Below are 144179 nucleotides of genomic sequence, written 5' to 3'. Positions count from 1 at the left end.
GGAAGAGTTACTATTGCATGAATGTGCAGATGGTGTGTTTGGCAGACCAGTACATCTCCCATGTTAATGCAAAATTCCCTGGCTCAGTGCATGACGCTTACATCCTGCGGAATAGCAGCATCCCTTATGTGATGGGACAACTCCAGGGGCACCCGGTGTGGCTATTAGGTGAGGACATGGACCCAATACAGTGTGACTAGGTGTCTGGGTCTGGGGATGTCCCTAAGAGTTAGTGTGTGTCTAACTGTTGTCCCTCGACATTTGCAGGTGACTCTGGTTACCCCAACCTGTCATGGCTACTGACCCCAGTGAGGAATCCCAGGACAAGAGCAGAGGAATGCTACAATGAGGCCCATGGGTGAACTAGGAGGATTATAGAGTGGACCTTCGGCCTCCTGAAGGCCACGTTCCGGTGCCTCCAAATGACAAGTGGTTCCCTATTCCTCTCACCAAAGTAGGTATGCCAGATCATTGTGGCCTGCTGTATGCTTCACAACTTGGCTTTGCGACAACAGGTGCCTTTTCTACAGGAGGATGGTCCAGATGGAGGTGTTGTGGCAGCTGTGGACCCTGTGGACAGTGAAGATGAGGAAGCAGAAGAAGAGGACATAGACAACAGGAACACAGTGATACTGTAACACTTCCAATGAGACACAGGTAAGAAGACAACACTGCCTGCTACATCTGATTTACATCTACTACCTCTCTACTGTCTGTCATTTTCACCCAGTGTATGGTCACGGAGTTGTCACTTTCCCTTACGATTTCACAGATGTGGGTCCCACTGTGTGACATCTGCTTTGTTTCCTCATGGACTAGAGCTGTGTGACATAGGTATGTTGACATTACATTTGAAAGAGCATTTTGCCACTGTAATTGCTAATACACTATTTCGAAATCACAGACAGACTCCTGATTGTTTTGTGCTTTAAGGGTGTTTATTTAAGTGCTCAATATTGGAGGGGGTTGTAAAATGGTGAGGGGTGATGGTGGAGGAATGTCCATGGCAGAGTCCAGTCTATTAGTCTCACAGGTGCATTGTCCAAAGGGGCATAGGAAGTGGAGCTGGGGCAGTTTAAGGATGGACATGGTGACAAGGTGGGACAAAAGGATGACAATCAGGGTGTTCTTATTTCTTGGCGGGGGTCTTGGCATCGTTCTCTGTCTTTGTCCTGGATCTCAGGGACCGTTTGCGGGGTGGTTCTCCTTCTGCAGGGGGTGGAGTGCTGGTGTGGTGGTCCTGTGGCGGTGCCTCCTGTCCACTAGCACCGGTGGAGGTGGTGGGCAGTTCATCGTCCAGGCTAGTGTCAGGGGCCCCTTGTTGTGCCACAGTATCCCTCCTGGTGTTCACAAGTTTCTTCAGCACCCCTACAATGGTGCCCAGGGTGGAATTGATGGATTTGAGTTTCTCCCTGAAGCCCAAATACTGTTCCTCCCGCAGCCGCTGGGTCTCCTGAAACTTGGCCAGTACCGTTGCCATCCTCTCCTGGGAATGGTGGTAGGCTCCCTTGATGTTGGAGAGGGCCTCGTGGAGAGTGGGTTCCCTGGGCCTGCCCTCCCCCTGTCGCACAGCAGCCCTCCCAGTTCCCCTGTGTTCCTGGGCCTCTGTCCCCTGAACCGTGTGCCCACTGCCACTGCCCCCAGGTCCCTGGTGTTGTTGGGGTGGTGGGTTAGCCTGGGTTCCCTGTAGTGGTGGACACACTGCTGCTTGACGTGTCCTGGGGACAGAGGTATGGGCCCGCTAGGTGGGTGCTGTGTTGGTGTTTCCAGAGGGGGGAAGCTCTGTAGTGGCTTGTGCTAGTGTGAGGGGAACCGACTGTCCCGAGGTCCCAGATGGGACGGGCTGGTCATCTAGATCCAGTTGGACAGAGCTGCTGTCATCACTGTGGGCCTCTTCTGTGGGTGGAGTGGACATATCTGAACCCTCCTGTCCGGTGACGTTGGGTAGGGGTCCTGCAGGGGTGTAAAAGCATGATTATTGCATCTGTGTGTGCCATGGTGTGCAATGGGTGGGTGACCGTGTACCCCAGTGCTTGCATTCCTGTGTAGGACCTTGTGTGATGATGGGTTAGGTGGGTGTATGGGTATGTGCAGTGCCATGCTTTGGTGATGGGTGTCCATACTTTGATGTTGCATGCAGGGCTTGGGTTTGGGATGTGTGGTTTGTGATATTGGGACCTGTGTGAGGAGTGGAGTGATGGGGGTGAGGGCGAGGGTGGGGTTATGTGATGGCATGCAGGTTGCGTGGGGGATGAAGTAGTTAAAGATTTAACTTACCAGAGTCCATTCCTCCAGCTACTCCTGCGAGGCCCTCAGGATGCAGTATAGCCAAGACCTGTTCCTCCCATGTTGTTAGTTGTGGGGGAGGAGGTGGGGGTCCGCCGCCAGTCCTCTGTACCGCGATGTGGTGTCTTGAGACCACGGAATGCACCTTCCCCCGTAGGTCGTTCCACCTCTGCCTGATGTCATCCCTAGTTCTTGGGTGCTGTCCCACTGCGTTGACCCTGTCCACGATTCTTCGCCATAGCTCCATCTTCCTAGCTATGGAGGTGTGCTGCACCTGTGATCCGAATAGCTGTGGCCCTACCCGGATGATTTCCTCCACCATGACCCTGAGCTCCTCCTCAGAGAACCTGGGGTGTCTTTGCGGCGCCATTGGGGTGTGTGGGTGATGTGTGGGGTGGTGTGTCTTGTGATGTGTGGGGTGATATTTAGAGGTGTGTTTTGTGAGGTGCGTGGATGCTATGTGAGTAATGGTGTTGAGTGCCTGTGGATGCTCGTTTGTAAATGGTGGTGTCTCTCTCTGGCCTTCAGTCGCTATTGTGGTCCTAAGGGTTTGTGGGTGATGTGGGTGGGTGTTTTATATTGTATTGGATGTGTGGGAGTGGTGTCTGTATGTGTATCAGGTGTGTGTACTTTGATTTATCCAATGTGGATGTGTTTTGTAAATGTGTGTGTATTTTGAGCACGGCGGTGTGCACCGCCAATTGAATACCGCGGTTGAAAGACCACCGCGTGGATTCGTGGGTCGTGATAGTGTGGGCGTATTCCTTTTGGCGTGACGGTGGAGGTTTTGTTATCGCCAGTTTATCACTGACCTTTGGTGTGGCAGACTTGTGTGGATGTCTATATTTTGGCGGATTCCGGGCTTTGGGTCATAATGACCGTGGAGGAATTCCATGGCCGCGGCGGTGTGTTGGCGGTCTTCTGCACGGCGGTAAGCGGCTTTTACCGCCACTGTTGTAATGACCCCCATAATGTCTTACTGCAATTCAGATAAAGTTGAAGATTAACATTTTAAGATAGAATCACAACAGTCAAAAGTGAGACTGTCCCCAGTTCTCACAGAAAAGGGACTTGTCTCCTGATTTAATAAAATGAGCAGAGCAAGTGCAGATCAAATTGAAACCTAATGTTGTGCTTCTTCTTACTCTTCAGTACAAGCTTACTTGTGAAGCCCAGGAGGGATTGGCGCCTGTTATTGAAAAAATTATTGAGTAAAGCATTTTAAAAGAAGTGCTGGGAAGTTAGTGCAATTTCTTGCATATGGGTATTGAAAAACCAAGTCAAAATTGGACGAAAGTACAACGCCTACATGCAATCAATAATATTGTAGTCCCATGTTGTCCTTTGGTACTAAATTCTGCTGTGATTTTGTTAAAAATATATGCTGACACGGAGTGGTTTACCATAATTGATTTGCACCAAGCGTCTTTCTTCATTTCTGTTGATAACTGTAGCTAGTATCTCTTTGCGTTCAATTTTTTAAATAGAGTACTGATCTTGTGACAAATCCCACAAAGGTATAGATGAGTCCATCAAATTCTGAAGATTGATTTGGAGAGTGTCCACCTTCTCTGTTACTCAGTGCTAGTTTAGTACATTGACAAACTGATGGACACTCCCAAAACAAGAGTCAATTGCATTTTTTACACAACAGCATCGTTGAAACATCTTGCAGAGCATGTGTATAAAGTGTCACAGACAGTGCTGTCAGAAAGAAGATGTTCGGGTCAAAAAAATTAGAAAGGATTGAGGAAGGTGTTTGCTGCACGCATCACTTTGATTCTGAAAATGAACTCATCAATGATCCAAAAAACAAGAGATGATGTTTTTTTAGAATGGTTGACTACTGTCGTCAGTGGATTCTAAACTTTTCCCTTACTACAAAGCCTTCACAAAGGCCTACTCAGAGTGGTGTAAGCGATCTGGTGCCCTGGGACAATGAATGAATGTATGCCTTCCTGGAGCTCACAAATAATCTCTGTATTGCACCTGCTCTCGGAATGCCTAATAACGAGAAACAATGTTATTTATTTTGTCATTTCAGTCAGCTCAAATGTCTAGTTACACAGAAACATTTAGGAAATATAGGCCCTCATTCTGACCCTGGCGGTCTTTGACCGCCAGGGCGGAGGACCGCGGGAGCACCGCCGACAAGCCGGCGGTGCTTCAATGGGGATTCCGACCGCGGCGGTAAAGCCGCGGTCGGACCGGCACCACTGGCGGGGTCCCGCCAGTGTACCGCGGCCCCATTGAATCCTCCGCGGCGGCGCAGCTTGCTGCACCGCCGCGGGGATTCTGACCCCCCCTACCGCCATCCAGATCCCGGCGGTCGGACCGCCGAGATCCGGATGGCGGTAGGGGGGGTCGCGGGGCCCCTGGGGGCCCCTGCAGTGCCCATGCCACTGGCATGGGCATTGCAGGGGCCCCCGTAAGAGGGCCCCTACATGTATTTCACTGTCTGCTGCGCAGACAGTGAAATACGCGACGGGTGCAACTGCACCCGTCGCACAGCTTCCACTCCGCCGGCTCGATTCCGAGCCGGCTTCATCGTGGAAGCCTCTTTCCCGCTGGGCTGGCTGGCGGTCTGAAGGAGACCGCCCGCCAGCCCAGCGGGAAAGTCAGAATTACCGCCGCGGTCTTTCGACCGCGGAACGGTAACCTGACGGCGGGACTTTGGCGGGCGGCCTCCGCCGCCCGCCAAGGTCAGAATGAGGGCCATAATGTCTTCTGTTCCTAATATTCTTGGACTGAATGGATTTACAACTGCATTCAAAAGAAGGCCATTTCTTCGGCTGTGCAGATATGTTGTTTATGTTTTTGAATGTGGTATTTCTGTTTAAGGCATGGTATAGTGTAATAATTAGAAGTAGGGCAAATGTTACTTTGTAATGTATTTTCTGTTTAATAATTGGATAGTTCAGTACTACTTTTCTCATCAAACCTGAGTGAATATACCGTTTCCTATCTAGAGGTACTCAAATACTCACCATTTTGGAGCAGAGCCAGTGGTGTTGCACAATTCCTTTCGGGCAGTATTCCTGTCGAGGCTTTCATTGAACTAAACATTTTTTATGTTCTTACTCTTTTTCTTTACTGAGCAGTCTTTATCGCAAATGCTCCCTGATTCTCAATTGCCATGTTGACGTATTCAATGTTGGCTGTTGACAAGAATAGAGTTTAGTTTCCACTGGCTGTGATATTTTACATTTATTTGCATTTTGAGCATTTCAAAATGACTGACCAACCAAAGCCCTTTGCTTTCTTATTAGACCTGACAGCCTTAGGGTGGTCATCCCCCAACTTTTTGCCTGTCTCCCTCCACTTTCTTGACACTGTGTTTGCTGGTTTTAGGACTCTGTGCACTGTACCACTGCTAACCAGTGCTGAAGTGCATATGCTCTCTCCTTTAAACATGGTAACATTGGTTCATACCCAATTGGCATATTTGATCTACTTGCAAGTCCCTAGTAAAGTGCACTACATGTGCCCAGGGCCTGTAGATTGAATGCTACTAGTGGACCTGCAGCACTGGTTGTGCCACCCTCGTAAGTAGCCCCTTAACTATGTTTCAGGCCTGCCATTGCAAGGCCTGCGTGTGCAGTTTCACTGCCACTCTAACTTGGCATTTAAAAGTACTTGCCAAGCCTTAAACTCCCCTTTTTCTAAATATAGGTCACCCCTAAGTTAGACCCCAGATAGCCCACTGGGCAGGGTGCTTTGTAGGTAAAAGGCAGGACATGGACATGTGTGTTTTATATGTCCTGGTAGTGTAAAACTCCTAAATTTGTTTTCCACTACTGTGAGGCCTGCTCCTTTCATAGGATAACATTAGGGCTAGGCTCCTATACTGTTTGAGTGGTAGATTCTGATCAGAAAGGGGTAACCAGATCATATTTAGTATGGCCAAAATGGTAATACAAAATCCTGCTTATTGGTGAGGTTTGATTTTATATTGCTATTTTAGAAATGCCACTTTTAGAAAGCGAGCATTTCTCTGCACTTCAAATCCATATGTGCCTTACAGCCTGTCTCCAATCCACGTCTGGGCTGGGCTGGTTGACAGCTCCCTTGTGCATTTCACCCAGACAACAACAAACATAGGATACTCAGTCACACCTGCACTCATCTGCATACTGAATGGGTCTTCCTGGGCTGGGTGAGTGGAGGGCCTGACACCTACATTTAAAAGGCTAGTAGTCTGCCCTCACACAATGTACTGCCCCTACTGGAACCCTGGCAGACAGAGCTGTACTGAAAGGGGGCCTTGTGCACTTTGAAGTCTCCCCCACTTCAAAGGCATGTTTGGGTATATAAACTGGGTCTCTGACCCCACCACATCAGACACTTCTGAACCTGCAACCTGTCAAGAGGAACTTCCTGGCTGTCCAAAGGACTCATCTGGGCTTCTTTGCTGAGAAGGACTGCTGCCCTTCTGTTAACCTGCTGCCCTGCTTCCCTCTGACTTTGCTGAGAAGTGCTCTCCAAGGGCTTGGATTTAGCTTGCCTCCTGTTTTCTGAAGTTCAGGGCCAAAAAGACTTTATCTCATCAAGGAACTCCTTGTGTGATGAAAATCGACGAACAGCCTGCTGGAAACAATGCACAGCCTGTCTTGTGACAAGAAAATCCCTGCACAGCCAAACCAGAAAAATGTGGCCCGACTTCCTGAGTGAAGAATCGATGCAGCATCTGCCGTGCAACAGAAAATTTGACGCATCGCCTATCGGATTGACGCAACACCTGTGGCTTCGCCCCACATGCCCAGGTTTTCCACGTATCGTCCCTGGGTGTCAAAGAGAAACCCACATCGCAGTGAGGAACGAAAACTGCACACCGGAAATCGAAACAAAGCCCCTTGCAGCGTGGAAAGAACTGACGCATCCTCTGTGCCACCCCAGAAATTCTGACGCGCACCCTGTTTATCCACACATATCCTCCTCTGCAGTCTCTGTGTGTTATTTTTTAAGCAAACCAGGTACTTTGTGAAACCAAGAGACAACTGCTGATTTCTAAGATTTTAGACTCTTTTGAAACTTACAAAAGTGATATCTCAACTTGTGCTTATCATTTTGACCTTAATTTAACCAGATAAATATCTTACATTATTCTAAACCTGTTTGGTATATTTTTGTGATGTTTTTACTGTGTTACTGTAGGATTTATTGCATGAATACTTTACACATTGCCTTCTAAGTTAAGCCTGACTACTCAGTGCCAAGCTACCAGAGGGTGGGCACAGGATAATTAGGACTGTAGGTGACTTACCCTGACTAGGATTGTGGTCCCTGCTTGGACAAGGGTGTATACCTCTGCCTACTAGAGACCCAATTTCGAACACTTCTGTATTGATTTCTTATTTCTTAATAATCGTGTATGGCTTGTACTCTGAACCTTGCCTTGTGTGAAGATTCCTGTGTGGATATTTTTCTATGTCTTGCCTCTTGGTTTTATATGACTTGTGTTTAGGTCTCTTGTTTTTAAAGACTCACATCTAATTTACATTTGGTTTTCAATGTGAGGGCATGTATGACATAAAACATCTTCATGTCCTACCTTTAAATATCATGCCCCTTGCCATTTGGGCAATGGGGCAGACTTAGAAGTAATGTATTAATATTTAAAAGGAAGGTTTAAACCAGTTAAAATGGTTTACTTTGTTTGACACATCAAATTTGCAGTTTAAAACTGCACAGCCATACTAGAAATGCCTTAATCTCCTGTTTATACTGTCACTGAAGTGTATGGCACAACTGGTACTGCAGGCCACTGATGGAATTTAATTTACGGGCCCTGGATACACTTAGGGCCATATGGTACAGACTTGTGAGTTAAATACACCAATCTAGGGTATGTCAATGTTATAATTTTGAAAGTGTGAACACAGGCACTTTGCTTCTCGTAAGCACGGTTAAAATGAACAGAGTTTGACAGCCAGCAAACACAGTGAAGGCAAAAGTCTGGAGATACACCATGGAAAAGATAGCCATTAACCATGGGCTAGTAAGAATAGATTGTATTTGTTAGTAACATGCTGTTGGATGCTAATGTATGCAATGTTTTCCAGGTCATCTATTCCCCCTAAGGTTGTAAGGTTTTGGACCTTAGAAAGCAGCTGTTCATTAATTTACTTTATTCAGTGTTAACCGTGGGTTGCAGATTACCTGTAAAAGATTGTGCTCAACACATTTCCTGGAATTTTTGCTCCATTTTCCAAATTTCCAGGAAATGGAAGCATGGAGGGAATGTCCTACACATGAGGATAATGATTTACCCATGCCTATATGCCATTTGTAAATGTTTGCCTTCCCTTCTAAAAGGGATAAATAGAAGTTCCACCAGTCAATGTGCAAACGTGGTATTCTTCTGAGACCCAACCTGCTTATTTCAGAATAATTGTTATTGCAATTTTATAAAACAAACAGTACAGAAGCAGTACAGAAGAATGAGATAAAATGTTGTATAATGGGATATATTGAATAGCAAAGGGTACACTATGGTTTTCGTCCTAGTTGGACTCTTGCTCTAGGCAAGACTGCTGGTTTAAGGATGACAGTACTTATTTTTGTAGGCGACTATGCCAGTCCTACAACAAGGCGCAACTGTCTTCCCAAACCTCCCGGCTCAAAAGTAGAACCTCACCAAAAACTCAAACAGTAAAAGGTGATTTGTGGCAGCCTGTACTCATGGAATCAAGAGTATGACAACTCAGGGAGTGTCGTGGTTAAACGGAGATGACCCCTTTTTCACATTAACAACATCTCAATCAAACACAGGCGATGAAGAAGATGCAGTAAAGTTTCAATAGGTTTTATTTTAGCAAAACTGCAATCTGTGATAAGTTGCATGGGCTGCAATGATTAGGATAATGAATAATGCAAGAAACAGAATGGTAAAGACAAGAATCTTTAATACAAAGACCCCCACCATCTTGCAATAACATGAAATGACATAAAGTATGGGATATGTCCTATTACCCTGAGGTCATGCACCTAATCTCTAACCTAGAAGAGAGCTATGTGTGTTAAACCTAATATGCCAATGCCATGTCCATGAGAAGGGCCCCCAACCCTTGTTACCTTGGAATGAGGTCTCTAGCTTAGACTCTGTAGGAACACGGAGATTGGGTCAGCGTCAAGGCAACGTGCAGCATTGATAACAGTAATGGCATCTGGTCGGAATCCCACTGACTATTTGTTTAAGTAAGGAGTATTTATACAAATCTGCTAGGACCTCTGACGTAGGTTTGTTCCCAAACAGTAGATAACAAAGCATACTCGGGACGGTAATTCATATCAACAATTCCCTCAAAAGCGTGAAGAGGGAAAGTACCTCAAGTGAACACCTACAGTTTGTTTATCTTTGTCACTTGATATTGATGCCTTAACGCGGTGGCACTGATAACGCAAACTAAAACATGGGCCTAACTAAGAACAAGGCAGCCATCTTAAAAGATTTAATTAAATAAATGCGCTAAAACAGAGCAAGCTAAGTAGGGTAAAAGTCAATAGGTGATGGGGGCTCGACTCTGCAAGCCAAAGGCTAAGCTAACTCCTGTATCCCATTAAAAGAAACTAGGATTCACTACAGTTTGTAACAGCGATAGCATAGTGTCTTAACATATTATGATATCAATGAAGCATAGTGTCATAGTGCTGTGGGTACTAGAGGTATTTGAGAAGCTATGGGGTTTTCATCAGAGTACTGTGAGATGGGATACCCCAAAGTAGTATTGACATAAGGAGAGGTAGAGAAGAGAGAGAGAGGAGACAGGGCTAAGAAAAGTTACCGAAAGAATCAGAAGTAGTAGTGGAGGGGGAGGGGGTAGTGGGTAGGGGGAGGAGGGAGAATGGTTAGGGAGGGTTCCAGGGGGTTGAGAGAGGAGGGAAGGGAGGGTACCATCTATGATGATGTAATGTTGGAAATGGTTGAATCTAGTTTTGACCAGATTGTGGGGGTTTTCTTCAAGGGTTTTTTTGGCTAGATGTTCAAGGAGTTATTGGCCCCCTCACTGAATTGGACCATTCCCATCAAGCACAGGTAGAGAGTTTGGAGAGGTCTTTCCATTCAAACAGTAAAGCTTTAGGACCGATTGAGACTGGTATGTCCCATAAGATGCAACCTTCACAGTCTAGGTGTTGACATATTTCGGGGGGGGGGTGACCAATGCTTTAGAAGTGAGGTCAGGGGTCCAACTTATCTGAAGGATCTGCAATATAGTAGGCCTAGGTTCACACCAGAAAGTTTTTGTGCAGGGAACATTTGAGTACCATATAGAAAAAGTTTCCTGTTGCATTACCACAGCTCCAACAATTGTCTGAGTCTAAGAGACCTAACTTGCATAGCTTGAATAGGGTCCAGAGTGCTATGTATGCAGATCAAAATCTCTATTGAGCTAAGGAGGGTGTGATCTTGTTAGGTGAGACCAAATAGATGGCCATTTTAGGACTGAGTTATGTATGGTCTTCATTTTGCTCAAAATAGAATCATATTTAGCTTGTAATGGTTTTGAAGGGAGGAGTTTATGGGAGTGAGTTTGGAGTAGACTTTACAATCTATGTGACCTCCCTTGGCTATGTTCTCCAGTGTGGATGGAATGTTGGTTGTACTCAGGGGTTCATGTCTGATAATAGTAGCTCTAATCTTTAGAAAGTAATAGAAGTCAGGTTCATCAAGTTCAAATTTGGATTTGAGATGTGAACGGGGGAACCTAGGTCTCCTCCTAAAAGGATACCTTTATGTGCCCCTTTATCCAGGTAGAGTGTTTTTCCCTCTCATTTGAGGTCACTGTTATGCCATGTGACTCAAGTGTAGAGTTACATAATTTTTTATGGAGGTTATTGTCAATTTTCCATAGAGCCTGTTGTGCGTGGAAGATAATGCGTGCGGAATGTTCGTCCTTATTTTTTCGTAGTAATAAGGGAAATGAGAAAGAGTGGTAGGGCTAGATTGTATTCAATATTAAGCCAAAGTGGAGGAGCAATATTAGGTAGGGTAACCTAGAAATGCCTCGGTCTCACTATGTATGCCATTGGGAATCTACGGTAGTCTAGAAGGTTTAGGCCTCCGAGTTTCTTTGGGAGGCATAGGCCTTCATTATGAACACGCAGTGAACACCAACACACCGCCCTCCAAATAATGATGCACAAATCACCACGGCGGTCAGTGGAAGCCGAACAACCATTGGTGGTGTAGACCACCACGGGCGGCAAGTGGACCCAACAGTAAGAAGTGCACACATTGGATAAGTTAGAAACGCACACACTTGACACCCATCCACAACACCATAAAAAACTCACAGACAAACCCCACAATCCTTTGCAACGAATGTAGGACAACTAAGACAGAGAACACCAGAAACAGACACTGGACGCCACAATCCACGATCCTTACACCCAACCACACAAGAGTACCCTCACCGAGATCCACACAAGACACCGTTCCCAAAACTCACCATGGCACCCCCAAACACCCACACTTCACAGACAGGGAGCTAAGGACCATGGTTGATGAGATCCTGAAGGTCGAGCCACAACTATTCGGGGCACAGGTGCAGCACACACCCAACACCAGGAAGACGGAGCTATGGCAGACAATATTCAACAGGGTCAATGCAGTGGGACACCATCCACGCACCAGGGACGACATCCTCAAGAGATGGAACGACCTGCGGGGGAAGGTCAGGGCCATGGCATCTAGGCACCACATTGCAGTCCAGAAGACTGGGGGAGGACCTCCACCAACACCACCTGACTACACAGACTGGGAGGAAAAGTTACTGGCCATCCTGCACCCTGAGGGCCTCACTGGACTCACTGGAGGAATGGACCTGGGTAAGTCATCTACAATTACCCCATATCCATCACACCTCTAATGCATGTACCACCCCACCCCTCCAACACCCACCAGGACCACTACCCCACCCAGCCCACAAGCACTTAATCCAGTCCCCCTGCATGCCCACAAACCCACTAGCAGGCCCACATCCCACCCCCTGTGCACAGCCACCCACCCCTGCAAGAAAACACAATGGCCTATAACACCCACAGTGCACCTCCACATCCTAAGCTAAAAGCAATGCTAACCTCACTAAAGCATCCTGCATGGCCCCAAAGTGTGTAAGCTGCACAAACCCACCCAGGCCTCTGCACTCTATCTGACCATGCTAATGTAACATACATGTCTATTTCCCCCAACAGGCACCACCACCCATGCCACCCTGACGGACAGGACAAGGAGTGGCAGTGCCCCACAGGGAGACAAAGGCACCTCCCAGGACACTGGGGATGGAACCGTGGACACTGACGATCAGCCTGTCCCCTCACACAGTCCTGGACTGTCAACATCCAGCAGCATACCACTGACACCCCTACCACCCAGCCAAAAACATCAGCCCAGGGCAACCGTCCATACACCTGTGTATCCAGGCCACAGACTGGTGGAACACAAGTACAGAGACCACAGTCAGCCCCTACCACCAGGCAGGACGACGATGGCCCCAGTACAAGTGGTACCATCAGACCTGTGCAGGGGACACAGGCACAGGGGGCTAGGCCCAGTGGGAGGGTATTAGTGGTCCCGGGGGGAGGCCACAGGATGGATGCTGCAGCCCATGACGTGATTTCGGAGGTCCTGGGAGCCTACCACCATACCCAGGACAGATTGGCCCAGATAGTATCCACCCTGGAGCAGAGTCAGATGATGCAGCAGGCACACCAACAAGAGGCCAGGGAGCAGTGGAAACTGCACAATGCCACAATGGCCAGTATGGCAGATGCGCTGCTGCATCTTGTCCAAACACAGCCTGAGGCCCACACAGAACAGGAAGCCCCCACTACAGCACAGGATACAGACCAGACAAAAAGAGCATCAGCAGCAACTTCTCATGTACGACCCTCTGAGAACACACAGGGGACATCCATCTCAACCCCTACAAGCCAACAACAGGTGCCCAAACGGACCCTCAGGCCAAGATATGGCACAGGAACACCTGCCAAGAACATGGCCCCCTCTAAGAAGTGACTCTGCCAAAAACTGTAATCCAAGTGTCCCACTTAATCAACCACCAAACAGTGCTACAAATAATACAAACTCATGTAAGCATGGATGGACCTCCCAATACTGCCAACAATGCTGTCACCATGTTGCCATATTGGACAACCACCATTAGCCCACTCCCATCACTGTAATCTGCACGATTTAATCCCTGCACTAAATAAAACACATTTTCACCTGTTACAATGTCCCCTGTCATTAACTTTGAACAAAATGAAGTATGGATGCAACTAGTTGATAACTCCTTTATTGGTATCTGAGTAGCAGGAAAAGCACCACACGCCTTACATGGTGTTGTGCCTGCATATGTGTCGAAATAATAGACTAAATTGTAATCTGTCCTATGCAGACCTGGTCACAGTGGCAATTAGTATTGACCCAACACCCCCATAGATGACAAGGCACACTGACAGTATGATGCACTGTCACCAATCTCATCCAATTTTCCCACATAGTTACTGGAAGTAGAGTTGTATCAGTTGGGTCCTGGAATTTACATCTTCCCCTTCCTCATCATCACCATCACTCTCATCCCCTCTCTGAGGAAGCTGGTCTGGATATACAGCACCCTCCTCCTCCAAGAGGGGGATAGAATTTCTCATAGCCACGTTGTGCAGCATGCAGCTCATAGGCCAGGGAACTGCCAGGGAGATATAGCAACGAAATCTAGCCTTCAGGAGACCTATTGTGCGCTCAATCACCCTCCTAGTACGTCCATGGGCCTCACTGTAATTCCTCTCGGCATCTGTTCCTCACTGATGTCAGGAGCCAACGCAGGTTGGGATAGCCAGAATCACCTAGAAAAAGGTGCACAACACAACTTTGAATGACAAGCCTCAGAGGCAGACAGCCTGCTGTCTGCTAGGTGACAATAAGTGACAGAAACACCTACCTATGGTCCACCCTCTGCCCTCTTGTAGTTGTTCCATCTTGTGTGGCACACTACTGTTCCTCAGCACAAATGAATCATGGACTGAACCAGGGAACATGGCATTCAAATGTGTGATGTACTGGTCTGCAGTATACACCAATTGAATGTTCATGGAATGAAAGTTCTTCCTGTTTCTGTACACCTGCTCACTGACCCTTGGGGGATGATAGCTATACAGGTGCCATTGATGGCAACTATCACATGGGGTATGTTGGCAAAGGAATAGAAGTCTGACTTGATGGCAGGGAGGTCAGCACTTTGGGGAAACCTCACATAGGACTGCAGGTGTTGTACAAATGCATTCAGGAATCTTGACAGTATAATGCTAAACATTGGCTCTGAAAAACCTGCACCCATGCCCGCTGTCACTTGAAATGAGCCCGTGGCCAGGAAATGGAATGCAGAGAGCACCTACACTTCAGTAGGGATGGCATGCTGATTACGAATTGCCGGAGTCAGTGCAGGATCCAGTAATGCCCAAATGTCAAGAATAGTTGCGTGAGTGAGTCTATAATTCATAATGATGTGACGGTCCACCATGGTCCGCAAATCCACAAGTGGTCTGTACACCGATGGGGCTCTTCCTCGCCACAAGGGTCTGTACCTAGGAGGAGTTGAAAACACGTGTGAGGAACACATACATCGGCACATATTGTAATTAATTCAGCACTGCTGCCATGATTGTCGTCAACACTAATGCATAGTATGTGTGACATAACAGCAACATGACCACAATGATAGATCAGGACTGGTCAGGTGAGGTAATGCTAATTGTCACATGCCTATGGGTGTTTGGGGAACAATGGGGCCTGCATTGTGCAGATGGGAGTTTTACAAATTCGTCGTTTTTGCCAAAATGTTTGCCCAATGTAATCCAGAACTGTTGCTGTGGAAGTGAGCTCATACTGCTAACGGTTGAAGTAACAGCGTAAGGCGGTGTTTACCACCGTGCGCAAATTGATTGGTTAACACGAATGTCAATGGGGAATCCTAACGTATCATGATCGCGCAGGCAGTGACGGTGCACACCGACGTGGTGTGTACGCGAACTCATCACCCCAACTTCACTTGACTCCCTGATCTCGTGCAAGCAGGTATTCCACTGGGTGTACTGCTGTGTCCTGCCTCTGGTAATGGAAGTGGCACGTGTTGCAGGGGAAAGGGCCCCGGCCTTCACCCAAGAGGAACTGGAGAGGCTCATGGACGGGGTCCTGCCCCTGTACGCCAAGCTCTACGGGCGGCCAGAGGTACAGATGAGTAGAAGGATTGATGGCCACGGATGTGTGTAGTGGTTGGTGGTGGCTGCATACATGTGTGCATCTCTGACACTGGATGGGCCAGGGTTCCTGACACGCTGCGTGTGTATGTGCTGTTAGTCAGTTTGAACTGTCTGTCCCATAGTGGACGTATAACCAGCTGTATATGATTGGCCAGTGCCTGACCTCTGTGTTACATTTCTGTGTGTCCATCGCCAAGGAGGTGCGGACCCTGGGGTCTACAATCGGCGGAACACCCACTGCAGGAAGAGGTGGGAGGACCTGCGGCGCTGGGCCCAAAAGATCTGCGAGGCCCAGCTGGGGAAGTCCTCCCAACACGGAAGGGGTGCCCATCGGGCACTGACCCCCTTTAGGCAACGCATCCTGGCAATGGCGTACCCGGACCTGGATGGACGCTTGAAGGCTGCACAGCAGTCACAAGGGGGTGAGTACTCATACCATATTTTTGACCATTGATGCATGTGTGTGCGTGCATTCGGATTTATGCTGCCTAGTTGCAGGGACTATGATGATGTCCATCTACATTATGGTCCCCGTTGGGAGTTGGGGTGTTTTGGCCAGGTCTACTACACGTCAGGTCCTTAAGTTATTTGGGGAATGGCTGTAGAGCAGGGTTCTGGCCACTAGTAGGTGCATAGCCATGGGTATAGCGGTAGGTGCTGCCTGTTGGAGGGTCTTCTGGGTGGGTGTATGTGTGAACCACTATTGAACCTCCATTCAGCTATTTACAAAACCTCTCCTGTTTTTTCCCCCATCCCTGTTCTCTTGTGTTGTCTGTGTACATCAGCATCATCTGGCGAGGGAGCTGAGGCACCGGCGAGTGGGGATGCAGTGGCCCACAGATCCTCAGAGGCAGAGTCGTCCGACGCCAAGGCGACCAATGGGTTGGAGGGTGAGGTGAGTACCATGGGAGAGGCAACTACCACTGGAGGTAGTGTCTCTGATACCTCCTCCAATGGAAGCTCCCTGGCGGTGGCGGACCCTAGTGGGCCCACACCTACTGTGTCATCTTCCACCACCCCATACCATCAGCGCCCTCCCATTTCCTCCCCACCGAGTTGGCCGTGCCCGCTCACCCATAAGGTAAGGTGTCTCCTTCACCCCAGGCACCTCTTCCCCTGCCCCAGGCCGCCCTGCTGCCCTCACAGAGGAGGCTATTGACCTCCTGAGAACCATCTCTGTAGGGCAGACAACCATTGTCAATGCCATCCAGGGGCTAACATCAGAGATGCAGCAGACCAATGCCTATCTGGATGGTATTCACAGTGCTGTGTCTGGCCTACAGAGATCTTTTCAGGCTCTGGCCTCCTCTTGTCCCTGGTCAGTCGTTCCCCCCTCCAACCTCCTCTACCCCTTCCAGCAGCCCACTCCCTTCACCCGTCTAAAGAACCCATTCTGACACGCAGGCACGCACCTCAACACACAAGAAGCACACTTCAAAACACAAGCACCACACCTCTCACCACAAGCATACACTCAGCCAACATACACATGCACACACAAGAACATCCACTTCCCCAAGTTTGCCCACCTCTTCTATCTCCCTGTCTGTCCCCTCTATATGCACACCCCCAGGCACTGCACCTTCATTCACTGTTGATGAGCCTATTCCTGCAGTCACCACAATAGCACACATCCATTCATGCAACCAGACACTACACTTGCACTCACCACAACTACTTTAGTTGGCACATGCAGTACACTCACCAGGCTTGCAGACACCCAGACAACATATATTCACACTGGCAGCCTGCCTTATCCCACTGTGTCCACCTCCTCCTCCCAAGGCACTCAAACGTACCAAAACACCCACCCATCACACATCCACCACACCTCAGCATACTGTCCAGTCACCTAAACCCACATCACGCACACCTACACCACTTATGACCCCTCCCTCTACCGCTACTCCCACACCTTTCTCCAGGACTACCCCAATTGCACCAAAGAAACTTTTCCTCTCCAGTGACGACGCCCGCCCCGTCTCATCCCTAAACGTGCACACTTCCTTGCCCTCTCCACTCCTTCCACGTCACAGCCGGCCCCTTTTCGCTCTTCACATTCCCGTGCCCCTTCCCCAGAGAGGAAGAAGCCCTGTGCTGAACCTGTTCCATCTGCCACCACCCGGTCCAAGCACACTCCCCCACCTTCCAAGGCCAAACCCAAACCCCCTCCACCTTCCGAATGGAAATCTAAGCCCCACCCCTGTCGTAAATCCACACCCCCACTACCCCTTGCTCCTGTTCCCTGAGGTGCCTGGATGTCCCATTGTTGCCCCTATGAGGTGGACTACTGTAGCACTTGTGGGAGTCAGGTTGGGGCCATTGTGGCCCATCAGACTTGTATTCAGACGGACTGGCCATTGGCCTTATATCCACTTCGGTTGCTCAGTGAGCATAATAAAGGTTAATGTGTGGCCTGTGTTGTTGGAGGCACACTCTGGATCCGTGGTCTCTTGTTTCATTGTTTGTGGGTGTGGGGCACATGTATGTACTTTTTGCAGGTTCGATTTGCCTTGTGTCGGGTGAGTACCTCTTGCTGTGGGGTATGTGGCTTGTGCTGCTGTGAAGGTTTGTGGGAGCGTTGCAGGGTGGGTGGAGTGGGTGGGTATTTAATTCTTCCCTTGTTTAGTAGGTTGCAGTACTTACCGTCGTCGTCTTCGTCTGTGGTCTCGGTCGTGGAGGTGTATGGCAAGGAGCAGGGCAGGAATGATCTGCAGCTCTCTATCCATGTCTGCTTCGGCATGTTGTGTGAGCCTCCGGTGAGTGTTTCCTTATAATTGGTTCATTTCTGCCTGGCTTTGTGTGGCGGTGGTTCCCCCCCAAAACTGACGGCGGTCTTGTGGTTCATTATTTGATGGGCGGGTAGGGCCTTCCCGTTGGCCTGTGGGCGGGCTCTGCTGTCATTGTCAGCACTCCTCTGCTGGCGATGAGTGGTTTTCAGGATGCCTGATTCAGTTGGTTCATTATTTGGCAGTACGGACCGCTCGTTTGTTGGCGGTTGTTACCGCCACCGCCGGCAGTGCTGTGTTTACTGCAACTGTTCATAATGAGGGCCACAGTTTTTTGAGGGCTATTCTTGGACGTATGGTTTGCCACAGCATGAGTTCTATCTTAGTGAAGAAGTTGTTCGACAGTTAGATTGGTGACACCCTAATCAGAAAGGCGATGAGAGGAGATATCATCATTTTGATGGTTTCAATACAACCCCATTAGGTGATGACTCTAGTTGACCATTTATCTAGAAAATCTTATATTTTGGTTAGGGTTATTATTTTGTGGCGATGAAAGAAGTCTGTCAGGTTCTGACTGAACCAGTTGCCTAGGTATTTGATTTAGTCTGGAGCCCATTTGAGGTCATGGCTCCAGATAATTGACCTGTTGAAATAGATGTTTAAGGGCAGAACCTCTGTTTTGTCCTTATTAAGAGTGCAACCTGAGACTAAGGCAAAATCCATGATAGTTGACACAATGATAGGTATGGCAGTGCCAGCCTAAGATGTGAAGAGGAGAATGTCTTCTGCATATGCTGCTACTTTTTGTGGTCCTGCTGCAAATGGAATAGTAGGACTATAGGGGTTCTCTATATTTTTTATGAGCAGTAGTTCCAATGTGAGTAGAAAAAGAAGAGTGGAGGGGGCATCCCTGTCTAATGCTTTGTTTCACGCAGAGCTTTTTGATAGGTTTCCTTTGATGTTAATTCAGCCTTTAGATCCTTATATAGTGTGAAAATAATTTTAGATAGATTAGGAGAGAGAGAGAGTGAATACAGTAAGGGTAGCCAGTAGGAAAGACCGCAAGACCTTCTTGAAGGTCATTTCAGCATTTAGTGCAACTACCAGGCTGGTTAGTTGAGGTATGGAGCTTTCTCCATGCTGACTCTACCTTTAATGAATTCATACGGTGACAGATGTGTTATTGTTCGGAGGATGTGTTCTAGTTTAAGAGCTAGGATATTTGTGTATACATTGCAGTCAGTGTTTATTAGTGGGATTGGGTGGTGCTTCTTGGGAAGAGAGTGATCTCTACCTTCTTTGGGGATGACTATTATTGTGGCCCTCACAGCGGTACAGGTGACTGCCTCTGTGGTTGAGAACTGAGAGAAGAGGTTTTCTGGAGTGTGGTAAGGGAGGATCCTCAGGTATGGTAGAAGGAGGCGGGTAAGCTGTCAGACCCTGGTGCCTTCCGACTTTTGAATAATTTGATTGGGCTTGCAATCTCACTTTGGTTAATGAGTTTCTCTAACAGGGCGTTCATTTTGTCATCTATTTTTGTGATAGGGATTTTGTTATTGTAGGGATGTTTTGTAGGGAGTGTGATTGGTTTTATAGTGAAGGTGACTAGTATAGCCTCTTCCTTGGTGAAAGGTGTACTGTCTTCATTAGTAATGGATGTTTTGTTTTAGATAAGAGGCTATTATTTTTCTGGCTTTATTACATTTAAAAAAGGAGACACCTTTGTTTTTTTGTACAATGATGTGTGCATTGTTGCTTAAAGTTTTGTTGAATATGTACTTCATCATTGTTAGTTAATTTAAACACAGGCTGTTTAAGATCATTCTCTAGGGATTTTATTTGTCGTTCCAGTTATTTAAGAATTGTCTTGTTTGTTTTTCTAAGACATTTGTTTGATCATAATACCACAGATGGTGGTTTTCAGGGCCCATGCAATGTGAGGGTTGGAACATGAGTTTCTAATCATTTCTATGTTTTGAATAGTTTCATTTTTCAATCTTCTCATTTTCAATATCTCCGTAAAAATGGGGTCTTCTGTGAGAAGACAATTCATATTCTAGGGTTTTGGCTTATTTTTTGGGAGGGAGATTTCATATAAGAGGGACAAGCAAGCATGGTCTGAAAGTAGGATTGGTTTGATCGTAGGGCTAGAGGTGTTACAGATGTGAGCCTCATCTACTAAAATGTAGTCTATACAAGAAAAAGAGCTGTGAGGAAAAAGTGAATAGCCTTTTCCTCTATGTTTAAATTGCCTCCATACGTCTTTCAGCTTGAGTGTCTTTCATATATTTTGCATTTGTTTGTGAGATCTGCTCTGTCTAGAGGGGTTGGAAGAGCTAGTGTCTAGTGTCCCATCTCAGAGAAGGTTGAAGTCACCACCCATGATAATTCTTCTTTTCAAGGGGATTGGTGCTAACCTTTTGTGTAATTGTAAACAGAGGAATGGGGGGTCACTGTTAGGAGCAAAGGGCCAGATGTAACAAAGGATTGCGAGTCGCAAACGGCTCGCAGAGCTATTTGCAACCCCACTAAATGCATAATGGGATGTACAAATCGCATTTCAGATCACCAAATAGCGATACGACCCATTACCGACTCGCAAAATTTGCGACCTGATTTTGTGACCCGCAATTAGGAAGTCGCAAATTGTGAGTCGCAAACCGTATGCAAAAGCCAGTCGCAAATTGCGACTAGTCGCAAAAAGCCTGTTTTGCACACCCAGATTACCACTGAATCAGAACAGGTGGTAACTAGAACCAAAGTATAAAAGGAGACTCAGAAGGCATCTGGGCTACTCAAAATGGCTGCACTATATGTGATTGCATGGAGGAGGAGAGTCCAGGCTGCCCAGCCGAGGAGGAGTAGGCAGAGACAGGAGAGGATATACCGAACCAGGCAAACACTATTTCAACAAAGTGAGGAGGAGGTTTATGATAAATACAGTCTGAGCAGTGCTGTTATCTTAGAGATAATTGAACTGCTGAAACCTCAGCTTGAACGACAGACAATGCGTGGCAGCGTCATTCCCACACATGTGCAAGTGTTATGCTCACTGCACCTCTTGGCCTCGGGTAGCTATCAGGAGGTGATTGCTGTGGCAGGTGGGGTATCCCAAAGTGCACTCTCACGATTCTTCAGATGTTTCCTAGATGCCATACTCGCACACATGTCCAGATATATATATACCTTCCCAGAAATGAGGCAGAAATGAACAGCACCAAGTTGGACTTCTACAGAATTGCCAACTTTCCCCATGTAATAGGGTGTTGATGGGACACATAAACCAATTTGCCCACCAGCAAATCTGGAATATGTGCACTGCAATAGGAAATGTACCCACTCACTAAACATCCAGGTGGTATGTGACGCCCATAATGCCATTACTGACATTGCACATTGGGATACACCAACGCCTAGAACATGGGGAGTTTGGAGAAGGATATTTATTAGGTATTGGTGACTACACTCTGAAGCTTTACATACAGGTCACTGTGTAACCCTGTGATGCCCTGCTAAATTTGCCTCTTTTGTCAAACTGGTAACAGTGCATATGCCCTGAGACCATGGACACTCACCCTATACCTAACACCTGGCAATCAGAATGAGAGGCGATACAACATTGCACATCGGCGGACCAGAACTGTAGTCGAGAGGATGTTTGGCTTGTTGAAGTAAAAATTCCGATTCCTCCACAAAAGTGGAGGAGCACTCTAGTATGCCACAGAAACAGCATGCAAGATAGTTGCCACCTGTGCCATCCTGCACAACATTGCCACCAGACGTGGGCTATATCTTACCCCTGAAGACACAGATACGGAGGATGAGGAGCAACAGCTACCACATCGACAGCCTGGGGATAGAAGCATCGCAGTGGAGGGCAGACAGAGACGGAACCACATTGCAACCCACTACTTTGGCAGGTACGTGGCAACCGTGACAACACTCACTAATGTCGGACACACATAGCCCAGTTGTGTAGTCAAACAAACAAAATCTTTTTATTGCAGAACTATAATGTTGATATCATTGTGAACTATGCTACAGTATGGTAATAAAACAGTCAAATCGAACACATTATGTTCATGTGCCTCTGTACCAGTATGTGTCAGTGGCTCACAGCCTCCTATGACTGCGGCCACCATGGCTCACTCCAGCTTGGTCCCCTGAGCCCTGCTGTGCACTGCTACTCCGAAACACATGTCCATCAGTGGAAGACACACTACTCACTGTTGAGCCCTCCTCACTGTCCTGCGGGGTATCCCTTATGCCCCTTGCAGCCTGTCTGGTCTCCAGCAGATCCACCACATTGCTGATGTGTCCAAGTCCACGTGCCACATCTCCTGCAACATGCCCCAGTTCTACTTGCAGGCTGACAGTGCGCCTTGACAGGCAGGTTGTATTTGTTGCCAGGCACCCTATGGATGCACCAAGCCTGTCTAAACGGGCAGCAGTGTTGCGCTCCCTGCACCGTGCCTGTGACCTGGCAGCCACCAGTTCCCTGACCAAATTGTCAATGGAGGTCGTCAGGTTACCCAGATTTGTGTTCATTGTTGTGAACTGGTTTTCCACATTTGCCAGCCCATGTGTGACAGTGGTCTGCATTCTTGAGAGGTTCCGGTTCACTAACCTCATCTGTCTATTTTGCAGGCGCTGACTCTGCAATAAGGATGTCTCAAGTCCCACAAAATCTACATCTGAAACATCCTCACTGCGCACAGACTGCAATCTGTGCCGTGGCTACGCACTGCGCCTGATAATGCATGTGTTTGCCTTTCCATAGGCATTGGCCTTGGTGTTTCAACGGCTGCCTCCATACCCAGGGCAGGATCGTCCATGGTCTCCGTTGCCAATTCCACGGGTGGTGTTTGTTGGAAAATGGGTTGCTGGTAAGGGCAGGTAGGTACCTACACCTAGCAACAAGCCACTAACCTCCACTTAGGTCCAGTTAGGTCTCAGTAAATTAACCCCAGCTCAACCCTTGGTAGCTTGGCAACGAGCGTCAAGGCTTAACTTAGGAGACAGTGTGTAAAGCATTCAAATATCACAAAACAGTAATTAAATAAAACACAGGAAACAATTTAAAAATCCAAAACCAATTTATAATAATAGTTTATATTTTTATCTTTAAAATGACACAAAAACGAATAAAATTGGATAAAGGGAACCGGAGATATGAATTTTTAAAGAATTATTATTTTTCTAGCGCTTAGAAACAAAAAGCGCCAATCGGGTCATCTGGTTGCACCTCGACTGGGGCAAAGTCAAAGTTTCAGGCCGACCGCGATAAAGCCCTGCTCGGCTACAGGTCGCGGGAGGCCTCGGTTAAAAGTTTACCTTCACACTTAGGGGGTGATTCTAAGCTTGGCGGGCGGCAGAAGCCGCCCGCCAAGCGGGAACCGCCAGAAGACCGTACCGCGGTCAAAAGACCACGGCGGTCATTCTGGGTTTCCCACTGGGCTGGCGGGCGACCGCCAAAAGGCCGCCCGCCAGCCCAGCGGGAAACACCCTTCCACGAGGAAGCCGGCTCCGAATGGAGCCGGCGGAGTGGAAGGGGTGCGACGGGTGCAGTAGCACCCGTCACGAATTTCAGTGTCTGCTAAGCAGACACTGAAATTCTAAGTGGGGCCCTGTTATGGGGCCCCTGCAGTGCCCATGCCATTGGCATGGGCACTGCAAGGGCCCCCAGGGGCCCCATGACACCTGTTCCCGCCAGCCTGGTTCTGGCGGTCAAAACCACTAGAACCAGGCTGGCGGGAAGGGGGTCAGAATCCCCATGGCGGCGCTGCCTGCAGCGCCGCCATGGAGGATTCTGCAGCCCAGGGGAAAACCGGCGGGAAACCGCCGGTTTCCCTTTTCTGACCGCGGCTTTACCGCCGCGGTCAGAATGGGCCTGGATGCACCGCCAGCCTGTTGGCGGTGCATCCGCGGTCCCCTACCCTGGCGGTCTCGGACCGCCAGGGTAGGAATGACCCCCTTAGTCTTTATTTTGAAGATTTTCTTCAGTGGGACGAACCTGCCACTCCTGTCCGACCTCCTGGAGCCCTTCTCCGGATACGCGATGCTGGAATCCTTGGTGGAAGTTTTTACCTTCGGACTTAGTTGTTTTTTCGAGGTGAAAATCCTTCGACCGGGGTAAACCTGGATCTTGATCCGACGTCCATGGAGCCCTTCTCGGATACGATGGCTGGGAGGTCCCGGTCAACTTTTTACCTTCGGACTTAGGGGGTCATTCTAACCCTGGCGGTCGACGACCGCCAGGGCTAAAATGACAGGAGCACCGCCAACAGGCTGGCGGTGCTCCAATGGGCATTCTGACCGCGGCGGTACAGCCGCGGTCAGAAACGGGAAACCGGCGGTGTCCCGCCGGTTTCCCGCTGCCATGGGGATTCCGACCCCCTTACCGCCAGCCTGGTTCTGGCGGTTTTGACCGCCAGAACCTGGCTGGCGGTAACGGGTGTCGTGGGGCCCCTGGGGGCCCCTGCAGTACCCATGCCAATGGCATGGGCACTTCAGGGGCCCCCTAACAGGGCCCCACTAAGATTTTCAGTGTCTGCATAGCAGACACTGAAAATCGCGACGGGTGCAACTGCACCCGTCGCACCCTTCCCACTCCGCCGGCTCCATTCGGAGCCGGCATCCTCGTGGGAATGGGTTTCCCGCTGGGCGGGCGGCCTTCTGGCGGTCGCCCGCCCGCCCAGCGGGAAACTCAGAATAACTGCGGCTGTCTTATGACCGCGCAGCGGTATTCTGGCGGTTCCCGTTTGGCTGGCGGCGCCCGCCGCCAGCCAAACTTGGAATCACCCCCTTAATCTCTTTTTCGTAGATACATTTTCGGTCCCTCTATGTAGCTTTTTTTTAAAAATTCTCCAAACTTCTCCAAACTTCTGGGGCTTCACCCAGATGTCCTTTTAAGGTTCTTTTGGGGTCCACAGCTCACCCCAAGGGTCCAGAAGTTCTGAGATGGTCCTGACTACAACTCCCAGAATGCACCTGGCGCAAACTCCTTTTTGGCCACTGGGCAGTGGTCAGCTGGTCCTTTCTTCAGGAGTTGGTGCATGGGACTCTGGTTAGCAATTTTTCACCTGTAGCAAACAGGGAGTCCCTCCTTGAACCAGTTGAAGCCAGGCAAAGTCCTTCTTGTGGTGAAGCCCAAGTGTGCAGCTGGTGCAGTCCTTCTGAGTGCAGGTTCCAGGTGCAGGCCAGGGGTCCAGCAGGGCAGTCCTTCTTCTCCTTTAGTTCTTCCTTGTTGGAATCTGATGGGGATCTGAGGTGTGGGTGCAGGTCTGCCAGTTTTATCCTTGCTCCTGGGTGAAAAGCAGGGGGGTCCTGGTTCTCCAATCAGGTACAGGGTCGTCCCCCTGTGGTGACCACTTCCTGGGAAGTGTGGCAAAAATCCATCCCAGAAGGCAACATTCTCTAAAAATCCAACATGGCTGAATCTGATTTTTGGAGGTTACATCTGGCTGAGCCCACCCACTGGTGTGGCTAAAAATCATAAACACACCCCTCTCCTGCCCTCTCCTAATCTAATCAAGGGGGCACCTAGTTGTCTGGGGTTGCAGGATGTGGGGGTGTTGCTGGTTGCTCCAAATGTCCTTCTCTGCCTTTGAAGACCAGTTTGGCAGCCCTCCCCCTTCCTGCCTCACCATCTGCTGAGGGGAGATTCTCTCCCACAAGCACATTCCTTTGTGTGAAGCCAGGCCACTTCACACCTCATCAAGGCAGCTTGGCTAAGCTGCTGCAGGCTGGCCAATCAGAGCACAGCAGCAAAAACAATGCAGGGCTGAAATTGGCAACTTTTTAGGTAAAGTCTAAAACTCTTTACCTGAACAAGTTATATTAAATCCCACAACTGGAAGTTGTGGGATTTATTACAACAATTAATTTGATACCACATTCTTGGTATGCATCTTTTAAGGAGACTTTAAAATTTAAAACAAAGTCTCCCCATTCTAGCCTATGAAGGCCATTTACTACAATGAGGGAAAAACGAATTTGGCTGTTTTTACCTCACCAGGGCTTATAAAACTATTTTTATAAAGTCCCTGCTTATAGTTACATGGCACCCAGCCTAGGGGCACATAGGGCACACCTTAGGGGTGACTTATATGTAAAAATAAGGTAGTTAAAGACTTTGGAACTACTTTTAATTCCAAAGTCGAATTTGCATATAACTTTAATTTAAAAGCAGCCAGCAAGGCAGGCCTGCCTTTAAAATGACACTGGGCACCTCAGCAGTGCACCTATGGGTGCACTACCTATGCTGTGGTCCCTAAACCTACATGCCCTACCATATACTAGGGACTTATAGGTAGGTTAACTTAGCCAATTATAATTAGCCTAATTTGCATATTGATTTTACACAGAGCACAGGCCCTGGGACTGGTTAGCAGTACCCAGGGCACCATCAGAGTCAGGAAAACACCAGCATAAAGTGGAAAATGGGGGCAAAAAGTTAGGGGGCCTCTGCAATCAGCCCTGTTTTCTCACAGTGTTGTCTTTGCACTCCCCTGCAGTGTCTGTGGCAGCCTCCTCCTGTGGGTCTGTGCCATGGTCCTCTCCCTGCACAGTGGCACTGATGGAGGTCCTTGTGGGAGACCTGTGGGACATAGGGGATACACTGTATGTCTCGCACATATGTTTGATGCCTCAATATAAACCTTTGCCTATATTTGGACTACTGTACTACACTGCCCATAATGCACTATTCTATAGGTTGCTAAACTGTGAATGGAGCTAGTCTGGAGGTGCCTGCTGATGTGTACTGGGATATATTTTGGTACTTACTTTTTGATGTTCCTGGTGCCGAACTGTCTACATCTCCAATGCCCAGTACAGCCTCCGGCTCCGGAGTTGTCTCCACCATGGTTTCTATTGCTGTAGGGGGTGGAAAAGTAGATGGCCCTCCTCCAGTGCCATGCATCTCCCTCATGCGCTCCGCCACCCTCTCCTTGGTCCTGGAGCGAAGGTCATACCTCCTTTTGCGTAGTTCATCCAGGGTGTGGTGGCTTACACCAGTGGCATTGATCTTGTTCTGGATGTACTGCCAGATCTTCTTTTTTTGGGTGTCAGAGACACTCATTGCTGCCTTGCCAAATAATTGTTCATGGTGCAGGCAGCACTCCTCAGTCAACACCTCCAACTCCTTGTCAGAAAACTTGATTTTGCGTTTTCTGCCTCCACTGGGTGTCTCCTTCTCCTGTGTAGCCATTGTTGCTGCTGCTCCTCTCACCTGGGTGTGGCTCTGCAGTTTGGGCTGGGTGGGCTCCTCCCTCCTCCCTGTTCCATTTGGTTACTTCCTGGTTCTATGTCATCACACAGAACCAGGAAGTGGGTATTTCAAATGTTTTGTTCCACCTGCAGGCAATTTGCGAGCCAGTCGCAATTTGCGACACCGGACCACACCCTTCGTGCAATATGCGACCTCGCTAAAAGCGAGGTCGCAAAATGCGGTGTGACTCCTCTGCGACTCGCTATTTGGAATAGCGATTTCTACTGGACTATTCTTTTGCGAGTCGGAAATAGCGATTTGCATGGAGTCGCTATTTCCGACTCGCAATTTGTTTCGTACCTACATCTGGCCCATAGTTATTTATAACAACAATTTCATTGTCATCCTTTTGGGGATTTGTTATTAGCCATGGGACTTCTGGAGCTGCTTCTGAGGATGTGATGCGAATTGGAGAGCAACAGTGGGAGGGTGGGATGGGATGGGGCAGGGAACGGTATGACACCATGCCCTTGGTGTGGTTTTAGACTCCACAGAGAGCGAGCTAGGCTTATCCTATAGAGGGAATTAGGACAGAAGGGTGATAGACAGGACGAAGCGTAGGAAACATTTGGAAGCACACTGCCTCACAATCCACTATGCAGTTTGCCACATTGCATTATGGTAAATGCAGTACAAAATATTGTGCACTATTTGTAGTCTGTAGTTTTTTACCTTAGTGGGTGCAGCTGGTGCTGTCTCTCTCTAGACACATGTTTATGGGTTTAGACCTTCATCAGTAGAGAGCAGCAGGCTTTTTTCTGGGGCTGCTGAAAATGCTGCCAAAGACCTCTCAGGTCTCAGTACCACTCACTGGCACACAGGTGCATCAACCAAAGCTCGTCAGCTTCCTAGCTCAAGGGAGCCTTTTTAAACAGAAACGAGTTGGGCGCACACTGCCTCACACTCCAGCATGCAGTTTTCCCTATTACATTATGGTAAATACAGTACAAATTTGTGGGTACTTCATTTGTAGTCTGTAGTTTTTCACCTTAGTGGGTGCAGCTGGTGTTGTAGATCGCAAGACACGTGTTTCTGGGTTCAGCCCTTCATCAGTAGAGAGCAGCAGGCTTTTTTCTGGCGTTGCTGGAAATGGTGCCAACGTCCTCTCAGGTCTCAATACCACTCACTGGCACACAGGTGCATCAACCAAAGCTCGTCAGCTTGCTGGCTCAAGGGAGCCTTTTTAAACAGGAAACAGTTGGAAGCACGCTGCCTCACACTCCAGCATGCAGTTTGTCTATTGCATTATGGCATAAGCAGTACACATTTGTGCGTACTTCATTTGTAGTCTGTAGTTTTCACCTTAGTGGATGCAGCCAACAAGCTGATGAGCTTTTGGAGATGCATCTGTGTGCCAGTGAGGGGTGCTAAGACCTGGGAGGATTGTGGCAGCATTCCCAGCAATTTCTGATGAAATGTTTTTTGATCTCTACTGATAGGGGATAAAATCCAAAAACCTGTCTAGAGATTTTCAGAACTATCTGCACCAACTCTGGTAAAAAACTATAGCTAGTATTCAAGTAAGCACAAATTGTACTGTATTTACCACAATGCAAAGGGGTGAACTGTGCTGTGATGTGAGGCAGTGTGCTCCCATCCCCCTTCTGTGTAAAAAGGCTCTTTTGAGCCAAGAAGCTGACAAACTTTTGGAGATGCACCTGTGCAACAGTAAGAGGTACTGAGATCTGAGATGACTGTGGCAGCATTCTCAGCAAACCCTGATTAAATTTGTTTTTATATCTCTACTGATGAAGGATGAAATCCAGGAAGACATGTGTCTAGAGACGTACAGCACTATCTGCACCAACTGAGGTGAAAAACTACAGCTAGTATTCAAGTAATCACACGCTTTTAATGCATTTACCACAATGCAAAGGGATGAACTGTGCTGTGATGTGAGGCAGTGTACCCACCCCCCTTCTGTTTAAAAAGGCTCCCTTGAGCCAACAAGCTGATGAGCTTTTGGAGATGCACCTGTGTACCAGTGAGAGGTACTAAGACCTGAAAGAACTGTGGCAGCATTCGCAGCAACCCCTGATGAAATCTGTTTTTTGATCTCTACTGATGAAGGATAAGATCCAGAAACACATGTCTAAAGATGTACAGCACTATCTGCACCAACTATAGTGAAAAACCACAGCAGTATTCAAGTAATCGCAAATTTGTAATGCATTTACCATAATGTAAAGGGATGAACTGTGCTGTGATGTGAGGCAGTGAGCTTCTATCCCCCATTCCATTGCATGAACTATAGTAGACTAGAAGTATCAACAGCGTTACACTGAGTGTGGAGGCAGAATGAGGGCACGGGGGCACCAGGAGCGCCTTTGAGGTGATTGATCAGGGAGAGTCATGACTATATATCTGTGTCATAGCAGGGACACAACATTGAGAGGATATGTTAGTATGGGAGATGGTGAATATGGGCATCTTCTGGAGAAATCTATGAAGCAATATGTTAAACAGTCAAGATATGTGGGATTTGTAGTAACCTTAAAATTGACTGTGGAACATGTGATGTGAGGTATCCTGTGGCCTAGTGCAAATATGCAGTATTAAGCTTATGATTTAGCTTATACGGTAACAAACTCAAGCAGACATAGGGCCTCATTACGACCCTGGCGGGCGGCGGAGGCCGCCCGCCAGGATGCCGCCCTCCATAATACCGCTCCGCGGTCAGAAGACCGCGGAGGGTATTATGAGTTTTTCCCTGGGCTGGCGGGCGGTCTCCAAAAGACCGCCCGCCAGCCCAGGGAAAAACTCCCTTCCCACGAGGATGCCGGCTCGTAATCGAGCCGGCGGAGTGGGAAGGTGCGACGGGTGCTACTGCACCCGTCGCGTATTTCACTGTCTGCTACGCAGACAGTGAAATACTAGCGGGGCCCTCTTACGGGGGCCCCTGCAGTGCCCATGCCATTGGCATGGGCACTGCAGGGGCCCCCAGGGGCCCCACGACAATCCTTACCGCCATCCTGTTCCTGGCGGGCGAGCCGCCAGGAACAGGATGGCGGTAAGGATTGTCAGAATCTCCTCGGCGGCGCAGCGAGCTGCGCCGCCTTGGAGGATTCTTAGGGGCAGTGGAAAACCGGCGGGAGACCGCCGGTTTTCCCTTTCTGACCGCGGCCAAAGCGCCGCGGTCAGAATGCCCAAGGGAGCACCGCCGGCCTGTCGGCGGTGCTCCCGCCCCCGTTGGCCCTGGCGGTTCTCTACCGCCAGGGTCATAATGAGGCCCATAGTTGTGAGGATTTGAGATTTACTATATGGTATGGCTAGGGACCCCTACTGTGTAATACACTCACAAATACCATATTGGGTCCAGTCAGGTAGGCTTACTCAACCTTAAGCTCGACCCTAAGCTGCTGTGGCTGCAAGCAGTAAGGAATAATGTATAAAGCATTTAAAAACAAAGTATAGAATAAGAAAGTCACTACATGAAAGAAGCAAGACACCAGGTTAGAAACATAGATTTCATTTTTATGTATCTTTAGAGACCTCGATCATGAAAATCCACTGGAGGGTTCCAGAGATGTAGCTTTTTAAAGAAATAAATATCCTTTATTGGTCAACAAAAACTTTAGAAACTCTTGAAAAGTTTGTAAAGATAGTTCAGCAACTCAGTGCAACAGGTGCAGTCGCTCCTGTGTCGCAAGATCTCTTTGTGCACTTCCAGTGAGTGCAGAGTGATCTCCTTCTTGTCCACTTTCCGAGTCCAGCTAGGACAGAGGGCCAACTGGCCAGAGGTGCCTTATTTATCCCAGGAAAGTGCCTTGAAGGGTCCACGCGGTCACTTGCCGATGGGCTACAGGGCCCCCTCCAACCTATTGATGACATTTCTGTGTTGTGTGGCATCTGCCTATCCCAGAAAGCCCCATTCTTGCCCCCTTTAAGAAGGCACAACCCTTCCTCAGTCATGAGGAGCAAGGTAGCCCACCCTAGAGCTACTTGGGGACAACGTGCCCACTGTAGAACTGGCTTTGGGGTGAGTTTCCTGCATCTGGCTCTGTCTCCATACAGTCTACAAGGACAAAATCCATCCTGCTCAGGGGTGTTGGACCCAGTGGCCCATCAAAGGCAGATTCCCATTTGAAGCACACCTTGAGGCTAATTACCTGAGTGGCCATTGTGGCAGAGGAGGTGAAACCTCGATACTGCAGCACTACTTTTGTCCTTGAGCCTGGGAATCATTTACATGTCTCTCAAGTCACTCACAAAGCTACCTGTATATGTGTGCCTTTGTGAGGCAGCTCGGTGAGCAGAGTATAGAGTGGCCACTTTTCTAGAAGTGATAACTATTAATACTTACTTAACAAAATACAGCTCCCTGCCGTAAGGCTCTCTAGGCTTTCCTTAGGGGAGACTTACATATAATGTTAAGGGACTGGGTGGTTTGCAAAGTTGAACTGACAGTGAAAACACTGTCCTTCCAGTCAGCAGTGGCAGGCTGTGAGCCATTTTGTGTTTCACATGAAGGGTGACACAAATAGTGCTTCAGCCCTGAGTGGACACTCTGGTGGTCACTATGAGTCTGGCGATCCTGTTCCTCCACGCCGGCAGTGGCACTAACACCGCCGACAGCATGGCAGAGCAGGACTGGAGCAGGACTGCCAAATTACGACCACAGTGGTGAATTGGCTGCAAAGCAGACAGTTCACCACCTGTACCGCCAGGGCAGTGGGACCACCGGGCTGAAGGTGTACCACTTTCGGCCCGGCAGTCCACGTTATACCGCCGATGGTATTATGAGTCTCCTTTGTGCCAGGGATTTAGCGGAGGCCGCCCGCCAGGATGCCGCCCTCCATAATACCGCTCCGCGGTCAGAAGACCGCGGAGGGTATTATGAGTTTTTCCCTGGGCTGGCGGGCGGTCTCCAAAAGACCGCCCGCCAGCCCAGGGAAAAACTCCCTTCCCACGAGGATGCCGGCTCGTAATCGAGCCGGCGGAGTGGGAAGGTGCGACGGGTGCTACTGCACCCGTCGCGTATTTCACTGTCTGCTACGCAGACAGTGAAATACTAGCGGGGCCCTCTTACGGGGGCCCCTGCAGTGCCCATGCCATTGGCATGGGCACTGCAGGGGCCCCCAGGGGCCCCACGACAATCCTTACCGCCATCCTGTTCCTGGCGGGCGAGCCGCCAGGAACAGGATGGCGGTAAGGATTGTCAGAATCTCCTCGGCGGCGCAGCGAGCTGCGCCGCCTTGGAGGATTCTTAGGGGCAGTGGAAAACCGGCGGGAGACCGCCGGTTTTCCCTTTCTGACCGCGGCCAAAGCGCCGCGGTCAGAATGCCCAAGGGAGCACCGCCGGCCTGTCGGCGGTGCTCCCGCCCCCGTTGGCCCTGGCGGTTCTCTACCGCCAGGGTCATAATGAGGCCCATAGTTGTGAGGATTTGAGATTTACTATATGGTATGGCTAGGGACCCCTACTGTGTAATACACTCACAAATACCATATTGGGTCCAGTCAGGTAGGCTTACTCAACCTTAAGCTCGACCCTAAGCTGCTGTGGCTGCAAGCAGTAAGGAATAATGTATAAAGCATTTAAAAACAAAGTATAGAATAAGAAAGTCACTACATGAAAGAAGCAAGACACCAGGTTAGAAACATAGATTTCATTTTTATGTATCTTTAGAGACCTCGATCATGAAAATCCACTGGAGGGTTCCAGAGATGTAGCTTTTTAAAGAAATAAATATCCTTTATTGGTCAACAAAAACTTTAGAAACTCTTGAAAAGTTTGTAAAGATAGTTCAGCAACTCAGTGCAACAGGTGCAGTCGCTCCTGTGTCGCAAGATCTCTTTGTGCACTTCCAGTGAGTGCAGAGTGATCTCCTTCTTGTCCACTTTCCGAGTCCAGCTAGGACAGAGGGCCAACTGGCCAGAGGTGCCTTATTTATCCCAGGAAAGTGCCTTGAAGGGTCCACGCGGTCACTTGCCGATGGGCTACAGGGCCCCCTCCAACCTATTGATGACATTTCTGTGTTGTGTGGCATCTGCCTATCCCAGAAAGCCCCATTCTTGCCCCCTTTAAGAAGGCACAACCCTTCCTCAGTCATGAGGAGCAAGGTAGCCCACCCTAGAGCTACTTGGGGACAACGTGCCCACTGTAGAACTGGCTTTGGGGTGAGTTTCCTGCATCTGGCTCTGTCTCCATACAGTCTACAAGGACAAAATCCATCCTGCTCAGGGGTGTTGGACCCAGTGGCCCATCAAAGGCAGATTCCCATTTGAAGCACACCTTGAGGCTAATTACCTGAGTGGCCATTGTGGCAGAGGAGGTGAAACCTCGATACTGCAGCACTACTTTTGTCCTTGAGCCTGGGAATCATTTACATGTCTCTCAAGTCACTCACAAAGCTACCTGTATATGTGTGCCTTTGTGAGGCAGCTCGGTGAGCAGAGTATAGAGTGGCCACTTTTCTAGAAGTGATAACTATTAATACTTACTTAACAAAATACAGCTCCCTGCCGTAAGGCTCTCTAGGCTTTCCTTAGGGGAGACTTACATATAATGTTAAGGGACTGGGTGGTTTGCAAAGTTGAACTGACAGTGAAAACACTGTCCTTCCAGTCAGCAGTGGCAGGCTGTGAGCCATTTTGTGTTTCACATGAAGGGTGACACAAATAGTGCTTCAGCCCTGAGTGGACACTCTGGTGGTCACTATGAGTCTGGCGATCCTGTTCCTCCACGCCGGCAGTGGCACTAACACCGCCGACAGCATGGCAGAGCAGGACTGGAGCAGGACTGCCAAATTACGACCACAGTGGTGAATTGGCTGCAAAGCAGACAGTTCACCACCTGTACCGCCAGGGCAGTGGGACCACCGGGCTGAAGGTGTACCACTTTCGGCCCGGCAGTCCACGTTATACCGCCGATGGTATTATGAGTCTCCTTTGTGCCAGGGATTTCCTGGAGGCAACCCTGCCAGGAAATCCCTGGTGGAAAGGTACTAGTGAGAAGAATTACCATTCCTGTTGCCAGTATGCGACTCCCTCACCCCCCCCAAAACAGCTACGGCCTTCCTCCCAACTTCTGAACCCTGTAGACATCACCCTCTCCCACCCTCGAACACCTTACATACCCCCACCACCCATCCACGCATGCACACACCACACACACACTCACACATCCACACACACACATTCACATACATACATACGTCCACGACACCCCCGCGGACACACATTCACACATTCACACAGATACATGCACACACACGCACACAAACACCCACCCCTCCATTCACACACACTCATATACCAAATTTATGGCTGAGAGCTGCCAGGAGTCATAGTATGGCGATCTCCTGGTGGGTGTGACTTCAACAGTCAACTGTTTTGACCGCCGAAGTCATAATGAGGGAATCTGTCTTACATGACCTGTGTATTCTGGGTACCGTATACTAGGGTATTTGAAGTTAGTCAGACCTTTCCAATTGGGTTATATAATTCGAAATATATTTTGCATGAGGTCAGAATACTGGCACTGAGGTCTGGTTAGTAAGCCTCAGTGCACGCTCAGAGTAAAAAAAAACAGCAGCATCAGCCCAAACATGTGAGGGAACACATGCACAAAGAGGCACTCCCTCAAACATAGTGAACACAGTGCACCTAGTGTACCTGTTGTTGAAGTTGTGCAGGGTTCATATAAAGTTCACATACTGTTCATATTGATCACACAGTACATAGTTATAGCAACCTTAAAACTGGCTGAGGAACATGACATATGTGGCCCACTATGGTCTGGTACACAAAAGAAGTATTTAGGATATGGGATAGCTTATAATATACCAGACTGGGGCAGACATAGTGAGTGTGGTGCGCCTAGTGTATCCGATGTTCAAGGTGTGCAGGGCAGACATAAAGATCACATATTGTTTATAATAATCACCCAGTTCACAGTCATTGCAAGATGAAGAAACCTCTTAGAGAGCTACTGGTCTAAGTGTGGGTGTTAGTTGTATGTGTTTGGAATAATTACAGAACATCATTGTCAGATCTGGATTGTTATTTGTGAGTTAACAGTGAGATTCTTGATAGGAGCACAATACTTAGGCCTTCATTTGGACTTTGGTGGTCAATTTCCCTGATCCCCAAAGCCCAATCCGCCAGACAACAGCCAGTGCTGGCGGTCAGCAGACCGCCACATTCGAGTGCTGAGTGCCCTCTGCCATCATTGAGGCAGAAAGCAGCCAGCAGTCATGCTGGCAGTCGGCACTGCAGAGGCGGTTCACTCGCCGGCACCGCCATGCCAGCAGGACTTAGCCCGCCGTATTACAAGTCTTAATACGACTTGACTGAGCCCTGCTGGCGTGGTGGTTGCAGCGAGGGAAGACCACCAGGACCCATCCCCTCCCAGACTTCCCCCTCGACTGAGTAGGTAAGTGGGTGTCCGAAGAGAGAGGGAAAGATGGAGGGGGTCTGTGTGTTTGGGTGCATGTGTGCACGTTTGCGGAGGGGGTTGCTGAATGTGTGTATGTATGTGTGCAGGAATGGAGGTGCCTGTGTTGATTAATGTGAGTGAATGGGTGTGTCTGAGTGCATGTATGCGTATGCTGAAAGTGTGTGTTTGTGTATGCATGCATGTGTGAAGGGGTGTGGGTGTGTATGTGTGAGTGTGGGGACAGGTGGGGGGATTTGTGTGCATGTGTGCAGACATGTATGTATGTGTGTGCCGGTGACAGTAATGAAGATTCCTGTTACCGGGTAGTTGATTGCCAGGGCTTTCTTGGCGGGGTGACCGCCATGGAAAGCCTGGCATTTTGCAGCCTCATAATTGGAGGTGCTCACCGCCGGCCGCAGCCGTGGGACAGCACCGGTGAGCCAGGCAGAGTTCTGGAGGCTTGGCATGTGCCAAGCCTCACAACTCATAATGTGGCAGTCCTTCGCCAGCTCCGCAGCAGTAGGACCACCACGGCAAGGTTGGCGGTCTCATGACCGCCAGCCTCGTAATGAGCACCTTAGTGTTAGTTAGTGGTGGAAAAGTTAGCTGAGCTTAAAGCATTAGCTTCTGGGATTGCATAAGAAGGTGTGGTAGTGTTATATGATCATGGTATGTGCAGCAGAGAGAGTTTGTTAGTTGGTTAAGTAGGCATTTAATCCTGTTCATGTGTTTAAGAGTAGGAGGTTAGTATCTTAATGGTGTATTGGGGGCTAGCTGGGTATTTCATAAGAGTAACTGGACCAAAAAATGAACAACCTAGGAGTTCATTTTTGACTCCTGAATTTCTACAATGACAGAACCCAAGTCTATAGGGTAATCAGAGATGGATGTTTTTCAGTTGTAGATAGTTTTCAGGAAAGCACGGCCAATGTGAATGGATTGTATTGTCAGATCTTTAAGAACTTTCCTCTGGGCAAGGAATTCTTTCCTCCTTTTGACTGTGTCTTTGTAGTAGTCTTGGGAGATGCCAACAGAGTAGTCAGTCCAGATGACCCTTTACACCTTCTTCATCTAAGAGAGAATAAGTTCCCTGTGTGGGTAGTAGAGAGGTCGGAAAACCAGGGCTCTAGGTGTTGAGATGTTTTTCGGTTTAAAGGTAGGGACTCTGTGGGTTTGAGTTATTTCAAAGTCCTTTGCAAAGATTAAGGCTAGGGTTTGCAGTATCTATTTTTCTACAGAAGTGGCACAGGATGAGGCCTGCTCCTTTGTTCCCCCTGGGAGGCCAAATATTTGAAGATTGCTCCTCCTATGTCTGTCTTTCAAGTGTGTAAGGCTTCTCTCCAATCGGGCCAGTCTTGAAGTGGTGACTGACATGGCTTTGGCTGAGTTCTGTTTATGGTCCATTAAGAGGCTTCTGTGGGTCTCTTCTTCTGTCACTCTTACTCTCAAAAGACACGTCTTGTTTAATACTTACAAGGTCATTTTGCATGCTGGCAACATGTAGAGGAGAGGCATGTTAGTATTGGTCATCTTTGTCTGCGTAGTGTAACGATTGGTGAATTAATGGAGAGTTGTGGTTTTTAAAGTACTAGCCATCACTCAATATTTTCCAGTGATACTGTGTTGTGGAAAGTAGCAAAACGCAGTATGGGTTTTTGAGTATTGCTATTGTCATAGAGTAGAAAGTGTTCATGTTGAAAACTCTACGTTAGTTCAACAGGGATTTCAATGTCAGAAATGTATTTGGATTGAGATAAGGGCCCTCATGATGACATTGGCGGTAAGTGCCACTTACCGCCATGCTGACTGCCGCCAACATACCACGGCGGTATACCTTCACGGGTATTATGACCCACACATAGAAATTCGCCACTATACAGACACACACATAAGTCCTCCAGCCCAAGGTCAGTGATAAACTGGTGGTACCAAAACCCACACTGTTACGCCAACAAAACTACACCCACAGCATCATGACCCACGAATCACTGTGGCGGTCATTCAACCGCAGTAAACCATGGGTGGTACAGACCTCTGCGCTCAAAATACAAACACACATACAAAACAGACACCACATTGGACAATTCAAACTACACACACCTGACACACATACACACACCACACCCACACACCCACACCAATATCAAACACTCACACACACTACCCACAACCCTTTAAGACCAAAAGAATTTGGCCAGTGAGAGAGAGACAAGCCAGGAGCACCCACTGAATCTGAGCCACAAAACACCATCACCCATACACCATCCACGCACCTCACAGCACACACCCCAATGCATCACCCCACACACCCTCACACACACATCTCACACTACACCCATGGCACCACAAAGACACCCCAGATTCTCTGAGGAGGAGCTAAGGGTCATGGTGGAGGAAATCATCTAGGTAGAGCCACAGCTACTCGGATCACAGGTGCAGCAGACGTCCATTGCTAGGAAGATGGAGCTATGGCGGAGAGTCATGGACAGGGTCAACGCGTGGGACAGCACCCCAGAGCAAGGGATGACATCAGGAAGAGGTGGAATGACCTGCGGGGAAAAGTGCGTTCCGTAGTTGCAAGACACAGGATAGCTGTACAGAGGACTGGCGGTGGACCCCCCTCTTCCTCCCCCACAACTAACAACATGGGAGGAGAAAGTCTTGGTGATCATGCATCCTGAGGGTCTGGCAGGAGTAGCAGGAGGACTGGACTCTGGTAAGTCAAATCTTTACAACTTAATCCCCCACTACCTGCATGCCATCACAACCACCTACCCCTACCCTCACCCCCATCACTCCACCTCACATATACCCCACCATCACAACCCACCTGTCCCAATACCAAGCCCTGCATTCAACACCAATGCATGGACCCCCATCACAGACATGCATGGACACCCATCACCACAGCATGCACACTAGTGACAATCACTTAGCCAACCAAATCACAACTCAGACAAGCCAAAGCTGCCTTGGTCATAACAACCATAGAGGGAAACATACCCATGCACAAGATGTCACACGCAGAAACAATAACACTGCATTTACATCCCCACAGGACACCCACACAACTTCACTGGAGAGAAGGTGCAAGCCACATCCAGTCCCCCCCCCAGAAGAGGCCCACAGTGATGACACTTGTGTCCCACTCTGTCACCCTGTTCACCTTGAACTGCCATTGCTCCACTTCCTATGCCCCCTTGGGCAATGTACCTGTGATACCAATAGACTGGACTCTATTTTGGACATTTCTACACCACCAACCCAGACCATTGCAATACCCCCTACACATATTATCACATAAATAAACACCCTTGGAACAAATACAAGTATGGAGTCTGTCAATATGTATTACTTAAACAAGCTGTAAACATTGTAATTCAAATGTACAATCATATTTACATAGGTATGACCTGTAGTGGGCAGCAGTAAACACACCAGGAGCTAGAGTGGGGCACAGATATCTGGAAATAGAGATCCCAAAGGATACAGTAAGTGGCCATAGAACTAGGGAAATCAGGCTGCCATGTACAATGTCCAACACAAAACTGCAATGGAAGGTGAAGTTACAGTGTCCTACCTGTGCATCACTGGAAGTACTGTTGGATTATTGTAGTTATGTTGCCCACATCCTCTTCCTCTGCCTCCTCTTCGTCACTGTCCCCAGGCTCCACCGCCGCCACACAACCATCCCAGGCTCATCCTCCTGCAGAAAAGACACCTGGTGTCTCAAGGCCAGGTTGTGCAACATGCAACATGCAACGATGATCTGGCACACCTTCTTGGGTGAGTAGTACAGGGATCCCCTTGTCAGATGGAGGCACTGGAATCTGGCCTTCAGGAGGCCAAAGGTGCACTCAATGATCCTCCTTGTTCACCCATGTGCCTCATTGTAACGTTCCTCTGCCCTTGTCCTGCCATTCCTCACTGAGGTCAGTAGCCATGAGAGGCTGGCGTAACCTAAAAATATCAAGGGAAACCTGTAAGCCACACACTCACCATTAGGGACAACCCCACACCCATATACCTACATCAACTGGGTGGGGACCATGGGCTCACCTATTAGCCACACCCGGTGCCTCTGGAGTTGTGCCATCACATATGGGATGCTGGTATTCCTCAAGATAAAGGCATCATGCACAGAGGCAGGATACTTTGCATTGACATGGGAGATGTACTGGTCCGCCAAACACACCATCTGCACATTCAGAGAGGGAAAGCTCTTTCGATTTCTGAACACCTGTTCATTTCTCTAGGGGGGACAAAGGCAATATGTGTACCATCAATGGCACCAATGATATTGGGGACATGTCCCAGTGCATAGAAGTCAGCCTTCACTCTGGCCAAATCCTCCACCTGAGGGAATACGATGTAGCTGCGCATGTGTTTCAGCAGGGCAGACAACACTCTGGTCAGCACGTTTGAGAACATAGGCTGTGACATCCCTGATGCCATGGCCACTGTCGCTTGGAAGGAACCACTTGCCAAGAAATGGAGCACTGACAGGACTTGCACTAGAGGGAGGATACCTTTGGGGTGGCGGATATCTGAAATCAGGTCTGGCTCCAATTGGGCACACAGCTCTTGGACTGTGGCCCTATCAAGTCTGTAGGTTAGGATAAAGTGCCTGTCCTCCATTGTCGCTAGGTCCACCAGGGATCTGTACATGGAGGGATGTCTCCATCTCCTATTCATCCTCAGTGGTTGAACTCTAGGTTGAAAAATGGTGAGTAGAATGTCATATTCACACATATACTCAGATTAAAATGCACTTTTTGTTTTACAGAAACAGTATGTGAACTTGTAAATCAGTTGATGTGCCTATGTCTGATGTGACCCAGTTAGGTGCCATGGCCTGTGCCCCCTTGAAATGGTGACTGCCTGACCTGCGAGGCAGGACAAGTGGAAATGAGGTAATTCCTCTGGTGTTGTGCGCTGTTGCGGTCAGCGGTCGACGACCGCCTTGTAACACCGCATTGGTTATCATTGGGGCCTACAGGTTCCAGGAGCCAATGGCGATGTACGCAGGCGGTGACCGTACGCACTGCTGCGGACGTGACCGCCATTTTCTATCTGTTCACTCACTTGCTACCTGATTTTCAACAGGAGAGGACCTACACTGCAAGTGCTGCTGTGACCCGTGTCTGGAAGCGACCATGACTCGAGTGTCTGGGGAAAGGGCCCCTGCCTTCACTTCAGAGGAGTTGGAGACTGGTGGATGGGGTCCTACCCCAGTACCATTTACTTTATGGTCCTACAGACCAACAGGTGAGAATGATGCGTGAGGCATGAATGTATGGAGTGCTGGGTGTGTAAGCCTCGTGTAGGGGGGGCTGAGGGGTCCTGGGCAGAGTGCTGCATGTATGGTGGTCAATGTCTGTCTGTAAGGGCATGGGAGGTATATGGTGGGCCATGAGTCTGACAGTCTGGACAGTATGACTAATATATTTTCTGCTGTATTTTTCCTGCAGGTCAGCGCCCATCAGAAAAAGGATATTTGGCGTGCCATCGCCAAGGAGGTGTGGGCCCTGAGGGTCTTTGACAGGCGAAGCACCCGGTGGGAGGACCTGCACCACTGAGCAAGGAAGACGGTGGAGGGCCAGCTGGAGCTGGTCTCCCAATGAGGAAGGGGTGTCCATCGTACCTTGACCCCCCTGATGTTCCGCATCCTGGCGGTGGTCTATCTGCAGTTGGATGGGCGCTTGAAGGCATGACAGCAGCCACAAGGGGGTGAATACGGATTCAGAATCTTGACTTTGCACGTGTTAAGGTGTTACCTGGGTGGGGGATATGGGCTATGGGTGCCCCTATGCCAGGGCGAACATGGCTGGGTAGGTTCCATGACAGGCAGGCTCAGATGCACTCCAACCACAATAATGTTTGTGGGCATCTACTACTGGGCAGGGTCCTGTGGGTTTCAGGTGGGCAGCTAATGACATTAGGCATTGTACCCCATGGGCTGGTGACTAGCATTGTAACTGGTAGTGCATGGCCTAGTGCATAGGGCTGTTCCCTGTGAGTTTTGTATGCCAACGGTAGTGTTGTTGCTGGCATTGACCAAGTGTATCCTCTGTCCCCCCCCCTTTTTGTTTTGTCACCCTGTTCTTTTGTGCATTAGCATCATCTGGCAGAGGAGCAGAAACACCGGCAATGGAGGGAGTTGCATCCCACATGGGCCTAGAGGCAGAATCCACCGACGGTGAGGGCACCAGTGGACGGAGGGCGAGGGGAGCACCACAATGGAGACAGGAGGGGACAGTACCGACAGCGACTCCTCCTCCGATGGAAGCTCCCTGGTGGTGGCAAAAACCTCTGTGCCCACCCCAACAACAGGTACAGCCACCCCCCCCCCACCAGCACCGCCCTCCCAACTGCCCTTCAGTGTGTTTCCTGTGCCCGCTCACCCAGGACGGTGGGCATCTCCTTCGCCCCAGGCACCTGAGACCCTGCCCCAGTTAGCCCTGCTGCCCTCAATGAGGAGGCTATTGACCTCCTGAAATCCCTCTCTGTTGTGCAGTCAACCATACTGAATGCCATCCAGGGTCTAGCAGGGCATTTGCAACAAACAAATGCATACCTGGAAGGCATTCACTCTGGCGTGCCGTCCCAACAGAGAGATTTCCAGGCTCTGGCCAACTCACTGGTGGCGTCCATTGTCCCTGTCTCCAGCCTCCCCCCTCCAACTTCTTCTACCCAGTCCCAATCGTCTCAACTCCAGCCTATCCCAAGCACACCTTCAGACCTTCAGACCAGCATTCACCTAAACCAACACACAGAAGTGGCTCAGGCAAACACAAGCACCACACTTCATCCCACAGGCACTCACAAGCACCATCCAGATGCAGACACACCAACATCCACTGCCTCCACTGTGTCCCCCTCCTCCTCATCATCCACCTCCCTCCCAGTAGTGTCTCCACTCACAACTGCATGCACTACATCCTCATCCACTTCCTCCATCCCCAGCATGCCTATCACTACACGCCCCTCACTGGCAGTCACCACCCCCACATCCATGCGCACGTCCCCTGTGGCATCTCCCACTGTGTCTGTGACCCCTCCTCAGAAAGTACAAAAACGCAAGCACACACCCTCCCAACAGCCATCCACCTCACAACAGCATCTAGCCCATGCACCTGCACCCAAACACACCAGACAGACACCTCCTACAACCACTCACTCTTTCTCCACTCCCAAATCTTCACCCTCTTTCTGCCCCAGTGTCCCTAAGAAGCTTTCCCTTGCCCCCACTGACCTATTCCCTACCCCTCCCCCATCCTTTACTTTGGGCCAGGGTGGCCAGAACCCAGCCCAGCACCTCAGCCACCCAGTCCACGGCCACTGTGTTCTCTGCAGCTACTGCAGGTGTGAGAGGCTCCAAGGAGGCACCCGTCAGCAAAGCCAGTGTGCCAGAACCACCTGCAAAGGCCAAGAAGGGGCCACCACCTAGCAAGGGCAAGAAGGGGACACCTGCCAGCAAGGGGAAGGAGGCACCACCAGCCAGCAAGGGGAAGGAGGCCCCACCAGCCAGCAAGGGAAAGGAGGCACCACCAGCCAGCAAAGGCAAGAAAAAAACACCAGCTGGCAGAAGCAAGGAGGCACCACCATCTGCCAAAGATAGGAAGGGGCACACAACACCTGCCATGGCACTTCAGCTGTCCAAGGATGCAGGGGAAGGGCCGGAGCCTCCCCCCACCACTGACAGCACCGCCACCTGCACCGTGGCCAGCACCACCACCTGTACCACGGCGAGCAGAACCATTGCCAGCAGCAGCAGCCCCATTGGGCAGCCATTGGAGGCTGCAGAGGAAGGGCTGGAGCCTCCCCCCACCACTGACAGCAGCGCCACCTGCACTGTGGACAGCACTGCTACCTGCACCGTGGACAGCACTGCCACCTGCACTGCAGCCAGCACCGCCACCTGCACCCCGGCCAGCGGCACCACTGCCAGCAGCAGCAGCCCCAGTGGGCAGCCGTCTGAGGCTGCAGGTAAAGGGCTGGAGCCTCCCCCACCACTGACAGCACCGCCACCTGCAGCGCAAATGCCATCCACTGAGCAGTTGTTACTGCCAGTGAGCAGTGTGTAGTATTGACTACATGGGCTGCAGTGCATCCTGGCCCCTGCAACACTTGTCGGTGTGACACCCAGGTGAGAGACTGTGACCTTACTCCATCCAGGATGAAGCACACTAGGCACAAAGCCCCCTCCAGAACCAGTGGAAAAAGGCATCCATTCACACCCTCCTTGGCAGGATGAAGCACACTGGGCACAAAGCCCCCTCCAGAACCAGTGGAGAAGGCATCCACTCACCTCCTCCTTGGCAGGATGAAGCACAGTGGGCACAAAGCCCCCTCCAGAACCAGTGGAAGAATGCATCCGCTCACCCCCTCCTTGGCAGGATGAAGCCACTGGGCACAAAGCCCACTTCAGAACCAGTGGAAGAAGGCATCCACTCATACCCTCCTTGGCAGGATGAAGCACACTGGGCACAAAGCCCCCTCCGGAACCAGAGGAAGAAGGCATCCACTCACACCCTCATTGGCAGGATGAAGCACAGTGGGCACAAAGCCCCCTCCAGAACCAGTGGAGAAGCCATCCACTTGAGATACTGTGGCTTTGCACTCCCAAGGAGCAAGCAGTGGGCAAACCACCCACTTGAGAGACTGTGGTCTTGCACTCCCCAGGACCAAGCAGTGGGCAAACCACCCACTTGAGAAACTGTGGCTTTGCACTCCCCAGGACCAGGAGGTGGACAAACCACCCACTAGAGAGACTGTGGCTTTGCACTCCCCAGGACCAGGCAGTGGGCAAACCACTCACTAGAGAGACTGTGGCCTTGCACTCCTCAGGACCAAGCAGTGGGCAAACCACACACTTGGTAGACTGTGGTTTTGCACTCCCCCTGACCAGGCAGTGGGCAAACCTCCCACTAGAGAGACTGTGGCTTTGCACTCCCCAGTACCAAACAGTGGGCATGGAGCCCTCTCTAGGCCAGTGGCGTTGTACCATCTTCCGGCTGAGGTAACCCACCATTCCCTGTTACCCTGTCTGTGTTTTTTCGACCTGATGCCCCTGCAGTGTTCTCTCCGCATTGAGGCAGGAGTCAAGTGTGGCCTTGGCCTATGTGTTATGGCCTTGTGGGGTACGGACATTTTGGAGTGGGTATTGCCCCTCCTTTTGTATATATTGTACATACAGTTTATTGATTTAAGGATGTATTTATCTAAAACTGTACTATTACACTCATTTTAATCTATTCCTTTTGTCCTTGCGTTATTCCTGAGGGTTACGGGGTGTATATGTAATGTTGTTGCATCTGTTTGTGTGCATGGTGTTGGGGGTGAGGGTGGGGGTGGGGTGTTGCATGTTGCGTGTGTGTGTCACTCTCTTCCCCCCCTCCCTTGTGTGCTAGGTGCAGTACTCACAGTGGTCATCTTCACCGGCATTCGTGTTCCTGGTGTATGAGGAGGTACACCAGCATTGGAAAAATGGGCAGTTCGGACTCCATGGCGTCATGGTTCTTACTTGAGTGTCAAATGGTGAGTCATTTCCCTTCAGTGTATTGTTTCCGCCGTGCTTTTGATGCCGTTGGTACCGCCCCGGAAAAGGTGGCGGTAGGCCTATTGTAATGCTGTGGGTGGTACATTGTTTTCCACCTGGCTGTTGCCGGTTACCGCCGCCGTGTTTGTTGCTACCGCTGTGGCTGTCAGTGTGTTAAAGTGGCTGTCTGTGTTGGCGGTTTCCGCCGTGGTCATGATTCAATTTTTTTCATCACCGGCCTGTTGGCAGTATTACCACCACTTTATCACCAACCACCAGGGTTGTAACGAGGGCCAAAGTCCCTTACTCACCTGTCTTTGGTTGAAAATAATCCTTTCCAATTTTGGGATACCAGGCCTTTGCCAGCAACAAGCATAGGGGCTTTGTGTGCGGCCCACATCCATTATTGCTGCACCAGAGGTTTCACTGGAAGAGTTAGTTAGCACCCTAATTTGTTCAGTAGTTTTCTTATAGCTACTTCAATAGCAGAGGCAGAATGGGAATGCTCAGTTTTTTTTAACAAATGTTCTATGCCCCTGCAGCAGCTACCGAAATAACTTACTGACTTTCTATAAGCTCTCAATTCAGTATGTCTCTCTGTACAATGAAGGCGCCCTTTGTACTTCAAGAGTTGGTTTGCTCTTTTTGAAACTATATACTTGGTTGGTGAGATAGTTCCATCGTTTAATGACTTATTTCAGGATAGCTTTAAAAAGAGCAGAAAAAAAAAGCATTTTTACACATTTTTTGATAGTTTGCTAAGGATTGAGATTATGTTTTTGCGTTGTCCATTACACAGTTACCTTGATTATCAATGAACGATCATTATAACATGTGGCTTTGGAGCTGCGCAAATCTTCTTTAGTTTTCTCAAATCATTTTCCTTGGTATGTAAAATATGGATCATTAGGTTAGACCATTTTTAACTGATGTATTTACTAACAACAGTATCTTGTCATTTAAAAATGTAGACCTATATGATATATATTTTAGGTAATTGGTCAGAAAAAACAAAAAAGGATTAATGTATTACCTTTCTTTTCTAATTCAGAATTTTTCTGATAAATGATTATAATTTATGAATGTGATATAAAGTACTTAAATAGTATGTATTGCTTATTTAGCATGTTTCATGATGTTTCATGTTTCATGACCCATCATGTTTCATGATGGGTCCATCTCTGAAGATTTAAGAAAATTATTGGCTTTTTTAGTTTGCCTTTCTGCTTTTTTAGTAGAAATCTTCCACTAAACAAAATTTGAAATTAGTTGGCTTCCTCAAGTAATTTTTCAATATTTTATTTCCACTGTAAACAAAACAATTACAATTTTGGAAAAAATGCTATTGGGTCAATTCCTTAAACAGAAAAAAATAAGGTAATTATTTGCATGGTTACACTATTTTAGTCATCCTAGATTTTAGAGTTATATGTTATAATTTTTACTATGTTCCACAAAATGTATTGTTTTGTCTAAATCATTACCTGGTTAGATCACTTTTTCTCACTGATGTCAATGTTAAATGTGCTACAGGTCATTTCTGTCTTGTCAACTTTTGTGCATGTTGCAAGGAAATAAATGTTAAAGAAAAAAATAAAAATTTATTTTCTAATATTTATTGCTATATGAAGCAGTTGTATTAAGAACTACGTATTGTTTTTGGTACTTTTGCTTACCAAATTAGGGAGCTAAATAGCAGTGTCGACCGAGGCTTTCACTGATTTGTAGTCACATCTAGTCTGGTGAGAGGGCTTCAGACAAGTGACCACAAAATGGTGGTCTTCATGTTATACAATCTTTTATAGGTAGCATTGTTTCTTTTTGCAATTACCTTTTACATTACATTTCGGACTAAAATATATTTTTAAATTGCAGTTTAGAATATGGAGTTTCTGTCATGTGCGACATTTCAGTTATTAAATAGGAAACCCATTTTTGAGGCACAACAACCTTTAATGTCTCTATTAATTTATTTTATGTAATGTAATGATCAAAATCGCATTTTATTGTTTGTGAAGAAAACAATGTATAGGACATAATGGGCTGCATTGTATATGGATTACATGGAGGTAAATTACAGCACTATGCAAAGCCATGCATGGTAAAACCATGATGCAAAGTAAAATTTTGTAATCTATCACGATGTACAACTGACCTTTGGCTATGATAGGTTTCAAGAAAGGGAAGATGTGTTCCAGGCATCATGCAGAGTATGAATCATCAGGCAGATATGACATGTTGAGCATAGAGCAGGGTAGTATGGAACACCTAGTAGCTCACCAGCACTCTGGATGTAGCTTCATGGAGTGCTTTCCAGCACAGTATGTAATCCAAAGGACCTTGCCAAATTCAAGAAGACACCCCTACTCCTGACCCTTAGAGTGGCAGCAAGCCAAAACAATGACAGGGCTATGTGCTTACTCAAAACACACTGTGATAGCTTGTGGAACTTGTAACATGACCACGTCTCCACTCTCCATTTAGAACAGTCATATGTAGATGTGTCACTTTTCAAACACCATCCTATCAGTTATAGAGCGAGTATGTTCTTGGACTACTTTTCACCAAATTAGAAGGGCATATTTAATAGATAATTAGGGTCACAGCTGATTTGAACATCAGTGGGTCCAAACTGAGATGGCTTGGTGGGCAAAAGAATGATTGGTTGGAGTGCTACCCAAGTTATTACCAGTGGTTAGACTTTTTGAAAGCAGCCTTCTATCACCTTTTGTGTGTTTTGTATGTTTTAACCACAAAAACCAGCCAATGGAAAGCAAGCAAAAACACTAGTTGATCTCATATACTACTGTCAAATGTAGCTTCTGGTATACAAAGCGTTAATGAAAACTACACAAATAGGCTTCTTTACACATAACTCCATAAATACATCTACATAAGAAAATTCCCTGAAAACTTTTGCAAATTTAGAATACAATTGCATTGCACCACTGTGATGGACCTGAACACAATAGTGTAACAGAAAATAGTGGGGGTTCCCTGCGGAGTGTGATGATAGGCTATGAGTCTCCCACATCACACTCACAGATATTAATTGGGCTTGGACTGAATGAGGTCCCCCTGACCATTGGGGGGCACATGAAGGACTGGGGGCCCCCTGAACTACAGGAGGGCCTCTTAATGAGTGCCCCTGCACCTCAGGCTGGCATTACATCCCTGCCTGAAAACACAGAAGCATTCCTCATCACAAAATGTAATGGACACATTGTGACACATTACAGTATAGTAAACAGAAACCCCTAACAATATGGCAAATGCAGCATAAACACCAAACAGAGGTGGGAAGGGTCTTTAACCACCTGATGTTCATATTTCAGTATTAAAATAATGACAATATTTGTTAGGTTGTGTGAAAAGTATATTTACTAAATTAATGGACCCAATACAGTCATACATAGGTCATAGGTGTCTTGTGTTGAATGGATTATAATCACTTCTTTATTGACAGCTTAAATTACATTTCATGAACAACTGCAAAAGAATGTTTCATAGAATAACACAACACTTTCTCAAGACTTGAATTAATCAATTTTAGGCAATCTCTGTGTCTGTAGTTTGATGATGTCTCTTGTGTGCCTTCTCTCATATCCCCATACCCAACTGTCCCCTCTTTGATGTCAATGCTAAACTTAGTCTATGATGTGCTTGGCACTGTTGACAGAGAAAAAGACTGTCAGATTTCATGCAAGATTCAGATCAACATCTTATTGGCCACTTGAGCCTGTCACTACTCACCCTAACCAACTAAATTAGCCCACAACCTGAAAAAAATTATAAGACAAGTAACAAACAATAAAAATAAAAAAAATTCACTAATATATAAACATTAAAATCAAAACATTTAAACACACTATTGTAAATACCATTATATTTTAATGAACAACATCTATAACATGAACATTACTACAAAAGGGGGCGGGCTTGTCCACCAGCCAAGGTGGCCACTAAGCGGGGAGCTCCGCATGTCATTGGTCGGATTTTCTGACCCAGAAACCTACTCTTCATGTCTATCCAAATGGGCTGCTGAACCTGCTGTTGAACTGCCTGGTAAGTGTGGAAATATTTTTGTCCATATTTGAGGTCACAACATGCTCATCCATATCTGCCTTACAGCGGCTGCCATTTTACATTAAACATGCATCTTGTGTAGAACTTTTTGTCTCACCCTGAAGTGTGAATCTTACTTTTTCAAAGAATTTTCTCTTTATCTACTGCGAGTTTTGGCAAACCCTCTGAGGATATTATTATTCATGTCTCCAGTTAAACTGGTCATTGACTTTGCCTCATTATTTTAACATTGCTAAAACTTGCTTCACTTTGTGGACGACCTTTCTTCCGGTGCCTTGATATTAGAAATGTTCCTTTCAATTTTGTCAATATAAAGCACAAGGAGTACTGATTACAGTTGCTGTTTTTTGAGTTCTTGAATGCCTTTTTTTATACAGCCTTCCTCTTTATGTTGGTGACGATTTCATGCAACTCCTTGAACATTTTGGAACTTATTCCCTTACTTCATTATCCATGATAAAAGGATATTGTTAACAACTTATATTGTGGTTCACATCTTTTTGAAGTTTTCCTTCTGCTGTTTTGCTTCACCTTGCCTTTGGAGTTCTGTAGGCATCCTGGATCATTATTTGTAGTACTTATCTACATCATTGTTTCTACTGTGCTGTATTTTCAGGTGTAATGTGAACTATATGGCCAGATTAAAGAAATATAAAGCTCCTCTTCACCAAGTGGCACCTTCCAATGAGAAGGTGTCACTCTTTTTAAAATCAGACAAATGCCCTTTTATAAGCACCTTTTCTGCATCAAAGATGCCTTCCTCATCCTCTCCCACAACTTGTCATGCTGCGCCTCCATCTACATATCCATGGATCAAACAGGACTCACGTTCTCCCTTTAAATCTTCTTCACCTGTATCTCTTGAACTCCTGCTGGACGAAATACATGCCATGCATCCAATTGTTGAAGAAACCAACGCCTGAGTGCAAAATCTAGATGACAACTGATCTCAAATGGAAAAAGAACCTCAGCAGTGGAGAACTTACCAGTGGTGTTCAGGATGAGGCAAGAAAAATATCAACGTTGGTAAAGGAAGTGGCAATGCTGGAAACACATTCTGAAGACTTAGAAAAGAGAAACAGACTTGATAACATTCGCCTTTATGGTGTTCCAGAAGGTCTTGAAGGCAATGATTCCGTCTCATTTTATACTTCCTTTTTGCCCCAATTAGTGGGCTTACCATCCTCTATAGCAGTGGTTCCCAACCTTTTGACATCTGTGGACCCCCACTTTATCAGTACTAGATTCCGGGAACCCCCACTGAATCATTATTGGAATCTGGGGACCCCCTACTGAGTCATTACTGAAAGCTGGGGACCTAATCTGTTAATATTATTTAATTTTCTAAGCAGTCGCGGACCCCCTAAGGAGGCTTTGCGGACCCCTACGGGTCCCCGGACCACAGGTTGGGAACCACTGCTCAATAGTATTGAGTGAGAGGGCCCATCGATTAGGTCAGTATCCTCAACTCCCACATTCCTCACCTAAACCCAGAGAAGTGATTATTTTCTTTTTTAATTTACCGGCTTAATTAAAGTACTCAATGCAGCGAAGACCAAAAAGCTAATCCTCTGGCAGAGGAGCAAGATTTTCATTTCACTGATTTTTCAAAAGCTACAGTGACCAAACAAAAAGAGTTCCTGGATCTTCAACCACAGCTTCATTCTTTAGAACCTTACTTTGGACTGTTCCACCCATGTCTTTTCAAAGTGACTTTTCAGAAAAAATGTCTTCTTACACATCTCCTGCATATCTTCGAGGCTTTCTTTGTCTCCATTCCACCAGTTCCATGGATACTTCTGGTCCTTCTATAAGATGACTACATCTCATGATTCTCCTAAACGTTTTATCATAGACTTTTAGTTTTTGGGTCTATTTTACATATGTTATCACATGCTGCTTTGATATGATTAACTTGATTTTTGCATTTGCTGATTAATTGATTGATGCGTCTTGAACCCTTGCTGTGTCATCTTCACCCTTTGCTGTCATTGACCCCACCCTACTGTTCATCCTTATCAGGTATGTTTCTACAATCATCAACGTTTACCATGCACTATTTCTTCTTTCCTTCCACCTTTATTTTGGTCTGTTCTTTGTCTATATTCTTACTTTCTTCATTAATTTCCCTATGCTTGTAGAGCTTACATACCTTTTCCTTGTAAATATAGTTACTTGCTTTACAATTCAGTGTTATTTCTTGGGATGTCAATGGGTTTATTAACCTAACAGAAAGGCAGAGAATCATGTCACATTTAGCTAAATATAATACTGATCTAGTCCTTGTCCAAGAGACCCACCCAACTGAGCCTGAAGCTCTGAAACTTAAACATGGAAGGGTGGGCTCTGTTTTTGTTTCTCCTGCATCTGCAAAAAAGAAAAGCATCATAATGTTTTGTCATAAGAAACTAAAGTTGATAACTACTTCCCAAAAGTGTGGGAGATGGCTAATCGTTAAAGTAATTATCAATTATACCATTACCATAAACATTTGCAATATGATGATGACGTTTTTATTTTGGGAGGAGACTGCAATCAAATAATGGATCCTTTTTTTAGTCATCAGTCTCCAGTTACATTTGTACCCTGTAAGATGCACAAGCAATTTCGTTCTTTCCTAAGAGAACGTCTTCTTGTGGATGCATGGACGTTATGTAATCCATCCAACAGTGAATTTTCTTTTGTTGTTCCACAACAGGGCTCCCTTTCTAGGCTTGACCATATCTTTATTCCTAAACTGCACTCCCAAAACTTTATCAGATCAGCTATTGGACTTATTGTGATCTCTGATCATTCCCCAGTTATTACAGATTTTGATTAGTTCCTGGTACATTCCAAATCTGACAGATGGAGGTTTAATAACTCACTCTTGCTCTGCCCCAGTTTTTCTTCATCTTTTACTGCTTTTACTGAGGAATAGTTAATGGGGTGCACGGTGAGGAGATATGGCGCTAAGGATGTCACTGTACCCTATGTGTTGTGACAGGGGAACCACACAAGGGAAACACCCTACCCTTAAGGCATAAACAACCTCACAACAAATACAATACACAGTGAGGGTCCCCTCTTATAGAACCACGTATAGATTACTAAGATAAATAAACAATATCATAAAGGTCCATGTCTCATAGAACAAGTTTCAAAAGTCCACAGATGAATCCACAGGTTTATTGACAAGTTCAGAACATCAAAGGTAGATTGTACATCCAGCCAACACGTGTTTCGTCTTGGGAAATGTTTAAATCCCTTACGACTTCTTCAGGGCTAGAAATCATAAAGATAACACACGAGTTAAGATTAATGTACTTAACCGCCCAGTTCACACCAATTGTGTATCAAAACCAAAAAGAGGAATTATTGGTCAACACCACCCCATAAAAAGTGAGAGGAAAGAGATCAACAACCAACTCCAACTAAAGAGCACTTTAATAAAGCACTTATGAGTGATGAGATAACAGAAACTTACAGCATGCTTAACTATACGTGAAATACCCAAGTCAAAAAACACCAAAAAGCAAACACCCATAATCCAAAGTGTATACGTGTGCCCATAGAGAGATTACTTGTATTTAAATACCTTATAAGTCTACCACAATTTAAAGGCAAGTATTCATCAACTAATATCAATCCAATATGAACTTCCAGCATGACTGATATCCAATCTATGTTCAGAATCTAATGTTAAAGAAAAAGGGGAAAGTATAAGTGTTTTCCAACACACTAATACTTCGTAAAAGCAAAACGTTACCACTTATAATAGATCTGAATATACCATGACTGGCATAATCCGTAACTATAACCTATTAGTCAGAAATCCATGCCATAATAACAAAAAATAATAATAATCCATGAGTTGTGCTACAAGACTACGAAAATAACCATCAACGCGCCGATAATAACTCGATCCTGGAGAGTTATATTACTGGCAAAATGTGTGTACGCGCATTACACTCAACTTACCACCAGTTCGCTGGAACGGCAGATGAGTATCGAGAAAAGCGGCGTCTTCCAGTACGGACGCCTAGCGTGTACGCTGAACGCGAACACCCGAACCCGGAAGTTATATACACTTCCGGGTTCGGCCTTCAAGCTAACCGGGGCACCAACTTCAAAGACGGCACACAACTGCGTCAGCCACTGCAGTTCCCATAAAACGCAGCATTTCGCAATATTAACCGAAGGTACAAGAGACAAACATAAGGGGGAAAAAGAGATCAAAATCTGTATCTCCTAATAAAGAAGCAATAAGCATTAAACTAGTCAGCTATTAAGCAAAATACCGTATTATTTAGATTGAATCAACAACGAAAATAAGATAAAGCGAATTTGTTATTACTAGCACTAGTATTACAGGCCAAATCTCAATTAATAGAAATGTACCAAGTACACCACTATACCAAATACATCAATGGGGTACCCATAACATTATGATAACCTAAATGTCAATCAAAGTATGCCATTATTCGAATCCAAGCTACTAGTCACCCCTAAAATAACATCAAAAGGGGAAATAAAACACATCCCCACTCATTGATTGTGAATTATTGTGCGTTTAAGAGCCATTGATCTTAAATTCGTATGTACTCAATTTACACTGTCTATCATTAGTATATTAAAAAACATATTTATATTACACGTTACTTGCAAATATACAAAATGTACTAACACATAATCACCACTAACATATTATATAACACAGAAAATAATACAGAAAATAATACTCATTCAATCCCCCAAGAAAAATTCCAGTTCCCTATCAGAATTCAATCCTGTTTCTACAGTTCTGAGTCTCATAATCCACAGTGCTTCTTGTCTGCGAAGACGCAATTCCCTATTGCCCCCTCTTGGGTTACGGGGGACATGCTCCAGTCCAAAAAATTCAAAGCATTTTTTGGTTGGTTGTGCTTCACAGGTAGTCATTATTTAACATTAGATTCTGAACATAGATTGGATATCAGTCACGCTGGAAGTTCATATTGGATTGATATTAGTTGATGAATACTTGCCTTTAAATTGTGGTAGACTTATAAGGTATTTAAATACAAGTAATCTCTCTATGGGCACACGTATACACTTTGGATTATGGGTGTTTGCTTTTTGGTGTTTTTTGACTTGGGTATTTCACGTATAGTTAAGCATGCTGTAAGTTTCTGTTATCTCATCACTCATAAGTGCTTTTTTAAAGTGCTCTTTAGTTGGAGTTGGTTGTTGATCTCTTTCCTCTCACTTTTTATGGGGTGGTGTTGACCAATAATTCCTCTTTTTGGTTTTGATACACAATTGGTGTGAACTGGGCGGTTAAGTACATTGATCTTAACTCGTGTGTTATCTTTATGATTTCTAGCCCTGAAGAAGTCGTAAGGGATTTAAACATTTCCCAAGACGAAACACGTGTTGGCTGGATGTACAATCTACCTTTGATGTTCTGAACTTGTCAATAAAACTGTGGATTCATCTGTGGACTTTTGAAACTTGTTCTATGAGACATGGACCTTTATGATATTGTTTATTTATCTTAGCAATCTATACGTGGTTCCATAAGAGGGGACCCTCACTGTGTATTGTATTTGTTGTGAGGTTGTTTATGCCTTAAGGGTAGGGTGTTTCCCTTGTGTGGTTCCCCTGTCACAACACATAGGGTACAGTGACATCCTTAGCGCCATATCTCCTCACCGTGCACCCCATTAACTATTTCTTGTCTAACTTGAGGAGGCAGCTTGGTTGTGACCCTTGTAAATATAAAATTAAAAAACCTTTTTACTTTACCATGGACAGGATTAAAATAGCAGAAGAATTATTTGATAATCTAGCAAAAGGAGGTAACTTTCAAAGTGTATCCGGGAGTAACCTGCAAAAAGAAGGTCTTAGAAACAAATTTATGAGAGTAGAGAGGATGAAGAAAAATGAGTTATCCAAGTGGTGGGATGGGACAACATTAAAACAATACAAAAAACTCAACCGTATTCCCCGAGGTTTGAGATCTCAAATTTTCCCCACTTATGATGACTTGGATGATGATTTACTAAAACTATGGGATAAGGAATTAACTGGCAGCTCTATGAAACTTATGGATATTTTGATCATTAACTCTGAGAGGAAAGTCAGTCAATTACAGACTGAAATTAGTATTCTTGAAAGAGAAATCGAGAGCTTAAATCTTAAAGATGCTACTGAGAAAAATTATAAGATTTTAGAACAAGTTTTAATTAAATATCAGGAGGAAATTATGCAGAGGAAGGCTCGTAAACTCAAACGGGACGAGAGAGATTACCTGACTGGTAGAATTTTCACTTTCTCCAATAAATATGATCACTTTTTTCATAGTGGAGGGGTCGCCAATGGTTCGGATCTGCCGAAGTTCTCTGATTCATCATCTATTAATACCTCGATCATGAGTGACAGTGAAGTGGAGGATGGAGCCAGTACTTCTGCTCATGAAACCTCAAGTGGTAATAGTTTTTTATTAGAACTAATGAGGATGAAACGAGGCAGAAATGCTCAAAACAGAGGAAGAACAGATATGAAAAAACTAGGAGGGGTAGGAGAGGCGGTAAATGTTGCAAAAGAGATGGAGGGAGTCAAAACGAGATCTCGGGACAAGAAAGTATGAACTCTGATGATGCAGTATCTATTAATATAGTGAATTTGACAAATATGATACTAACTACAGGGATCAAAAGTCTTTTATCAAAGGGTCTTAGTTACTGTCCTAGTAGCTTTGGGGACCCATGCAGATCTAAAATTGACCTGTTTAAATTTGTTCGGAAATTGAAACTTAAAAAATATTTTCAACAGAATCCCAATAATGTTACGAATACTAATGATACTGTTCCTGTTTTGAGTACTTTATCTATTGAAGATGTTCGAGATACTGCAACCTTGATATCTCTAGCGGAACGTGATGAAGACCCAGACATTACTGCTAGAATTCTAGATGATTTAGATGTTACATCAAACAGAAGTGTTTCTAGTGGACTTAAAAGGCAATCTAGATGGGTTCCGAGATCCTGTGGTCTGAACCCCTTAGATAAGTTCTTTGACAAAGTTTGCGAAGACTATGACAACTATTTAACTAAGAATAAGTATCGACATGCCTCCAGCAACTTAAGTTCGGATGAACAAGCTGCATTACAAGAACTCAAACAAAACGATTGTATCATCATTAGGCAAGCGGATAAGGGTGGGAATGTGGTCATTATGGATAGGGTCGATTATGATAATGAGATTCTGGCACAACTGAATGACTTGTCATGCTATGAGATGATTACATATAATCCCGTCCCCAGTCTTGCACATATGATCAATAACAGACTTGTTAGGTGGCAACAACATGGGTTACTTAATAAAGATGAATATCTGTACCTCAAGGTACACCATCCACGTTATCCGTGTATTTATACTTTGCCTAAGATTCATAAAGGCTTACCTTTCCCACCTGGGAGACCAATTGTATCAGGCATACTTGGCCCTACGGAGAGGCTTTCAGAATATGTGGACTGTTTTTTACAACCGTTGGTTCATAATCTTCCTTCTTTCATCAGAGATACCACGCATATTCTCAGTACTCTGAGTGACGTAGAGTGGGACAGCAGCATGTTACTGGTGACTTTAGACGTGGTGTCTCTGTATACTTGCATTAATCATGATGTTGGCTTAGAAGCCTTAAAATTTTTCCTAAGTAAGAGGTCAGCAAGTCTGTGGGATCATACAATGATGATATTGGATATGGTTAACATCATTACAACTAACAATTTCTTTTTATTTAACAACATGTGGTTTCGACAGAAATGTGGTGTGGCGATGGGTTCCAAGTTCTCTCCATCCTATGCAAACCTGTTCATGGGATGGTTTGAACACATATGGATTTGGGGCCCAGATTCTGCCATCTGGCAAACACATATACTGTTTTGGGGTCGCTATATAGACGACTGTATAATGATTTGGACAGGCGGTGAAACAAAACTGATGGAATTTTGTAGTTTCTTAAATTCTAACAATTTAAATGTTAAATTTACGTACCAATATAGTGCGGCTAGGATTGAATTTCTGGAGGTGGAACTCTTCATTTGTGATGATAAGATTCATAGTAGGCTTTTCCGTAAGGCGACTGCTTGTAACTCTATTTTGCATGCTGAAAGTGCTCACCCCAGACATCAGGTGGCATCAATTCCCTATGAAGAATTTTTGAGGGCGAGACGTAACTGTAGCATAGATGCGGAATTTGTTACCCAGTTGAGTGACATGGAAAGAAGGTTTTCAGTACGGGGATACTCTAATAAGATTATTAAGAAAGCACGGCTGAAAGCTAGATATATTGACAGAAAAGACACTTTGAGACTCAAAGTACAGAAAGAGACCAAGGAAACGTCTAATGTGGTGAGATTCGTAACGGATTTTAATGATGCTTCCTTGATTCTGAAGAGATTTATGATTAAACACTGGAATTTACTTATGCAGGAAGAGACATTGAAGGATGTGGTAGCGGGAGGAGTCATTACATCATTTCGTAAAGGCAGAACCTTGAGAAATATATTAAGTCCTAGTTACACCACTATCTCACCGAAGAAAACATGGTTATCTCAGAGAGGGGAGGGTTTTTACAAATGTGGCTCTTGTGGAGTCTGTCGTTGGGCATGTCACAAAATACAAGAATTCTCTCATGATGATAAAACATTTGCCTTGCGCTCCATTATGGACTGTAACTCTAATTTTGTTGTATACATTGTTCGCTGTAAATGTACAAACATGTATGTTGGAAGCACTATAAGAGCACTCAAAACTAGAATAGGAGAACATGTTCGGGTACTTAACAATGGGGATGTGAGGTATCCCTTAGTAGCACACATGACTACCTGTGAAGCACAACCAACTAAAAAATGCTTTGAATTTTTTGGACTGGAGCATGTCCCCGTAACCCAAGAGGGGGCAATAGGGAATTGCGTCTTCGCAGACAAGAAGCACTGTGGATTATGAGACTCAGAACTGTAGAAACAGGATTGAATTCTGATAGGGAACTGGAATTTTTCTTGGGGGATTGAATGAGTATTATTTTCTGTATTATTTTCTGTGTTATATAATATGTTAGTGGTGATTATGTGTTAGTACATTTTGTATATTTGCAAGTAACGTGTAATATAAATATGTTTTTTAATGTACTAATGATAGACAGTGTAAATTGAGTACATACGAATTTAAGATCAATGGCTCTTAAACGCACAATAATTCACAATCAATGAGTGGGGATGTGTTTTATTTCCCCTTTTGATGTTATTTTAGGGGTGACTAGTAGCTTGGATTCGAATAATGGCATACTTTGATTGACATTTAGGTTATTATAATGTTATGGGTACCCCATTGATGTATTTGGTATAGTGGTGTACTTGGTACATTTCTATTAATTGAGATTTGGCCTGTAATACTAGTGCTAGTAATAACAAATTCGCTTTATCTTATTTTCGTTGTTGATTCAATCTAAATAATACGGTATTTTGCTTAATAGCTGACTAGTTTAATGCTTATTGCTTCTTTATTAGGAGATACAGATTTTGATCTCTTTTTCCCCCTTATGTTTGTCTCTTGTACCTTCGGTTAATATTGCAAAATGCTGCGTTTTATGGGAACTGCAGTGGCTGACGCAGTTGTGTGCCGTCTTTGATGTTGGTGCCCCGGTTAGCTTGAAGGCCGAACCCGGAAGTGTATATAACTTCCGGGTTCGGGTGTTCGCGTTCAGCGTACACGCTAGGCGTCCGTACTGGAAGACGCCGCTTTTCTCGATACTCATCTGCCGTTCCAGCGAACTGGTGGTAAGTTGAGTGTAATGCGCGTACACACATTTTGCCAGTAATATAACTCTCCAGGATCGAGTTATTATCGGCGCGTTGATGGTTATTTTCGTAGTCTTGTAGCACAACTCATGGATTATTATTATTTTTTGTTATTATGGCATGGATTTCTGACTAATAGGTTATAGTTACGGATTATGCCAGTCATGGTATATTCAGATCTATTATAAGTGGTAACGTTTTGCTTTTACGAAGTATTAGTGTGTTGGAAAACACTTATACTTTCCCCTTTTTCTTTAACATTAGATTCTGAACATAGATTGGATATCAGTCACGCTGGAAGTTCATATTGGATTGATATTAGTTGATGAATACTTGCCTTTAAATTGTGGTAGACTTATAAGGTATTTAAATACAAGTAATCTCACTATGGGCACACGTATACACTTTGGATTATGGGTGTTTGCTTTTTGGTGTTTTTTGACTTGGGTATTTCACGTATAGTTAAGCATGCTGTAAGTTTCTGTTATCTCATCACTCATAAGTGCTTTATTAAAGTGCTCTTTAGTTGGAGTTGGTTGTTGATCTCTTTCCTCTCACTTTTTATGGGGTGGTGTTGACCAATAATTCCTCTTTTTGGTTTTGATACACAATTGGTGTGAACTGGGCGGTTAAGTACATTGATCTTAACTCGTGTGTTATCTTTATGATTTCTAGCCCTGAAGAAGTCGTAAGGGATTTAAACATTTCCCAAGACAAAACACGTGTTGGCTGGATGTACAATCTACCTTTGATGTTCTGAACTTGTCAATAAACCTGTGGATTCATCTGTGGACTTTTGAAACTTGTTCTATGAGACATGGACCTTTATGATATTGTTTATTTATCTTAGTAATCTATACGTGGTTCTATAAGAGGGGACCCTCACTGTGTATTGTATTTGTTGTGAGGTTGTTTATGCCTTAAGGGTAGGGTGTTTCCTTTGTGTGGTTCCCCTGTCACAACACATAGGGTACAGTGACATCCTTAGCGCCATATCTCCTCACCGTGCACCCCATTAACTATTTCTTGTCTAACTTGAGGAGGCAGCTTGGTTGTGACCCTTGTAAATATAAAATTAAAAAACCTTTTTACTTTACCATGGACAGGATTAAAATAGCAGAAGAATTATTTGATAATCTAGCAAAAGGAGGTAACTTTCAAAGTGTATCCGGGAGTAACCTGCAAAAAGAAGGTCTTAGAAACAAATTTATGAGACTAGAGAGGATGAAGAAAAATGAGTTATCCAAGTGGTGGGATGGGACAACATTAAAACAATAAAAAAAAATCAACCGTATTCCCCGAGGTTTGAGATCTCAAATTTTCCCCACTTATGATGACTTGGATGATGATTTACTAAAACTATGGGATAAGGAATTAACTGGCAGCTCTATGAAACTTATGGATATTTTGATCATTAACTCTGAGAGGAAAGTCAGTCAATTACAGACTGAAATTGGTATTCTTGAAAGAGAAATCGAGAGCTTAAATCTTAAAGATGCTACTGAGAAAAATTATAAGATTTTCGAACAAGTTTTAATTAAATATCAGGAGGAAATTATGCAGAGGAAGGCTCGTAAACTCAAACGGGACGAGAGAGATTACCTGACTGGTGGAATTTTCACTTTCTCCAATAAATATGATCACTTTTTTCATGGTGGAGGGGTCGCCAATGGTTCGGATCTGCCGAAGTTCTCTGATTCATCATCTATTAGTACCTCGATCACGAGTGACAGTGAAGTGGAGGATGGAGCCAGTACTTCTGCTCATGGAACCTCAAGTGGTAATAGTTTTTTATTAGAACTAATGAGGATGAAACGAGGCAGAAATGCTCAAAACAGAGGAAGAACAGATATGAAAAAACTAGGAGGGGTAGGAGAGGCGGTAAATGTTGCAAAAGAGATGGAGGGAGTCAAAACGAGATCTCGGGACAAGAAAGTATGAACTCTGATGATGCAGTATATATTAATATAGTGAATTTGACAAATATGATACTAACTACAGGGATCAAAAGTCTTTTATCAAAGGGTCTTAGTTACTGTCCTAGTAGCTTTGGGGACCCATGCAGATCTAAAATTGACCTGTTTAAATTTGTTCGGAAATTGAAACTTAAAAAATATTTTCAACAGAATCCCAATAACGTTACGAATACTAATGATACTGTTCCTGTTTTGAGAACTTTATCTATTGAAGATGTTCGAGATACTGCAACCTTGATATCTCTAGCGGAACGTGATGAAGACCCAGACATTACTGCTAGAATTCTAGATGATTTAGATGTTACATCAAACAGAAGTGTTTCTAGTGGACTTAAAAGGCAATCTAGATGGGTTCCGAGATCCTGTGGTCTGAACCCCTTAGATAAGTTCTTTGACAAAGTTTGCGAAGACTATGACAACTATTTAACTAAGAATAAGTATCGACATGCCTCCAGCAACTTAAGTTCGGATGAACTAGCTGCATTACAAGAACTCAAACAAAACGATTGTATCATCATTAGGCAAGCGGATAAGGGTGGGAATGTGGTCATTATGGATAGGGTCGATTATGATAATGAGATTCTGGCACAACTGAATGACTTGTCATGCTATGAGATGATTACATATAATCCCGTCCCCAGTCTTGCACATATGATCAATAACAGACTTGTTAGGTGGCAAAAACATGGGTTACTTAATAAAGATGAATATCTGTACCTCAAGGTACACCATCCACGTTATCCGTGTATTTATACTTTGCCTAAGATTCATAAAGGCTTACCTTTCCCACCTGGGAGACCAATTGTATCAGGCATACTTGGCCCTACAGAGAGGCTTTCAGAATATGTAGACTGTTTTTTACAACCGTTGGTTCATAATCTTCCTTCTTTCATCAGAGATACCACGCATATTCTCAGTACTCTGAGTGACGTAGAGTGGGACAGCAGCATGTTACTGGTGACTTTAGACGTGGTGTCTCTGTATACTTGCATTAATCATGATGTTGGCTTAGAAGCCTTAAAATTTTTCCTAAGTAAGAGGTCAGCAAGTCTGTGGGATCATACAATGATGATATTGGATATGGTTAACATCATTACAACTAACAATTTATTTTTATTTAACAACATGTGGTTTCGACAGAAATGTGGTGTGGCGATGGGTTCCAAGTTCTCTCCATCCTATCCAAACCTGTTCATGGGATGGTTTGAACACATATGGATTTGGGGCCCAGATTCTGCCATCTGGCAAACACATGTACTGTTTTGGGGTCGCTATATAGACGACTGTATAATGATTTGGACAGGCGGTGAAACAAAACTGATGGAATTTTGTAGTTTCTTAAATTCTAACAATTTAAATGTTAAATTTACGTACCAATATAGTGCGGCTAGGATTGAATTTCTGGATGTGGAACTCTTCATTTGTGATGATAAGATTCATAGTAGGCTTTTCCGTATGTCGACTGCTTGTAACTCTATTTTGCATGCTGAAAGTGCTCACCCCAGACATCAGGTGGCATCAATTCCCTATGAAGAATTTTTGAGGGCGAGACGTAACTGTAGCATAGATGCGGAATTTGTTACCCAGTTGAGTGACATGGAAAGAAGGTTTTCAATACGGGGATACTCTAATAAGATTATTAAGAAAGCACGGCTGAAAGCTAGATATATTGACAGAAAAGACACTTTGAGACTCAAAGTACAGAAAGAGACCAAGGAAACGTCTAATGTGGTGAGATTCGTAACGGATTTTAATGATGCTTCCTTGATTCTGAAGAGATTTATGATTAAACACTGGAATTTACTTATGCAGGAAGAGACATTGAAGGATGTGGTAGCGGGAGGAGTCATTACATCATTTCGTAAAGGCAGAACCTTGAGAAATATATTAAGTCCTAGTTACACCACTATCTCCCCGAAGAAAACATGGTTATCTCAGAGAGGGGAGGGTTTTTACAAATGTGGCTCTTGTGGAGTCTGTCGTTGGGCATGTCACAAAATACAAGAATTCTCTCATGATGATAAAACATTTGCCTTGCGCTCCATTATGGACTGTAACTCTAATTTTGTTGTATACATTGTTCGCTGTAAATGTACAAAAATGTATGTTGGAAGCACTATAAGAGCACTCAAAACTAGAATAGGAGAACATGTTCGGGTACTTAACAATGGGGATGTGAGGTATCCCTTAGTAGCACACATGACTACCTGTGAAGCACAACCAACCAAAAAATGCTTTGAATTTTTTGGACTGGAGCATGTCCCCCGTAACCCAAGAGGGGGCAATAGGGAATTGCGTCTTCGCAGACAAGAAGCACTGTGGATTATGAGACTCAGAACTGTAGAAACAGGATTGAATTCTGATAGCGAACTGGAATTTTTCTTGGGGGATTGAATGAGTATTATTTTCTGTATTATTTTCTGTGTTATATAATATGTTAGTGGTGATTATGTGTTAGTACATTTTGTATATTTGCAAGTAACGTGTAATATAAATATGTTTTTTAATGTACTAATGATAGACAGTGTAAATTGAGTACATACGAATTTAAGATCAATGGCTCTTAAACGCACAATAATTCACAATCAATGAGTGGGGATGTGTTTTATTTCCCCTTTTGATGTTATTTTAGGGGTGACTAGTAGCTTGGATTCGAATAATGGCATACTTTGATTGACATTTAGGTTATTATAATGTTATGGGTACCCCATTGATGTATTTGGTATAGTGGTGTACTTGGTACATTTCTATTAATTGAGATTTGGCCTGTAATACTAGTGCTAGTAATAACAAATTTGCTTTATCTTATTTTCGTTGTTGATTCAATCTAAATAATACGGTATTTTGCTTAATAGCTGACTAGTTTAATGCTTATTGCTTCTTTATTAGGAGATACAGATTTTGATCTCTTTTTCCCCCTTATGTTTGTCTCTTGTACCTTCGGTTAATATTGCGAAATGCTGCGTTTTATGGGAACTGCAGTGGCTGACGCAGTTGTGTGCCGTCTTTGATGTTGGTGCCCCGGTTAGCTTGAAGGCCGAACCCGGAAGTGTATATAACTTCCGGGTTCGGGTGTTCGCGTTCAGCGTACACGCTAGGCGTCCGTACTGGAAGACGCCGCTTTTCTCGATACTCATCTGCCGTTCCAGCGAACTGGTGGTAAGTTGAGTGTAATGCGCGTACACACATTTTGCCAGTAATATAACTCTCCAGGATCGAGTTATTATCGGCGCGTTGATGGTTATTTTCGTAGTCTTGTAGCACAACTCATGGATTATTATTATTTTTTGTTATTATGGCATGGATTTCTGACTAATAGGTTATAGTTACGGATTATGCCAGTCATGGTATATTCAGATCTATTATAAGTGGTAACGTTTTGCTTTTACGAAGTATTAGTGTGTTGGAAAACACTTATACTTTCCCCTTTTTCTTTAACATTAGATTCTGAACATAGATTGGATATCAGTCACGCTGGAAGTTCATATTGGATTGATATTAGTTGATGAATACTTGCCTTTAAATTGTGGTGGACTTATAAGGTATTTAAATACAAGTAATCTCTCTATGGGCACACGTATACACTTTGGATTATGGGTGTTTGCTTTTTGGTGTTTTTTGACTTGGGTATTTCACGTATAGTTAAGCATGCTGTAAGTTTCTGTTATCTCATCACTCATAAGTGCTTTATTAAAGTGCTCTTTAGTTGGAGTTGGTTGTTGATCTCTTTCCTCTCACTTTTTATGGGGTGGTGTTGACCAATAATTCCTCTTTTTGGTTTTGATACACAATTGGTGTGAACTGGGCGGTTAAGTACATTGATCTTAACTCGTGTGTTATCTTTATGATTTCTAGCCCTGAAGAAGTCGTAAGGGATTTAAACATTTCCCAAGACGAAACACGTGTTGGCTGGATGTACAATCTACCTTTGATGTTCTGAACTTGTCAATAAACCTGTGGATTCATCTGTGGACTTTTGAAACTTGTTCTATGAGACATGGACCTTTATGATATTGTTTATTTATCTTAGTAATCTATACGTGGTTCTATAAGAGGGGACCCTCACTGTGTATTGCTTTTACTGAGGAATTCTCTAACATTCATGAAGATCCTGACATCTCCCCTCAGTTTCTATGGGATACCTTTAAAGCTTCCGCTCGTGGACACATTATTGACTTTGTTTAAAATAAATCCTACATTAAACAAAGTCAAACCCTATTATCATAAACACTTAGGGCACCAATATTATTCTTCCTCTTTGGCGCCTGATATGAACAAAAATTATTTGCGCAATTTTCATTTAAAAAAATCTCAATGGGCAAGGCTTCTTCTATTATACTTCATAGCAGTGCACTCTACTATAGTGGTTGCAATAAAATGGGTAAACTTCTAGCTAATTACTTAAAGATCCGGAAACAACACCACACACTAGATTTGATAACAACTGGTACAGAAGCCCTGGTTTCAAGGACAATGAGAGTTTGTCTGAGTTTGTGAAGTATTACCAAACTCTTTACACTCCTGAATTTCCGGCCCATCCATCTCAGATTGATGCCTTTTCAAAAGAAGTCAAAAACCCTACTTGTGGGCACGTTGATTTTTCTCATTTAGATACTTGTATATATTTGTCAGAAATTCTTCTAGCTCTTCAATCCCTTAAGAAGGGTAAGACCCCAGGACCAGATGGTTTCATAGTTCAATTTTTCCAACATTTAGCTTCCCAGATTATTGCACCTTTTTCAGTTCTTCTCAAGTTCTGGATCTGGGGGTGGTACCTTTTAGGAGACTACTATATGTCTCATCCATAAAGAAGGCAAGGACCCAGCTTTCTGTAAGAACTACAGACCATTTTCTCTGGCTAATGTAGATGATAAGATCTTTGTCAAATTGTTATCTTTACAGTTTGATCCCTTTTTGCCTTTGATAATAGGTCAGGAACAATCTGGGTTTTCAAATGTAGACTTGTATCTGATAACTCTAGCTTATTCCTTTGTGTATTGAACAAAGACTCCTCACTATTGTATTCTCTAGCAGCAATTTCTATAGTCACAGAGAAATCATTTGATCACCTAGATTGGTCCTTTTTACTTAAATCCCTGTCTTAGCATGGGCTGGGTCCCCACTTCATCTTGCTTATCTTTACACTATCAATCCTCCATGGCATCTGTTCTTGTCAATGGGAAAGTTTCAAGCTATTTTCCATTGAAGCGTGGTGCTCATCAAGGCTGTTCATTATCTCCCCTTTTATTTATACTGGCCCTTGAACTCTTTCAATCTCTATTAGGAATAATACTGTAATTGATTAATTCCGTTCTGGAGATAAACATTTGAAACTTTCTGCCTGTGCTGACGACACACTCCTCTTCCTTTCTAATCCCGACCATTTTGTACCTGCCTTACTCCACGAGATTTTCTTCGGTCTGAGGGTATAGGATAAACTCAGATAAAACTGATATTCTTCCCCTTACTAAATTTGTTTTAAACAACCGTTTGTAGCCACAGATTTTTGTTGGAATACGACCAAAATTAAATATTTGGGTATCTGGTTTACTCCATACATTAAGGACTCTATTCGAGTGAATACAAAAGATTGTTTACATAGGGTTGATAAACTCCATTCGTCATGGAATCCTCTGTTTCTTTCTGGGTGGGGTCGTCTCAAAATGATGATTTCAGCTATTATATGATATTTTATCCATGGCTCCAGTGTACATACCTGACAAAGGTTTTTTTTTTTTAAATGGATTCAACATTGTCTAATTTGGAGTGTAAAAAAAATCTAGGAATTCTTTTGCTCATCTTCAGAAATCTAAGCAGGAGGGTGAGGCTAATTTAACAGATTTCTGGTTACACCATTTAGCTTTCTGCATAGGATAAGCTTCAAGGTGGGTTTCTTTGTTACAGTCTTCATTTACTCCCTTATGGTAGAACACTGGATGCTATTTTCTTGTTCTATTTTCTCCAAGGGAAGTTTTGTCCTTCTCCTCTCACACCTCTATCACAGCTTTCCCGCTTCCTAAACATACTTGTACACTGTTAAAACCTTATTATTCATCACAAATCACATCTTGTAACTCTTTCCTACACTCTCCTCTTTGGTATAACGACCTCATTACTATTAATAATAAGTTGTTGTTTTAGTAATCCTAGAGACAAAATGGTATAGTATGGGTCAAGGATTTATTTTCTAATGATGGTCTTCTTTCTTTCTCACAATTCCAACAATTGTTTAATTGCCCTCACTCTTTTTTGCCTAAATATCGCCTCCTCGTACGTTTTCTTCTCGATGTTCTTCATTCATTACCAACTCTTTCATCTTCATCAGTATTGTAATCCTCTCTTTGTTCCATTCTTACTTCTATTCCTAAGGCATCATCTATCTACAGACTTCTTTGTTACTCAACTACAGACAACAATGCCTAAAATAATGGGAATCAGATTTGTGATGTACCTGGAGTATCCCTAACGAAACAAGATATGGGATATCCAAAACAAAATATGGGATAGGATACACAACATTTCCAGAACAGCCCCTAGTTCACAATCATTGCTCGTTTTATATTACAGGCTTTATCTTACTTCACCATTGCCCAATTTCCCACAAACTCAACTACGAAATGTTGGTAGTGCGATCATCCTAATAGGGTTCTCATACACCTATTATTCCATTGCCCTCCTACCCCTTCTTTTTGGGTAAAGGTTTGGTTCTAACTCACCTTAATTTTTCTTTTCCAGTATTCATTATCTCCCTTGACACTTATCCGAGAACATTAACTCAGACTTTGATAATTTGAAGCCTTTAGGTTTCATGTTAGCTCTAACATTTCAACAAATTACACTTAATTAGAAATGTTCATCCAATATTTCTCATAGAGCTTAGTGATATGATGTTTGTCATTACCACAGGATAAATACTACTTTTGCTTCATTGGACTGCCCTTCTGTTAATAGAGAATTACACTGGTTGCCAATAACTTCATTTTTAGATACTGCTGTTCGAAATTATAGTAATTGCATTTCATCTGAAAACTTTAAACCACCATAAGATGTTTATTTCTCTGCAATTGTTTCTCAATATTGATTCCGATTTTTTACTTTTATATTGCAATTTTGATTTCTCATTCTATATTGCACGATGTTGTTAAGCATTGGCTTTCTCTTCCATTTGCCTCCCGTTCCCCTTCCCTCCCCCCTTTTATTCCCCAATAATCTCAGAAAATGTTAAACAGCTTCTCTTTTATTGACAATTTTGTATGCTTACGTTTATTTTTGTATTATTACTTTAGTTGGTGTTACTCTATATTTTGCTATTGTTATTTCCCAATAAAGCTGCTTTACCTTAAACAATTACTACAAAAAAAAAAAATTACATACTTTGTCACGTTATTTCTCTCAATATTTTTTCAAACAAATATGCATGATCTTTTTTTTATTGTTTTCTCTTTTGAATGAATCTTTTGCTCACATCTGTGTGCTATTCCATTGATGTTTAGGCGGTTACTTTCAAAAAGGGATCTTGGCTTCAAAGTAATAACTTGGTGAAATTTATACGTTACTGATACTCTTGGAATTTAAATTTCCGTGTTGATTCTAGTGGGTTTGTTCATGTGGGTGATATGTGCCACTGTGGAGTAATTGCTTGGTAGTGCGGGTGCAGTCATACAAAACATTTGATTCAATTAGATTTTATTTGTTTTTCACTAAAATCTCTCATTAAAAAAAACAAAAAAAAAGCATCATTATACACAGGTATTTTTACTGCCATTCACTGCTTGTCAGAAAGGCATTAAACGCAATTTTTCTGCCTCATGTTTCATTTGAAGATGAACTTTTTTCAGAATTGTGGGCCACATGTAAAAAAAAAATGCGATTCACAAAACGGTCAAAAAGGGGTTTGCGTCTGCAAAAATGGATGCCGGTGATGTACAGAAGACAATCGCAAACCGCAAACTGCAATGTAACTGTTTTGTGAGTCTCAAAAAGTTGCAAATGCAAATACCAAATTGGAAATAGGAAATCTGTATTAGGGACCTGCAACTGGTATGTTCAATGCATTCGCAAATAGCAAATGGTCACAAAATACAGCTTTTGCACTTGCAATTTAGCACAAATTTGGAACAGATGGTAAATGTGTGTAGAGTATATAAACTGTCCCAGAATGGCTGTTCTTTACCTCATTTCACAAAGGATGCAAATACTGGCTGTTCAGAGGAGGAGGAGGAAACCACAACAAGAGCGAAGGTTCAGAGTCAGACTTACCCTGTTTCAACAAACCAAGGAAGAAATATATAGGAAATACAGGCTGAGTAGCACTGTCACATTGGAAATTATTTCACTTTTACACCCACATTTGAAAAGCAGGAGTCTGCACTGTAATGCAATCCCTACTCATGTATAGGTGTTGTCCTCATTGCACCTATTAACCTCTGGCAGTTATCTGGGGGTCATTGCTGTACCAGGAGGGGTGTCACAAAGTGCACTTTCACAATTAATCTGTGCATTCCTAAATGCCATGCTGATATACACACAGCAACACATATACCTGCCCGGGCATGCCCAGGAAATGCATAATACCAAATTAGAGTTTTACAGGATTGCTAATTTTCACCATGTCATAGGGTCTCTAGATGGGGCACATATGCCTATATGTCTTCCATCCTTTCTGGAATACATTTTCAAAAACAGGAAAAATACACATTTCCTCAACATTCAGGTAGTATGCAATGCCTGCAGTATAATAACTGATATTGTTTTGCAATATCCAGGAAGCACCAATGACTCCTAAATGTTTAGGCACAGAGGAATAAATGGACATCTGGAAAGAGGGGAATTTGATGATGGATAACAGGTATGGAATAAAAAGTTAATAAGAGATAAATGTGCACAATCTATTACTCACTATGTCATTTACTCACTATGTCATGTAGCCTCACAACTATATCTGTGTTGCAGGTGACAGTGCGTATGCCCTATGTCCACGGATCCTAACACCATATGTTACTCCGAATTTCCTAAATGTGCACCAATATAACAATGCACAATGTAGCACCAGGAGTGTCATAGAGTGGACATTTGGCCTACTAAAATTATGTTTCAGGTGGTTGCATAAGAGTGGGGGGAGTGTTACAGTATGCAACAGAAAATCTTGCAAGATTTTAGCAACGTGTGCCATCCTCCACAATATTGCCACCAGGAGAGGCAAAACATTGAGATGTCTGAGTCAGACGATGAAGATACTGAGCCACCAGTACAGCAACTGAGAAATGGGAGCAGAGCAGTAGATGGGTGAAGGTGCAGGGACCGCATTGCCACACAATACTTTTGGAGGTACGTAGTCAATGTTAATGCACTGTGTATGTGAAAGGAACACAAGAAGCTGTTGAGGCATGTGATACAAAATACATTTATTGTCAAGTACGTAGTCTGCAATCAAGCTAAACACACATTTAGAAAATGAAAAATACAACTGTGCAGGTTAATTCACCAGATAGGCGTGAACTTGGGTATGACATACAAAACTGCATTGACAGCTCAATGTTTTTGCCCTACAGCCAGATGGGCTACCTCATCGTCATGTTGCAGCATGTGTTTGACTGCTGCTACATTTCAGACCACTGGCATCTGAGACGGGGACACTGCTGAAGGTAGATCTCTCCTCGCTAACAGCCCCTTCTCTGCTTGTGACCCCCGCAATGCTGTCAGTCTACATTGCCTAGACAGCAGATGCTATCTGTTGCAGACCCCTTGTGACATCTCCACTTCTACCTTACATTGACTGTCCTCCTGCACAGGTTTACTGGAGCATGTGCCAGTCACCGGATGGACAGGCTTAGGGTGTCCATCCTGCATGCACTGTGGGTGTCCCTGCGTAACTCACCAGAGTAAGAGTTGGAGAGTTGTCGATACAGCTTCTTGAGGGCAGCTGTCATGCTGTGCATGTTATGGTCCAAGTGGCTTTGATTCTCTGTCATTTGTCTGGCAACATTTAGAAACCCTACTGCCTTACATAAGGCATGCTGAGTAACTTCCTGCAGATTCACTTAATTGCTTTATGTTGCAAGCATTGAATTCACAAAATTGACTTTTCCATCCCTCCAAACAACTGTGTGTTATCAGATGTCTGTAGGACTGGTGAAAGTGTTTGAAGCACAGGTCATGCCCCGCTTCACTGTTGACCATGTCCCAATATAAGCAGCTGACATGTTCTCACTATGGGAGTAATAGTCTGACTTGTTTGTGAATGGCCTTCATCATCCTCTGGTGAAGCAGACTGGTGTGAAATGACAGCACTGGTGGAGCTGGTATGTGATGTGGAGGAGCCACATTGTGGTTCATTCATGCTGTCCTCCTCATTCATGTGAGTTGCCTCACCTGCCTTGGACTCTTCCTCTTCTGTGTGCTGTCCCGATATACTTGTGTTGCAGAAAATAATCTAGTTAACTTCTGTTTTATCTGTTTGTGTGTCTACTACTCATACCTTTGTGTTTTAGTTACAATAAACTGATTGAGTTCACTGTGTGTCTGGTAATACATGTACCATGACGCATGGTACAGCAACAGTAAGTGTTATCTTAACATGTCTTTGTGAATGACCCATTTGCTTTAACAGTACAATGTACATGCAGCACTTACATGGGTTGGGTTCAGGAGTTGTGGTTTCCAAGTGTTCGAATACAGCAACTACCACGAGCTCAATGGTGTCTTCCACCATCATCTCTATATCTGTAGATGGGGGTACTGTGGAGGGTCCACCATGTGTCACACGGCTCTCTGCAAGGCATGTGGCAACCTTTGCCCTTTGTCCTCGACCTGAGGCCATACGACCTTGTGTGTATTTCCCTCACAGAGCACTGGCCGACCCCCAAAAGCAATGATTTTTGTCTGCATGTCAGTCCAGATTTTCTTCTTTTGGGCCTCAGGGACGGTATTGAAGGCCTGGCCAAACAACAAGTTGTGGTGGGTGCAGCATTTGTCTGTCAGGATTTTAATCTCCTTCTCACTGAATTTATATTTTCTCTTCCTGCCCCCTGTCTATTCCTCTCCTCCCAGGGGTGCTTTGTTGTTTGAGTTTGGGGTGTTGTGTTCAGAGGCTCATAGTTTTAAGCAGTCAGAGCAGCCTGTCACACCTTATCCCTCCCTCTCTCCTTGTCTGGCAGCCACTGTCGAGGTTTTGGGCTTTTAGTGTTGGCCTTGTTCCAGGAAGTGTTTTTTCTACTTTTTAAATTGCACTCACAATTTGCGAAAGCATAAGCAAAAATTTATAATCACAAAATGCCATTACTAATATTGCGACTCTCATGCTTAGCAAGTCACACATTTACCACTCTAGGCCTATGTACACCCCTAGTTGTGATTCCCTATTTGCAAGTCACAATTTTTCGTAAATAGAAAATTTAAATTTCTAGCCCCAAATCTTTCTTTGCTCAGAACTTCCTCATTTAATAGGTCACTTTCTAATTGATATTTGAAATAGACAACTTGAAGTTCAAACAATAATAAAATGACAAAAAAGAACAACATTACTATTTTAACCATGGCGCTAGATGTAAAGCGTATATCAATTGTGAAGGGATATTTTGTTTTGGGATTTGTACATGGAAAAAAGGACTTGAGGAGTGGAGCACACTCAGTCAAGGGCCAACTCCTTTGCATCTTAGAACTTGGCAACGTTTTCCTATAAGATTAGTATTTTCAAATTGCATAACACAAAGCCAACTAAAGAAGGTGCCATGGTATAATGTGCCACAATTATACCTATTTCTGACACAGAAATGATTGAAGCACAGCTCATATCTGGTTCACACAACATTCCTTCCTCTTTGCAGGATATTTGTTTTACACACAGGGACAAGAACATGCTCATTGTGTGTACCAATGAATAATGAATAACTTTTTTATATTACATTAAACAGGTGGGTGAACAAATCAACAAACAGATTGACAACGTATTTCTATCATGCAAAAGAGACAATGACATTTAAAGTGAATTAAATCCACTTAAACAGCAGTTTGTGTAAAACTAATATAGGAAATATGAATATTCATGATTTTGGATTAGATTAAGCTGCTGTACTCTTTTAAAGCCGCTACAATTGACATAGAACTCTCAGGAGTAATATGATGCATGTTATCAAGTGTTTCCTGTGCAAATATTTTGATTAAATAATAAAAACGAATCATATTTGCAAGGTTATCAAAAGGGATTTTTAATGAAAGGAGTTTGGAAGGAGAGATGAGGATCATAGAAGTGGGGAATATGCCACTTCCCATTTGTGAAACAAAACTAGATGCTCAACGGGCTATAACATTTTATCGTTACACAAATTAATCATTTGAATTGTAAATACTTTGGCCTTTTTTAAAGTTTGGCAGAGGGCATACTCCACCACAAACTTGACAGATAGCCCGTCCGCCTTATTCTAAGTCCCAAAGGATATAATGCACTTGTATTATGGCGAACGAAACATCCTTCATATTTGAGACTCAGTAACCCATCTGCTAATTTCTAAATCAGGGCCTTTGTTGATTACCAAAGCTACAATTCGGGTTGTAAAGCCATCTATGGATGTTACTGACAATACTGAATGGGATCTGTAATATGTGAGGGATATGGTAACTGTATGAAACCTGTATGAAACCTGTATGAAACCTAAAAGAAGATAAAGTAAGGTGACTAGTAGAAATGTGGTAAATCTTCCAAGGATTTTTTTAAATAAATCAAATCACGCATCAAAACTAGCCGAGGTGTAAAGAATTAAGATTGCAGTTAAGTTTGAAGCATGAGCGCCAAAGGTTCAGTGATTTATTTAATCCCTATCTATTCTAGAGTTATTTCACCTAACGTAGTGACCCACCTATCATCAGTAACTCAACTAATTATAACATTGATTTAGTAATAACAAGCCAAAAATGTAGAAAATGCAAAAAAAGCAGGACACAAGTTTGAGATATTTTCTGTACTGACAGTATAAGCAGTGTTAGGCATGGCATCCTTGGTGTGTTTTTTCCCCTAGCATTTTGCCTTCAGAACTCCTGTTTTACTGATTTTCTTTTTGCTGGCCTTAGGACTCAGCACACTTTACCACCACTAACCAGTGCTAAACTATTTGTGCCCCCTCCTTGAAACAGGGTAAGAGAGGCTTATACCCAACTGGCATATTTAATTTACTTGTAAGTCTCTTGTAAGGTGGCACAATTTGTGCCAGGGCCTGTAAATTAGATACTACTAGTAGGCCTGCAGCACTGATTGTGCCACCCACTTAAGCAGCACTTCCCACATCTCAGGCCTGCCATTGCATTCCTATGACTGCAGTTTTAAACCTTTTGCCAGACCCAAACCTTTCTTTTTAATACATATATGTCACCTTTAGGGTAGGCCCTAGACAGCCCAGAGGGTAAGGTGCAGTGAATTTAAAAGGTTGGGCATGTACGTTTAAGTTTAACATGTTCTAGTAGTGAAAAACCTTACATTAATTTTTCTCTACAGCAAGGCCAACTTCTCCCAAATGATAGCATTGAAGTTACCTTATCACATTTAATTAGCTGTAATTTCCAAATGGGAGCAGGTATCCGAATCATGTTTGAAACTGGAATGCAAAGAACCAGGCTTATAATGAAGTAATTTTACTGCCTGCAGCCTGTATCTGGGTCACATGTCTGGGTGTAGTTGACAGTTGTGCTTTGTGTATTTCTCCTAGACAGCCACACAAAATAGGAAGATAAGTTATGCCTGGATGAGCTATCACCGGCACCGTCACGATGGAAGGGAGGAACTGAGCACAACCACACTTACACTTGAATAGGCTGTGTCCTGCCTCCACACAAAGGGCCACCTACCCCCTGTAGTTAGTTTGGAGCCAGGGCACCTGTACACTTCAAAGGCATGCCCCTAGAAGCTTCTCTCCACTTCAAAAGCACAACTGGGTATCAATTCTGCACCTCAGACCTCAACTCTTCAATACACTTCTGGACCTGTGGATACTCTGCAGGAAGAAGGGCTACTGTGCTGCTTTATGAGCTACCACTCTGCTGGACTACTGCTCTGAAGCAAAGCACTGTTACACTGCTGTGCTGACTTGCTACCTATTGCTCTTCTGCCTGGATGAGAAGGACAGGACCTGCATCCCAGGAGCCCAAAGAGACTCATGGCCTTTCACTTCAAGGGCTATTTGGCTGGTCTGCTAACTAGTGTCTCAGGGATAGAAGGATCCAACAACCTTGAACCCAACTCTTCCTATGAGACAATGCTACAGAGGTTACAAGAAGTGGCTTCTCAAGAGCTAAAGGTCTGAATCCTTGATAAACTTAGTTTATATATAATCAAGATCTATGGGTTGGGGATTCCTACCTTCCCTGATTCCATATGAGTCAATGCTACTGAAGGTACAAGAAGTAACTTCTCCAGGGGTAAAGGCCTGAATCCTTGATAAAAAGTACCTCATATATGACAAAGATCTGTACCTATGATAGACTCACATTATAGGGATCTGTAAATGACTATAGGTCCTGATGAAGGCCATTGACCCTTTGAACAGGAAAGGCTGAAACATGTTGACCGTTTGATGTGAGATGACGGATAATTAATGTCTGAGACATATCTCCTTTTTGTTTTTGATCTCATCCATGTACTTTTTATTTTGAGTTTAACCTAGATGTTTAGGTAGAGGAGGTAATTTTAAGGATTTGTTTCATTGCACAGATCTCACAACTATCCTCCCAGTGGGAGTTGGCATTCACCGGTGGAAGTGGGTAGCCAGCTGCAACACCATGTGATGATGCCATGCAATAGAAGCCCACAGTGTTGATCACTTTAACCATAAGTGGAAAATATTGGTTGAGGGTTTTGGGACAATTCCCTAGGGACCCTGATATTCTTCTGCCAGTATGGTTCACTCCTGTTGATTAAATATGCAATATCCCAAGGAAGCTGAGTGAACAGAAAGTGATCTTCTATCTCCCTAAATTGATTATTATTTAGATTAATTAGTATGGCCAACTTGCCATTATACTTAATGTGATTACATTGGCTGGTCACGCTCAGAAATAATGGTTTGAGAGTTTGATTGTCAGATTGCATGCAAAGAGTGGCCAAAACAGTCCTACTCATATCTCCATACCTTTGTTGATACTAACTCTAATTTACATGGTAAATTAGTACTCTTCAGGCTCCAGACATAGATGGGTGAGGACAGTCTTATCTCTACCTTCTAGTCAGACATTAAAGCTGGCATTAGGCCTTTTCTTCCAGTTTTCAGTTTCTGTACTGAGCTTGCCAATAGGGTTATTTTGGAAATACAAATGGTCTATGTATTGCAGTCAGTGACCAGTTAGTTGTTTTAGGGGCTATTGACAGGGAGAAACTTTATGAAACCTTGCTGAGGGTGGGTGCTAATCCAGTGATGGGTAATCTAATTGTGGGCCCAGACTCAAACTATGCTTGCTGTAGTTAGGAATGGAATGGGGAAAAGTGGTGACTAGTTTGCAGTCACAAGGGAGGTTTGCAACTTTTGTGGCCTCTCACTTCTCTTGAATGGAGTCACCGGCACACTTTTAAAAATCACAACAGATACCCCTAAAATGCTAACACATGCCTTTCTGGTACACAGGTTTATCAATATGGTCAAGTGAAAGCATCTGAAAGTGTTTATTTGTTCATTAATTGTTTTGCCAGAGCTTTGACAGGTCATCGCTTTGCAGCACAGATGACTGTGTTCTATTGCATCTGTAAGTTAACCAGTCCCCTTGCATAGATGATGCATCATCTTTATAATCAGAAAGAAATAGATTACACGTACAATTTCATAACGGAGTGAAAAACAGTGGCACTGTTGTGTGTTGGGTACATTTGTGTGTGAGGGAACCGGAGGCAAATTCTGAAAACAAGAAGGTGAACCTATAGCAGGTATTACACACCACCACTTTCAGGAATTACCAGCAGCTACTGCTCTTGAAGTCGACCATTTTAGTTCTATTTGTCTAGCAAGTCTGCATGGTCTGTTCTTCCCAAAGTTATATTGAATAAGGTCTCAGTTTAATGGACATTGTTTAGTGTTATGGTGTTTGTAGGCCACTCAGCAGCAATAGCCATCACTGGAGTTTTACTCTAACCAGATTATGTTCTATTTAACCAGTTCTTTAGTTGTACTGCAGTAAGATTCAGAGAAAGTTCAATTCCCTTTTACAGTGTATGAGATATGTTCACGTCTGTTCAACCACCCTCCTGTACAACAGTGCAGCAATATCAAGGTTATTCCTCCATTTAGGGAAATGCAAGGCCTTAGTACTATGAGGCACATTGGAAAAGGTCAGGTTTGAGACACTCATTCACTGCCAGGTGAATTGGTTGACAGCTACCCTCAAATTGTGAGGTTTTAGAGTGAAATTCCATCAACTTTGAGCCAAAACTGCTGCAAGGTGATTATCCTAAATCACAGAGAGCAAGCATGGGATATACGTGACTTCAGTTCCCATTTCTGAGTGATTAAGAGCTTCCATACTCTGTTACATGGAGGGAGACACAGATGGCTTCAGAGAGCTGAATAACAGCATACCAGTCTTCCATGGAACACAGCCATCTATTGCCTTCAACATACATATGGGGGTACACCTCCAGATGGGAGTTGATATTCGTGGCAGTGGCTTAGCACAGGAAGATACTAATATACACTAGGGTAAATGACAGTGGATGCTCTACTTATTAATTGTTACCCAGAGTCTATTAATGCATTCCTTCCCCCCCTCACTAGAGTCTCAGCTCCATAAAATATTCATGGGGAAGTTGACACCCTGTTCCAGTGATACCTCAAGGTCCCAGAACCTCTTGTTATATGCACTGTATCCCAGGTTTTCATCCTGTGCATCAGCAAGCCAACAACACACAACTGCATGAAAATTTCCTCAGATTTGAACATTACATTGACTTAAACACTGCTGTCACTTCATATGAAAATATAAGTATAGCACCTACCAGAAACCTCACCAAGAATAGCTTCCTTCTATTTGCCAACAATAACTAGTGTATACCTGGCTTACTAAAATGAAGCTGGTAAGCAAGTGGGTTATGAGGTGGATGGGAATCCACCACAAGTAATAAGGCCACAGACATGTTAGAGTAAAACACAGTTTCAATTATTTAAACCTGGAATCAACCTCCTGGTTGCTATCGCACAGAGCAGACATGTTTAACTTAGGAAAATGTGTACAGTATTTAGCAGTAACAAAACAGTTAAATAGTCAAAACACAACCAAATAAAAACCCCACAACCAATTTAGAGAAATGGACAGCAACTGTATGAGTAAAATGGCATCATAATGATAAACATCCAATAAGGAGACACATATATATGATTTTTTGAAGATAGAAGACCAAAGTCACCAAGAAAAAGTAAAGAGACAATCAGTAATCACTGCTTGCCGCTGACAAGGCCCTAGCTGCTATTTCAGGCTAACATGGATCAGTTATATGAAGCAGATTTGTCCTGGCTAAAGATTTTGCCTTCAAACTAAGGGCTATATTTATGAAAGTTATGTGTGGCCCTTGTACTATGGAAGGTAGTGCAAGGGTGACACAAAACCTAGATGAGATATACCAAGCCATGCAAGACCACCTTGAATGACCCGGTGGTGCTTGGAAATTCTGGAGTAATGCAAGGCACCGTAAGATGCTGAATTTGCCATTACACTGTGCACTATTCTGAGGCAAATCCAAAGAGGCAGAATCTTTCTGTCCCAAAGCGGAGCTTGTGTGCCAGTCAAAGGTGTGTTTAGGGAAAAGAGCAGTCCCCTCCTTCTCAGCTATTCCAAAATGGTCCTGGGGCCAGCTCCCCTCCTACTTGGCTGGTGCGAAACTGGCTACAGAGGACCAATGCAATAAAATGCTTCTCTTGCCCAGGTCTTGCTTTACACCTAACTGTGAATTTACAGGCCTCCCCATGCTCCCTTTTGCGTTATTGATGTCCCTGAACTTTTTCCAGCTGCCTTTCCTAGGCTAATATCTTTCACAATACCTGATGTACTGGTCTTCCTGTGAAACGTCCTAAGCCATTGTTTCCACTCTGGGAGCAGATTTTTACCTCAGTAAGGGACAGTACTGGCAGGACCAACTGCCTGCAGGCACTTGCCAATTACCCTAATGTAGGTTTAGGCAAGCATAGTGTAAAGTTTTAAAAGTAGCTTTTCTTAACTATTTATTACAAATCCATCTTTACCAATGATTCTGATGTCTAGCAAATATAAAAAATGGTTTAAGCTTCTCTATACAAATACAATACAAAGTTAGCAGACCTATATTTATATTTACTCATTATGCCCTTCATGTTTCCTCATAGGACAGCTACAACGCTTCATAATAAAAAATAGTGTTTAGTGGCTAGCCACCCCTGGGATTATTTTCATTTATTCATTTTAATTAATTTTAGCATGACTTGCTTTTACTGAATATTTTATTTTCCTAATCAGCTGCTGTTCTGCGAAAGTGTTGTTATTCGTTCCCTTTACATGATATTCAAAGTGTGCCTTTGTTCAAGGTTGTACCTGATAGTTTAATATTGCCGCCACAAGAGTGCGGGGCCAACCTTCAACACTTAGATACATTAATACATCAGGCCTGTTCTCAGAACACAACACGTTTTGTTATATAAACATCACACAGCTCAAAGAAGATTAAAGAGGTCATTTCAGCCAGAGGATCCAGCCCATGCTGTGTGCCACTTCATTGCCACTTTGCTGACCTCAGCCCTGTCTCTACAGTGAACTGAGGAGACAACGGGAAGACCCCTGTCTTCAGGTATTGGGGCAAATGATCCTTCCATGGACTAGTATAAGTAAAAAGGGGCTATCACTGCTATGCTCTCATGTAGATACCAGAAGTGTAGTTAGATATTTGCAGGCACATGCTTATTCCAATATGCTAGGATTGTTTATATGTTTCTCACTTATGATCACATTTCTAAGCATGATATTCATCTTCCTAATAATCGCAGCTCACATATTTTATTGTAGATTGCGGTCTTTTCAATAAATGCATTGAAAACTGTCCTGCATCTCTTTGTCTGCCTTTACTTGTGTCAGATGTGCAAATGAGAGAAAAGGGCAGGATGTGCCAACCATGACTTCCCTGAGGAGTAAGACTGTCATGTGTGAGGCTGCTTCCAATCACCTTTACTTTTTAGGTTTGAGTGAGGTGATACTAGCTAGCCAAAAGGGTTGCCAAAAGGATTAAGCCGACAGCTACCAGATGGTGTGGGACCAACTCAGTCACCTACACACAATGGTGCTGTCACCTGAAAGCAGCAGTCTTACCTCCAGTGTAAGAGTTCTATGACAAACTTACATGCAACTTGAGAATAAGACCAATTACATCTGTAACAAGATCACCAGGAACAGCAAACCTGTCTATGTGAATGGCAACTAGCCATTTTGGATGGATAAGAACAGACTCACCACCAGATTGAAGACAAAGAAATGCAAGAAAAGAACACAGAAATGGTCATTCATGGTATATGTTCAGAGGATCTGGAACATGATCTCTATTGCCATTAAGAGCTGCCCCTACTCTCCTCCAGTTTAAAAACACTTGCCTTACAAAAGAACAATAGATCACTGCCCCTTCAAAGTCACTTAGCAGTTGCATGATCACAGCAGCCTCCTGCTTTAAACATTGTGGGATATTTTGAAGGCAATTCTGGGCTTATGGCTTTGTGTAGTTTTTCACTGATCCCACTAGCCAACTATGCTCATGCAAATACACATACATGCAAATAATACATGCATGCATACAAGGAGTGGTAGTACACTTTGGAAAAGTTGGCTCTGCTGGCATGTCCAAGAGACATGAAACACCCTCCTTGGACTTGTTGAATGTCAAGCACATTGAGAGAAAAATTACAAGTTGTGAAAATTCGAAAAAGAACAGTGTGTCATGATGTCAGTGGTGCAGAATATGTGGTATTTCAATCAGCATCTGTGATTTCACAAGCTTTTCTCTTGGTCTTTATCTTGGACTTGATAATGAGCACAAAGTTCTTGATTACAGCAAATGCATCTGAAATGCCTACATTCATTCCTTTTCAAGTCAGACATTTGCTTTAGACATGTTTCTTAGTGTGTGTCTACTGTACATCTATGAGCAGTGCTTAATTTGAGCCAGTGGTTCCAGGTTGGGCCCACTGGCACTCATTTTCAGGGAAAAGCAGTTACACTTCCTCATCAGACATTGACCCAGAGCAAGAAAAACAGGACTAGAGGAAAATAGGAGAAACAGAAAGAAGGAAAAAACGAGTGACAAGGGGAGAAAGCAGGGATGAAAACGAACCAGTAAGAATGAGATAAAGGGGTAGGAAGTGTCCAGGGTGGAGCGAAAAGGCATGAGATGTAATCAAGACCATGCAGCCTTGGTATTTGGCAATTCTGACATTCATCAGTGTCAGCTACACATGTTTGAGAAACATATTGGCACACTGCCACTTATCATTTTCCAAATTAAGCAGTGGCTGTGCATACTGCTTGTGTTTATTGCTCCATCTCAGCTGGTACAATAACTAAAAGCTATGTCAGTCAAGTGTGCATTAAATACTACACTGTATCAATAGCGTCACCTGCATGGTGTTATTGTGTGCACAGTGGTGTATCATCTTACAACAAACAATGCTGTCCCACCCTCCAAACCTGTATGGAAGCTATTACATAGTGTATTGTATTCTGGGCATACTTATCAATAAAGCAGTAGGTGTAGTTGCATGAGGGCACAGGTGTGTGAGGTGCCCACAGAACTCCGGTTATGACCTTCTTTCACTACCAACATCATGGATAGGGAGCTGATTATCCTGTCTTGCTAGGGTTGATGATATCCTTTCTAGCACATTGTGTGTATCTCCTTTGTATATTTGCTGTTGGGCATGGCATCACTGGAACTGCTATGCTTTCATATCAGGTCTTCTTTTTTATTAAAGTAGCATATTGTGTGTTTCTTTGTGTGCTGTTGCGCATTAGTACTCAACATTTTGGTTTCTATGCATAGAGTGGAAAATGTATTAAGGTATTTAATTGCCCTTGCATCACGCATGGTGTCACAAGGGCAACACAATACCTAAGTTAGACTTACCAAGCAAAACAAGGCCACTTTTCATGGCCCTGTATTGCTTGGTAAATCTGGAGAACCGCAGGCGAGTGTAAGTCACTGCCTTACGTTACTCTGCCCTGGGAAGGCATTCCATGTGTTGAAAGTAGGTGTTCCCTTGCATCCACCTATGGATTTTGGCATTCTCATACTTACCAATACAGGTAATCCTGGGAATGTATCTAAATGCTACGTCATTCCAGTGGAGGCAGAAAATTGCCTCCAAGGAATGTTTTTTGTGCAGGAAGGTGCTCTTCTTCTTGGCTTGCTTGTGGTGTCACCTTCATAGGTGAGCAGTCACACCTCTTAGTCAAGAGCTCCATAAACAGACATTGCCAATGGTACATTGTATTTAGATTACACATCACGGTCAACTTTACATTCAACTGCAACAATCGATTTAGCATTTTTCCTTTGGACCTAAAGTGTCCTGGAGCATCCCACATGTCCATATATCAATCTAAATAATATGCAATATCACACACATATAAACATTTATTTAGTTTCTTTCTAGTCTACATGTGAATGTTCATTTAAAAGCAGTAATTGCCAATCACACAGGTCCTTTTTTGAGTGATACAAAGGTGCTGATTTTGCCAAATGGATGTATCCAACAGTACATAATGTCAGTGGAGATGTCAAATACTGCATTCCTTTTTGAAATGCCTGCATAGAACTGTTTTCAGTTTTGGAAGGTGACAAAATGGACTGTGAACAGAAATGAGAAAACCACATAGTTTGTACTTTTGTCTGTAGGCCTAATTTTGATTTTGGCAGGCAGTGTTCTCAGCCGCAAATGCCAAACCCTAGGTTTGGCTGCCTCATTTAGATATGGGTAGGCTTTCAATGTTCCATTAATGTTGTCTCCATTTACAGAAAGCTTCCTCTGACAGACAGTGGAGGAGGGACCATTGGACAAAGGACATTACACCACCTGACCTACTTAGGGTGTATGGTGTAATGTATTTTTTTCTGCCCATCACTGTCAGGTTTGAGGCAGAAAAAAACAATAATGGCCCCAACACCATGGTAGAAATTGGTGACTGTGTCATTTGTTTTGCTTTTTCAGAAACAAACTCATGCAACAACCCCGCAAATGTTTGGTACATTGAACTGCAGTGAGAGGGGTTCCTTTTGATGTGCAGAGATGACCGTTGTACCAATGGTCATCTCAAGATTTGGCTGATTATAATGTCCTCTGTGTCATATGAGGTATTGTTGGACCTGGCTCTCTTTGCAGGTTCACCCGCAAGCTTTTTGCCTTTACAATCCACTTTTTGCTGAATTCATTTTTGTTGGCTTTGGGACTCTGTCCACTTTACTACGGCAAACCAGTGCTAACGTGATTGTGCTCTCTCCTTTAAATATTGTAGAAATGTCTTACACATTTCTGCACTATTAATTTACTAGCAAAGTGGTACTAATGGACCCAGTGCTGTTAACTAAATGCCAGTAGTGTGCTTGCAGTACTGATTGTGCCACCCACTTATGTAGCCCCTTTAAATTTGTCTCAGGCTGCCATTGCAGCATGCGTGCAGTTTTAAACTGTCATTGCAACCTGGCAAGATGAAACTTTTGTAGGCCTAAACCTTCCTGTTTAATATATATAATAATTTACTGCTAGGGTAGGCCCTAAACTGTCAAAAGGGAAGGGTGCAGTGTATAAATAAACATGGGCATGTAGGTTTTAGTTTTACATGTCCTGGTGGTGAAAAACTCTTAAATTAGCTTCTCACTACTGCAAGGCCAACCTCTCCCTTAGGATAACATTGAGTTACCTTATTACATTTAATAAGTGATGAATTTTAATTGGGACCATGAAGGCAGTTTGAGTTTGGTATCTGAAGAATTTCAATGTAAAGACCACTTTAATGGTAAAAAAAGATTTTAAGTTACAATTCTGAAAATGCCACTTTTAGAAAGTTGGCATATTCTTGTCCTAACTATTTTGAGCCTGCAGCCTGTCTGTGGGCCACATGATTAGGCGTAGTTGTCAGTTGGTCTTTGTGCATTGCTCCCAGACAATGAGACCCAGGGAAGCTAGGTGGTGGCAGGATTACCTACTCTGACTTAACGAGGTGGGGATACTGTTACCTATGACACTTGCACATCTCAAAGGCTCTGCCTTAGCACTCTCACAAATGATTTGTCACTAGTCTTTTGTGTCCCTAGAGGTGCTGGGTCCAGGACATGGAAGAAGGGGACACTTCAAGGGAGTGAAAGCCTCTAGAAATATCTCCTACTTCAAAGTGGGCACCAAGTATAAGTATTGGACCTCAGACCCGAAATCTTCAGTACACATTTGGACCTGTGGAAAAATCAGAAGAAAGATTGCTCCTGCTTTGCTGTAAGAAGGACTCTCACTCTGCTGCCATGGTGTACTGCCCTCCTGCCTGGGTGAGAAGCACTGGACCTGCATCTTGAACCCAGGACTATCGGAATGTCTCCAAGGGCTAGTTAGCTGGCCTCCTGATCAGAAGACTCAAAGACAGAGCAGCCTTCCTCCATTGTAAACCCAGCACCTGGACTCTGCCAGCTGTGAGTCATGCCCTCTCAAGTGGTGCCACCCCAGTCCCATACCGTTGGAGGTGGGCCTGAAGGTGCTTTGCCAGCCCAACTGTGGTGCCACCAGAACCAAGAGATCGCCTCCCAAAACGTCCTTACCGGAGCAAATGTGTGAAGCATTATCTCACCACAGTCCAGATCGGGGCGGCTGCATAAGGCATATCCAGCACAGGACTTCGCATTACAAGCCCCCATCAACGGACTTGTCAATGTTAGAAATTAGGTCTCTGGTTGGCAGTCAGTTTGCACTCTGTCCAAGCAGGAACCTTCCCTCTAGTAAGGGTAAGGGAGTTACACTCCTAAGACAACCCCTGCTCACCCCATTGGCAGCTTGGCACAAGCAGTCAGGCTTATCTCAAAGGCAATGTGCAAAGTATTTGTACCAACACACACAGTAATAGAGTAAAAACACTATAAAATGGACACCACACCAGTTTAGAAAAATAGGCAGTATTTATTCAAATCAAACAAGACCAAAATGACAAAAATCCAACATACACAAGTCAAGAAAACAATTTTTAAATTAAAAAGAGTCTTACTCCATGGAAAATAATGGAAACATTGTTGTTACACAAAGTACCTGGTTTGCATTTAAAATAAAGCTGCACAAATGAGCGTCAAAAATGTCAGCGAGGTGTTGATTCCTTAGTCGTAAGTGAGGCCGTGCGTTGTTTCTTCTTTGGTTGGGTAGGCGATGTGTCGTTTTTCTATCCCGCAAGAGAGCGATGCATCCATTTTCGGACAGGGCACCTCGGATCCACGCAGGGTCACAATGACTTTGATGCCCAACGACGATGCACAAGAAAGCCAGTTGCACAGTGATGGAAAACTGCGCTGCATGGGGCTCGCGTCATTTTCAGCAGCCACAAGTGGATGTTGCATCGTTTCTCCAGCCACAATGTAGGTGGTGCATCGAATTCAGCCACGAAGTGGGAGGTGTGCTATTTTTCAGCTGCATTGCAGGTGGTGTGTCGAAAATATCCCTGCACGGCTTCCTGTGAGTGTATTTCAGTCCTTGTTCTACCAGCTTCACCTTTAAGGGCCCAGGGACTGGAAAGGGCATCACTTGAGAGGGCAGATGTCTCAGCAGAGAGCCCAGATGCTGGCAAAGGAAGTCTTTGATGGCCCTGAGACATCAAAACAGGAGGCAAGCTCAGCCCAAGCCCTTAGAACTTTTTCACAAGCCAGAATATACCCCAAAGTCCAGTCTTTGTCCCCTTTCACAAGCAGAAGCAGCAACTGCAGGATAGCTCAACAGATCACAGGCTGGGGCAGCACTTCTACTCAGCTCTTCAGCTCTTCTCCTTGGAAGAGGTTCCTCTTGGTTCCAGAAGCAAACCTGAAAATATGGGGGTTTGGGTCCACTACGTATACCCCTTTCTGCTTTTGAAGTAGACAAACTTCAAAGGAAAGTCTCTGTTGTTCACAAGATCCTGCCTTGCCCAAGCCTTGCCCCAGACACACACCAGGGGGTTGGAGACTGCATTGTGTGAGGGCAGGCATAGCCTATTCAGGTGTATGTGACCACTCCTCCCTCCACTCTAACTCAGATGGCTCATCAGGATATGCAGGCTACATTCCAGCTCACTTTGTGTCACTGTCTATAGGGGATTCACAAACAGCCCAACTGTCAGTCTGACCCAGACAGGGAATACACAAGCAGGCAGAGTTACAGAATGGTTTAAGCAAGAAAATGCCATCTTTCTAAAAGTGGCATTTTCAAACTAACAATCTAAAAACCATCTTCACTAAAAGATGTATTTTTTAAATGTGATTTCAGAGACCCCAAACTTCTCTCTATCTGCTCTAAAAGGAAAACTGAACTTTAAGGATATTTAAAGACAGCCCCTTGTTAACCTATCAGAGATATAGGCCTTGCAAAAGTGAAAACTGACTTTGGCAGTATTTCACTGTTAGGACACGTAAAACACATCAGTGCATGTCCCACCTTTAACATTCACTGCACCCTGCCTATGTGGCTATCTATGACCTACCTTAGGGGTGCCTAACATGTATTAAAAGGGAAAGTTTGGGCCTGGCAAGTGGGAACACTGGTCAGGTCGATTTGGCAGGTTACAACTACACACACACACACACACACACATTGCAATGGCAGGTCAGAGCCATATTACAGGGTTGCTCAGGTGGGTGGGACAACCCGTGCTGCATACCCATTAGTAGCATTTGATTTGCCTACCCTGGACATCTCTAGTGCACTTTACTAGGGACTTACTAGTAAATCAAATATGCCAATCATGAAAAAGCCAATTACACATACAATTTACACAGGGAGAACTTGCACTTTAGCACTGACCAGCAATGGTAAAGAACCAGCAAAAACAGAGTTAAGCACACAGTCAAAACATGGGAAGCAGAGGCAGAAAGACGGGGGAGGCTACACCAAGGATGCTAGGTCTAACAGTCAACAATAACGCATGACCACACATCGTAGCTTTGCAACTCCTAGGAACTTCCTCTGCATGATGAATCTTCAATGCAGGAATGTGCATCACTCCACGACCAGGATTTCAGGTACTTAGTTGGGCCTAACTGGTTCCCTGTATCTGGTCCGCACTCCACTGCCTCGGCCTCAACTTGTGACATTGTACCGGTTTAATGGAACAAAATAACCCCAGTTGGCCAAGCTACAAGAGGGTTATACACATTTAATTTGGGGTTTGCTTGTGACTTCACCCTGACAAGGATTGTGGTTGCTGCATAAGTAGGGTTTCACCTCCCTCAACCAGTAGCCCAATTTAAAACAGGTATTATCTGACAAACCATAAATCAGGTCCTATATTTGTTACCCCACATGAATATTCCAGAGTTAAACAGAACAAATTACATTAATAACATGTTCACAGTTATATTTTATTTGAAATTATTCATATATATTTCCATTTACTGATGGTATTCACTATTGTCTTTCTCTGAATCCAGAATGCTGTCTTACATAAAATAATATCACGGGTAAGTAGTATGTGACAGTACAAAGATATATCAGTCAAGAGCATTCATGATTTGTGACTGGTAGAAATGGGGCTTCTAGTGGGCAGTGGTTTGCACGCAGTCCAAGTAGGGACCCTCACGCAAATCAGGGTAAGGGATTCTCACAGCTAAAATACCCCCCCGCTCACGTCCTTGCTAACTTGGCTCAAGCAGTCAGGCTTATCTCGGAGGCAATGTATAAAGTATTTGTAAACACACATAGTAACATACTGAAGGAAACACAAAAGTACTCCACAACAGTTTAGAAAAATAGCCAATATTTATCTGAGTAAAACAAGACCAAAATGACAAAAATCTAACATACACAAGTAAAGATAATAATTTTCAAAGATAAAATGGAGTATAACACCTAGAAACACAATAGCATCTTGATGTGGTCATTTCCAACAACCCGAAACCACTCTCTGAGGAGTGTGAGCCAGTCACGGAGTTGCACAGATCCCGGGTACAGTACCTTGGAAAATGATTAGGAGACAAAGACATTGCACGGAGTCTGGGAGGTGAGGCATTGATGGAGCCGGTGCAGCGTCACTTACTTACTGCCACCAGGGAGGTGAGGCATCAGTTCCCTACTTCGAGGCAGGGGAGGTGGGGCATTGGTTTCCTATGGTTACAGGAGAGGTGATGCGGCATCGGTGGTAACGCGTCACGTCCTTGCGACAAGATTGGGTCGATGAATCTTGCTGGTCAAGAGGCAGGGCATCGATTTTGCGGTGTCACAATCGCACCACGGGGTCACAGGCACTGTGGCAGAGTCAGGGTTGGGGGCCACAGATATTGGTGAGATGACACTCTGGACTCATGCTGTGGTGGGACTTCAGAGGTGCTGCACCCACGTCAGGCTGCAGTGGAGATCACAGTTGTTGCATTCAAATAACACGGCTCGGGTGCATGTAGCAGCGCAGAGTCAGAGAGTGCTGCCGGTCTTGAAGTCATCGTGGACGTCAATGCACTAGTTTCTTACTTTTCATACCAGAACTCTTGCCCAAGGGCCCAGGAACTGGATTTGGCACCACTTGGCAAGTCAGGACTCTCAACAGGAGTGCCCAGGTGCTGGAAGGTGAAATCTTTGCTGTCCCCGAAACTTCTTAACAGGAGGCAAGCTCAGTTCAAGCCCTTGGACAACCTTTGGAAGCAGGATGTAGAAAGCAAAGTCCATTCCTTTCACTTCCAGGGTAAAAGCAACACGCAACAGGCCAGCACAACAAAGCAACTGGCACAGTGACAGCCCCTCCTACAGCATCCAGCTCTTCCTCCTGAAAGAATGTCCTCAGTCCAGAAGGATTCTAACTATGTGGTGTCAGAGGTCCAGTATTTGTATTGATTTCTGTCTTTGAAGTAGGCAAACTTCAAAGATAAGCTTTTGTAGTGCACAATACCCTGTCTTTCCCGGCCCTGGCCCAAGACACACTCCAAGGGGTTGGAGACTGCTTTGTGTGAGGACAGGCAAAGCCCTATTCAGGTGCAAGTGTCAGCTCCTCTTTCCACTTTAGCTCAGGAAGACCCATCAGCCCGGAGTTGGGCCATCAGGATATGCAGGGCACAACTCAGCTCCCTTTGTGTGATTGTCTAGAGTGAATGCACAAAAAGCTCAACTGTCATCCTGACCCAGACGTGTATTCATCAGACAGGCAGAGGCACAGAATGATTAAGCAAGAAAATGACCACTTTCTAAAAGTGACATTTTCAAACTCACAGTTCAAAACCAACTTCACCAAAAGATGTATTTTTATATTGTGAGTTTCAGAGACCCTAAAGTCCAATCTCCATCTGCTCCCAATAGGAAATTACACTTAAAAGATATTTTAAGGCAATCCCCATGTTACTCTAGGGGAGAGATAGGCCTTGCAATAGTGGAATGTGAATTTAGCAGTACTTCATTATCAGGACATGTAAACCACACCATTACATGTCATACCTTTTAAATACCCTGTACTCTTCCCATGGGGGTACCTTGGGCCTACCTTAGGGGTAACTTAAAAGGAATAAAAGGGAAGGTTTGAGTCAGCAAGTGAATGCACTGGCCAGTTTGAAATGGCAGTTTAAAACTCCAATCACAGACACTTCCGTGGCAGGTCTGAGACATGTTTGCAGGACATGTGGGTGGCGCAATCAGTGCTGCAAGCATTTGATTTATGAGCCCTGGGCACATTTCCTGCACTTTGCTAAGACAATCACTAATACAATTTAGACAGGGAGCACTTGCACTTCAGCACTGGTCAGCAGTGGTAAATTGTCCAGAATCCTAAAGCCAACAAAAACAGGTCACAAAAAATAGGAGAAAGAAGGCAAATGGTTAGGGGATAACCCTTTAAATGGGTCATTTCCAACAGTGATGATTCTATCACCACCTGGTGTGGGAAGCATTATTGGGCAGATATTGTGATAAATCTGTTCACTTAGTAATGACGAGTTTCTCTGAGGCTATTAATGACTTGAGTGTCCAACAATAATCGTGTAGAAGTTATGTTTGAGAAAAGGGGTTAGCACCCCCACCCACACACCATATTTAATTGCATGCTTTAGATGAGTGAAATTGATCAACAAAAATAAAGATCAAATTCATTTCTTTTTTTTCTAATTAACATATTGTCATAACTTTGCAAATGTAGGAAATAACCATCTATTCTCATAGTTTTCCAACAATTATTTTTCCTATCTATTTTGTTGGCATTAGAATTCGGAACACTTAACCCCTGATAAACACAGGTAAGTAACTTTAAACCAGAATGACACATTACCTTTCCTTTATGATCATTGTATATAGTGCATAAATACACCCTTGGCATGAAATTTAAATGCCACCTGTGAACTGCAGCACTTACTGATTCGTCCACTTCAGTAGGCATCAGGCATACCCTGTGTACCCTGGCAGCAGAAATGTGAACTCTGCTACCCAGACCTGTCAAAATCATCATTTTGACTGATAAAAAACCTGATTTATGATAATATCTAAGTCACCCCTAAGCACAACTTGCTGCCCACAAGCTAGGGTGCTTATTATTTAAGAGTGGATAAAATATAACATTAGAAATGGGATGTTCTCCCATTGACTATACCCAAAACAACATTGTCACTGGTCAAGCTGTAGCTGGCACACAGGAAGAGTCAAAGTATATTTTATAACACTAAGGGGCTGATTATGAGTTTGGCAGTCAGAAAAACCAGACTGCCAAACTCCTGATGAGAAGACCACCATGGTGCTGGCAGTCTCCCCACCAGCCCTATTATGAGTTTTCCACTGGGCTGACCAGTGGAAACCAAAGTTTCTGCCGGTCATCAAAGTGAAAAAAGTGCAGCGGCATTGGACTCACCTCCCTAGCACCCTTGGATTGCCCACTGTCAGCTCAGCAGAAAGTATTCATTCCGACAGTGCTGGGGGGGGGTTGGCCTCCGGCACTTGTTTTCCACCAGCCTTTTCATGGCGGTTGAACTGCCATGAAAAGGCTGGCAGAGAACATGGTTGTAATCAGCACGGCAGCACTGACTTTAGCGCCGCCGTGGCTGATTACAACCATGACCGTTGTCATCCTGGTGGGACCAAAGATCCTGGTGGAGATGGCCGTATTTGGCAGTCTGACCACCAGGGTCTTAATGTGTCGGACCACCACCGCAAGTCTGGCGGCCTTGAGACTGCCAGACTCGTAATAGGGCCCTAAATCTATACCTTTTGTCCTGTACCAGTTGCAGGCTACATTGAAAGACTCATTTTTATATTCTATATAGGTAACTAAGTAGAGAATTACAATTCTCTACTTAGTTACATGTAAAACATAGCACAACCACATGTCTTTCCCTCGATGAGATTGCCCAGTGGGCATCACATAAAACAAAGTGCTTCAACCTAGGCCATGATGTACACTAGTAGGGCAATGGGAATTATTTACTTTTAAATATATATGACAACTTTTCTCACACTTTTTTATTATGTCACATTACTAAATTACAAATAAGTGTCACCCCAAGATACCCACCGTAGAATACTTACAGAAGGACCTGCAGAAGGAATAGTCAGTTTGCTGAACTGCTGTGAGGACGCAAAAAACAACAGGAGTATTTTTCCCTGAAGTGCTCTGCTCAGATATACAGATAGTGAAAAGACTGAAGCCCTGTATCATTGTTTGCCTTGAGAAGTACCTCCAGCAGGTGGGCTGAGAGCCATGTCTTTATAAAAACATTTAACTGCACCATATATATATTTAATAAAAAATATATTTAATGGAAAAAATATAATTTCAATATAAATATTAAAGGTGATCTTTCTGGGATTGTACCAGTTTGCATTGGGACACTGTGGGACCATTTTTCATGGGACGGGATGCAGATAGCATTATGCACTGTCATGTAAAATACTAACCCACAATTTCAATCTGTGTCACATGGTGAAACATTATCTTATGCAATAGTCTGATGTACTAGTGTTGATTGAGCGATTCTTTAATAAAAAGAGTTTAAAATATATATAAATATTCAAATAAATATTTAACTCAATAGAAATTAAACATTAAAACTATAATAAAATTAAATGTAATAAAGTAAAAAAATGTTTTTGAAATCATAATTTAAATTTGCAAAAAAGTTTTTATCAACATTAACACAATCTGAAGTGTATAAGCATGTAATATAAATGTAATACATTTTTTTTCAATTTTTACTTTAAAAATTAGTTTTTGATTTTTTTTTCAAATGCTATGATAGTTGATTTTATACTGTGATTTTATTTTATATTTTACGGTCCAAAGTTTCGAAATGGTAGTAAATATTTCCAAAAATATATTAATTATAAATAGTGATAAAATATTCTTTTATATGTTAATGTTTATTTATGGATACATAGGTTTGTAGTTTTGGTAAGCATGTTCTTTAGATTTATATTAGTTCATTTTATGGATGAAAAATGATATGTGAGTAAGGAGTATTGATTGTGGATACAATTTTTAGTGTTAAACACCTTGCATAAAATGCTTTAGATTGTAGTGGAAATAGTACATTTCATCCGTTTAGTGTTCAACATGTTACCCAAATTGGTTTAGATTGGAGTGGGAATGGTAAATGTCACCCTTTTAGCATCCATACCCTTCCTCAAATTGATATAGACTGGAGATGGAATAGGAAATGTCACCCTTTTAATGTCCAACTCTTTCCACAAATTGATTTAGACTGGAGTGGGAATAACTGTCGCCCCTTTAGTGTCCAGAACTCTCTTTAAAATGATTTATGTTGGAGTGTGATTATTTAGTTTTATAATTTTAGTCTGAAATTGTATTTGTAAGCCATAGAAATAGTTAATTATATTTAAGTAATTGGTTTTTCGAAATAGTGAAAAAAATGTAGTTGCATGTTTGTAATAATTAATAATTACATATTTTCATGGAACAAAGAAATGTAAAACATTTTTCTGATTGTATTTATGTTTTTAAGTTTACATTTTAAACATGTGAATGTCAACTTAAAAATACACTTTAATGTATAGATAAATAAATAATTTTCACAAATGTTTATTGTTACATAAAAATGGAAATCATGTTTAAATTGTATTGTGTATTGTACATTTCCCACTTTTTTCATTGTTTAACTTTTTAAACATTTCTTAAATTTTATATATATATTTTCAACATAATTTTAACATACTCTTTTCAGTATATATGAAATAATTGTATATATGATATACTATTATTTTACTCATACTTCATATTTTTTTTACATTTTTACAACATTTTATTTACATGTTTACATGCACCATAATTTTTAACATTAGTAACATTTTCCTATTATTTATTACATTTATTCAACAAGTTTAAATTATTTCCCATTCATTTTTAAGTGAATAGTCTTTTTCTTAGTTTCATTCAGCTGCCAATTCTTTACCATTACTGTCTATTTTGCAGTTTATTTGCAGTCTATTTGAGTCATTGTTAATTTTTTTCTAGGCTCCAGGGTGTGGTAGAGTGCAGCAGGTAAGTCCTTTTTTGTGGCTAGCAGAAATGTAGGGGGCGGTCTGGAGGTTAGTTATAGTGTTGTACTTTTTGTTGTGTTAATACTTGTGTTTTTCATAAATGGGCATTTTTGGGTTTACGTACACTGTTTTAGTAATGTACCGTTGTGTTATGTTAAATTTTTTTATCCTACTTTTTTCTCTTACTTATTTTATGATGATTAAATGCAATGTATGTGTATTTTTGGGATTGTAATATGTTTTTTTGTTTACTTTACAGGTTTTTGTCTACAAACATGTCCTAAGGGCATTGGGAGTCAATGTTTTTTTTTTTTTTTTTTTAAGCAATCACTTTTGGTTTAAAATAAACCAAATTGTTTAACATTGATTTTGTCTTTTTCGGGGTTCCAGGAGTGTCTGTTTTTTTAAACACTTTTTTGTTTTTTTAATGGTTCCTGGATACTTTGGATTGCGTCATTTTTGTGTGTTTTGGGCTTTTTGGAAAATCTATTTCTCATTTTTGGTGCATTAATAATTTTGCTTACATGGATAACAAAGAAGATCTGCAGCTACAGGAAAGTAAGCAATATTTAATTTATTTCTTTTAGGTGGGAAATGTTATATGTTATTGTTTGTGTACATATTTTGTGATTGTTATTTGGAAATCGGTGGTTTATGTTTTGTATTTGTTTTACGTGATGAGTTGAGTTTGCTCCTTGCACTTTTTTGGCTCGTGAGGTTTACATTATCATGTAAATAGGTTATGTATGTTATTATCATGGTCTTATTTAACCCCTTGGGTGCCGTGGATGAGCTGGTTATGTCCTTGTCCATGGCATTCATGTGCCAAGGATGTAACCAGCTCGTCCTGCACGCGGCCAACGGGGGAGTGCTAGCGCTCCCCCCATGGGCCTCCCACCCACCTCCCCTGAGCAGGGATGGAAGGGGAATCACTTCCCCTTCCAGCACCGACTCCCCCTAGAGACGTCTGATGAAGTCAGCCCGCAATCATGCAACACCTCAATAAATTTGTTTCTTCTCAGTATGGGGGAAGGAGGAGGTCAGAAAGGTATCGGAGGAAAGGATAGGCTTTTTCTTTCATCCAATATCTCCATGAGCATTTGTACAGCACATTTGCATAGCGGTTGTGCTGCAGAAATGCCCACTAAACTCCAGGGAGTTTGTTTTTATCTTGAAATTGACATGAAGGGCGCTGCCCCTTGGGCAAGGTTTGATCCCCAAGGGGGGCATTTCTTTTTTGGCCATTTCTGCTCCTCATGGGGCAGATAGGCCTATAGTAATTAGGCCCATCTGCCCCCCCGGGGTGGGGGCATAAACCTCTAAACTCCATGAATGTTCTTTATTTTTTTACGTTTTTTTTTTACTAGAGTGGAGTGTCCCCTTAGGCAATGGTCACTCCCCTGGGGGCCAAATTTATTTTAGGCCATTTCTGCCCCCGTTGAGGGCAGATCGGCCTATTTTTATTAACAATCTGCCCCTAAGTGGGGCAGAAACCACTGGACACCAGGGATTTTTTTTTGATAATTTCATAAGGGGAGTGACCCCTTAGGCAAGGGTCGTTCCCTGGGAGGGCACATTTATTTTAGGCCATTTCTGCCCCCCCTTGGGGGCTGATCGGCCTATTTTATTTATGCCAATCTGCCCCCAGTGGGGGCAGAAACCACTAGGCTCCAGTATTATTTTTTATTTTATTTTTTTACAGAGGGGGAGCGGCCCCTTAGGCAAAGGTCGCTCCCTTGGGTGGCACATTCATTTTAGGCAATTTCTGCTAGGCCCATCTGCCCCCAAGGGGGGCAAAAAACACTTAGGTACCAGTTGGTGTGTGTCTGTGTGTGTGTTTTGTTTGGGGGGGCAGCCCCTTGGACAAGAGTCACTCCCCATGGTGGCACATTACTGTTGGCCATTTCTGCTCCCCTTGGGGGCAGATCAGCCTATTTTTGTAAGGACCATCTACCCCAAGGTGAGCAGAAAGCCCACTAGACACCAGGAAAGATTTTTTTTAAAAAAAATAGGGTGGGGGTAAGGCCAATAGTGAGCGCTGAACTTTTTGGACTTTGGGGCACTTCCATGTAGAAAAATCTACGAGACCAAGAAACATCTGAAAACAAAACATCTGGGTGAGTCTAGGGTGAGGTGCTTCATGTACACCTGCACCATTTTCTTACCCACAATGCCCTGCAAACCTCCAACTTTGCTTGAAATCACAAATGTTCCCCAAATTTTTGTGATGGAACTTACCGGAATCTGCAGGAATCCACAAAATTTCTACCACTCAGCATTGTTGCATCTATACTGATAAAAACTCTGCCCCACTTGTCAGCCTAAAATATTTTTTTTTAAACTGCCCTTTTGGACCCGCTTTGGTTCCCCCTCAATTTTGACATGATTTTGGCTCTTTCCTGTCACAGGCACTTGGCCCACCTACACAAGTGAGGTATCATTTTTATTGGAAAACTGAGGGGAACGTTGAGTGGTAGGAAATTTGTGCTAGTGTAGTGAATCTACACAGAAATGTGGGGAAAATGTGCTTTTTAGCAAAATTTGGGGTTTGCTGAGGATTCTGGGTAAGAAAATACTGGGGGATCTACGCAAGTCACACCTTGCTGGACTCCCTCAGGTATCTAGTTTTCAGAAATGTCTGGGGTTGGTAGGTTTCCCCAGATGGCTCCTGAGCCCAGGACCAAAACCACAGGTTCCCCCCGCAAAAACAGGTAATTGAATATTTTGATGTGTCCACATAGTGTTGTGGGGCATTTCCTGTTGCGGGCACTATGCCTACCCACACAAGTGAGGTACCATTTTTATTGGAATATGTGGGGAACGCTGGCTCCCTTCAGAGTCCAGAACTTTCCAGCACCGAAATGTGAGGAACAACTGTTTCTTTGCCACATTTTGAGGTTTGAAATGGATTCTGGGTAACAGAACCTGGTAAGAGAGCCACAAGATACCCCATCCTGGGTTACCCTAGGTGTCTAGTTTTCAGAAACGTCCAGGTTTACTAGGTTTTCCTAGGTGCAGGATGAGCTAGAGGCCAAAATTCACAGCTATGCACTTTGTTAAAAAAACAGGTCAGTTTTCATAAGAAAAATGTGATGAGTCCATGTTGTGTTTTGGGGCATTTCTTGTTGCGGGCCCTGGCCTACCCACACAAGTGAGGTACCATTTTTATTGGTAGACTTGGGGGAATGCTGGGTAGAAGGAACAGTGCGGCTCCCCTCAGATTCCAGAACTTTCTATCACTGAAATGTGATCAAAAAGTGGTTTTTTGCCACATTTGGAGGTTTGCAACGGACTCTGGGTAACAGAACTCAGTGAAAGCCTCACAATTCACCCCATTCTGAATTCCTCTAGATGTCTAGTTTTCAAAAATGTATAGGTTTGCTAGGTTTCCCTAGGTGCCAGCTGAGCTAGAAGCTAAAGTCCACAGGTAGGCACTTTGCAAAAAACAGGTCAGTTTTGGGAAAATGTGATGTGTCCACGTTGTATTTTGGGGCACTTCGTGTCGCAGGCACTAGGCCTACTTACACAAGTGAGGTACCAGTTTTATCGGGAAACCTGGGGAAATGCTGGGTAGAAGGAAGTTTGTATCTCTTCTCCGATTCCAGAACTTTGCAGCACCGAAATGTGAGGAAAAGTGTTCTTTTGACAACTTTTGAGGCTGCAAAGGATTCTGGGTAACAGAACCTGATGAGAGCCCCACAAGTCACCTCGTCATGGATTTTTCTAGGTGTCTTGTTTAAAAAAATGCACAGGTTTGGTAGGTTTCCCTAGGTGCCGCCTGAGCTAGAGGCCAAAATCCACAACTAGGCACTTTCCAGAAAACATGTCATATTTCAATGTAAAAATGTGATGAGTCCATGTTGCATTTCCTGTCGCGGGCACTAGACCTACCCACACAAGTGAGGTACCATTTTTATCGGGAGACTTGGGGGGACCCAGAATAGAAGAACAAGTATTATTGTCCCATGTCTTTCTCTATTTTTTTTGTCTTCCAAATGTAAGACAGTGATTTCAGAGATGTGCAAATAACCACTCCTTCTCAACACCTTATCTTGTGCCCATTTTGGAAATACAAAGGTGTTCTTGATACCTATTTTTCACTCTTTATATTTCACCAAATGAATTGCTGTATACCCGGTATACAATGAAAACACATTGCAAGGTGCAGCTCATTTATTGGCTCAGGGTAGCTAGGGTTCTTGATGAACCTACAAGCCCTATATATCCCCACAAACCAGAAGAGGCCAGTAGACGTAACAGTGTATTGCTTTCATAAATCTGCCATAGCTGGAAAAAGTTATAGAAGAAAACATAGACAGAAATGGCTCTTTTTTTTTACCTCAATTTTAAATTTATTTTTTCAGCTGTTACTTTCTGTTGGGAAATGTTGATGGATCTACACAAATGACCCCCTGCTGAATTCAGAATTGTGTCTACTTTTCAGAAATGTTTAGCTGGCCAGGATCCACCATTGGTTTTACACCCATTTCTGTCACTGACTGGAAGGAGGCTGAAAGCACAAACAATAGTAAAAATGGGGTATGTCCCAGTAAAATGCTAAAATTCTGTTGAAAACTGTGGTTTTCTGATTCAAGTCTGCCTGTTCCTGAAACCTGGAAAGATGGTGATTTTAGCACCGCAAACCCTTTGTTGATGCTGTTTTCAGGGGAAAAAACACATGTTTTCTTCTGCAGCCCTTTTCCCCATTTAAAAAAAAAAAGACATTTTAGCTGTATTTTGGCTAATTTCTTGGCCTCCTCCAGGGGAACCCACAAGCTCAGGGTACTTCTTGAATCCCTAGGATGTTGGAAAAAAAGAACGCAAATTTGGCGTGTGTAGCATATGGGGACAAAAAGTTATGAGGACGTAAGCACGACTACCTCAAATAGCCAAAAAAAGGCTCAGCACCTGAGGGGAAAAGGCCTGGCAGAGTAGGGGTTTACATTGGAAATTTATTTAAGGTTTAGACTAATGTAATAGCATTTCATGTTTATTATTTACATAAGAATTGTTTGTGATGTTGGTTTAGTTTTTGTGACTTTTGTAAGTTATTTTATAATATGCTCTCAAATATTATTTCTAAGTAATCTACTCCTTTGTTGTTTATGAAGAGTTTTAATTGTAGCATATTGTGCATTCTTTTGGTTTGTTTGCTACATTTAGATGCAATTTGGCTTACTTATTGCTCTATCCATTGTTGTTGGTAGCTTTGCTCTTTTTGTAATGCTCCTATGAATTTATAGAGTGTAGGTTAGGTTCTGCCTAGCAAGGTTTGAAGGCATTGTGCAATCCTTCCACTGCGTTGTTTGTTTTGGCTTCCTCTGCCATGGTGCTGTCATTAACATTTCACCATGGTATTTGGAATTTGGGTTGGCATCTGTGTCTACAGTGATGTAGACTGCCAACACAACTATCTTCTAATTAATTCATTAGTGGGCTTAGTTTGTCTTTGTTCTGTTGCTAGAAAGGCTTTCTATCAGTAAACTGCAGACATTAGCTACCTCTGTGACAAGAACATAGGTAGAACTATCATTTTATTTCAAAGGCAAATTCGCTGTTTGTAGTGTATTCTACATTCAGAGCAGATTGTTGGAAGTGTCTTTATATACTTTGATTAAAATGGAAGTCATGGCATTGTATGTATGTGTGAGGGTAAAGTTTATAAATGGTTTGAATCATGGCTTGTTCAACGTCCATGAATACCTTTTGTGGGCAGCTGTTATTTGTTTTAAGTTTGATTATGGTTTAAGAGATCTTAGTAAGTGCTGCTCTGTTAATTTGGTATTAGGGCATATATAAAAGGTATATTTGTGTTTTGATATTCGCCATGTATGATGTATGTGAGTTAATGGTGTGGGACACATTTTAAAGGTTCCAACCATCATCCAGGTTTGGCAATGGCTCAGTTTTAGTAAGTTATCTGTTGTAGTAAATATTAGAATTTGTTTATCATTGTTTAGGTTGCCATATAAAAGGAAAGGTTCCTCATTATGACTAATTTTTTAATGTTCAGGTATTTGATTGTCTTGTTGAGCTCTTTGGGCAGGAGTAGTATCGCTAGTGGCTTTTTTTAGTTTGTGTAATTAAACGCTTTAAAGTGGGTATAGATGGTAGTTGGCCTGTGAAGTGTTTAGGGACTTCAGGCAAAGTGTCTTTTAGGACTTTGGTTGTGGGTTCTGGAAGCTATTGCTTTTCTCTTTTAGATCCTGCAATACCTCCCTTTTGTTTCTGTCACATTTGGGGGATAGTTGTGCTCCTTTACATTAATTACAGCATAATTTTTTGTAGTGGTCCTCCCATAGCATGCATTATCATAATATTTGATATTGTTCCAATTCACATTTTCTGTTGATGCACTTCCTTGGTTGTAGGTGAAGTCCTTTGACACTTAGGCCCTGATTCTGACTTTGGCGGTTCTACCATCATCCCACTGCGGTGGGGGGGTCCAGGTACCTTGTTGAGCAGCAGGCCGCCCTGCCAACTGTATTTAGAATTTCCCACTGGGCTGGCGGTTTGGCGGCAGCAGATTCGTGACAGTGGTATGTTTTGCCGTGGAGCAGGACCTGGAAGCAGCGATCATGTTGCAGTTCCAAAAGTATGTGAACTGTGATGCTGCATGCTATGGAGCAGGGTCAGTGAATGTGGGAGTGGGTCCAATTATGTTGAATGGGACAATCAACACAATCAGTAAGTTATGTATGTCTTTCTCCATAACATAGATATGTTTGATTAGGTCCACTGAGGACATGTTGCAGACTGACAACAAAGTTGCTTGTCAGTACTGCAGTACTGCTTTTCCACTGACTCGCGCATGGCGGTGTCTTCGCCAGGAAAAGGTCGGCAGAAAGGTAGTTCTTAATGGCCCTGGTTGTATTGATGGCTGCAACCCCTTCCTGGGCCCCCTATGTCTTTCCTCCAACCACTGCAGGAGCAGCAGGCTCAGCAGTGGAGGCGGTTTCATCGTACTGCCCGTAATCGGGTGGTGGGACTGCCCAGGAGGTGGTGATCAGACTGCCAAAAACTCAATGGTGGGACACTTCCTGTCATCATCAGAATCAGGCCCTAAGTAACTACTTTCTTTTCTAGAACGATATATAGTTAGATTTCCCTGTTGCTGTATCAGAAAGTAGTGTAATTTCATACATAAATGCGATTTTTTTAAGTTTAGATTTTTGTTATCAATATAGTATATATATTTTTTAGTTGTAATGTAATTATTTTGAGGATATTTTTGTGGTCAATATTGTGTGATTGAATATTTTTGACATGTATGTTTATTTAAAGGTGACAATATTTTTGGGGAGATATTTGAGTTCCAGATATTTGTGGTTCTATTAGTTAGGTGTAGGAAAGTGATGTTTTTAGGCCGATATTTATTTTCTGATATTTTTGTGTTTCGATATTGTATGCATCAATATTAAGTCAATGATCCATTTATGATAGTAGAACAGTGCAAGGATACTGCCCTCTCTTATGTTAGGGGAAAAAAGATGACTAGAAAGGATTTTCCGCCACAAACCAGCTGAGGTATGCACAATATGACAATATGATAGTACATAGGAAAAAAGATCTCAAATGTGATTCTCTGGCATACAGATGATATTCTTGTTATGGTGAGTTTTCACAGAAAGAAAAGTAAATAAGTGATATTCTCACAGATGTGCGTAATAGTACAACTGATGTCTAATTTGCAATTGCAACTGGTTGTGTGAACTGACCAACAAACATGTTAAAAAACATAATTCACCAAGTCATCTGTGATTCATATACCCACCACATGCATGCATGCCCACACCACCACCAGTCATCAAGGTTTTGGGGTATAGGGCCGCCCCGGGTGACACCCTTCCCAGTCAGATCACAACTTTGATGATGAACAGAAAAATAAAAGGGTGGATCAATTCCAGTGGTTTGAAAGAGTGTAAATATATGTGGAATTAAAAACAGGGCTGTAGAAGACCCTGTAAGGTTGAACAGCATAACATTTCCAAACAAAACAGGATATTTGCTGAGCATTGCGTCTGGCTTTGTGTTTGCAGTGCTACAGCTCCTGTTTTTGGAGTATTCTTCCAGTTTTCACGGGGGAGTGTTCCTTGCGTTTTGCACGTCGACGTCTGCATACACATCCCATTCCTTACTAAAAGTCAAACTGCAGGAAATCTGCCTTGATTGTAAATGTGATTCTTTCGGAAGGTCTAGATGTGGGTATAAATATGTGATCTTTTCTTAAAATAAAACCGACGCATTTTTGTTCACCAAAACGTCTGCGAATCGGGCCCTGAATCAACATTCAGATGTCATAGTGAAGAGTGTTGTGTACAATCGTGAATTTTCTACTAATTGTAGATCAGCAGATAGACCATTTCAATCTGTTACGTTCACTTAGAAAGTTATGCAATTTAGTTACAACCATCTAGTAAAGTCGGACAAAGAAAGTCAGTATATTGTACAATAAAAGAAATGTACTTTCATGTCCATTATTAGCTGCTTATAGCATCACCGTTTAAAGACAACAATTATTTCTGGTACTGATATTGCTCTATATTTTCATGTTTACTGTTAAATTATGCAGAAAATTATCCATGCTAGTTAAGCCAGAATCCACATCCACTATCTCTCTGCAGCAAGTTCAATTGTTAATTCCATATAAGTAGGTTAATTTAGCACAGTGCCCTTGGCAATGTGGATTTTTTTCTTTAGCTGTCCCCTTAACAGGGCACTAGGCTTGCTCTTCTCGTTTATTGATCTCATTAGCAGATAAAAGTGACAAGGATAGCTCATAATACTTTTGAGGACGATAAAACCATTAACAGGTCATTGCCAGAGTTATACCATGTCCCCTTAAGCTTCTTAGCAAACTGGTGGCAGTGCATGATACAGGGATTAACCTGTGCTAAGATTGGGTATTTTAAGCATGACTGAGTGATTTAAATTCAGGCTGCCTTGAAAGGCTTATGGCCACCACATGACAAGAGGTAGCGAGAAAAAGATAACAAATTTACAAAGACAATGTCGTTTATGCAGTTTGACGGTTTCCTGTCTCCTATTCTGCATCCATCCACAATCTCTGCTTATTGAGCCGAATGTTTCTGCAAGACAGCAGTGTCATGGATGATGCCTTTTAAAAAATATTGGATCAAGAGCATAAATGTTGTCACACATAAATAATTAGAACTCCCTCAAGAATACAGTTTCCCTTTTGCTTCATATACACACACAGAGCCAGATTTAAAAGAAACTGCTGCAGCGCATTGCTGCGCCAAAACCAGCATCGACTTTGCTGCACCAGTTTTGAAACACAGGACTGCACCCTTGTACCATATTTCAAGGGTGTCTGAGCTGAGGGGAGTGATTGTTTATGTGCAGGAAGGTACCCCTTTCTACACATAAACAATCTACAATGGTGATTTGGCACTTCTATGTGTGCTGCTGCAGAATGCAGCACACAGAGAAGTACCAAATCGGCATTTTTGAATGATTGTTTATGTGCAGGAAGGGACACCTTCCTGCACATAAACATTCATTCATGGAATTTTGCTACTTATATGTGTGATGCAGAATGCCGCACACAAAGAAAAAAAGGAGAAGGAATAAAAGCATTCTTCCTCGTTTTGCCATGCTTTTGCCATGCTTTTGTCACACCTGCGGTGGTATTAGTTTTAGGTGCTGCCACAGATTTACCTTTTCTCGTAAATCTGGGACCGCATCAAAAGAAATGGGTGTTGCAATGGAACGTCTACTGCAACACCCATTGCACGCCCGTCTGATGCAGAAAACTTAATTCGAGGGGGCTATATTTACAAGGATGAATAAATCCATAGCAAAAAGTTACAAGCGGAGGATGTTTCATGTAATGTGCGGCATGATAGAAAAAGGAAATTCACACAAAACTCCTCACCAACTATTCTCACCCTACACTACCCTACACTAGTTGCAGTAGTTTGTTGGATAGGCATCGTTTGGTTTCTGCTGGTTTCAAGGCACTGCATTTACTTGTATGGGGTCATTAGGCTAGCTTAGTGCTTGCACACAGGCAATGTCAGAAGCAGTAGGACAGGCTACCTTCAGGCTTGTTCCTAACCAAGAGGAAATGGGCATAACTACATTTCCATTTTCTGGAAGCACCAACAGAAAAAGGGTTCATTCAGATCTGCGTCCAAGCAGTAGAAAAAGTGTGCTGGGGCTGCATCAATGGACAACACGTAGCATGATAAATAAGGTCCGACTGTTATCTCCTAGCCCTTAATGTCGACAGTTGCTTTTGTTGGAGGTTGAGCTGGCTTCCCGTACTTTTGCCACTTGTGCTGTGCAGCCCAATTACCCCATCACTAGACTTCAGTATCAAAGCTATGAAGCCAAAAGCTCAGTCTGTTTGGATGGTTACTAAGGCCAAATTCCTGCCATCCTAGCAGGGAAAAGAAGGTAACAGCAATGTGTGACCTGCTGCGCCTCTCCTACAAATGGCCTAAATTAGCAGATGAGGTTCTTATTTAAAAGTGTAAGGTTTCTCCAACAGTTAATCTAAGGGCACAACATGAAATGTTTCACCTTGCTTTTGTTGTAACCTGGATCTAGAAACGGGTTTCTGGATACCAGAGCTACTATTGCTGTGTGTCTTTCAGCACTACAGCTTTCACCCGAACCGGCCAGATTGAGAGCACGTATCTTGCAATTGAAATTATAGCTCAGTCACTAGTGTCTGTCTTGCTTATCTTGCATTTCCATAAGGTATTATGCTGGTTTTTTAATCCAAGAAGACGACAAAGCAGCCTAATCCAATATTTTCCGTGTTCCTTGTACACATTGCAAAAGAACAAAAAATGCTCAACATTTTCTGGTACCTGGTAACCCCACCAACACATTTTGGCATCAACATTTTCTTTATGCCAATTACAAACAAAATAAGCTAATGGTAAAGTTCCTAGTCTAAGCTTTATGTAAAGTGTTCATGCTAACGGGTTCCTTTTAACGTCCATAAGGGGTTCACATTCTGGTGTACACTTGAAAGACAGACAATAATCTGAGAGGCTACTTGTGGTTGCAGCAGATATTTTAGTTTTAATAGTGTAATCCCAGTTACATGTTTTTAAATGTCACTGGTCCCTCGGGAATACCTGTTGGATGCATCCAGTGCTCACTCAAACCTAGTTTTGTCAACTACTTTTTTATGTGGGAAAGTCAAGAGATTATAGTTGTTGCTCGGTCTTGGAGTAGCTCTGGAAGGTAATGCCTGTATGGTGCCAAGTCTTCCTTAGTCGATAACCTGACCCAGTACAAGACCGATTCCAGAGCTGCCACCACACAATCCCGCCTCAGACAAAGAGGCCCTGCAAGCTTGACTTTTGTATATTTCGGAAACAGGTGTCTTAGGATAAGAGTGCACTCTGTTTGCAAACCATGGCCCTCATTCTGACCGCCCGCCAAAGTCCCGCCGTCAGATTACCGTTCCGCGGTCGAAAGACCGCGGCGGTAATTCTGACTTTCCCGCTGGGCTGGCGGGCGGTCGCCTTCAGACCGCCCGCTAGCCCAGCGGGAAAGAGGCTTCCACGATGAAGCCGGCTCGGAATCGAGCCGGCGGAGTGGAAGCTGTGCGACGGGTGCAGTTGCACCCGTCGCGTATTTCACTGTCTGCGCAGCAGACAGTGAAATACATGTAGGGGCCCTCTTACGGGGGCCCCTGCAATGCCCATGTAGGGGGGGTCGGAATCCCCGCGGCGGTGCAGCAAGCTGCGCCGCCGCGGAGGATTCAATGGGGCGGCGGTACACTGGCGGGACCCCGCCAGTGGTGCCGGTCCGACCGCGGCTTTACCGCCGCGGTCGGAATCCCCATTGGAGCACCGCCGGCCTGTCGGCGGTGCTCCCGCGGTCCTCCGCCCTGGCGGTCAAAGACCGCCAGGGTCAGAATGACACCCATGTGATTACTCCTGCTCTGTGGTTTAGAGATAGTGTGCTTTTCTCAATTTGGGGCACCCATTTGTGGGAACCGCTGAATCTTACTAAGTAATCAAATTCCGAAACTCTCCCTAGTGCCTTTCCATCCAAAAGAACCTTCCCATTGACCTTGTTTTGAGAACTAAATATCATGAATTTTGTTGTATTGCCATTGATCTCTAGGCCATGGTCTTTGCAAACTACATTGACTTTTCACAGAAGGATTGGTTTTAGAAAGTAACAAAGTGTCGCCTACAAAAAGCAAGCCCGAATTTTTTTGACCAGACATTTTGGGCGAGTAATTTTCACAGCCTAGAAAGTAGAAACATCCATTTATAAATAATGGGAAAAGAACACGGGCGAACACATAACCTTGCCGTACACCTCTTTTAATGGGGATATCTTTTGTCATCTCCCCTCATTATATATCAATATAATTTTGTTTATGGTGATTATAAACAACTACCTTGCAGTGTGGAAAATTATTATCATATTGTGATAACTTTGGGCCTAATTGCGATCTCAGTGGCATTGCTGCTGGGACCATCAATACAGCGGGGGTGAGGTTGCCTTCAAGGCGGCACCCTCACCCTCAATGTATTACAATGTTTCCACTGGGCTGACCGGCAGAAACTTCGTATTATGATTTTTCCGCCAATCAGCTCAGTGGAAACAGTGTGGTTGCATTAGGTCAATGCTGCCGCACACCAGCACACATGGAATGTACACAGGGTACACTGCCATGACCTGGTCGTGGGCAATGCAGGTGCCACCCTATGGCCCTCAGTACTGGCTTTTCACCAGGCTTTCCATGTTGGTGAAACCGCCATGGAAAGACTGGCGCAAAGCAAAGTTGTGATCAGCACGGCGGTGCCGCCATGGGCACCACCAAGCTTGACCACAACATCGACCACTGCCAACCAGTTGGGCTCTGTGATCCAGGTGGTGGTTTCTTGGTGGTCCGACTGCCAGGATCCTAATCTGGCGGTCAGACTGCCAGCAGTGCTGTGGTCCGACTGCCACTGCGGGTTTGGGGGTTTGTGGACCCCCAAACTCATAATGCGGCCCTTAGTTTTTACTTCACTTCTATCCTAGATATCACTGTGCACAAAAAAGGATAATTACTGAAATGTATCCACTTAAACGGACATGACTTATTAGCCCTACTCATGATAAAGTGTCACTCAATGTCACATCTTAGTTGTTGAAATGTCACACATACTCACACTAAGCATTTAGAAATGTCACATATAAATCCAATGAAAATTGGCAGCTCTGCATAACATTTGTTGAATGCCCATGAATCAACAGCATAGTGTATGGTAGTGAGATCAAACCTTTACAGTCATGCCAGTTCTATAGGCAAATTAGAAAATAGGAAAGAGGTAATTAATAAAGAGCCAACCCCAGTACTAGTCTGTGGCAGTAGATAAGCTGTTGGTGTTTTCAAATTTGGGACACTGTAAGACCATATTTGCATCTTAGGTCATCAAAAGACTTGAGGGCTTTATCTTAAAAAGAGTGACTTTTCTGATCAAATTAAGGGAAAGTCGACCCCGCCTCTGATAGTCCCATTTCATTTTGGTGATCAGTGGGAAGAAGTTGAGAGTTCAGGCTAAATTAGGGTTTCTGTGAACATGTACACTCAGTTACAGGGGCTGAAAGTTTAGTCTCCTAAAAGGGGTGGATGAGTGCCAGTTAATCGTTTGTTTGTCCCTTTTGGTAGGGACCAGTAGATATTTGGGCCAATTCACTTGGAAACCAGAAGCAGTGCCATAAAGTGTGAGTGAGGGCCCGAAAGTTGTTTGTATGACAGGAAGAGGATAATATAATCGGCGTACAGGGCAACTTTGTCTTCCATTTGCCTACCACACTGCTAGCCTTCGACCCGCACAAGGCTGCAGAAGAATCCTGCCAGGGGCTTGATGGCGAGGCCAATAACGAGCGAGTACAAGGGGTCTCACTGCCTGGTACCTTTCTGGATTTGGAACGTGGCTGACACTGCTCTATTTACACACATTTAAGTGGTGGGGCTTCGTACAACAGCCATACATAAGCTCTAAATCTGGGCCTGAATCCATGCAGTCCAGGAAGATGAATACGGACCAATCAATCAAATCAAAGGCCTTCTCAAAGTCTTTTAACAGGAGGGCACATGGGTTCTGTAAAGATAAGTCATACACCAGGACTGCCTGTACAAGACATATACAGTGGGTGGATACCCCGTTTTGGGGAGGGACACAAGTGTAACAGTTTCTAGCTCGACGGGGAACTGCCTGGTGTCCACCACATCACTGTATAGATCAAGAAGGCGAGGGCTAATCAGGTCACAAAAGTTCTGGTAGCAACCTAAGAAGAACCCATTGGGCCTTGGTATTCTCCTTGTTTTATCTCAGTAATGGCATCAATTATTTTTTTTGAGCATCAGGGGCTATTCCAGTTCAGAGCAGAGAGTTATCACTAACTTTAGTAAGGGAATATTGGTCAGAATGGGGCTGTCCCATTTCTCTGGGGGCCATGGTAAGTGGGCATAAATCCTGGAGCAGTAATCTGTAAATGCTGTTGCAACGCCAGATGATGTCTGCTGGTGGGCTCCAGATCTTGGAAACAATCCTGGAGGCTAGGTTCCTGGTGGCAAGGCAATATAGCAGTTTCCCGCTTTTGTCTCCCTATTTGTATACTCACTGTATGGAAGCTGTCCAGCATCACTTGGACTCTTCAAGTGAGATCTGCTTCAGTGAAGCATTGGGGATTTGAAGTTATCATTTGAGGTTCTCTATTGTGTTAAATTTGGTTTGCTTTTTGAGATCCAGGATTTGGTGTTCGTGTGCCATTGTTTGGCTAAGTTTGTCTTTCTCCTCCCTTTTAAGGTATCTCTGCACTGCCCTGCTGAGAGTGGCTTTCCTTGCTACACACAATGTCCCCGGGGAGGAGACTGTGCCAGTGTTAAGGTGTAAATAAGCTTGAATTTCAGTTGCCAAATACACAGTACACTCAGTATAAACAAGGTGTCAGGTATTGAGACGCTAAAGAAGTTGTTCAGCCACATCCATCACCCAAAGTGGCCAATTAAGGGTACATGATCAGAAATGTCCTGTTCGAGGAGTGTGCCCCTGTCAGCTGGAGGGGATCTGTGGCAGGGAGGAGGAGCAAGTCTATGTAGGATTGGGTCTCTTGTGAGGCTGAGGTATGTGTGCACTCCAGGGTCCTTGGGGTGCCAGTGTCTCCAGGCATCACATGGTCCCAGTGATTTCATCCAAGTCAGGAGTTATTTGGCGTATGATAAGCAGCTCACTTTGGGACAGCCCGATAAATTACTGGTCAAGATTGGGGGTGGCGTTAAAGTCTCTTCTGATTATTGCGATGCCATGCAAGATCATGAAGCTGGTGCTCTCTATTGATTTTAGTTATGCTCAAAAAGTTATGATGCTGGCCTCCAAGGAGGCCCTCTACACCCCTGAAATGACCCAGAGCATCCCTAACAGATAGGGTCACCACCAATGGCAACAACTTATGGCAGAAGAGCTCCACACCACGGGACCACTGCACAAACCCTACATTCATGCCAGAAGGCAGTGCATACCAATTAAGTGTGTTTCCTGCAGCATCAGCACAGTGGGTATAAATCTTTACATAGCACAGGAAGGGGAACAGCTTGATTCGGTCCAAAAGGCCATCAACGTTCGATGACATGCCCTTAAAGTGCACCAATGGAGATATTAGTGGTTGCTCTGTCAATGAGCAGTAAGTGGCAGCGTTCAGGATGGAAAACTTGGGAAGGCCAAAATGTCAGACATGTGTGACAACCGTCAGCAATGGGGGTCTGATTGCGTGTTGCAGTGTAAGTCAACGAAGAATGGACTAAGGGTAGAACATAATTGAAAGCAAAACCAAACAACCCCCATTCTCACAACATTCCCCCCACACTTCTTCAAAACAGGCCAAGTTACAGGTAGGGTAATTCTCTTATCCACAATACCTTGGGTTACCTAATAATTAAGCATTGTGGCATTCTGGGCCAGTACAACACCAACATAGAGTGCAGGTGGGTTCTTCATTCCAGGACGTTGCTTCAAGGTGGAAGCTGTGTTAGAGAGGCAGACCTGGGCTATTGGTTACAGCTCAAACCAGATGCCTACTTGCTCCCACAAGTACGTTTTTCACCATAGGATAGTGCTCTGACAGGGTCCCAGGAAACATATGGTCTCCAGGCATGTTTCCTATCTCTCCGTGACCATGTCCTCCTCTGTGGCTTGGTGGATGGGGGTAGGTTGCATGGATCAGATGTGAGGCCTCTCGTGGGCAGATTCTGCCAGAGGTGTTTTTTTTTGGTCACCCATTCTCATGCCTTTTTGGGGGCGGTTTCACTAAAGTTCATTTCGAAGTCATGAATCACCTTGAGCTTGGCAGGAAATGTAAGCATGTCTTGTATATCCATGGCCTGAAGTTTCTGTTTGACCTCTTCAAAAGACCTCCTTCACTGCCGAACAGCCCTAGTATAGTCAGTGAAGATTATTATTTGATAAAATTTAGGAGTCAAGGCACCGGCCTAGCATGCTGCTTGAGGGATTGCGTCTCTGCCCCTGTAGTTCAAAACACATGCTGTCAAGGGGTGCAGGGGACCTCCAGAAAGGGTTGCTGATCCAGGCAATGGTGAGCCCTCTCGATTGTAAATCCAGGTGACAGATGCCCCTTGGGTACCTAGTATTCCAGCCATGTTTCCAGGAAATGCTCCAGATGAGAAGCTTCAGCATTATCCTATTCCCCCTGGATCTATTTTCTGCATCTTCTGCATGATTTTGCAGGGTAGTGGCAGTGGAGAGAAGTTTGGTTACTGTTCACGTATATGTTGCCACCCCATCTTCCAGAGTAGAGACCTGGCCCTCTGTCTTGGATACCCTGTTGACCACAAAGTGTAACTCTTGGTGGATGAACAACATATCAATCCGTACCTCCGCTATCTTGACCTCAACTGTTTCCTTTGTGGACTGGATAGCCTGTAGAATGGTCTCCACATCGCTGACTGGGGTTAGCTACTGGGGCTATGGCCCTTCTGTTGGTTTACCAATCCCAGTTGCAGTCTGCACAATGAATCTGTCCATCCTAGTCTGGGCATGTTTGTTGGGCCCTTTCTACTTCCCCATCACTGACTGAGTCAAAAGAATTATGGATTTTAGGAGAGAAAGCAAGTATGCCCAGTTTGCAGTGCTGTAGTAAAAGACTCTATTCTCAAGGTGGCTAAGGCGAGAGCAAGAAATAGGAATGGGAGGCAGAGGAAAGTCCATTGTCAGTGCCTTCTTCAGGCCTTAGTCCCCACATCCAAGTTGCTGTAGATCCCAGGGGGCATTCTAGGTGCCTCTTAGGGCCACTCCTGAGGGGCTTAGGTGTAGCTGTCACAAAGCCTGTGTGGGCAGCCAACCCACAATCAGACCATCCCAAGGGTGGGTGCACCTCTTCCAGGTCCTCCCTGCTGAGAAGGGGGTAATGAGGAGTCCTAGCCCTCTTGCCTCACAAGTGTCACTCAAAGATGGCTGGCAGAAGAAGCCGCATGAGCAGCTGAAACAGTGTCTTGGGCCACCAAACGTCCCCTAGCCAAGCCATCTAAGCCTCTGGTTGCTGATACCATCAGGACTAAATGATTTGTTGTAGGGAAGAACAAATATTACAGCCTATATTTCTTCCAGTGAGAGTTCCTCCTCCAAAAGGACCTTACCCTTGTCCTTCTCTGCCAACAAGGGCAGTGTAACCTGTATGAGGAACACCTCCATCTCTGAGATGATGGCATGATCCAAGTTATATACTATACAGTAATAGTCAGCAAAGGCCTGAATATTTTGTACTGGATGTGTCAGTAGGGTGTGGAGTTTTGCCTCTCTATAGTGAAATTGTGCTTTTAGCTGCTTCCTAACTTTTTCTGCTTGTTCACAATGACGCCAACAATGGTGAACACCCTACTATACAGCTGTGGTGATGAATAAAGTATTCAGTTTGTGTTTTTCCTTCTCTAATGCACAATGTTTATCGAAAGTGCTGTTGTTTGTATACTCACAAATAAGGACTCTCTAATGAGTCTAATGAAAAAACAGAAACAGCAGGAGGCCTTGACGGAGGGCAACAGTAGAGCCAGCATCAGTCAGAGGGCTCTAGGGAGACCCTAGGGGTCTGTACTCAAGACAATGCCAATTCAGTGGCTGACCTGAAGGTGCAGAACAAATTTCCCTAGCGCGCCAAGAGCAGTGTGGATGTGTACCTCAGTTGTTAGACTGGATTTGCCAAAGGCAGAGGGTACCAAGATGCATTAAGAAGTTTAAAAGCAGTGAACATGTGTGGCAGGGACACCAGAGCCAGTAACAACAATTGAGTGCAATTGCAGTGCAGAGGTCATCCCATGTATCCCACAGTAATCCTGACAATCCCCTCGAAAAGTGCTGGCATCCTAGAGCTGCCCAGCAGGCAGGAATATCTAGTCCATCTTCACATGTAAAAAGAAAGAACACGTTCTATCTAGGTAATGCTACAGCAGGTACTTACCTCAGGACAAGTAAGGACAGTCCATCCAATGGCCCAGTCAGATGGATGCAACAGAAGAACAAGTAGCTGTGAAGTATCCTCCTGCTACCCTCCTGATGTAGAGAATCCAGGCCCTATAGCCCCAGTAAGCATGATATCTGTTGGCAGGGGGAGGAAGTATCAGCATTGCTGCAGTTCCATCCGGGTGAGGTAGCAGTGGAGTTAGACCGCAGTTGTGTAGTAGGATCTCCCCTCACCAGCAGAAGCACTACTGTCTTCAGAGGCCATTGATGAGGGCTCAGGTTACAGAGTTAAGTAGGTGCACTCCTGGTAGCAACATCCAGTATGATTGTTATTGTCCCACACTGAAATGCCGTGGGTAAATCTGACAGAGAATGGGTGAAGGAGTTGCAACTGAAGGAACTGCTTGATGAGCTCTGCTGATGTCAAGAGCGCTCTAGCTGTGCTGGTCACCTGAAGAGCTGGAGAAAGTGAGACAAATTGTTGGGCAGAGAGAAGTGGCAGAGCTCTCTGATTAGACCTCTATGTTGTGCTTGGTTTGGCTCCGCCTCCGTGATTACATTGTGAGATGTAAAAAGGGTCCATCAGAATACTAAAAGACTGAATGGGGGAATGGGCCTCACAGCACCTACCGCAATATGACAAGGGGGTACTTTGACGAAATGGCAGGCAGGAGGGGTCCAAACAGCTCAATGATCATATGCACTGAGGTTGTTTTAGAGAAAGCAGGCACAGACATTTAGAACTGAAATAGAACCGGCATATGCATTGAGGGCATGCTGGAATGTGGACCATGGAGAAGAACCGTCTGAAGTGTCAAAAAGCTGTTTTGAAGTTGGCCTAAAACAGACCACAGACAGGAGGTGTATAAATAGTAACACATGCAGGGATGATGGACCTTAAGCTGATAATCCATTTGCGGCATTGCAGCCTAATGCAACGCAACATACTGTAACTTACACAAATGTAACATGGCTAAGCATGAATTAGGCCCTCATTACAACCCTGGCAGTCGGTGTTAAAGTGGCGGTAACACTGCCAACAGCCGGCGGTAAAAAAAAATGGGATCACTACCACGACGGAAACTGCCAACATAGACAGCCACTTCAACACACCGACCGCCACGGCGGTAGCAACAAACACTGCGGCGGTCACCTCCAACAGACTGGTGGAAGACAATGTACAACCCACCTCATCATTACCCGCCAATCCGCCAGCTTTTCTGGGGCACTACCAATGCAATCAAAAGCACGGCAGAAACAGGACTTGGAAGGGAAACCACTCACCTCTCGACACTCAACGAAGAACCAGGACACCATGGAGCCCGAGTTACAGGTCCTGCCGAATATGCCGATGCTGGTCTACCTCCTCATCTACCAAGAACATCAAAGATGGCGGGGGCGACGACGGTGAGTACTGCACTTAGTACACAGGGGGGGGGAGAGAGTCACACACACATGCAACATGCAACACCCCCACCCACAACACCATACACACAAACACATGCAACAATATTACATATACACCCCATAACCCCCTGGAAGAACACAAGGACAAAAGGAATGACCCCAGTGAGGAATGCCAGGGCAAGGGCTGAGGAACGTTACAATGAGGCACATTGACATACAAGGAGGATTATAGAATGGACCTTCAGCCTCCTGAAGACCAGATTCTGGTGCCTCAATCTGACTGGTGGATCCCTGTTCTACTCACCCCAGAAGGTGTGCCAGATCATCATTTCCTGTTGCATGTTGCACAACCTGGCCTTGAGATGCCAGGTGCCTTTTCTGCATGAGGATGAGCCTGGAGATGGTCTTGTGGCAGCGGTAGAGCCTGTGGACAGTGAGGAAGAGGAGGCAGAGGAAGAAGATGTTGACAACAGGAGCAACATTATTCTGTAATACGTCCAGTGACACACAGGTAAGACATTGTACTTTCATATTACATTTCATTTAACTGTTGGACATTGTACAAGACAGCCTCTTACCCTATGTCCCTGGCCACTGACTTTACCCTTAGCCATCTCTATTTTCAGATCCCTGTGCCCCACTCTGGCTCCTGCTATGTGTTCTGCTGCCCACCACAGGTCATCCCAATGTATATATAACTGGACATATGAATTGAAATGTTTACAACTTGTTAACCTAATACATTTTGCAATCAATTGACAGACTCCATACTTGCATTTGATCCAAGGGTGTTTATTTCAGTGCTCATACGTAGAGGGGGATGTACAATGGGCAGGGGTGATGGTGGAGGAAGGTCCAGTTTGAATCCAGCATCTTAGTATCACAGATGCATTGTCCAAGGGGGCACAGGAAGGGGAGTAATGACAGTTCAAGGTGGACAGGGTGACATTGTGGGATGGAAGGGTGACAATCAGGAGAGTCTTATTTCCTGGCGGGGGTCTTGGCAATGTTCTCTGTCTTCTGCCTGGATCGCAGGGACCGTTTGCGGGGTGGTTCTCCTTCTGCAGGAGGTGGGGTGCTGGTGGCCTGTTGTTCCTGTAGAAGTGCCTCCTGTCCACTAGCGCCGGCGGAGGTGGAGAGTTGTTCATCTGTGTGGCTAGTGTCAGGGGCCCGTTGTTGGGCCACTGCCTCCCTCATGGTCTTGGCAATGTCACCCAGCACCCCTGCAATGGTGACCAGGATGGTGTAGATGTTTGTTAGGTCATCCCTGATCCCTAGGTACTGTCCCTCCTGCAGCCGCTGGGTCTCCTGCAGCTTAGCCAGTATCTGGCCCAGGGTCTCCTCAGATTGGTGGTATGCTCTCAGGATGTTGAAGAGAGCCTCGTGGAGAGTGGGTTCCCTGGGCCTGTCCTCCCCCTGTCCCGCAGCAGTCCTCTCAGTTTCCCTGTCGTCCTGTGCCTCTGTCCCCTAAACCGTGTGCCTACTGCCACTGACCCCAGGTCCCTGATCGTCCTGTGTTTGCGGGGTGGCCTTGGGTCCCTGTAGTGGTGGACACACTGCTGATTGACGTGTCCAGGGGAAAGTGGCATGGGCCCGCTGGGTGGGTGCTGTGCTGGTGTTTCCTGAGGGGGGAGGCTCTGTGGTGGTTTGGGACTGTGGCAGGGGAACCAACTGTCCAGAGGTCCCTGATGGGCCAGGATGGTCATCCTGATCCAGGCGTGCAGAGCTGCGGGCATCACTGTTGGCCTCTTCAGGGGGTGGACTGGTTGTAGCTGGCACCGCCTCTCTGGTGACTTTAAGTAAGGGTACTGTGGGGATGCAAATGCAGTGTTACTGTATCTGCATGTGCCATCTTGTGCATGGGTGTGTTTCCCTGTATGATTGTGATTTCCCTGTCAGATTGGCCTTGTGTTCGTGGTGGTTTTGTGGGCTGGGTGATGGACATGCTGTGGGGATGGGTGTCCATGCAGCAGGGGCAGCCCATCCTTTAGGGTGGAGGGGCCACACACCCCCACCTTTTCCCCTCATGAAGAGTGTCTGTCAGGCTGAACAAAGGTCAGCCTGACAGACACTCTTCATTTTTTAGCTCAGGCAGCCAGGAGCAGACATGCACGATTTGCATAGACTTCTGGCTGCCAGAGCTGAACTTTGCTGGGCTGAGGAAGTCACAGCTCCTATGGGTGTGACCTCCTCGGCTCAGCAAAGGTGCCTCGAGGCCCTCCCCCGGGTGACGAGAGAAGCGTCACACATTAACTTTGCCCTGGGCGCTTCAGGTTTAAGCCCTGAAGCGCCCAGGGCGAGTGTCAATCAGTGACACCTCGTCACAGAGTGGGGTGGGGTCAGCCATCTCACTGACCCCATCCCATTCAGTGACGAGGCTGGGACTGCTGCCTAAGGTAGGCCAGTGAGGGAAGGCAGCAGTCCCACCCCTCCTCGGACCTCGAGGCTGAAGGTAAGTGTGTGTGATGTTTGAAAATGAATGTTTGGTGCATGCGTGCATGTTTGAATGTTATGAGTGTTGTTAATGGATGTGCGTGCGTGTGTGTGTGAAAGAATGAGTGTGTGATGTTTTAAAATGAATGTTTAGTGCGTGAGAGCATGTTTAAGTGTTATGAGTGTTAATGGATGTGCATGCGTGTGTGAAAGATTGAGTGTGTGTGTGATGTTTTAAAATGAATGTTTGGTGCGCGTGTGCATGTTTGAATGTTATGAATGTTGTTAATGGATGTGCATGCGTGTGAAAGAATGAGTGTGTGTGCGTGCTTCCCGCCCACCCCTCTCCCTCCTAAAGCTGCCGGCCGCCACTGCCATGCAGGTCTGTGGTGGGTGTCCATGCATAGGTGTTGCATGCAGGGCTTGGTATTGGGATGGGTGGGTTGTGATGGTGGGGTATGTGTGAGGTGGTGGAGTGATGGGTGTGAGTATAGGGGTAGGAGTTTGTGATGGCATACTTGAATGGGGGATTCAGTAGTAAAGATTTGACTTACCAGAGTCCAGTCCTCCTGCTACTCCTGCAAGGCCCTCAGGATGCATTATTGCCAAGACTTGCTCCTCCCATGTTGTTAGTTGTCGGGGAGGAGGTGAGGGTCAACCGCCAGTCCTCTGTACTGCTACCTGGTGTCTTGCAACCACGGAACACAGCTTCCGCTGTAGGTCATTCCACCTCTTCCTGAGGTCATCCCTTGTTCTTGGGTGCTGACCCACGGTGTTGACCTTGTCCATGACTCTCCGCCATAGTTCCATCTTCCTTGCAATGGACGTCTGCTGAACCTGTGATCCGAATAGCTGTGGCTCTACCCGGATGATTTCTTCCACAATGACCCTTAGTTCCTCCTCTAAAAACCTGGGGTGTCTTTGGGGTGCTATGGATGTAGTGTGAGTGATATGTGTGAGGATGTGTGGTGTGATGTGTGGTGTGATGTGTGGGGTGATGTCTTGGGGTGTATGCTGTGAGGTGCGTGGATGGTGTGCGGGTGATGATGTTCTGTGCCTCTGATTGAGTGGGTGCTCCTGCCTTGAGTCTCTCTCTGCTTGCTATCTTTTTTTTTCACTGTGACGGGTTGTGGGTAATGTGGGTGTGTGTTTTATATTGGATTGGGTGTGTGGGTGTGGTGTGTGTATGTGTGTCAGGTGTGTGTAGTTTGAATTGTCCAATGTGGTGTGGTTTTGTAAATGTGTGTGTATATTGAGCGTGGTGGTGTGTACTGCCAATGGTCTACAGCGGTTGAAAGACCGCTGCGGTGATTCGTGGAACATGATACTGTGGGCGTGTTCCTGTTGGCCTAACAGCGTGGAGTTTGCTATTGCCAGTTTATCACTGACCTTTGGTGTGGGCGACTTGTGTGGGTGTCTGTATAGTGGCGGATTTCTCTGTGCTGGTCATGATACCCATAGCTGATTACTGCTGCGGTCCGGGTATGTTGGCGGCTGTCAGCACGGCGGTAGGTGGCATTTACCGCCAGGGTTGTATGTAATGAGGGCCTTAATGTGAAATGACATATACCAGAACATTTCAGTACCAGGCTATAGAAAAGGGATGCCCCAATCTCTTTGTTAGGTGTGATTGAGCTCAAGTTACATAAATTAAATGTCCCACAAAATGAAATCAGTTTCTCTAAAAGTAACATCGTCAGAGATGAACAAGAATACTCAAAGAATACGTGTGGTGTGTTTTTGTATCAAACCTACCAAGTAAATATACAATTAATGATATGAGGAACCTAATCATTCGCAAATGGAAAATCTGCCTGGGGTTAAAAAGATATGCAACAATGAAAATGCAGCGGTGGTGAAAAAATAAAGGTGTGTTGAAACCAATAGAAAATTAAAAATACAAAGGGCGTCATTAAGAGTGTGGCGGTTGGACCACTTGGGAACCACCATCTCTGCCAGGATCTTGGATCCTGGCGGTGGCGGAGATCATAATGCACCAGCCTTTTCATGATGGTAACACAGCCATGAAAAGGCTGGTGGAGAAGCGGTGCAGGGGGGCACAGAGGGGCCCCTGCACATCACCATCCCAATGTTCACTGTCTCTGTGCAGACAGTGAACATTGCAATGGTGCTGGTGCACCCTGCAGGTGACAGCATTGCTGACGGCTCAATTACGAGCTGGAGACAATGTTGTAGCCAGTTTCCCGCTAGGCCAGTGGCTGGAAACTTAGGTTTCCACCCGCCGACCTAGTGGGAAACTCTTGATGACTCCAGTGAGGAGGTCACCACAATAGCATTGGTCACACTGTTGGGAGTTTGACAGACAGAGTTTTCTATCTGCCAAACCCATAACAACTCCCAAATTGTTCTTCAGAGGTCCAAGAGAGATGTAGGCACTCTAAGTGCCTCTTCCATGCGTGTCTACTGTTGGATTGACGTTGGTGGTTGAAACATATCTATCTTTAAACCTAGAATTCGTTTTGGTGACATTAGTAAAACAGCTGTGGTTGGAAAAGGGAGGAGGCGATATTATTTGATGTGGCTGCATGTGAACATTGCACTGTTTGAAGAACAAATGAGGCTGATCAGCACACACTTGCAGGTGGACTGGATATAGCAGCTGTTCTTAGTTTGGCCAAACGGCTCCCCCTTCTTCATTTAGTTAAATCACAAAATCAGACAGAGTGTTTCAATAAAAATGAGTTTCTTGAACTTTTTATGATTGGCTTCTTTGAATTGTTGTCAAGGGGTCTTGGTTCCCTTCAACTCTGACATGGCAGGTCCCAAACTCAGCTGCAAAAGGAGAAAAGTTAATCATGGGGCTAGCAACCCCACTATGAAAAGAAATCAAGCAAAAGACATCCCGGCCTTGTGGAGAGAGAAATCTCCTTTATGGACAACTATGACACCTTGTGGTGAAAACCAGAGATCCCTAGAAACCACAAAGCTGATCCACCTGCTTTTGACCAAGAGCATCACCATCTGGACGTGGAAAATACAGACTATAAAGAGACAGGCAAGACAGCCCAAGTGACAGTGCAGATGAAAAAATACAACCTTGCCCTGCATGGCATCAGCGAGACCTGATGGTTACAGTTCTTACAGAAAAGACAGGCTCAATGAGGAATGTTGCTATATTCTAGACATGAGGAAGTGAATGCCCCACATACTCAGGGAGTAACACTGATGCTAACACCAACAGAGCTCACATTGGATGGGAAGCCCATGGTCCAGGAATCATCAAAGTAACTTTCTACACAAAGAAAAAGAAGATCAACATGAATGTATCTAGTGCTATGTACCTGCAAATGACAGAAAAACCTTGGAAAAAGAACAATTTTACAACAAACTCCAGCCCATCCTAGAGAAATGCCTTAAGACAGACATCACCATATTGATGGGAGATTTCACTGCCAAGATTGGAAGTGACAACACTGGGTAAGAAGAAGTCATGAGCAACCATGGCCTTACCAACATGAACAAGAAAGGTGAAAGGCTTGCAGATCTCTGTGGCCTGAACAGTCTGGTGATAGGCTGTAATGATATCCCATACAAAAGAACACACAAGGCAACATGGGTGTATCCAGACCATTTAACAGAGAGTCAGATCAGCCATGTCTGCATTGCCAGGAAGTTTCCAGAGGTCCCTGTAGCATGTGAGAGTGATGGGAGGAGAGGATGTGGTGTCAGAAATGTTCATGGCCAGGTTAAAGCTAAAGCTGAAGAAAGCATGGATGGAACCCACAAACCAACACCGGTAATATAACACCACCCTCCTCAAAGTTGCACAGAAATAGAGTGAATACTCAATCACCCTCAGAAACAAGTTTAAAGTCATGCAAGAACTAGAGGGTGACAGATACCCAGTAGAAAGTCAGTGGGAAAAGATCAAAGAAACAGTGGCATCAACCTGCCAGGAGATACTGGATCTCAAGAAGCACCAGCATGAGGAATGGCTCTCCATCAAGATTCAAGAGCAGAAAAAGCTCAAGGTGAATATACCAAAACCAACAAGGAAGCAAAGAGAAACTTAAGAGCAGACAATAGACGATTCATCAATGGTCTTGCCAGAGACGACCAGGCAGCTCCAAGCCACTGAAAACTGAAACAACTCTACAACATAGCAAGAAAACTCTCTGGCACATACAGCAAGCCGGAAAGACATGTTAAAGACAAAGCTGGGAAGATAATCATTGGCAATGAAAGCCAATGCAAAGATGGGTGAAGCACTTTAAAGAACTGCTGAACCAGCCTGTGCCACACTCTCCACCAGACATACAGCCATCTGACAATGACTTCCCAGTCGACTGCAGTAGACCAAAGGGGAAGAAATACTGTAAGCTATCAAACATCTGAGAGATGGGAAGGCAGCAGGTCAGACAACATTCCTGCAGAAGCACTGAAGGCAGACATTGAAATACCAGTAATCATGATCTACCCCATGTTTGGAATGTTCTGCAAAGAAGAAAAGGTGCCAACCGACTGGAAGGATGGCTATCTCATCAAGATCCCCAAGAAAGGTGACCTGAGTAACTGCACAAACTACAGAAGGATAACTCTTCTATCAACCCCAGGCAAAGTGCTCAACAGAGTCATCCTGAAATGATTGTAGGAACAAGTTGATGCTCATTTGCGAGATCAGCATGCTGGCTTCTGCAAAGGTAGATCCTAAACAGACCAGATTGCAACAATGCGCATTATCATTGAGTAGTCAGTAGAAAGGAACTCCCTCTCTATGTCAACGCCATTGACTATGAGGAGGTATTCTACAGCATGAACAGAAAGACCTTTTGGTAACTCCTCAGACACTACGGTGTGCCAAATAAACTTGTCATCTTCATTAGGAACTCTTATGAGGGAATAACCTGCAAGACAGTCCATGGAGGACATCTCACAGATGCCTTGGAGGTGGAGACCAGACTCCTCCAAAGGTGTTTGTTCTTGCCTTTTCTCTTCCTGCTGGCCATACACTGGATCATGAAAACATCCACATCAAGGAGAAGAAATGGGATCCACTGGACAACTTGGACACAGCTCGATGACCTGAAGTTTGTAGATGACCTGTTCCTACTCTCCCATACCCATCTGCAGGTAGAAGAGAAGACAGAGAAGGTGGCAGCCACATCAGCACAAATTGGCCTTAATATTCACAGTGGAAAAACCAAGATCCTGTAGACTAACATGGACAGCACAACTACAGTCACTCTTGTAAGTGATGCACTTGAAAAGGGTGAGGACTTCAACTACCTTATCAGTATCATAGACAAGCAGGGCAGCACAGACACCAACTTCAAGGCAGGAAATGGCAAAGCAAGGCCTGCCTTCATTCAGCTATAGAAGACTTGGAGCTCCAAGGACCTAATGCTGCAAACCAAGATCAGGCTTTTTAACACCAATATAAAAGCGGTCCTTCTGTATGGAGCTGAAACCTGAAGGGCAGCAGTGACCCCCACCAACAATGTCCAGACCTTCATCAACACCTGCCTGAGACAAATCCTCAAAATCCGATGGCTACACAACATTAGTAACAACTCCCTATTGCAGCAGACTTTCCAACTGCCTGCTCATGAAGAAATAATGAAAAAAATGCTGGGGCTGGATAGCTCACATCCTTTGTAAGCCCGCATCAAACATCAGCAGGCAAGCTCTGACCTGGAACCCACAAGGGAAAAGGAAAAGAGGAAGGCCAAGAAACACCTGGCATTGAGACCTTGAAGGCTGACTGGAAGGCAGTGGTTTACACCTGGAGTGAGATTGAAAGAAAAGCCCAGGAAAGAGAAGGCTGGAGAGCCCTGTATTTTGGCCTATACCCCTGGACAGGTAGTAGGTGTAAGTAAGTAAGCTAGATTCCCTTCAATGAAATGCAAATGTCTCTCCAAAACTGGTACAGTTTTCTATTAGTTCTACCAGCAAAAAACGAGAATATTGCTCAGCATCCTCCAACTGTCCTAGACTTTTGTCAGTCTCCTAGAATTCAGGCTGTACAGTATCAATATTCCCTTTGCTTGCCTCTGTAATGTTGGTCCACAGAGTCAGTTGGATCAACATTGTAGGGATATGTGCTTATTTTAGGAGACCAGAGCTTATTTTTCCTCATTAGAGTTTCCGGAGCACAAAATAGGAAAACACACAAAGTGGAAAATTGTCACAAGGGAGAAAGCTGGAACCAGCAACAGTAAAATAAAGGGGCAAGGAGTGTCTGGAAGTGGAGTAAAGTGACATGAGGTGGATTGAAGTCTACACACACACATTTAATAGCTCCTACAGCTGGCTTCTAAGCTGAGCTTTGCACTGGAATATTGATGCAACAGGCATTGAGGCCTGACACTTTACTTTATCATTACTATTATTTTGTGTTATTTCTACTGCCAGCCTGGATGAATCTAGGCCATGATCATCATAGCAAAGGGTACACAGTAAAACAAAGATACATCACTTTAGCAGCGTGCATATTTCCATACCAGAGGTCCGCCTTCTGGAGAAATAGAATGAAAAACAGGGTGGGCACATTGTAGTGATGAAATGTTCTACACCTCATCTAATCTAAAATACTATACCATGACATAACATAAAACAAAATAACATTGCGCCACTCTATTTTCCCAAGAGAATACGTTTAGTAGAGCAGCAAAAATGTATTTGAGAAGAACACACCAAAAGTGGGTACATGACAATGTGTCAGAAGATGGTGAATCAGGACTGTAAAACAAAAACAGATACCTCTAAAACAGCCAGTTGTGCATGTAAGGGAAGACAGCTTCCAGTGAAGGTGGCTTCTATGATGACTCTTGGATTAATGGGACAAGAGGTTTGTGACCTGTGTGAATGTTGATAGGTGTTTTTTTATAATTGCAGGTGAAAATGACAACACTAGTGCAAATGCTCTACATGGCAGATTTTGTGATAGGACTGCGCCTAGACCCGTAGGTCTGGTATCTACGGGCAGCTCAGGTTTATTCAGGGGCTCTAAATATGCCAAGGTGGTTTCTGCTGACAAGGGTCCTTTTGGTGTCTCAGAAAGCTGCTTCCTGGGGCTCTACCTACCTCCACATGATAGATGGATTGATGAGTTCATGCAACAGGGCTATGAGGTTGGCCAGATTTTGTATGAACCAGCCTGATTAGTTGACCATTCCAAGGAAGCACTTCAGTCACCAATGTGAGTGGTGTTGCTTCTTGGATGGACTCCACCTTGGCAGGATCTGGAGCCACTCCTTCTCTGGAGACGTAATATTCAAAGAATGTCACTTGCCACTGAAGAAACTTGCACTTTTCTTTGCGATCTGTTAGGTCGCTATCTTGGAGCCTTTGGAGTGCTGTTAGAATGTGAGTGTGATGCTCTTTGAGTGCCTTGGCATAGACTAATATGTAGTGGCTAACACTGATGACCCCTGCCAGCCCTGACAGTACCTCTCTTATGCATTTTGAAATATCTCAGCAGCACTCAGGACACCAATGTTGTGGCTTTTCCAGTGGCGCAGTCCAACATGGATTGAAAACATTGTGATGTAACATGTTGAAGGGCCTGGCAAAAGTTAGTGGTATCCAGGCCCAGACGTCCACCTTTGAAAACCAAATGAAGCTGCAGAATTCACATACAAGGTCGTTGATGGGTAGGGTGAGGTGTCTCTCATGCTTGATGGCTAAGTTGGGGAGTCACATGTCCATGCACAACCTCACTGCCTCAGGTTGTTTTGAATTTCTTGTGATGAGTTTGAACAACACCCACAGGTTGGGTCCGTAGACATGGGCAGTTGTGTGGTGTAGTCTCTTAAAAATATTTTTCTTTTTCTGGTTTTACATGCATTCATATCCTTTTTTTGTATTCTTTCTCAGCTCAGATGGATCTGATGCACGTTTTCATATGCTAGCCCTGATCACCATGAGCACCATGTAGCTGTGTGGTGCCACTAGGCGTAGCAGTGCCAAGCACCCTCTGGTAGTTTTAAACTGTGCTACAATGGATGGGTATAGTGCTACAAACCGGGCATCTGGGACTAGTCGTGGAGTACTAACACCAATTCTGTGAATGGCTGCGCACATTGGAATCTGCAGAGGTATGAGATAGGTCAAGGGGCCTGGAGACAGATGTGGAGCAAACAGTGAATACAGCTCATTGCTAGTTGTTGCATTGTATGTAGGCCTTATGCTTTGCGTGCGCTAGAGTGCGAGTAACCACAAAGACACAGGCCATCTCATTCCAAGTGTCTGCCACAACCTTGTGGGCAAGCCCATTTATAAGTATCACTGACATCGACTAGTCCCAATCAATGTCTGTACATAACAGAAGTGAGGCTTGACAGAATACCCTGCTCTTGCCCCAGACCACAAGTGCTTTGCGTGTAGGTAAACAATATAGTCTACAAGTGTCAGCACATCGCCATGCCTGTAATTGTGTTTAATTTGTTTTTAAAGCAATCCAATATCTGTAAAGAAAACAGGTGTCTGTTAAAAAAGGTTTTCTTTAAAAAAAAGTGTATTTGAGCCACTGCTTACTCCATCTGACGTTTTCCCTACAATTTACAAAGGGACTAGGGTCCAAAAAGTAATTACAGTCACAAACATTTGATATATATGGTACCAAATCAAAACTTGGAAGGGATGGTTTAAATACGTCCCTTTCAAACTGCAATTCAGTATCCATTTCCAAATGTATTTCGTAATTATGAAAAACATTTATGAATCACTAAGTGGTTAAGTTACATTAGAAAATACATTTTTGTGTTTACAAACTCTCTGAGTTACCAGGAAAAGGGTTTGCAAATTTATTCATTTAGTTTTGTACATTTAGTCCAGCCTCGTATGTTCTCAGTAGTTAGCTGGAGCACTCGAGGAGGGCTAAATACCGAATAGGCATGACGTTTTCATGCCTTTCACAAATCAAATCAGGCGAATTTTAAAAGGCAAGCCCATGAACCAACCAAACTGATGGGCATGACATGGGCGTGGTTACAAGCCCACAGAGAGATTACACCACGGACAGAGAGCTTTGCGCTCGACACTAAAAAGGCCTCTGAAAAGAAAGAAGGGAGGAAAGAAATACACTGGATAATTTTTGTAAGAGCAATGAAAAACAGAATTATGTTTAACCAAGAGCAATACGATCGCTTATGGCTTTTAATCTGCATGAAGAGAAAATAACTCTGGATAGATATATTTAGGAACACGTCAGACTTCTTCACAAATAAAATAGCACAGAGGGGGACTTTGACTTTGGTATACATTTGTGAAACCCCCAGTGTGAAATAACCACACTACACTGTACTAATAATCAACTCCTTCTCTTTTCCTTAAGCTGAATAAGTACTTTTCCATAAATACTTAAGTACTCCATGGAAAAGACGTGTTTTTTTTCTTTTTGGACACGCACGGTAATGGAGTACAGCATGTCTTAAGGGGCTGCACGTGCAATGTGAATGCTTTGAAAAAAGCAGGAACTAAGAGTCTAAATAATGTTGGACTTTCAAGGGGCCTGCCAGCTGTGCCAGGAATGAAATTATGTGTAACCCTACTTGTGAAAGTTCAACCATTGTGATGTTCATCTGCTCTCCATACTTCAGTAGGCACTTCTGTGGAAGCATAATTGCGGCAAGCACGGTATAATTAGGGCCTTCATATTAATCATTCCGAATTATCATGTTTGAGAGATGTAAGGTTATGTAAAAGTAGTTTCAGTCGGACAAACCATATCTTAGTAATAATGGAGATTTTTAGTAAAAACATGTCAAAATGATGTCAACCTTTTACAGAACCAAAGTTATTTAGATATATCGGTGACTCCAAAAATGTGAGTGTATCTTACAAGCAAAATAAACATTATATAAGCCTAACTTGACTTCGGTTTGTATTCATACATCATGTTAAGAATAACTGTGATTTTGCAACTTGCTAACCAACAGACTTTTTTTGAGCAGCCCACGTCCAAAGATGAATTAGGCCAAACAAAGATGAGTTAAACAAATCAAGTATTGACACCTTTACAAAGAAAAGGGTTCACAACAAAGAGGACATCACGAGGTAATATTTGCCCTGGAATTTCGACCTGGCCACCTACTCAACCCAACACATTACAAAACTGATTGAGTGAAATGCCAATTCCACATGAGGTTTTGGCTCAGATTCAAAATTCTGCTGATCAAAAATCACTGAAAATGGGGGCAAGCCACCACCTGGCAATGGATAGCACCACGATACTATTTTCACCAGCTACAAAAATAACCTTAGAGGCAAAGATCCAAAGAAAAATCACCACATTAAGAAGAATGTAGTGCTTCTAGATAGTCATCTTTCCAAAGAACTTCATATCATAAGAAGAGCTCAGCAGGCCCACAGTTTCGACTTTGAAGCGTCACCGAGTTTGACCTTAGGAAATCATTCAACATAAAAGGCAAAAGATCCAAACTCCCTCAAATGCCCAAGAAATTCGTGGATTGTTAGCTAAGAAAATGGAGATGAAACATCCTTTAGAAAAGTTTTGTTATCTTTTTTCATTTCATTGCACCCAAAGGAAAATACATGGTCCATTTACAATAAAATCCACTATTGATAATACAGATAAACAAAAAAGTAAATGACACCCTTAAACAACTTGATTTTCACGTTTTAAAAAAAATTCTTAGGCCCATGTGTACAAAGGCATTTTACATTTCTTAATGGTGTGAATTGCTATTTCGTGGCATTTGGAAATGCATTGTGGTATATACGAAAGGCATTTGCTGTGGTGCAAAATGCAATTTCTATCTAGTCGAAATCGTTTTTCAAAGAAGGAAATTGCAAATAGGGGTTTCCTAATTGTAAATAGCTAACTACATGTACAAAGGATTTCCGAATTACAACTTAGGGCCAGATGTAGCAAGGGTTTTGCGAGTTGCAAACGGCGAAAAACGCCGTTTGTGACTCGCAAAAGCCACTTTGCTATGTTGAAATGCATTTTGCGAGTCGGATCCGACTCGCAAAATGCATTTCCGAATCGCAAATAGGAAGGGGTGTTCCCTTCCTATTTGCGATTCGCAATGGTATGCAATTCCATTTGTGACCGCGTATGCGGTCGCAAATGGAGTCGCAGTTACCATCCACTTGAAGTGGATGGTAACCCATTCGCAAACGGGAAGGGGTCCCCATGGGACCCCTTCCCCTTTGTGAATGGACCCCAAAACATTTTTTCAGGGCAGGGAGTGGTCCAAGGGACCACTCCCTGCCCTGAAAAAACCGAAACAAAAGGTTTCGGATTTTTTTAAATGCAGCTCGTTTTCCCTTAGGGAAAACGGGCTACATTTAAAAAAAAAAAAGAATGCTTTATTTAAAAGCAGGTCGCTAACATGGAGGCCTGCTGACTACAGCAGGCCTCCATGTTAGCGAGTGCCCATAGTCGGTATGGGGCCGCAATTTGCGACCCACCTCATTAATATTAATGAGGTGGGTCTTTGCGACCCCATACCGACTCGCAGAAGGTGTCTGAGACACCTTTCTGCATGACATTTTGCGACTTGCAAATTGCGAGTCGCTAGTACTCGCAATTTGCAATTCGCAAAATGTCATTTTGCTACATCTGGCCCTTAGTCTCAAAATGGCCATTTAGGAAATGCAATTACCATTGAATCAGATCTGGTAGTAACCAGTTGAAAACTATAAAAAGGCACCCAAAATGCAACAGCCTCTTTCACAATGGTGGCATTGTACATTCTGGCAAGGACAATGATTTTGGCAGTGAGGAAGAAAATGACGCGGAGACAGAAGAGTATATTGAGGGCGAGGGACACCCTTTTTGGACAGACAGAGGAGGAGATTCATTAAATATACAGAATCAGTAGTTAGTTTGTACTTTATTTAATTGCTGAGTTACAACCTCAGCTACAGGCCCCAACACTCAGAAGCAACTCAATCCTAACACTTGTACATGTATTGTATTGCCTACACCTCTTAGCTTCTGGCAGTCACCGGGGGAAGAGGTCATAGCAGTGGAAGGGGGAGTGACTCAAAGTACCCTGTCCATGTTCTTTTGCAGGTTTCTGGACATCATGGTGAGGATGAGCAAAATCAACCAATAGATGTAGGGGGTCATTCTGACCCCGGCGGTCTAAGACCGCCGGGGCCAGGGTCGGCGGGAGCACCGCCGACAGGCCGGCGGTGCCCCGCAGGGCATTCTGACCGCAGCGGTTCGGCCGCGGTCAGAAGAGGCAAACCGGCGGTCTCCCGCCGGTTTACCGCTGCCCTTAGAATCCCCCATGGCGGCGCAGCTTGCTGCGCCGCCATGGGGGATTCTGACACCCCCTACCGCCATCCAGTTCCTGGCGGTTCGCCCGCCAGGAACAGGATGGCGGTAGGGGGTGCCGCGGGGCCCCTGGGGGCCCCTGCCGTAAGAGGGCCCCGCAAAGTATTTCAGTGTCTGCTAAGCAGACACTAAAATACGCGACGGGTGCAACTGCACCCGTCGCACCCCTGCAACTACGCCGGCTCAATTCTGAGCCGGCGTCCTCGTTGCTGGGGCATTTCCTCTGGGCCGGCGGGTGCTCTTTTGGAGAGCGCCCGCCGGCCCAGAGGAAATGTCTGAATGGCCGCCGCGGTCTTTTGACCGCGGTGTGGTCATTCAGCGGCGGTACCCTGGCGGACGGCCTCCGCCGTCCGCCAGGGTCAGAATGAGGCCCGTAATTTCCTAACACCTCCCAGTCATTGCAGCAAACTAAACTGATGCTCTGCAGGGTAGCAAATTCCCAAATGTCATTTCCTGTGTTGATGGCACAGATATTGGCATATGTCACCTGCCTCTGGAAATTAATAAATATACAGGAACAGAAAAAGCTCACATTCACTCAGTGTGCAAGTAGTGTGTGATGCCTCCTGTATCATAGCAGACCTTGTGGCAAGATTCCCAGGCAGCACCCATGACTAATTAATGTTTCATCACACTAGAATACATACCAAACTGACACAGGGTGAATTTGGCAAAGGTTTCCTACTAGGTATGAGAATCTCTGACACAATGCATACAGTGGCCAGGATGGTGTGTGTAAAGTGACCTAATGGTGTATCTTCTTATGCCCTTAAGGTGACAGTGTATATGCCTTATGTCCCTGGATCCTCACACCAGACCTGGTTCCATGAACAAGAAGTAAAAGACAGTACAACAGGTCACACAGGATAACACGTTCCACCACAGAAACAACCTTTGGGATGCTGAAGTCCCGCTTCTGCTGCCTTCATAAGACTGGGGGGTACTACTTTAAAGACTGGATACATGTTGTAAGATCAATCCCACATGTGCAATACTGCACAATATCGCAATGAGGAAGGGTCTGCATGACATCCCGATAGAGCCTAAGTCTGACACTGATGATGACCTACTACCACTACATGTGCAGCTGGAGGGTGCATGTGCAGCAGAGGGACATACACAATGTACAGAGATAACCAACAATTATTTCTGAGGTAAGAGATTTGAAAACCACCTAAATATATGATATCACAAATAATGGTAGTGCCTGGTGCACAAATGAGTGACCACCTTGTATTCAGATGGCTACAACATTGTTGCAAGCAAGGGTCAATGCATTCTTGTGGATGCTATATTGTTAACGTAAGAACAAACAAAGTAAATAAAAGGAAACAAAAATAAACACAACTCATCCTACAGAGTGTCTGGAGAGTCACTACTTATGGCTCCTTGGGTTGGGTGCTTTGTCTCATCAGCACTGGGTTGTGGGACTGATGATGGGACATTTTCAGACATGTGGTAGCATGAACGTCTTGTACTGCATGGCACTGTAACAGATATGCCACAGAGGCCATAGAGGTTAGCACCCTCCTTGCTCCCAGATAGGGCTGAGATGTTGGGCATGCAGAGTTTGGGGATCTGGAAATTCTCCAGTGCAGTAGTGGCTTGCACCAGGCCACGTGCAACATCCTGGCAGTATTGTGCTATGTCTGTCTAAATGTTAACAGTCTGTCTTGCTAGGTTTGATGTTGAGGATGGCAGCTTGTTGATGGGCTGAGTAAATGTGTCAATATGTGTCAGGAACTGCTTGCGCATCTGACACTGCACGTGGTGCTCCCTCTCCACTGCTAGTAGTCACCTTTCCTGCCCTTTCGCTCTATTCTGCAGTGACGTGGACATACAGTGCAGTTGCCTATTGACTGTGAGTATTTGCTTTGTCTACAAGCACTGTGTGGAGATGATTGACCTCTCCAGGATGTGCATCTGACATGTCCTCTAACAGTCTCTGGGCAGCCTTCTGAGGTTTGGCCTCTGTGCCTTCGCTGTGTCCTGGTCTCGGATGTTTTAGGGTCCCTGCTTTGCAAATGTCCCTCATCGATGTCATGAAACTGTCAGAGTCACCAGATCCTCGGGGTCTGCGCACGTTCCCAACACATCCACCAGTGAACAGCTCCAAGACTCTGATAGATAAATCACAGAGGCTAAGAGAGTTCAAGAGGGGAAGAGGGGATTAGGAAGGGAAACAGCTGGGAAGGAGACCTGCAGTAAGAAAAAGGTTAGAATACACAATATGAAAATTATATCTCCTGAAATCAATACTAGACTATGATTCTAAGCATAGTCATTCTGAAAACATGAACAATCTAAGAATTAAGTTTAAAATGACTATGTTTCAAGATGGCCGGATACCTGTAAGGGAATCAAGATGGATGGAATGAAAACTTTCTTATTCAAGTATTTTCCTTTACATGAGAATCAGAAAAACGTTCTGACTAAATTTTAAACCAGTCATATAAATCCTTTTTTGAGAATGCATACTAGGACCATACAATATTGCATCTAGACACTCTGATCTTCTGTGTACTCTTAAAATGTTTCAACACAAATTGTGCATATTGTATATATATATATATATATATATATATATATATATATTAAACACCATAAAAGGATTGTGCACCATGAATAACACAATATGGATTCAAGAAAAATAAATCACATAACTTGTCAACTCAAATATTACATGATAAATATCTTAGAATAGTGGCATACAATAAACAACATGAATTAAACTTGAGGAGAGAATCATGCGTCTTGCCGATTCGTAAACCATGATGTAAATGCCAAGAAATTACAGCTCACAATGAATAACAAGATCAAAGTACAATGAAACGAATTGCGCGTCTTTTGCCGATTCTTAAACCACCATGTAAATGTCAAGAAATGGTAGCGCGCAATGAACAACAAAGTTAAAACACCATAAAGCGAATCACGCGTCTTGCCGATTCTTAAGCCACCATGTAAATGTCAAGAAATGGTAGCGCACAATGAATAACAAAGTTTAAAAAACATAAAATGAATCGCGTGTCTTGCCGATTCTTAAGCCACCATGTAAAAGTCAAGAAATGGTAGCGCGCAATAATTAACAAGATTAAATTATCATGAAACGAATTGCACATCTTGCCGATTCGCAAGTCACCCTGCAAATGTCACAAACACTCAAGCGCATATTTCACACGCGCAAAGTACTCTGTCAAATCATAAAAGAATTAGGCCCAAGAACATGAAAGTTCTTGATAATGGCGTCGGGATGCCAGCCCAACCACCGTCTTACCGCCCAGAACAAGGATCTCCAAATGAAGAATGAAAGTCAGATGTCTGGAAGATCAAATAGGCCACTGAGACAGGAGCTCAGGAAGTAGCTGCTGCTCTGCACCGGGACCTCTGAATAGTGAGCACTTGGAGCTGGGCTGGCTCCTTTTTATAGATTCTTGGCCCAGCCCACAACCACACCCAGGCATGTTGCAGGGAAAGTCTCTAGAAGGCCCTGGAAAGGGACCATACCCTAACACACTCTGAAAGCCTGCAGCAATACATTGCAAATGAACAGCATTTGTAAGCACATGAAAAATAAGTCTTCAGGATTGAACTCTGCAATGCAAAAGGTTAAACAACAACACATCAGCACAATGCATAAATTACATTGTTTTGCGAGTGCTGGATTTTTGCATTCTAGTCGCCACTGCCCTGGTGTTGACAGAAACTCTGCCAGTTGTGAAATGGTGGCTCTTCTGCCAGTTGGATTTGGGGCAATGGGCTGATGGAATGGAGGAGTCGTGACCGCAAGGACCACTTCACTGTCAGTAGCCCCTTTTAGAGCCATGAGTCCTGACAGGTCGGTGCTGTGATCTGTGGAAATGCATGTATATAGTTAGAGTAAATAAATGTTTAATGTAGGGCCACAATATTATTGTGACTCTGCTGCATGTTTTTGTGACATGGTTGTGTTGTACTGATCTGTTTGGTGTGGTCATCAGCACTCAGTACAGCATGGTAATGATGTGTACTACAACTCCCGTGATGAAGTGCTTGGGGTGGCCAAGCACCACACCAGAGTAATTCATGCTGTGTCATATAAGTGGATATGCTAACATTATGTTATGCATGGTACATGAAGAGAAGATGACTTACCCTGACTGATGCTTGCTGGATTGGAGGTGTCTATGTTTCCTACTCTTGCCACACTCTGAGATTCTAGGGCACTTTTTATGAGGCTCTCCATGGGAGTCAGAGGGGGTGTTGTGAAAGTTCTCTGCCAGTACCATGTCCCCCTGTCATCCTGCTGACCACCTTCTCCTTTGTATGGGACCTCAGGTCATACCACCTCTTGCAAATCTCGGGGATGGTCCTCTTGGTGACAACTAGGGATTTGACCTTCTCCAGGATGGTGGTCCAGATCTGCATTTTTTGTGCCTCGGGCATTGTGAAGGAAGCTGTAGTACTTGCGTGTAGCCTCTCGACTAGAATCCCGATGGTGAAGGGGTTGCTAGGCGCGGGGGTGATTCGAAATGGGCGAGGATGGTTACAGGATTGAGACAGCCATGCCTTGTGTCGCACTCGAAGATCTGTATGTTTATTAACTTTATTGTTAATAAAAATGTGTTAAAACTCACTGCGCTCCTCGCCTATTTCATTGTGGCAATGAGGTGGTCTTCGAGCGTAGCAGACCCACCCATCAGCGGAGAAGTGGCTAAAGACGACGTCACCTCCAGTGTCTTTCTCTGTGCCAGGCAGGATCGATGGGGGATCTCATTCTGCATCAGTGACGACAGGCGTTTCCTGTCAGAGCTATACGCACTGACAAACGATTCTCTGCACCTCAGGGGAGTGGTTCCCTTCTCCGGTGTTACTTCAACTGGCTGTGAAAAATCACCCCATTGCACGCATCGGACGTGGATAGGCTACACTCGCCACACAAACAAAGGTATGGCATTGCTGAAGAGTGGTACTGTTCTTTAGTGCTACTTCCACTTAAGGAAAAAAAAACACATTATTACTTCCAGCGGACGTGGGAAAGACACTTGTAGCAGATCGGAGGATCTATTTATTCAATTGTGCAACCATCTAGGAAGCAATAAGGACTGGCTGGACTCTATATGTTCTTAGTGAACAAACAAAAATGATTACAACAGAGAACATTACAGTTTGTTTCTGTTTTTAGGGATTTGTGTGCATTTTTTTAAGCTGAATTACTAATTTTTTTCAAGATATTTTTTTGGGGGGCGCACCATGCAATCGGTTCTGCCTCCACTGCCATTTCTAGAGAGCCCTGGCGAACCACATATAGTCTGGAAGCAATGGTATGATGCCTTTGAGACGTATTTAGGAGCAATAGGGGCATCATGGTATAGACCAGAATGCGAAAAGTGTCTTCTTCTCCATTCCATTGGCTTCGAAGGGAGGGCTAATTTCAAGCACCTACCGGACTTACAATTGGATGGGGGTGAAATGGATGAGTATGAGATTGCAGTGAAGAAAATGAGCAACAGGATTGATGCACCTCCCAGCTTAGTGGTGGCTAGGCACAAGTTTTTTAAAAGAGAACAATTGATGGAAACAATAAGAATTGCAAAGAGCATCGAATCTTCTATCAGGTCCTCCAGAGATATAGAATTGGCAACGGCTAGCAGAGTTAACACAGTCATAAACAAAGAAGAAAAGAGAGTGACGGTCAAATCAAGCAGACAGAAGAACAATAAGTTTTCCAACTCTAACTTTTTTTTCAAACAAAAGAATGTTTGTTTTAGATGTGGAAATGCGCCTCATCAAAAAGGGTTTAAGAGTTGCCCTGCATGGAATATCGAATGCAGGAGCTGCGGCAAAGTTGGGCGTTTTGCTAAAGTGTGTCAAGGTGGAAAACGAGAGTCTGTCATGACGGTGATGGAAGAGAATGAAGAAGCTGTTGAGCATCTCATGGGAGAGGTTCAGAATATGGTTTTAGTCGTGGATGGTGGAGTGGTTAAGTCTGGTGATCCCGATAATTGTGTGGATCCGTATGTGTACATAAGAGTAGGAGACAAATCTTTGCGCCTGCTGGTGGACTCAGGGGCTAGGATCACCATGATTACCCTGGACTTGTTCAAGCAGGATTGGGAGGAGCGAGCTCTTGAGCCACCGGACAGAGCTCCAGTGTCCTATGAAGGGAGGAAGATTGAGCTGCAAGATTTGTTTTAGGACATTCTTGAGTTTAGGGGGAGACAAATACATGGGAAGATCTATGGAGTGGCAAGAGGGCGAACATTTTAGGTTGGTTCCATCAGTGTCTGTTTGGAATGGTGTTGCGACCAGGTACGTCAGAACAGGTTGCAGTGATTAGAGAAACGGAGGAGATCAAAGGTCTTCTCAACAAGTTCCCTAAAGTATTTTCAGGAGAGTTGGGAAAGCTGAAGGGTTTTAAACATAAGATAAAAGTGAAAATGAATGCCGCCCCAGTCAAACATAAAATTAGGTCTGTGCCTTTTAGTGTGAGAGAAGATTTGGAAAGGGCATTAGAAAGTTTACAGAACAAAGGGATTATAGAGCCCATTGAATCCTCTTTGTGGCTTTCTCCATTGGTGGTAGCTAGGAAAAAGAATGGGGAGTTGAGAATTTGTGTGGACCTGAGAGCGCTCAACAGAGAGATATGGGTGGACTCACATCCCTTACCTAATATCACTGAAATGTTGTCTACCATTAAAGGCACAAAGATGTTTGCGAAGTTAGACTTGGCTAGTGCGTATCATCAGGTGGAATTGAATCCAGACTCCAGGTATTTGAAAGCATTTGTGTCGCCTTTTGGCGTTTTCCAATTTTGCCAGATGCCATTTGGGCTGGTGTCTGCAGCCTCAGTGTTTCAAAGGATTATGTGTACACTGTTAAAAGGTATTTCTAATGTGGTGGTTTTTCAGGACGATGTACTAATTCATGCGCCTGATCAGCAGGTACACAACAAGATTCTTAGACAAATGTTGCAGAAATTCATGGCTCATGGCATTGTTCTTAGAAGGGAAAAGTGCCAGTTCATGAAGTCGTCAGTGGAATATTTGGGTCATGTGATTAGTCAGGAGGGGGTTAGCCCGAAACCTGGTTTGATTGATGCCATCAAGGCAGCACCCCCGCCCACTGACAAAGCCGGTGTGAAAGCGTTTTTAGGCTTGTGTGAGTTTTACTCTCGGTTTACACCGGAGTATGCTAGTCGGGTTAGAGTCTTGTCAAATTTATTGAAGGATAAGACCAGTTTTGAGTGGGATTCAGAGTGTGAACAAGCGTTTGAGGATATCAAAATCCAGTTAACTCAAGCCAAAGTGCTGAAACCGTATGATCAACGGTTCCAATGCTGCCTGACGGTAGATGCTAGCAATATTGGATTGGGGGCTGTGTTGACTCAAACTATTGAGAGTGTTGAAAACACCATTGGTTTTGCGTCTAGAGTATTTAGGGCACCAGAAGTGCATTACACTGTCATTGAAAAAGAGTTGCTGGCCTGTGTTTGGGCCATTGAAAATTTCAGAATCTATGTGTGGGGAGGCATTTTGTATTAAAAACAGATCACAAGCCTTTAGTTTCAATCTGAAAGGGGACCAACGATAAAACAGGTACACCTAGGATTGCTAGGTTAGTGGCAAGGTCAATGCAATATGATTTTGAAGTCATACATATTCCTGGTGGAAGGAATATAAGAGCAGACTATATGTCAAGATTTCCCAATCAGATTAGCCCTACGACTGATGAAATTGTGGACGATGAATGTTGCATGATTGCAACGGTTGAGGTTGACCATGTGTGTGTTTGCTCTGAGACAGAGTGGAAGGAGAAGTTGGCTGTGGACAATGACTTGTGTGCAGTAATGAGGTTTATTGTTGAAGGCTGCCCATATGAGAGAGACTTGACGTGATGGTTCAGCCATTTTGGAAAATTTCAGATGAGCTAACAATTGAGGAGGGCATTCTCTTGAGGAACGATAAACTCATTCCTCCGGAGGAATTGAGGAGTTCAATATTGAAGAAGTTGCATGAAGGCCATTTGGGGGCCACTTTGACTAAAAGACGAATATGAGATTGCTTTTGGTAGCCACCCATGGACAGTGAAATTGAGCAATTTATAAGGAATGATGCTGTATGTTCCAATTCTGACAATAGTTTGAAAACTGCAACACCACCCCTTATGCCTATAGTGTGTCCTGGAGGTCCGTGGCGAAAACTGGGTGTGGATATGGTGGGACTTTTTCATTCGCTTAATTCCAGTCTACGGTGTGCATACGTGGTGGTGGATTATTTCTCGAAATGGCCATATGTCAAATTCGTACAAGAGCCGAATGCTAGATCTCTAGTGACTTTCTAAAGAGAAGTGTTTATGAATGAGGTTTTTCCAGAGGAAATCATTTCGGACAATGGTGTTCAGTTCGTGTCTGAGGAGTTTAAAGCATTTCTGAAGCAAGGTTCAGTTAAACATCTGAGGTGCTCACTTTTTCATCCCCAAACAAACTGTGTGGTGGAGAGATTCAACCTTGTGGTGGGAGACTGTATCAGGTGGGCATTGAAGAGTGGGTGTGATGTGCAGGCGTCGGTTCAGGCTATGCTTTGGTTTTACAGAACAACTCCTCATTCTACCACAGGGGTATCTCCTTTTGAAGCTTTGAAAGGGAGAAAGCCTAATACCCAAATCAAACCTGGGTGGATGTCTCAGTTTTTTTAACAAGTGTGGTGGGAGATCGTGCTGACTTTATCAAGGCCAATGTGGAAAACAAGCAGTTTACACAAAAGAGATATTTTGACAATAAGAAAGGGGCTAAAGAGTCGCTTATTGCAGAAGGTTATTGGGTAGTTATAAAACTGCCAATGTTTGTTAAGAAAGGTAATGCCAAATTTTCCGAACCGGTTAGGGTCGAACTTGTTTTGGGCAATGCAGTAAGAGTTCAGGGCAATAAGTGGTGGAACAAATCCAAAGTGGTTTAAGTGAAGGGGAAATGGGATCCTCAGGTTGTGAGCAGGCGAGAATTGGTGAAACAATAGAACCTGAATAAGAGTGGTGACGAAGGTCTTGTGTTGCGCAGGAGTAATAGAGTACGAAAATTACCTTGGAAGTTGTGTCAATGAGGTAATGTGTTATTACTATGGAAACTGTGTCAACAATAATGTTTATCTATAGGATTCTGCAAAGTTTATAGTTTCAGTATTTTTTTGTTTTTTTGGGGGGGTTTTGAGATGGTGAAAAAAAAAAGAGAAAAACTCAATGTAGTACTTGCGTGTAGCCTCGCAACTAGAATCCCGATGGTGAAGGGGTTGCTAGGCGTGGGGTGTGATTCAAAATGGGCGAGGATGGTTACAGGATTGAGACAGCTATGCCTTGTGCCGCGCTCGAAGAGCTGCATGTTTATTAACTTTAGTGTTAATAAAAACGTGCTAAAACTCACTGTGCTCCTCGCCTACTTCAGAAGCCTTCTCGAAGAGTTGGTCCATGGGGAGACACATTTCTCAGTCAGGACTGCAAGCTCCCTCTCAGAGAGTCTCACCTTTCTCTTCCTGCTCCCTGAGTCCTTGTTTCTTTATTCAGCAGCCATGGTCTTCTTTGGAGATGGTGTAATGAACAGGCAGCAGTGATGCAGGGGCACTCCTTGCTTGCAGTAGTTTGCTATGTCTCTGCTTTGTGGCCACACCCTGTGTTTGTACACTTCCTGGTCTGACATCATCAGACAGCACTGATTTCCTAATTTGTGATTTCCAATTAGGAAATAAAAATTAGCAATTTTCTAATTTGCAATTTTATATTTGCAAATGCGAATCTGTATCAATTGCTATTTGTGGAATCAGTGGTTCCCAAATAGTGATTTCTACAGATTCACAATTTGGAAATTGCAAATCGTGGATTTCATGCAAGTGGGCCATAGTCTCAGCATTGCAATTTTTTGCTTCTACAGCAAAATTGAATAACAAAATTTCAGGTGCATCTGTGCTTATAATACGATTCAAAACATCCATGACCTCCGTCCTCAAACAATCTCTCAACACATTTCATTTGTTCACGCATACATAGGGAAGAGCCTGTAAAACACAAAAGTTTCCAGACAGCTTCCTAATATCTTAGTGATGTTTAAATACTGCTATTGCCACTGCCAATTATACCCAGGTGTCCTGTCCTCGACCCAGCCTGGCTACCTACTCATGGTGCCTCGATCACCATACACCAGTCCATCATAGACTTAAAGCGATAAGTTTACAGGTGTGCAAATTTATACTTTTTAGTGCAAATCAATGCTTATGCCCTCTAGTCAGGTTTTTTTCCATCAGTTGGAAAGCACATTTTCCGAAATAACACCTTCTTATTTTCAGGCCACATTAATACACAAACATTTAAAAGTGGAAATGGAATCCATATGATTAGTGGTGGCTGGTGACATTTGAAAGTGGTGGGGCGTAAAAGTTCTGTATGAGTGCCCTGTGGCGAGCAAGCATAGCGAGCGAGCCTGACCGCCAAAAGGGGAGCTCGGGGGGCTTTCTCCTCTTCTCCCTCCTAGGAAAATTGTGAAAAAAAGATTGAGCAAATGGTGCATTTTCTAGCCAATATGAGAAAGCAAGAAGGTAAATAAAGCAATCATGAAAGTGTAGTTATGACATCAATGAAGAGATTCCATTTGATAATGTCATAGGTAGCTACTTATTCACTATAACCACTGAAGTTCATAACAGACTTTGAGACAACAATGCTGAGTACCTCACAGATTTCTTTATTTATTGATACACATTTACAAATGAAATCTATCGAGGAAATAAAGGTTATTGTGACTTGTTGGACAGGACACAATGAGACAGCAAGGAATATATATGAAATGGCAGTAGGGCACTCTACAAAGCACTGTAGGGGATGAAGAAATATGCATCTCTAGTAGAGGGTGACCATGATGTCTCTAGTAGTAGGTGGCCTATTCAAACAACGGCATTTCAATTCAGCCTCTCTCTTCTTCAAACTCCCTGTACCACAGTAATAATTTTGGACACTTCACATTACAAAATACTCTGAATTCTTAAAGTGTAGTGAGTATTATTAACCAGCACTACTGCCATCTCATGGAATATGTTACCAGGCCCAGTATTTTTGTCCTGACAAATGGTTTGAATTTGACTGCTTGTGTTTGAAAGTGCCTGCTTTGAGCAAACCTGTTTATATAGGTTGCATGCAAGCTATTTGTCAGGCCCTAAAGAAAGCAAACATTAGAGCTGTAAACTGTTGGCAAAGGAAATCTAAGACACAAGTCACACAACAGCCTGAGTCCATTGTGAAAATGTGATTTATGTACATGCGATCGAGAGCCGAAACTGCAAGAATTTTTACAGTTTTACTGATAATCCTACAGAGAGAGAGGGCTGCATGACTCTTGTCATCTGCAATGATATTTCAGACTGGCACAAACAGTGCCAGACATGAAACCCAAAACATCCCTGGCAAATTATGTCAGATCAGCCTCCATATGGTGCATAGTGAGTGCAGTGAGTAAGCCTAACTACTACAAGGAGAGTTTGGGGGGTACCCCACCCCGAGAAAATTTACTCAAAAATGGCACATTATGCAACACATTTTTCATTATGTATTCAATTGTATTAGCTTTTAAAGCATTGTAAATGATTACCTTATAGTGCACCAGGGTTAAATCTTTCTGGATTTTTCAATGGGCTCTCCAACAGTGCCCCCTCATCTCTCCATAGCCCCTCTCTCTTATGTATTTAATTTGTTTTATAGCACCTCTCACACCAGTGTAGGGTGTCAGAGCACTTTACATCACACACAAATGCAGAGAGAGGGACACGTGTGTAAATCAATGTATATAAGTATAGAAAATATTACATAAGACGAAGGGGATACAAGATGTAGGATTCATGTCATCCATACTGGTAGGCATTTGTTAAGATTGCTTTCTCTCGAAAAGCACACACCCAGGATGTTAACACAGTGGTTAGATCTAGCTTTGCTAATAAGAATTGATTTCTACCCAAACAAACCCTTTTTAGCAACATTAAGATAAAGAAATCCTTAAAACAAATCTACTTTTTAACCAGTGCCATGCAGTTTGCATGCATCTCTTTGAGGTTAGTTCATAGCTCACTGTGCTAGATTAATACAATAATTTATGAACTGCACATTAACAAAATTATCTCTGTGACAAAAGCAGTATCCCACTGAGCTATGCAACTAAAACACTGTTCTGTGATTTGCATAGTACATGTTCTTTGCAGCAGGCGTATTAAGCCTCTGTGCTAGGTTAGATGAGTCAAAACTGCAACTAGACAAAACTTGATCCCTCTCCAGCAGGTACATTAATTACCAGAGGTATCTTGGCACTTTTATTATTGCCTAAAAGCAGTCGTGGCTCGCTTCCCCCGGGGCGGGGCGGGTGCAGCGCGCAAGGAGAGGGAAGACAGACGACCTAAAATTTATTAAAATTTAATAAAAAATAAAAAAAACACGTACCATTTCGGCACGGTCCTGTGCCACGCACCTTTTCTCTGCTGGCTGCACGCAGGCCCTGGCTGGGTGCTCCCAGGCAGACTGGGAGCCTGTGCAGGCTCTCTCCAGCCCAGCAACTGTGTTGCTGGGCTGGAGAGAGCTTACCGCGCATGTGTGTTTGGCCACTCGAAACAGCCTGCCAAACATACATGCGCAGTGAGGGGGAGTGTTGAGCACTTCCCCCTCACAGCTCCTCACCCCAGATGCCCCGCCCCTTTCACAACAAGGGGATAATAAACATACTTTACTATCCCCTCATTGTGAACGTTTTTCAGCTTCTGCTGCTGGTGGGGGGGAGAGGGGGTGATGCTCCTCCGCCCTAACAGAGGAACTGATCCTGCCTAAAAGATACTTGATGTGCAGGGAACTCTCCTGCAGGTGCTTTCAAAAGAACTGCACCTCTACAAAACCTGCCTCCCACCCTTACTGCCTCCCGGACAGGTACGGCCAGTCTGGTCTTGAGCGCAAACTTCCAATATTCGGACATGCAGTGGATAAAACACCCTTTCATATGCCTTGTGTTGATGCAATGGTGCATAATTAAGCAATAGGCTAGAGCAGCATCTCCTGACACGTTAGATACTGTCTCTAGAAGGATCCTGCCATTTTTAAAAGGTTCACTTCTGGTCACCACTATCAACCTCTTGTCTTCAGGCAGGGAAGGCGTGCTTTCATCAATTGGATTTGGAGAAAAAATGCTTCCAAAGTCAGGAAATACATGTAAAAATATGTACAACAAACAATACATTTTGTTTCTAGTAAACACATGTCAGTTCCTTTAAGGACTCTGTTCCATGTATGTGATTCTGACAGGGTGCATTATATATTTTTTCCTTTTTCATTCATGGATTCTACACCTGCAGAGAATTTCTGTCTTCCCTCTGCGTAAATGGTATTAGCTGCTGTTCCGTGACATGATGTGCTCAGATTTCAGTGTGTTTTGCTAGAGAAGCAATACGGTCATCATCAAAATTAGCCTCTTTCAGTATTATCTTCACTTCCACGCTCTGCTTTCCAAAACAGGCTTGATGCCCTTCTGTTGAGGACTGGGAAAGTTGACCTGTGAACACAAAAGGGACCCTATGCTGCCTAATTTTATCCTCCATCAGCAGTGAGGGCGCTAATATTCTTTCTGCCCAGGATGCCATCATAGGAAAGACTGGTTATGTATTGGGTCCTGAAAAACGGCTAGGTTTTGGGTGAACACACCTATTCTCACACTTTCCTTCATGGTTATGCACAGTAAGAGGCCTGACACACCATGTCTAGAGTAAGTTTCTGTGTACCTCACTAAAATCCTCTCATGTTGTCCTAACTGCAACCGATGCCCACACCCATGCCCTCAGAAGAAGAGTGCCTATGAAGTTGATGTGAATCATGTTGTGATGAAAAGTCACGAATGCGCTTCTTATTTGAAATGTAGTTTATTTACAAAAGACACAACCTGGCGTTCAGCTCCCTGACTCCCTCTCCGTCAACAGCCCTCCTTCGAATTCCTCTACCCTTACATTCTAAAATTAATGATGGCTTAGGTAAGCACATCATAACACATCCTCTCTCGTTCATTAACAAACATACAAAATAAGAAAGTTATTCTACAGTTACATAGCAACCAAAGCCTAATAGATACTATATGAAACAAAGATCAGAAATATGAACATTTGATATAAAAGAAAAAAACAAGGTAGAACAAAGAATCACATAAAGCCCATGAAATGAGCAAAGTATTAAGCAATAAGGTATGTTCTCCCGTTGTCTACTAGTAAGGTTACATGCAGCAGGATTCATCTAAAAAAATCTTCCAGGTAAGATGATGGCTTTCTAGTCCTCTTCTGAAGGACAGGAACTCCCTCACTCTCAACAGATTCATCACTGAACTCATTTGTAAGCTCATCACCACAATCACCAACAAATGTCCGTCCCATGCCACTAACCACCTCACCATCACTAATGAACATTGTTCCTGAACACCCTTCAGCATACTCCTTATCAATTATTCCCCCCTTTTGATATAAGGCTACATTTCTGAAATTCCACCTCTCACCATTTTCTAAAATCACGAAATGTGTACCAACTCGTTTAACCCAGTGGGGCCCCTTGAACTTGGTTAAGCCTCCTTGTATCCTGCCCGATTTCACTTTCACCCAATCTTCTATTTTCACACGTGGACTGGCTCTTTCTCCTCTCTTGGGAAACCTAATTGAATCATTAGATGCAGTCACCCCACCCACTTTATTTTTTAACCATCCTGGCACCAGTTTAGTGCTGGGCAAATGCCCCCTCATATCCATGAATGGAACCCTCTGAGTAACACTGTGTGGTGTGGTACGGAAAGCCCACACCATGTCAAAAATGGTGTCCTTCACATCACACTGATTCATCAAAGCCAATTGCAGAGTCCCTTTAATCAATCTGACAGCTCTTTCAGCTGCACCATTGCAAGAATGTCTGACTCCCCAAGTTCTTAAAAATTCCACCATATCATGTGAAGTAAGTTGCATGCTATTATCTGTAATAAGAACTGCTGGAGCCCCTTCTTCCTTAAAGATTTTTTTTAAAACACAAATGGTGGTTTTTCTAGTGACATTCCTTAAAAATTCCACCACCAACCATCTTGAGTGAATGTCAATCACCACCATTGCAAATGTCATGTCAGGAGGCAACTCTCTCAGTGGTCCAATGAAATCCATACAGACTGTATGCCAAGACTTGCCAGGATCCACTTAATGTCCACCATTACATTTTTGAAGAACTAATCTTTTCTCACTCACATTGCACAAGCCACAATTTTGCACCCCTCCTTGATCTGATTATCCATACCTGGCCACCAAAGATTTTTCCTTACTCTCCTGGTGGTCAGGCCCTGACCCAAATGACCCTCATGCGCTAACTGAAAGATACGAAAACGCAACCCTACAGGAGAAACAAAACAATCTCCCTTCATGATCACATCATCATTGCACACTGAAAGATCCTCCAACACCTTCAAATAGGGCCTCACTGCCGGGGCTAAAACACTCTGTCTCACCCCTCTGCACTTAATCATTTTAACTACCCCCTTCATCACAGGATCCTCCTTTATCTCTTCCTGCCACTGCATTTCCGAAAACGAGCCCGTTCCACAATCTA

At 44.2% G+C, this 144179-nt stretch overlaps 1 pseudogene; it reads left to right on the top strand.

The window, feature by feature from the left end:
- Positions 1–61362: 61362 nt before the first annotated feature.
- LOC138297134 (uncharacterized) lies at positions 61363–124199 on the top strand (annotated as a pseudogene).
- Positions 124200–144179: the final 19980 nt, after the last annotated feature.

The sequence above is a fragment of the Pleurodeles waltl genome, chromosome 5, assembly GCF_031143425.1.
Source record: "Pleurodeles waltl isolate 20211129_DDA chromosome 5, aPleWal1.hap1.20221129, whole genome shotgun sequence".
Taxonomy (NCBI): Eukaryota; Metazoa; Chordata; class Amphibia; order Caudata; family Salamandridae; genus Pleurodeles; species Pleurodeles waltl.
Note: the sequence above shows the minus strand (reverse complement) of the source record. Positions and strands in the feature narration are given on the sequence as shown.